Source organism: Equus quagga, chromosome 11 (genome assembly GCF_021613505.1).
Source record: "Equus quagga isolate Etosha38 chromosome 11, UCLA_HA_Equagga_1.0, whole genome shotgun sequence".
Lineage (NCBI taxonomy): Eukaryota > Metazoa > Chordata > Mammalia > Perissodactyla > Equidae > Equus > Equus quagga.
Genome location: NC_060277.1, coordinates 96,091,797 through 96,230,331, shown reverse-complemented (window position 1 = coordinate 96,230,331; position 138,535 = coordinate 96,091,797). Strand labels below are relative to the sequence as shown.

General features: G+C 46.8%; 8 protein-coding genes, 1 long non-coding RNA gene and 1 other non-coding gene across 22 annotated transcripts; 4 read left to right on the top strand and 6 right to left on the bottom strand.

Annotated features, from left to right (window-relative positions):
* Positions 1-20,378: 20,378 nt before the first annotated feature.
* On the bottom strand, positions 20,379-25,124 carry TUBG1 (tubulin gamma 1). Of its 2 annotated transcripts, none has more exons than XM_046675968.1 (11): positions 24,986-25,124; positions 24,575-24,687; positions 24,224-24,391; positions 23,295-23,363; positions 22,942-23,021; positions 22,378-22,504; positions 22,058-22,144; positions 21,795-21,944; positions 21,211-21,363; positions 20,966-21,127; positions 20,379-20,859 (listed from the first exon to the last, which is right to left on the bottom strand). In XM_046675968.1, exons 1-11 carry the CDS (start codon positions 25,032-25,034, stop codon positions 20,401-20,403), a joined length of 1,617 nt encoding a protein of 538 aa, XP_046531924.1. In that variant the 5' UTR covers positions 25,035-25,124; the 3' UTR covers positions 20,379-20,400. The 2 variants fall into 2 exon arrangements, with proteins under 2 accessions (XP_046531924.1, XP_046531925.1); XM_046675969.1 differs by having other exon boundaries at positions 20,379-20,779.
* A 244-nt stretch (positions 25,125-25,368) lies between these two features.
* Positions 25,369-45,875, top strand: RETREG3 (reticulophagy regulator family member 3). The gene is made up of 9 exons (XM_046675460.1): positions 25,369-25,647; positions 36,242-36,348; positions 38,324-38,354; positions 39,282-39,408; positions 40,056-40,140; positions 40,964-41,101; positions 42,185-42,267; positions 42,890-43,022; positions 43,714-45,875. The coding sequence occupies exons 1-9, from the start codon at positions 25,409-25,411 to the stop codon at positions 44,169-44,171; spliced, it is 1,401 nt and encodes a 466-aa protein (XP_046531416.1). The 5' UTR covers positions 25,369-25,408; the 3' UTR covers positions 44,172-45,875.
* On the top strand, positions 34,631-34,821 carry LOC124248016 (U2 spliceosomal RNA). Its single transcript, XR_006890902.1, has one exon. It is a non-coding gene; the product is annotated as a U2 spliceosomal RNA (small nuclear RNA).
* Positions 45,876-46,344: 469 nt separating the features above from the next.
* On the top strand, positions 46,345-51,833 carry PSMC3IP (PSMC3 interacting protein). Of its 2 annotated transcripts, XM_046675429.1 has the most exons (8): positions 46,349-47,393; positions 47,486-47,586; positions 47,780-47,869; positions 49,885-49,996; positions 50,550-50,695; positions 50,801-50,854; positions 50,989-51,048; positions 51,132-51,833. In XM_046675429.1, the coding sequence occupies exons 1-8, from the start codon at positions 47,360-47,362 to the stop codon at positions 51,186-51,188; spliced, it is 654 nt and encodes a 217-aa protein (XP_046531385.1). In that variant the 5' UTR covers positions 46,349-47,359; the 3' UTR covers positions 51,189-51,833. The 2 variants fall into 2 exon arrangements, with proteins under 2 accessions (XP_046531386.1, XP_046531385.1); XM_046675430.1 differs by lacking the exon at positions 50,801-50,854 and having other exon boundaries at positions 46,345-47,393.
* MLX (MAX dimerization protein MLX) lies at positions 49,212-56,461 on the bottom strand. Of its 6 annotated transcripts, none has more exons than XM_046675423.1 (8): positions 56,076-56,453; positions 55,588-55,624; positions 55,003-55,092; positions 54,621-54,727; positions 54,260-54,359; positions 53,960-54,059; positions 53,409-53,610; positions 49,212-49,557 (listed from the first exon to the last, which is right to left on the bottom strand). In XM_046675423.1, the coding sequence occupies exons 1-8, from the start codon at positions 56,364-56,366 to the stop codon at positions 49,480-49,482; spliced, it is 1,005 nt and encodes a 334-aa protein (XP_046531379.1). In that variant the 5' UTR covers positions 56,367-56,453; the 3' UTR covers positions 49,212-49,479. The 6 variants fall into 6 exon arrangements, with proteins under 6 accessions (XP_046531379.1, XP_046531383.1, XP_046531378.1 ...); XM_046675422.1 differs by lacking the exon at positions 49,212-49,557 and adding an exon at positions 51,438-52,603 and having other exon boundaries at positions 55,914-56,458; XM_046675424.1 differs by lacking the exon at positions 49,212-49,557 and adding an exon at positions 51,438-52,603 and having other exon boundaries at positions 56,076-56,436.
* Positions 56,462-56,861: 400 nt separating this feature from the next.
* Positions 56,862-61,018, bottom strand: COASY (Coenzyme A synthase). The gene is made up of 10 exons (XM_046675421.1): positions 60,927-61,018; positions 59,827-60,537; positions 58,998-59,212; positions 58,612-58,743; positions 58,291-58,480; positions 58,142-58,206; positions 57,871-57,955; positions 57,595-57,692; positions 57,359-57,505; positions 56,862-57,257 (listed from the first exon to the last, which is right to left on the bottom strand). The coding sequence occupies exons 2-10, from the start codon at positions 60,524-60,526 to the stop codon at positions 57,198-57,200; spliced, it is 1,692 nt and encodes a 563-aa protein (XP_046531377.1). The 5' UTR covers positions 60,527-60,537; positions 60,927-61,018; the 3' UTR covers positions 56,862-57,197.
* A 21-nt stretch (positions 61,019-61,039) lies between these two features.
* Positions 61,040-66,256, top strand: LOC124246814 (uncharacterized). Its single transcript, XR_006890606.1, has 2 exons — positions 61,040-61,139; positions 65,889-66,256. It is a non-coding gene; the product is annotated as an uncharacterized LOC124246814 (long non-coding RNA).
* A 5,169-nt stretch (positions 66,257-71,425) lies between these two features.
* HSD17B1 (hydroxysteroid 17-beta dehydrogenase 1) lies at positions 71,426-73,849 on the bottom strand. 3 transcript variants are annotated; one of them, XM_046677330.1, is made up of 7 exons: positions 73,794-73,849; positions 73,214-73,359; positions 72,938-73,105; positions 72,615-72,794; positions 72,390-72,483; positions 71,776-71,953; positions 71,426-71,686 (listed from the first exon to the last, which is right to left on the bottom strand). In XM_046677330.1, exons 1-7 carry the CDS (start codon positions 73,829-73,831, stop codon positions 71,477-71,479), a joined length of 1,014 nt encoding a protein of 337 aa, XP_046533286.1. In that variant the 5' UTR covers positions 73,832-73,849; the 3' UTR covers positions 71,426-71,476. The 3 variants fall into 3 exon arrangements, with proteins under 3 accessions (XP_046533286.1, XP_046533284.1, XP_046533285.1); XM_046677328.1 differs by having other exon boundaries at positions 71,426-71,953; XM_046677329.1 differs by lacking the exon at positions 73,794-73,849 and having other exon boundaries at positions 71,426-71,953; positions 73,214-73,787.
* Positions 73,850-73,906: 57 nt separating this feature from the next.
* NAGLU (N-acetyl-alpha-glucosaminidase) lies at positions 73,907-81,219 on the bottom strand. The gene is made up of 6 exons (XM_046677327.1): positions 80,227-81,219; positions 79,233-79,380; positions 78,256-78,402; positions 77,994-78,079; positions 76,519-76,775; positions 73,907-75,545 (listed from the first exon to the last, which is right to left on the bottom strand). The coding sequence occupies exons 1-6, from the start codon at positions 80,610-80,612 to the stop codon at positions 74,335-74,337; spliced, it is 2,235 nt and encodes a 744-aa protein (XP_046533283.1). The 5' UTR covers positions 80,613-81,219; the 3' UTR covers positions 73,907-74,334.
* Positions 81,220-84,165: 2,946 nt separating this feature from the next.
* On the bottom strand, positions 84,166-137,252 carry ATP6V0A1 (ATPase H+ transporting V0 subunit a1). 4 transcript variants are annotated; one of them, XM_046677270.1, is made up of 22 exons: positions 137,132-137,252; positions 135,959-136,083; positions 134,770-134,933; positions 126,514-126,592; positions 125,261-125,358; positions 124,570-124,698; positions 118,563-118,666; positions 118,102-118,228; positions 115,375-115,457; positions 114,680-114,773; positions 111,463-111,675; positions 109,105-109,255; positions 108,074-108,213; positions 107,572-107,729; positions 107,029-107,119; positions 104,349-104,467; positions 103,582-103,798; positions 103,091-103,198; positions 98,384-98,491; positions 92,582-92,699; positions 92,098-92,269; positions 84,166-85,793 (listed from the first exon to the last, which is right to left on the bottom strand). In XM_046677270.1, the coding sequence occupies exons 3-22, from the start codon at positions 134,884-134,886 to the stop codon at positions 85,700-85,702; spliced, it is 2,520 nt and encodes an 839-aa protein (XP_046533226.1). In that variant the 5' UTR covers positions 134,887-134,933; positions 135,959-136,083; positions 137,132-137,252; the 3' UTR covers positions 84,166-85,699. The 4 variants fall into 4 exon arrangements, with proteins under 4 accessions (XP_046533226.1, XP_046533229.1, XP_046533227.1 ...); XM_046677273.1 differs by having other exon boundaries at positions 118,563-118,645; XM_046677271.1 differs by lacking the exon at positions 135,959-136,083 and having other exon boundaries at positions 137,132-137,241.
* Between the last annotated feature and the right edge of the window lie 1,283 nt (positions 137,253-138,535).

The window sequence follows — 138,535 nt, the reverse complement described above, 5'->3', positions numbered from 1 at the left end:
TGCAGCTTTTGAGATGCAGCGCTCAGGTGGAGGGATTAACTACAGGAAGGAAACTTTTCCCACAATAAATGAGAGGAAAGGATGAGTGTAGATAAAAATAAGTGTTTTAGTGGGGTGGGAGTCGGGGGCAGGAAGTTGACTGGGCTTCTGACTGATGGCTTCTATTTTCACTGTCAAGTAGGAGTGAAGCTATCTGCTGAGAGTGAGAATGAGAGGGGAGGTGATAAAGGTAGGGAACAGAAGAGAGGCTGATAAGGCCAAGTAGGACTACCAGCCCAGTGGGTGGAGAGGGGTGGGGCAGTTAGAGAAGTCAAGTTGTCATGGCAACAGTCTGAGTGGGTGTGCTCTGTCTCCAGCAGTGTTGGGCTGCCAGGGTATGGGAGTCAGAGGGCAGAAAGTCAGCTAGATCCAGGGCTGGGGTTCTACCCGGAGGACAGGTGAAGATCAGGGAATAAAGGAGGGATGGATCATATTGTCCAGGCTGAGTGAAGAAGAATGTGGAGCTAGGAAGTGGCTGATAGTTTGGAGTGAAATCGACATTAGGAAGAAGAATAGGAGAAAGGGAATCAGGAAGTGGTGGTACAGGAGTGAACCAGTCAAGTTTAAGGTTAAGGATTAGTTCGTGGGATGGCCCGTGCTGAGGTCTGACCATAGGGTGGGTGACAAGTAGAGAAGTAGTACAGGGCATTGGAGGTGAGGAGATCAAGGAACAGCCAGTCCAGTCAGCACCATCCGTATGGATGTAAAAGCCACCCCGGATGAAGGTAAGGCTTAGAGTGGAGAGGAAAGTGTGGAGAATGAGGAAGAGTGATTAGAAGCAGGTAGATCACTGGAACAAGTAGTAGAAGAGTGTGGCGGTGGGTAACATGTGCCTCAAAGGAGGAGGAGAGCCTTTTCAACAAGGTAAAATAGTAATTGTTTAAAAGTAGCAATAAGGAGATAAAAGAATGCCTACCCACCATGAAGTGGAGAATGGGGACTCATGCTCCAGCTGTGTAGCCAGGGCTTCAAAAAATAACTAGCCCTCGGGCTGGCCCCGTGGCCGAGTGGTTAAGTTCGCGCGCTCCGCTGCAGGCGGCCCAGTGTTTCGTTGGTTCGAATCCTGGGTGCAGACATGGCACTGCTCATCAAACCACGCTGAGGCAGCGTCCCACATACCACAACTAGAAGAACCCACAATGAGAAATATGCAACTATGTACTGGGGGGCTTTGGGGAGAAAAAGGAAAAAATAAAATCTTTAAAAAAATAAAAATAAAAAATAACTAGCCCTGGGGCCGGCTCCGTGGCCGAGTGGTTAAGTTCATGAGCTCCACTTCGGTGGCCCAGGGTTTCGCTGGTTCGGATCCTGGGCGCCGACATGGCACTGCTCATTAGGCCGTGTTGAGGCAGCGTCCCACATGCCCCAACTGGAAGGACCCACAACTAAAATATACAGCTATGTACTGGGGGGATTTGGGGAGAAAAAAGCAGGAAAAAAAAAAAGTTTGGCAACAGTTGTTAGTTCAGGTGCCAATCTTTAAAAGAAAAAAAAATAACTAGCCCTTATTAAAGAGGCCGGAGAGAATCATACAATTTTGGACCGGACATGATCTAGCACAGCAGTTTCCAATCCCAGAAGATAGTCCCCTCCCCAGAACCCACCCCAACCAGGAGGTATTTGCAAACCAGCAGAAGCCTATTTGGTTTTATCACAATGATGGGGTGGGAGATGCAGGCATTTGGTACCTAGAGATCAGAGATGCTAAATAGTCTGCGGTGTACAGGATACTCCCACGCAGTGATTAATTGTCCTGCCCCAGATGCCGGCAGCGCATCTCGTACACTTTATGCATGAGGAGACTCGGGTTCAGGGAGCTGAGATATGTACTGAGGTTTTGGAGCTTCTGTAGTCTTGCTATTACAGTAAGACCTGTGTCTATATCTGAGGATGAAGGTAAGGCTTAGAGTGGAGAGGAAAGTGTGGAGAATGAGGAAGAGTCATATCTGAGGTCACTGTGGTAGACAATGTTGGTTGGTGAGTCCAACCCCCTCTCCCTAGTCACCTCCCAACGATTGGCCTGTGGTTGCTTCAGTTCTGGCCAGTGGGATATAAGCCGAAGTCATGGAGTGAGACTCCTGGGAAAACTTTTTCAAAAGGGCAAGTGCAGCTGGATGTCCCTGTCCCTTTTGCTCTCCTCCCTTCCTTCTACTTGGAGCTTGATTCAGCAGCCGTTTCGTGCCTATGAGCGCAAAAGCCGCACATTAGTGATGGTGGAACACAAAGATGGAAAGGCCAGGTGTCGTCCTTGATGGCTTCCTAATAGGTGCCTCAACCCTGGACTGCCCACGTCTGGATTTACCAAGTGAGAAAACCGGATACTGTTTGTTTAAACTACTGTTAATTGGATGGTCTGTTAATTGCAGCTGAATACATTTCTACCTGATAAAGTCACAGGGCCAGTTAATAACAGAGCTGGGGCTAAATCCAGGTTTTCTCTCTCACAATCTAGTATTCTTTCCTTGACAGCAGTGGTTCTCAAAGTGTGTTCCCAGACAAGCAGCATCAGCCTCCCCCAGGAACTTGTTAGAAATGCAGAATTTGGTACCCTGCCTCAGACCTTCTAACTCAAAACCCTGGCGGGTGCCGGGGAAAGAAACAACAATCTGATTTAACAGCCCTCCAGGTAATGCTCATGCACCTAAGTTTGAGAGCCACTGCTTTCTAGCTATGCTCTTCATGTATGGTCCTAGGCCAGCAACATCAGCATCTCCTGGACGCTTGTTAAAAATAGACCTTCTCAGGTCCCACCCCAGATATGCTGAATCAGAATCTGCAATTTCAGGAGATCCCTGGGCTATTTGTATGTGAGTAAAGTTTAAGGAGCACTGGTCTACACTATGCTGAATTGAGTCTTTTTATTTCTCTTATTGAAGTAAGAGCACTGAAAGGATAGACACATAACTAACCAGGCTGAAATTACACACTCGGGATTCAGTTATACACTTCACATAAAATCTAAACATTTTAAAATTTAGAAAGATATAATCCACAATTGAACTTGCAAGCTTTTGATTTTGGACATTTAAAAACTTATAAAAAGCAGCAAAGATTGTATAATTGCCTCCTGTGTACTTCACAACTGATTTTAAATGAAAAATTTATCCCAAGCATAAATTTGAGACCATTCTTTAAATCACTTGAATGCTAAGGTAAATTTGTGTATGCCACCCGTGCCTCTATAAAAGAAATCACACAATATTTTTAAAAATAAATATGTTTTAGGTGCAGCCACTATGGAAAGCAGTTTGGAGTATCCTCTGAAAATTAAGGATAGATTTACCATATGATCCAGCTATTCCACTTCTGGGTATTTATCCAAAGAACTTGAAAACACAAAGGCATAAAGATACTTGCACCCCTATGTTCATTGCGGCATTATACACAATAGCCAAGACTTGGAAGCAACCTAGGTGCCATCAAGGGACGAATGGATAAAGAAGATGTGGTATTTATACACGATGGACTACTACTCAGCCATAAGAAATGATGAAATCCGGCCATTTGTGACAACATGGATGGACCTTGAGGGTATTATGCTGAGTGAAATAAGTCAGAAGGAGAAAGTCAAATACCATATGATCTCACTCATAAGTAGAAGATAAAAACGACAAAAAAAAAACACAGCAAACACATAGCATTGGAGACTGGACTCTGGTTACCATTGGGGAAGGGGGAGGGGGGAGGGCAAAAGGGGTGATTAGGGTCACATGTGAGGGGATGCACTATAATTAGTGTTCGGGTGGTGAACATGATGTAATGTATCCAGAATTTGAAATATGATGTACATCTGAAAAAAATAAAAATTTTTAAAAATGTGTTTTAATATCTTTATACCCATTGGAGGAAGGATGGGGCAAATTTTAAATTTTTTATTTTATATGTTTTTTGCATTCTTTTTTGTTTTTATGAGGAAGATTTGCCCTGAGCTGACATCCATTGCCAATCTTCTTCTTTTTAATTTTTTCTTGAGGAAGATTAGCCCTGAGCTAACATCCACATCTTCCTCTATTTTGTAAGAGGGATACTCCATGGCATGGCTGATGAGTGGAGCGGGTCCATGCCTGGATTGGAACCCCCAAACCCAGGCTGCCAAAGCAGAGTGTGTGGAACTTCAACCACTTGGCCACGACGCCAGCCCCCTTTGCACCGTTTTTTATACTGCTTATTGGAAATATGTATTTCCTGATGGCATTTTCATGTCCTTGTTCATGTCCATGTTATCCCTAATTGCCATGTCCATTCTCCTATTTGCTAACAGCTACAGTTTCAGCCATAATATATATGACTTTAGCTCTCATTTCAGTCTGCCTCAGAAAGACGTTTTGCTAGGAAAGCTTGCCTTAAAATGTATTTAACTTTTAAAAAAATATGTATATATGTTTTTTTTTAGATTGGCACCTGAGCTAACATCTGTTGCCACTCCATTTTTTTTCTTCTTCTTCTTCTCCCCAAAGCCTCCTAGTACATAGTTGTACATTCTAGTTGTAGGTCCTTCTGGCTGAGCTATGTGGGACGCCGCCTCAGCATGGCCTGATGAGCAGTGTCCTGTCCACACCTAGGATCTGAACCGGTGAAACTCCAGGCTGCCAAAGCAGAGTGCACGAACTTAACCACTCAGCCATGGGGCCAGCCCCTCTATTTAACTTTTTTATCTTGTACTTTAAATGTGCTTTCCATAAAAGTAGCTTTTACAATGATAGGAATGTTCCTATCATTTTCATTATCTGTTATAGTTCTTTTTGTAGAACGGAGGTTCTTTCTATTTGCCTTGTTGTCACTGTCCATGTTGCCGATGCGAAGGATGTTGACTTATTGGAGGTACAGTGACAGCACGCTAGAGCTGGATGGGACGTGGAGATCATTTATTAATTAGGCCTTCCCAACCTTTCCCCGCAGTGTTCACATAGAAAATGATGACGTTGTACAGCCGCCCAAGGACAGGGAAGGGAAGAGGCAGTTCACGCAGGAGGGGCTGCCTGGAGGCTCCTCTCGCAGACCAGCACACCTATAGCCCGTGTTAGGCGCCCTAGTCTATTTCAACTTTTCATGAAGGAAGAAACTGAGGCTCATTTCTTTTATAAGGCTCATATTCTTAAATAAGGCTCATATTCTCATATATGCATGATTTTAAAATAATAGTATTATTGTGCGTGGTCTGTATTTTCCTTCATTTTATTGTGAAAGTCATATTTTTTTCCTCCTTTTTACAGTAAACATGATTTCTGTTTAACTCATGATCTATTTGTGTTGATGCTTTCATCAGAGTTCCTTTTTAAGATCCTATTGTGCTAGCCATTTGTGTTTCTGTGCCTTTACAGATTTATTTATTTATTTATTTATTTTGGTGAGGAAGATTGGCCCTGAGCTAACATCTGTGGCAATCTTCCTCTATTTTGAATGCAGGGTGCGGCCACAGCATGGCCTGATGAGCGGTGCATAGGTCTGCGCCTGGGATCTGAACCCATCAACCACAGGCTGCCGAAGCAGAGCGTGTGAACTTAACCACTAGACAGTGGGTTGGCCCCTTCACAGATGTTTTTTCAGATGAAATTTTAAAATGTTTCGAATATGGTAATAAGATATTATATTTCCTACTGCTGCTTTAAATGTTATATTTAGTAAGTCGATCTCTTTAAGTATTTGGGATTAAGTTCTTATTCCTTTATTTCGAGAGCTTCCGTTATTTTTATTTGTGTGTCGAAATTTTTGGTCCATTTTGACTCTATTGATGTTTCTTATGCTATCAATACATGTCTCCAGCTGTGCCAGGCTAGTGTATTTGGCTAATCAAAACTATTTAGGAGATTATTAAAAATTAACTTTTGACATGGTTTTAGTTTCCTTCTCTCTGTCATTTGGTTTGTTAAATCAACACCACAAAATTTTAAGAATAGTTGTTTAGCAGTCTAATTGAAAATTGGAAGCTCCTGCCCTATATTCACCTTATAGCAGTTTTTATTAATGGTTTTTGTTTGTTTGTTTGTTTTGGAGCTCTTGTTTTCTTAGTCCTGGTCTGCCTGCCCCTCTGGCTTCTTACCTCTCCAGTTTAGCTGTTGACTCCAGGGCCCTGCAGGTCTCAGACAGTCCCTTTGTGCAGGCTCTCGGGGCGGGTCTGTGACTGTTGTGAGGATTCCCGAGTGAGAACTGTCAGAGTTGCTGCCCTTGCTTGCTTCAACCCCATCTGTAAATTAGCGAGAGAAGCAAGTCAGCAAGTGCGTTTTCTGGATGGACCAAGACCAAACAGGTTGAAACAGTGCTCCCTGGTTGAATCACCCTGAGATCAAATAAGGAGTCGATGAACCAGGGAACCCTGGAAACAACCTATGTCCACCTCCCCTGCTGTCGTTCCTCCTGGCTCAGGAGTGGTACCTGGCTCAAGGTGTTTTTCTGTTAATCACATGTCGAAGCAAAGTCATTCTCAAACTGTTCTCACGTGTTGGAATCAAAGTAGTTTTCATCTTATCTTCCCTAATCTGAGTTGACATCTGTGTGACGTGGTTCCTCCTCCTTGGCATATTTCGGAAGTGTCTGAGGGTAAAGAAAAAAGGATTTTATACTCTGGTAGCCTTTGCTTTGTTGATGTAGAGATGTCTTTTTCTTGGAAGAAATAAAATTGTCTTTATTTACAGGAGACACAAGACATGATTGTACGTAGAAAATCCTAAGGAATGCTTTTAAAAAGCTGCTAGAACTAAGATATGAGTTTAGAAAGTTTACAGGATACAAGGTCCTTATACACAAGTCAATTGCATTTTTTTAACTAAAATTTTTTTAAATTACTTGCTTTAAAAAGTAGTAAGGGGCTGGCCCAGTGGTGCAGCGGTTAAGTGCACACGTTCTGCTTCCATGGCCTGGGGTTCACCCGTTCGGATCCCGGGCGCAGACATGGCACTGCTTGACAAGTCATGCTGTGGCAGGCGTCCCACATATAAAGTAGAGGAAGATGGGCACGGATATTAGCTCAGGGCCAGTCTTCCTCAGCAAAAAGAGGAGGATTGGCAGCAGATATTAGCTCAGGGCTAACCTTCCAAAAAAAAAAAAAAGTAGTAAAATATAAATAACATAAAATTTACCATTTTAACCATTTTTATGTATATAGTTCAGTGGCATTAAGTACATTCACATTGTTGTGCAACCATCAGGATGTCTTCTTAACAAAATTTTTGATCACTAAATATATATATATATATAAAGGTATATATATCTATATATAAAGATGTATGTAGATATATATCTATATATATCTGATGAAGAATTGAAAATGGAATGGGGAAGGCTTGTATTTTTCTTCATTTCAACCTCAAGATAGAACAAAATCTAAGCGCTGAATTATACGTACAACTGACTTACCAGCCAGTCTGGATGTGGCAGTATCAGATCCCTCACACTACCTTGGGAAGACAGGAGAAAACTAATAAATATTTTAATGGGAGAGAACATACTTTATTCTATGTAAAATCACCTCTACCAGGTTTTAAACATTATAACATCAAACATATTTATTGTAGTAAATATAGAAAATAGAGGTAAGAAGAAGGAGAAAATAGCAACCTGAAAGGATTGATGTTGACCTTTTAGGAATTCATAACTCAGTTCTTTCAGTACTGGATGGTTTAAATTGTATGAGCTGGTGCTTGAGTTAACTGTAAGTCACAATGAGCAGATTTGAGCTCAATAGCATCTCAGGGTAAATATTGAGTTCCTGGCAATAACAGATCAATAGGTTTTATTTCTGGTTTGGTTTGAAAGAAAACTTTATCATGGATTCACTTTATGTGTGTCTGGGTTTGTTTTTTTCCCTTCTAAATGATGTGTCTGTTTCATCAGCTGGTTAAGTGTGTGTATGGCACAAGTATACAGAATGTGTTTTCTGACCTTTGAATTGAAAGAGACTTGATTTTACCAGATGTTACTTACACTCCTAGGTGATCATTAAAATTAGATAATGTAAAAATCTGATAATGAGAATCTGGCTTCTATTCAGTTTGAAAGAGAGATATTGGTGCCAAATGGTAAACTGCCAATGATAAACTCCTTATCTGCGCTAGTGGAGGGCTGGCATTGCACACATTTCCCTGAAGCGAAATATCCTAATGGCTTGTGTCCTTTTGGAATGCGCCACGATCTTAGAATAACAGGCTCTTTATCTAGAAGTCCAACCCTCTTATTTTTACAGACTCCTGTGCCCCTAATCAGACACAGGTGTTCCCCTCCCAGTTTTCCTCTCCTACCTTGTCCAACCTCCATTCTTGCCCTAATCACGCAGTACCTCGATGAGTTATTTACTTTAACACACAAACAATAGAGTGAGAAATTCTTCAGCTGGACTATATCCCGCTCATCTTCGTTGTCTTCAGCACTTAGCATAGTGCCTGGAACTTACTAGCTTCTCAATAAATATTTTTTGAGTGAATGAATGAGGAAACTGAGGCCCAGGGACAGGAAATGTCCTGTCCAACATCACAAATCTAGTTAGTAACAACGTTGTGAGAGGTAGGCTGTGATAACATTTTAATTACATTGCATTGCTTGAAAGCACATAGTAAGAGACCAGAATTGGACTGGATCTTGGAATTAAACTCTGGTGACAGATTATTCACAGAATTAGAAATTCCCATGATAATCTACAACATCAAGAGTTGACTCTGAGGTCTATCTTGAGAGGTATTTTTTTGGTACCTTAGAATGTTATTTTTCTTGCTAATGCTCTACTGGTTGGAATGATGGGTACATGTTTGCGGGGAGAGGAAGCCACCTTGGTTGTCTTTCCCACGATTGGGAAAGACTAGAATGGGAGAAGGCCCTAATCTATGGAAGAGCAGGGACCTGGTATTTTTTCATACCATCCCTGTGGCCAGTACACTCTGTGATTCTTTTCCATCTTTGAGGCCCAGGCTGATGGATACTGAGAACAGTACCATTTCCAGAACTGGAATCTAAGTGGGCAAGAGAAAAGTTTTGGGCAGTAGTTCTTTCTAGGTTCAGGAATCCTAAGCAAGAATGGGACACAGAGGGAGTGGGAATTCTCAGGGAAGACTAAGGTTAGAGAAAGGAAGATGGGTCATTTTCAAGTCTTTGGGCAAGATTTGGGACTGTTTGGCCCAGTGTTTTCCTCATTGACCAAACTGTCGTTGGGTGATTCCCTGAGTCTCTCTCTTTCTCCTCACTACCTCCTTCCGGCCATCTCTTGACCACGGCTGTGCTCCTTGAGCAACATGAGCCTCTGCAAAGTTGTTTTAGAGGAACACATTCAGGTGGCAGCTTTGTTTTGCACCGTGGGTGACCTTCCAGCTATGCCAGTTCTGATCACCCCCTTTTTCCAACTTACTTTGCAGGTCTGGGCTGGGAACTGCCATACCTTCCATTGATTTTTCTGTTTTGCTGCAGCTGTCTACAGATCCAGTTCATGATTCATGACTATTATTTGATCTCGTAGGAAGTAAAATACGTGTAGTCACTGGTTTGTCTCCATTCAGGTGCTTGTATAATGTATCCACTGGGAAGTTTTCCAAAGGATCAAATATCGGAAATTCAACTACAACAAGCCATTTGGTTCCTGATACCGTAAGCTATTCTGTGTAAGAATCTTGGGATATCTTTTCTTCTGTCATGCATAAAAGGAATTGAAAAAAACTCATTTCTAGTTGCAGAAATTTACATCTCTTCCCCACTTTTTCCTCCTCTTTGAAAGTAATCTAGGATTAAAGTCACTACACTTCTGGTCTGGAGGCCAATGTGGTGAACACAGGAATTTATCCTGGGGTACACTATTATTTCATCGTGTGGCAAGTCTTTTAATGTCTTCTTGTCAAAGGAAAAGCAGGGAGTAGAAGCTGTGGCCTTGACATCATTCTTTCATTTGTTCAGCAAATGTGCTACACTGTGCTAGGACCTGTGGTAGATATCAGGGACACAGATAAAAGACGTTGTCCCAGCCCACGAGAAATGCACAGCCCAGCAGGGAAGATAGGGAAGTGAGTTGTTAATTGAAATACAGTGGAGTAATTGCCAGGAGAGCAGGAACACGGCGCAGGAATCCCTGAGGAACGTCGCTCTTGTTTTAGGGAAGGAGTAGTCGGCCCTCAGTAATTTACTCTTGTTTTTACCGTTGTTACATTTTTATCAGAAAAGAAAAATGTTGTTTTCCGTATAGATAAGGGAATTTTGCAGATAACCAGGCTTATCTCTCTAGGTCCCATAACTTAAAACATTTAAAAATTATTTTTGATGGAAATATTTGTAAAATGTATTCTTTCTGTTTTCTTAAATGGAAGATAATGAACAAAATTTACTCTTTTCTGGTGACTCCAGGCATGTGCATGAACACCAGCCTTTGTATGTGGCTGTACTGCCCACAGACTCCTATGGAGTCTGTTCTCCCCTAAGCCAAATGGCCTCTTCCTTGTGGCTTTTTGTAATTTTTGTCTCTTCTCTCCTTATCAGGATGATGGTGCTTGTCCTAACTGCTTTTACCTCGAAGTCCCTGATGGCCCTCTCCTTTCTTCTTCTGAATTTGTGTCAGTCTAGGAATTCGTACATCTAAACACGTCAGACTTTTGTTGAAAATAAGGGTAAGTAGACTATAAATCAAGACTTGACAGGCTCGCTTCTAGGTAAAGTGCATAATCTTGAATTTGTGAATTTGGTTCTCCAGAGGGCCCTCTTCTTTGGTTTTCTTTCTGTCTGGTATTTACATTCATTTGAGAGATGCTTCTGGTGCCTACCATGTGTCAGACACTGGAGACACTGCCATGAACAGGTCAGTCCTTGCCCTCAGGAAGAAAAAACAAACCAAAACCATAAAATAATAAACTGTGGGGACATGTACGGCAGGGAAAGTACTGTGTTGGTGAACACATATGGAGAAATCAGAAATCTTCATTGGAAGTGACTCTTCAGTGACCTGGAGGATGAGTAAGGAGCCAGCCAGATGAAGGAAATGGAGTGAGGAGAGATCCCAGGGGAAGAGACACATGGAGACAGCTGGGAAGGCGTAGTGTGACTGGTTGAAGGACCTGAAGAAGCCCAGGGTGGTTGGTTGGAATGAAGAGAGCCCTGGGGAAGTGTGGCGCAGAGACAGGAGGGGGCCAGTTCTTCTGGAGGGAGCATCTTCCAGGTGAGGGAGCAAGCGTCATGGCAGACGTCTGAGGAGCTGTTGCAGTCTCAAGAACAGCTGAAACATTTGATTCCCCAAATTCCCAGTGGCTCTTAGTCTTATTTGTCTAAGTACTATATGCTTTGGGGGGCCATTGGATCCGTCAGACTTTGAGGGGAACACATATTTAGAAAAATGAGTTGGATTACATGTATTGATTCTGTTTTATAGTAAAAGAAACATATCCATTAAAAATTTTTTTAAACATATCCATTTTTATATTTCCTCTATTTGCAGAAATTAGTTCTGAGGCAAAAGCTGGATAACTTTTAGGAGTTAGACTTTTCACAAACAGTTGTTTTTAAACAGTATTTTTTTTTAAATAAAGAGCTAAATTATATTTGGGGAATGTTAAAAGAGAATTTCTTATCTATATTATTTTCTACATATAGAAATAGATTTATGAAGTTTAGGCCATGATGTGAAAATGAATGTAGTATCTAATTGATTGCATAACTGCATTATCCAACTCACTGTATAGGGCATTAGTTCTTAAGCCAGCTATTGGGAAAATTGCCTTTTCTATTATCTTGCTTGAACCAGGGTTATATGCAGATTGGAAGTTGCCTCATAATTTCCTGATTTAACCTTGCCATTAGACCCAAAGCAATATTTTATTTTATCCATATTTAAATTCTTATAAAGGGGCACATCTTCATATCTGTGATAGATTGTTGCATTGGTGGCTCCTAATGATTCCTGCCTCCCAGTATGATCCCTTTGTGTAGCTCCCTCCCTAATTGACTCTGGGGTTGGCCATGAGACTCACCTCAGCCAGTGTGCAGGACACAGCACAGGAGGATAAGCGCTTGTGCACTGGGGCTTGCCCTCTTGGAACCCTGTCCTGGGCCACTCTGTATGGAAGCAGGTCTAGCCTACTGAACGTTGAGAGGTCATGAGGAGAACTGAGGCTCCCTACCCAGCACCAACTGCCAGACATGTGGATGAAGTCAACTTGGATCTTCCAGCTGTTCCAGGCGCCTGTAATAGCCCAAGTGAGCCAGAGGAGACTAGCAAAAGAACTGCCCAATCAACTCACAGAATCAGGAGAAACAATAAATCAGTGTTTTATGCCTCCGTGGTTTGTGATGAATTTTTATGCAGCAATAAATAACTGAAACAAGGTCCTTTTACCTTGTTCAAGTTTAACCTTAAAGGCAGGCTAAGATAGAATTATTAACAATGCTTGGGTGTTTTACTTTGTAAATTGCTCTGCAGGAGATGAAAAAATTTTACATATGGAATGGAAGGGCTTATTTTGATCTGCTGATAAAGTAAACTTTAAGTTAATAAGGCAGGTTAAAATTTACCGGATCTTTTTCCAATTTGAATATTGTTGAATCACGCTATTATAGATATTATGGCGTATGAGTTTCTTCAAGATATTTTTCTCATGAAAGTAATGCATTTTGACTGAAGAAAAATGGAAAAGACTGAAAAATTTAAAAATAAAAAGTGAATCAAGCATTGTCCTACAATCCATATATCTATTGATAATCATTTTGTGTATTTTCTCTCAACAATTTTTCTGTGCTCCATTTAATATTTTTTCATATTTAAATCAGGCTTCCGGGGAGGAGGGCGAGTGTGGATATAAAAAGGTGGCACAGCGGAGTCTTGTGATGTTGGTACAATTAAGTATCTTGACTGTGGTGGTTGTTACGTGAAGGTGTGCATGTGATAAAATTGCGTTGAGCTGTGCACACACATGTGAGTGAGTCGTATATAACAGGTGAAGTGTGCATATGCTCTGCGGGCTGTGCCAATGTCAGTTTGCTGGTTTTGATACTGTACTATAGTTATGCAAGATGTTCACATGATGGGTGTCTTGGGGGAGGGTGCAGGAGACCTTCCTGTACATTTCTTTGCACTTTCTTGTGAATCCATCATTATTTCAAAATTAAAAAAAAATCAGTCTGTAGCGGAGTTTGTAGTCCTACTTTTGCCTTTAGATTTTCTTTTTTAACAGAAAGAGAATGTCCAAGTTTCATATCCATATGTCTTGATTACTTTCAAAAATGAACAAAAAAACTATCTTGATATATTTTAGAGTTAACCGTTAATGAAGAGGGTACATTTCAAAAACATCTTTGTTTGTTGGAACAGTTACTGCATGAATGTCTAAGCATTCTATAGACTACGAGGGGTCGTATTTGAGAGTATTAGGAAGAGAAATTACATGACAAAAGTATATTCTAACACTAACAAAATAATGTGCAATTTTGCATCTGGTGGACTAGACACAGAAAGGGGAATGTGGTTGAGCGTGGGGAGGAGGCCCTGGCTGCACCCAGTCAGGAATGCCTGTCCGAGGGCCTCGGGGGAGGGAAGGAAGCAGCCCGTTTGCTGAGCAGAGCTGGTCTGGGGCAGCTCAGGGCAGAGCAGGGCAGGCCACGGTTGGTTCCTGAGAAAGAAGTGATAAAGAACAGACTGTCAGCATGCCAGCAACAGCATCTAAGAAACCACCTTCAGAAAGGAGTGGCAGGACATAGACAAGAGTTTTGACATCAGATTCTGCCATATTGGTTGCAGAAAGAGTTAGGGAACAGGAAGGAAGAGAAAGCAGGGAGTGGAGATGGGGGTGCAGTGTCCTTTTGGGGGAAAAGTCCAGAAAGGGCAGGCTGGTGGCTGGAGCTTCCCAGCTGGCCTTCAGGGGCTCCCCTTTGCTCCGAGAATAAAGTCCAAACTCTACATGGCATGAAAGGCCCGGCATGACCTGTCTGGTCTTGGATTACCTCCCTGACCTCATCTCCTGTCACTCCCCCCGAAACGTGCCTTCTGAGCCTTTGCAGCTTCCAGAACCCACCAGGCTGTTTTTGGGCTTCCCTCCTCTCTCAGGTGCTCTTCCCTTTGCCTACTATGCTATTCCCTCTGGACGTCAGCACGTTAACTGCACCCCTGCCTACAAGGCCCTGCTGGTTTCTCTCTGCGGAGCCTTCTGTCCTACTTGGGGTGGGCCACAACCCCTTTCATCTTCCCTCAGCCCCAGGTGGGCCCTGGGGGCCTCAACTGCCCCGTGTGAGCTTCCCCTCCCCAGCTGATGGGAAGGGAGTGGTGAAGAGAAGGGAACTCACCTCACATTCCCCTGCCCAGCCTGGGCCTTTGCACATGCCGGTCACTCTACCTTCTACATCTCCCCTTGGGAAGCTTTCCCTCAGAATTCAGACCCTGCCAAATGATCGGTCCTGTGTGACTCCCACACTGGCCTCCCACAGCCTTTCATTCTTGCAAACATTCAACAACTACTTATCAAACACACACTGTTGTGATCCCACTGATGTATGCTTCCCACTTGACCATCACTATCCTGGTTAGATGTCTTGGGCTGTAAATTTTTTGAGATTCAGGACCTTAACTTATTCACCGAGGTATCCCCAGTTCCTGGAAAGGGTTCAGGCACACAGTAAGCCCTTCATATATTTGTTTTAAGAACGAATAAGCTTTATCATAAAGGAAATTGGCTTCCAGGAAATTCCTAAATCCTTAAGGCTCGAAGACACGTTAAAGGTCACCTCATTCCTCTCCTAGGATCTGTCCGTTCCAGGCAAGTCAACATGCAGAATTGGCTTGATTGAGTTCAGGAGAGGAGGACTCATGGTCCACATGGCCACTCATTGCACCTGAGGACAGCACTGATGGTGTGGAAGTTCTTCCTGCTGCGGGGCTGGAGCCCCCCCTCCATGGTTGCCTCCACTGGTGCTCGTTCTGCTCCTTGGAGCGTCATAGAACGAGTCTCTCGCCTCTTGCGGTTGACAGCCCATCGTAAATTTGGCAGCTATTGCATCTCCTCCGAAGTTTTCCCTTCCAGGTGAGGAAAGACCATTTACTAGTTGTGGAATCCTGAGCTTCACTTTCCTCTGAGCTTCTGTTTCCTCATTTGTAGAAACTGGGATAAAACAGTACCTAACTACGTAGTTGTTGTCAAAATTAAATGAGCTCATATATGTAAAGTGCTTGGAACAGTGCTTGGTGCATATTAAGTGCTCAATAATAATTTCAATATTATTTTGTATTATATTACATAGAGCATTAAAATTGGACAACTTATATTTTGAGACATTTTATTTAATTGAAAAACCCCAGAAAAACAAAATATATGATCACATGCAAAAATTGTATTTGTGTTCAGCAGTCCATCTCTCGCTTTTTGAGTATTTGTCCATTACTTTAAGAATTTTGTTAAAATACTTCATATCCATTTATATTGTATGTTAATATATGTACATTGCATATTAATTTAAAATATTGTAAACATTATAAATATATATTGTATACTTATTATATACTAATACAATTAATAATTGTAGAGTTAAGTTAGTGTTAACTTTTTTGCTGTTCATGACATGAAAAATGAGTGAACTTGTTTCCTTGCTTGCTACTCTTGTGTAAATCAAATATAGCCACTTGTTTTTGAAATAACCCTAAACTCTCCTGTCTCCCATAGTTTTCAGATAGAGAGTAAAAATCTGGGAGAAATAAGAATGTGTTGGTTTCTACCCCCAGAAAATAAGTTTTCTTCTTCTCTTTTGTTATTGGCATCTGTTTTTCATACCCACCTGACTGTCATCATCTACCTGTGGGCCCTTTACCTCTGACTTCTCTTCCTATTTACTCTTCTACTCATTTACACTTAAATATAATTGTTTTTTGTTTTTTTTTGACTGAGGAAGATTCACCCTGAGCTAGCATCTGTACTAGTCTTCCTCTCTTTTGTATGTGGGTCGCTGCCACAGCATGGCCACTGACAAGTGGTGTAAGTCTGCGCCTGGGAATGGAAGCTGGGCCACTGAAGCGGAGCATGCCAAACTTAGCCATTAGGCCACGCGGCCGGCCCCTTAAATGTAATTTTTTACCTTTACAATGTAAAATTTACATTTTAAGTGAAACATTTTACACTTAAAATTTATTTTTTCTGATCATAAAAGTAACGCATATCCGCTGTAGATGACTTGGAAAATGTAGAAAACACAAAAGGACACATGTAATACCAGTACCTAGATATAACCCCTATTATTTATGATACTTGTCTTCAGTCTTCTATCTCTATATTTTATAGAAAAAAAATGAAATACTACTGAATGCTTTTTTCATTTAACACTATATGGTGCCAATTTACTTTTCAAGCCAGTTCCAGACTCACCATCCTAAAATAGATTTCATCATGTCCCTTCCCAGTTCAAGAATCTACAAGTGTAACCCAGACAGCAGCAGTCCTCGGAGCACCTCTTAGACACTGGGTGTGGTGGGAAGAGTACACTGGTTGAGAGCCCGGGGACCGAGTTGAGTGTGTCCTTCACTTACCAGCTGTATGATCTTGGACAAGTTACCTAACCTCACTGAGCCCGTTTCCCTACAATGATACATGACAAAAATCCTACCTCAAAGGGCCCAGATAACTAATGCATGTCAAAGTGCATGTCAAAGTGTATAGCATCACTAATGCTATACAAATGGTAACGATGCTACATTCCTCCCCTCCAATAAAATTGGGAATCCCCTTAGGTAGTGCCCATTTTAATAAATGCTTGCCTAATCCATGAACAAATGAACAACTGTCTCCTAGGCGTAATTCAGCCAGGACCATTCATAGGTACTGCACTGAGATTTTTGGATCATTCTCCAGAGCGTTAATTTAGGGTGACCAACTGTCCTGGTTTCCCCAGGGCTGAGGGAATGTGGGAATTTTAGTTTTAAAATACAATCTGAGGGGGTTCTTGGGACTCAGAACTTTCAGTGCTAAAACAAGGATGATTTGGTCAACCTATTAATAATTCAGTAATGGATTTGAGGGGTGGAGGGAAGACCTGCCTCCCTCTGGATTCCACGGCCAGGGCCACTAATATAGCAATGCCAGACATGAGGAGGGTGTTTCTAGCTGAGTCTCATGGGGGTGTTAGGCCCTGACCGACAGACCTGCAGCTTTGCAAGAAACTCTATTTTACCAATTTACACTGCAGTCATCAGGTCCTAAGGAATTAAATTAAAATTGATAAATGATGGAATTAGTAAATCAGAATGTCACTTTAAAACGCCCCTGTTACTTTCCTAGGGTGGCTCCTTCTCTGCTTAAGATACCCAAGAGGGAGTGGAAAGTGAGCAAGTCGGGGAGGTGGGCATTACTGGAGGGTGTATCGTATGTTGGATTTTATTTGACTCCACTGCAGAGCGCCCACTTCTAGGAAGATCTAGAATGTTTGTGACTCATGGAGACCAGGGATAAGGCTTACAAGACTGACTCACCGACTCTGTCCAGCGTCTGGGCTTACCATGAGCTCCCACCCACCCTTGTGCTCGTCACTTCTTCGCCTTATCTCGGTGCACTTTCCACAGTTATCCCTCTGTTTCAGATTCATTTACACCACTCTGGTTTTGGTTATGTGCTTCCTGCTACTAGATCTCTGTCTCACGCATGTTCGAGGGTCCCTGGGGTCACATCACACTGCACTGTTTTGGGAACATTACCTTTAATTGGCTCATTTTCTCTTATTCGTTTAGTCAGAAAGAGGTTCCTGTTCTGGGCTTGAGCATTCTGCTCTCTTTAGCTTTTCTGCAGCAGCCCTCGTCTCTCGTCCACGCCGGTTACTTCTGTGGCTTGCAGTCTCTCCAACCACAGGGATTTTTCACCACCAGCACCACCTGCTGCCCCACTTCCCAGAGGCCTCCTGCCCTTTCCACCTGGCCTCCTGGCTGCCCTCTAGCTGACACACTTTGGAGTTTGTTGCTGGCCAAGAACAGGGAGGGGCTGCGCAGTGGGGTGATGGGGGATCTGGAAATAGCCCTGGGGGAGGGGCCTGGCTCTGAAGCTGGCATTGAGGTGTTTGCGCTTATTACAGTCGGAAAAAGGAGCTATCTTTCCAGATCCAGTTCTCCTTCCCAGGAGGCACACCAGTGCAGGGTATTCACCCCTCTGGGTGGTGACCGTAGTACTATCCACATAAGACGTTTACTCTGGACTACCTGGGTGTTCCCTTCTTCTGGGGCTCCACATTCTAACTGCATCCCGCAAAGGAGGGCCCTGGGATCACTTGTGGCCTGGAGCCAGGCCAGCCGGCCACTCAAATATAGCAACCCCACCATATCTGTCAGCTCATGATCCCCCCACTCAGCACCAGCCACTGGTACAGATGCCCCAAGTGACAAAAGGTTGGTCATCAGGGGCAAGGGTGATAAAGGGGAAGGAACAAGGCAAAGTCCCCAGTGGTGCAGGGGTCAGAGGTGGAGCTGAGAAGGGACCAGTTGCACACTGGTTTTCCCTGAAGTCATCTTTCTCCATACTGGGAGGACAAGCAGTTGGTTGATACTGACCAGGCTGGCTCTCCTGAGTCAGCCTCCTGCAGACCCTGGCAACTGATACTGACAAGCTCATACTTTGACTGTGGTGGTGACAGGCTTGTGGCCTCCCTGCCACTCCTCAGGCAGCCCAGGGCCTGGCTTCTGTCTGTTCTCTGCCCAGCAATCTTGCAAGGGTCCCCTTTGTTCATAAAGGCCTGGCCTGTATGTTGCTCACTCTGTTCACATCCAGAGCTTTATTAAGACAAATAGATTCATGGAAGGAAAAATGTGTCCCCAGGCCAACAGTGAGAAAAAGGAAAAAAATCCTAATTGGCCCAAAGTTCCTGGGTACCCTTCAGCTGTGGGGAGCCGCGGACATTTCTAGGGCTGGGGCTTCACCTGCATGCTGAGCTCTGCCAGCCCAAATCTGTCTCATACACTGGGCATGACCCTCTGACTTTGGCCCCAGGCAGCCTGGGGTGGTGAGGGTAAGAAGGCAGGTCCCCAGCTATCCTGACCTGGGTGATGGGACCACTTTGCAGGTGTACCTGAAGCCAGGTGAGGCTGACATCTCCCTGCCCTGGGATTGCACTTGCCCTATCTACACTGGTGTTCAAGGTCTCACATCCTCTCAAATCCATGGGCCCATCCAATGGCTCCAGAAGACTCAGAGATAGGACGATTCTACACCAGCTGTGTAAGGTATCACAAAAAGCAGGATGTATAATGGTTAGGAACATGGATGCCAGTCAGGCAAATCAGAGTTTGACTCCAACTCTGCCATTTACTAGCTGAGTGACTTGGTAAATTAACCACTCCTGGCCTCAGTTTCCTTATTTACAAAATGGAGTTAATAATGTCTACTACCTTGGGGCTGGCCCTGTGGCTGAGTGGTTAAGTTTGCGCGCTCCGCTGCAGGCGGCCCAGTGTTTCGTTGGTTCGAATCCTGGGCGCGGACATGGCACTGTTCATCAAACGACGCTGAGGCAGCGTCCCACTTGCCACAACTAGAAGGACCCACAACGAAGAATATACAACTATGTACCGGGGGCTTTGAGGAGAAAAAGGAAAAAAATAAAATCTTTAAAAAAAAAAAAAATAATGTCTACTACCTCATAGGGTTGTCATGAGGATTAAACAAAATACTGTGAAGTATCAGCATGGTGTCTGCAGGCGTGTTAGCTGCTGCTACTACAGTCCTCACCTTTGTGGGGTATAACGGCCTCAGAGGGGCCCTGACAATCCACCACAGTCAGGGATCACCTGCTTTGCCCTTTTGATCCTGAAGATTTAGGCCCCTACATATTTACTACTTCCTTGCAATCTTCCACCAGAAGTGGAAGGCACTGGCCCTTTAAGTAACTGAGACCACCTGAGAATGGAATTATGGCACCTTTGCTACTGGCCCACTTTTGGCTAGGCTGTGGATTTGGTCTCCTGACTTGACTGTCCTAGACCCCTGCTGCCTGACCAGTGGCTCTCCTGGCCTGGCTCTCTGGCACTGCCCCACTTGCAAGATTAAAAGCACTTGGGCTGACTCTATTATTGCCCAGGGTCTGGTGGCGGGGGTGGTAGCCGCAGGCCAGCTGCTGTGATGACTAACAGGACACTCTGATGTGGATGTGAAACTGGCAGAAAGGTGACCTGATATAGGGAGGGGTGGGTGGGAACTGGGACCCAGAATGTCAGATAGAGAGCAAATCTTTGGGCCTTTTTACACTGGTAAGGAATTTCTCAGGTGGCTCAACCGCACCCACGTTCTCCAAAACTAGGCAGGAAAAGGAAAAGCTGGGGAGGCTGTTTGCTCAGGTTGAAGATGTGGAAGTAGGGGAGGACCCTGCCAGAGTGATGGAGAAAGAACAGGCATCCCCATTCCCCAGGTCTCCAAGCCTTCAAAGAGATTAGTGACTTGATTTATATCCAGTGCTTTATTAAACATAAATAATCTCATAAGAGGAGAAGTAAACACGTCCCCAGGCCAACAGAGTACGTGTGTGTGTGTTTATGAGAAAGAGATGTGTGAGGTCCCTGATCTGTGCTCTGAGGGAGTGGTCAGTCAGGCAGGGCCTGGGCCAACCAGTAAGGCAGATGAGGGTCCCTGTCTTGGGGGACTCACTGCTCCTGGGTGCCCCAGGAGATGTAGTCCGGCCGTGTGGCTGCATGATACTCGTCGATGAGCTGCTGCACGATCTCCCTGGATGTGTCCAGCTCGTCAAAGTTCTCCTTGAAGATGTCCTCCTTGCGGAACTGCTCCAGGAAGGCCTCCCGCTTTCGCAGCTTGTCATACTGGCGACAGGTCCGCTCAAAGAGCTTGGGGTGTGCAGAAAGCAGGGGTCACAAAGAACTTCCAGGAACAATATGGCCCCGAGAGCCAGGGAACCAAGGCTGGGCTGTCTCCACAGTAAAAAGCCAGAAGCAGAGCAGCAGGAACGTAGAGAAGTGAGGCACAACCAGGAAAATGATTATGGGAAAATAGGTGCAAACTGTGAGACTCACCGAGGAGATGCTGGTGTGGTTGGCCATCATGAGCCCACTGACTCGATGGGCTGAGGGCAGGTAGGGAGACTTCCTTGACAGGGCCACCTGGATGCTGGCTGGGCCCCAGGGGATGAAGTTGGCCAACTTCCGTTCCCGGATCCTCTGCAGGCTCTTGTGGACCTGGGGAGGGCACAGGCACGATGACAGTAGCCTCCCCTCTGCCCCTGTGGGTTCCGGGGGTGGAATGAAGGGGCCTCCCCTACCTGGGTGGGGTCCACCTCCCCCTGGATGATGTTGAGGATGGCGATGTAGCAGTGGTTGGTCTGGCGATCTCGGCCTGTGGACACCATCACGTTCTTGGGCTGCAGCAGCCGCCTCATGACATCCAGGACCGTGGTCTTCCTCACGCTGGCCACCTGAGGGGAGAGTGGGCCACAGGGGCAAGGCCAGCACTCAGGGCACAGTCCAGAGAGAAGCAGACAACACAAGTCCCCCACCAGACTCAGGGTAGTATGGTCTCTTTGGGGAGTGTCCTTCGATTCAGGTCTATACTGAGCCTCTGCTGTGGGATCAGGAATCTTAGCCCTCCTCAGCTCAGCAAGCTCATGGCCCTGTGCAGGAGCAGAAGCAGACCCCGTACAGCCCACGCCCTGCAGGGAGCCAAAGGCCGAGGGAAGGGGAGAGCAAGTCAGCAAGGAAGTCTTACAGCCTGGGCCAGTCCCTGAGTGCAGAGCCTCTGGGGGCCGCAAAAGGCAGTTCCTGGGGCCACAGGGAGAAGAGAAAGGCCAGCTGAGGGCCTGCTGGGCCCAGGGCCAGCCTGGCCTGACACACTGAGGGCCGCTCTTACTGACTGGTCCGTGGTGAGGGGGGTGTAGCCGGTCATGAGGAAGTGGAGCCGCGGTGTGGGAATGAGCGAGGCAATGAGGCCGATGAGGTCGTTGTTCATGTAGCCGGGGTAACGCAGGGTGGTGGTGCTGGCCGACATGATGGTGGACACCTGGGGACAGGGGTGCCATGTCATGCGCCTTGGCCTGGGGGGCCTCCCTTCCCCAGATGGCACCCCAGCAAGGAAGGGTTCTATTCCAAAGGAGTCCGGGAGTGGGGGCTCACCAGCTGGTTGATCTGGGAGAAGGAGGGGTTCTGGATGTGCAGGCGGTCTGTGGCGATCCGGTTCAGGGCTGTGTTGTCCAGCACCACCTGGGGGGACAGAAGAGGGTGGCAGACTTATGGAGATAGAAAGAACAAGAGCTCTCCCTGAGCCTGGATTCTGAAGCTTAATTTCCCTTGAGCTTCACAGCCAGAAAGACCCATCCAGAAGAGACTCGCACAGGACTGGGGCCCAGGAGGACTCAAAATGGACTTTTTAAATGTGTGAAAATGATGAAATAGACGGGGGTTGGGGGTAGGGAATGGTAGAATCCAGGACTCACCACACAGTCTGCATTCTGGGTCAGCCTCTTGAGTGTGAGCAGTGAGTTGTAGGGCTGGACCACCACATCGCTCATCTCGTCCTGGTTGGGAAACACTGAGTATGTCTGTACCAGCTTCTTGGGGTACCTGGTGGGGGTTGGGAGAAGAGGGTCAGGGCAACAGAATGGCAGCCTGGTGAACATGGGGCTCCCAGCAACTGTCTGGAAGCAGTAATTCTGGATGGGGAAATTGGTATGGGGCCACAGGGAGAAGGGAGACTTGACTTCTGAAAGTTCGTAACCTCAAAGGAGGAAGGGCAGAAAGACATCTCAGGATCTAGGGTTCCAACTCCAAACTGGTCATACTCCCTGAACCTTTGTCTCTTCATCTAGAGCCCAGATTCTAGGCTCTAGTTCCAACCCCTGGAAGTGTGATCAGGTTCTCAGTCATTGTATCTTGACTTTCCTCACTACAGGAGGGAACAGAAGGACCCTTTCCTGCTCCAGTGAATAGGAAGGTATATCTGGAGGGCCTCCCAGTCACTTGGGAAACCAAGTCCTCCCGCCCCCTCAGAACAGACTTACCTGTCATTCAGCCGCTCTAAGAGGTAGGACCCCAGGCCAGAGCCTGTCCCCCCAGCGATGGAGTGACACAGCACGAAGCCCTGCATGAGGAAGGGGCAGGCAGCACCTAGGTATCCAGTGTGAGGATTTCATACTGGAACCATCCCACAATTTCTTGGACTCTGATCTTCCCAAGCCCTCTCCTCCACTTCCCTCCCAACATATACAGCCTAGGAGATTCTGCTTTGTTTCCAGCAAGACATATGTCCAGTGCAAAGCATACATGGGTGGGTCTTGTACCCAACAGAGGCTTCTAAAGGGTGTTGCTGAGCCTTCCCTATGTCAGCTCCCACTACCATTCCAGAGACACTCACCTCTAGACTGTCACTGCCATCTGCCTCCCGGTCTATGATGTCAAAAATGTCCTCATGTATCTTCTCTCCCTGTACAGACATGGGGAGGGTCAGAGCGGGACAGGACCATGAGACAAGGATTCTGACCCTCAATTCTCCTTATAGCACCTAAAAGTCCTTTTTTGGAGCACAGGGGCCCTGCTTTTTATCTGCATTGAGAAGCAGTACAGCACCGTGGTTACGGGCCAGCACCCTACATCCAGACCGCCTGGGTTCATATATTAGCCCTAGTTCTTCTTAGCTGAGTGATTCTGAGCACGTTACTTAATCTCTCTCTACCTCAGTTCCCTCAACTATATAACGAAGGTTATAATACAGGTCTACCAGCCCTTAGCTCAAATTCTTAGGACCAGTTATGTTTCAGAGTTCAACTATCTCAGAATCTAGAAAGGTAATATGGTAACTATAATGTATACTAAGTAAAACATCAGTTGGGGGTCTGAAGTGTGCTAATCAAATACATTAATATTTCTGCAGTGAAAAGTATGAGTGATGACAATAAGCTGGATAGAAATTATAAAATAGCCTGTCTCTACCGAGATTTGGTACTGCTGCTAAATGAGTTATAAATTGTCTTTTGGTTTCAGAGTTTTCGGGATTCCGGAAAGGCAGATAAGAGACTGTGGACTTGCAGTACCCAGCTCCTGGGATGTTGGGAGGTTTATGTAAGTTAATATATGTAAAGCACTTCTATGGCCTGGCACACAGCACTAGCTGGTGTAGTCGCTTAACAATATTACATAGTTGACTTAGAAAACAGAACTCCCTTCAGCCATCTCTCTCTAGCACTCATACATCCTTGATATGGTTTCATCTCTCTCTGGGAAGTCATAGGGCCTGTCCCAACACAGGAAGGGAGATGTGGGTCCTGCCAGGGAATAGCAAATGACCTGGGAGAATCCGCTGGCCCAGTTGTTGCCAGCCCCTCCTCCATGCTCCGACAGGTAGATGTTCTCTGGGTTGTAGAGCTTGGCATAGGGGGAGTTGAGGATGGAGTGGATCACCCGGGGCTCCAGGTCCAGCAGCACCGCCCTGGGGATGTAGTGCTCATCGTCTGCCTGTCAAGGGGAGTCCAGGAGGGGGCCAAATCAGCTAAGGTCAAGGCCTCCGTCCTCCCAACTCTGGCTCCTGCGTGCCCTCCCTCCTCAAGCCAGCTGCCCTGCTTTCTCTGCCCAGCAGGGTTCCCAGTACCAGGCCGCTGCCCTTCCCTTTAGGACCCCTGGCCAATTCGCTGGGGGCACCTGGTAGAAAAAGACGTCCTTGCGGTCAGTGCCCTCGGTGGCAAACTCCTCCACGATGCCCTCGGGGCTGATACCATGCTCGGCGCACAGTTGTTTCCAGAACTCGAACCCAACTGGGCGGGGTGGGGGAGAGATGGGCGGGGGAGAAAGAGAATATCTGGGTCTGGGCAGGTTCCAACTACGAGCTGGGGGACTGAGTGCCTGAGGATAGGGACAGGAAGTCAAGCCTCAGGAGTCTCCCGTGTCAGAGAAAAGGGCTGTATGCTCGCGACTGGGCAGGGGAGGGCCCCTCGGCGTTGGGCAACTGGACACTGGGTCAGGCATGTCCTGGAGGTGGAGTCCAGGATCCCACAGCGAGATCCCATAGAATCTGTGGAACCCGGCTAGGGGAGGGGCCGAAGGTTTGCTCACTCTGATTGCCGCACTGGCCCAACTGTAGGGTGATGATTTCCCTCGGCATCGCTCCTCACGCACCGGCGTCGCAGCCGCTCCCGCCAGCAAAGCCGCCGCTCACCAGCTCGCTCGCCACACGACGCAGGCGCCAAACAACTCGCTCCGCCCACGAACTTTCTCCGCTCCAATGAGAACTAAGTGCTGGCGACGACACTTCCTTATTCCTTTGGCTTCAGTCATGCAGGCTGCGCGTGCGCGGCTCCAGATCAGGCGCGAGACGTGTTTTGACGCAGCGTTCTCTCTGGATGGACTCGAGTTATAGTCTGTGCGCAGGCGCGCTGCGGAGGGAGGCGGCCTCCTCCGCCGAATCGCGCATCTGCGCAGTTGGTGTTATTGTGACTGTCGGGCCGCGGCCCCGGATGTTGTCGCTGCCGGGGGGAGATGGCGGAGGCAGAGGGGGTGGCCGCGGCCCCAGGCCCAAGTTCGGGGCCACCTTTCAGGGGCCGCCGCGCCATGTCAGGCTCCTGGGAGCGGGACCAGCAGGTTGAGGCGGCGCAGCGGGTCCTGGTGGAGGTGCTGGGGCCTTACGAGCCTCTGCTGAGCCGGGTGCAGGCAGCCCTGGTGTGGGAGCGGCCAGCCAGGAGCGCCCTGTGGTGCCTGGGGCTGAACGCGGCGTTCTGGTGAGAGAACTGGACTCTCGGAAACCCTCCGAGGCGCGGATTCGTCAAGTTTCTCTGGGGCTCTATCTCTCGCCTCCCCTGTTTTCTTCGCTGCACTGGCTCCTTCCTGTACCTGCCTCATTTGCCTCACCTTCTTCCACTCCTTCCCGCCTGCAGGCTTCGGCACCGCAGTTCGCCCCCAGGGCCTTCAGTTGTCTTCCCCGCTTTACTGCTCCCGCGCCCTCGCCCCGCACACCAGGCGGGAGCCTCCGGTTACATCTTGAGCCGCTAGCAGTGCGCGAGGGCGCCTCATGTTAGCCAGGGAAAGCTGTGTCCCTTGAAGGCCATCGCCTCTCTTCTCTTGTCTGCTCAAATGTGGTTTGAGGACTGTCCCTAGATTTTAGTGGTTATTATTGGGGTAGACGCGTGAGGCGTTAGGTCTTGAAAAGGTATCCAGAGGTGGGATAAGAAAACCGGCTTAACGATCGCAATTAGCGTGTTAGGTATTTCTTTCTTCCACTCTAGAAAGTTTGTGAAGTGTGAGCGTCAATAAGCGCCTCCAAAGCTGCAACTTGGAAGAAGATTATAAGCTTTTGAAGAATAGTGGGGAAATTTGTGAGATTGCACCCGTTTCAAAGCCACTTATCATTGCACCTCCTCCTCCTTGCAAGGAATTAGCGAGGCATCCTCAGCCACGGTTTATAGGCAAGGAAATTGAGGATGTCTAATAGAGTGTGTGAGTTTTCCTGAGCTGGAAAAGTGGGGCTGTAAATATCTTTTAAGAATCTGGATGTGTCATGCTCTGTGAAAATGAACTGCCGCTTCGTTCAGTTGTCATCATCTGGAGTGGACTTGGGTCTTGATAGGATCTGCCAAGCATAGTTTGGATGTAGTCATAACTAGGGAAGTATTACTGATCAAATTCCAAGGGAGCTGAAGTACAGGGGGCTTCTACAGCTGAATGAAATAAGACTGTCCTGGATAAGCCTGAAACAGAACAAAGTGTGTGTTTCCAAGAAAAATTGTTTTTGCTGAAAATAGCTTTGCTCTTAAAATTCTTGGTTTTAAAACCAAAACATTTATTATTCTTTGTCTGAAAGAAGATTTTCAGTGAGCTAGAGCAAAACCAATAATTCCAAGTTCATTGACAGGAAGACACAATGTTTGCCTATTAAGTTAATCCTTTCACAGTTTGAAGGAAACTCAGGTGAAAGGTGTCACAGCAGTATCTGGCATTTGTTTCTTCAGGAGTCTTTAGCAAACCTGATGCTGAATTTTTCCTACAGCATTCTTCATTTGTTTTTGGTGGTGCTTCTTCCTTGATCCCCAGGTACCTACCTACTTCCCTCCTGTTGCTCTCTGTCAGAGACCCTTAACTGTAGCACCTCATTCAGGAATGTTTTCCAAAATGACCTTTTCTTACTTTCCTCCCACCTCCCCATCCCAACTCATAACCCTGGACCATCGAGTCAAAACTTCATTTCCTACAATGGGATTGTAGTCCTAGAGCAAAAAGTGGGTTCTCAGTAAACCAGTTTGTATCAAAGTTTGGCTGGCTGGTATATAAAAACGTTTATCAGAGAGGAAGATGGGCATGGATGTTAGCTCAGGGCCAGTCTTCCTCAGCAAAAAGAGGAGGATTGGCAGCAGTTAGCTCAGGGCTGATCTTCCTTAAAAAAAACAAAACAAAACTTTTATCAGGATTTAAGTGAATCCTGATAAACCAAAGGTTTATTAATGCAAATGGATCAGTAGCACGTATGTTGTTATTTTTGAGGAGGGGACTTTCCACATGCTCCTTGTTTGAGAGAGATTTTTGAAGTGGAATGTGGAGTTGAGGTCTGCACATAAGGAGCAGCTCTGCGTGAGATACATCTTTAAATGTTACAGTTAGGTTTTATTTGCTGGCCCCCAACAGTGTTTACTTAAGTTTACTAAATGCTATGTTCAGAGTCTCACTCCGATCTCTTTTTCCTACTCTGGGTCTCTGGGAGCATTGTTGTGATTGGTCTTTATCGCTGGCATTTTCTGGTAGCTTGCCTGCTGTGTATCCAGAACACAGTTACTCTTGTTACATTCCCATCATACTGGAAGTAGGTGGGGAGAGAGACAGCAAAATGAAGAGTATGTCTCTTGAAATTGAAAGAGCAGTTGGGTGTGCCATTTATGGAGAGGACTCATACCTGTGAAGGGTACAGCGTGACTGATAGTGTTAGGGCCCCAGAGGCCAGGGTACTTTGACATTGGAGTTCATGGGATTGTTTTAGGAAATGGGCTTCCTTGGAAGGTAGTTTGAGGTTCAAAATGAAAGTTAGACTTCACATTCCAGTAGCATCATATTGAATATTGGTGTTGATGTTTCATTTAGGAATGTCGAAGAGTGTTTAGTTCTCAGACATTGTAAACGTTTGGGAAACATGGAAGGATCATTGGCTCAGGTCTGAGAGAAATCAAATCTGAAGTATTTTATTTTTCTTTCATGATTTGTTTTGAATAATGATAAATCATTAACTGAGGTGTTTTATGTATTTTGAGGTATTAGAAGATTGGATAGGAATACAAAAAATCATCAGAATTCAGGTAGGTAGCTCTTAACTTTCAATGTCCTATATTCTTAGTCAACTGTACCTGTGAATGTGCCCTCTTACATCTTAAAAAGACAACAACATAAAAGACAAAGATAGATGTAGATGCCTTGCTACTATAGTATTTCAAGGTTTTCACGCTCTTTTTTTCAGGTTCCAGAGAAATTATGGTGATCATATCAGAGATCTTCCAACTTTTATTGCTTCTAGTCATTGATATGTTATTATCTGTAGGATAATAACAGAAATGTCAGGCCTTTCTTTCCAATAGCGTGTATTTTCATTAGCTTCAACACCACCTGTAAATGAGTGATTTGGGGAAGAATAGCTGAGTCAGCAAGAGTGTATCCTGACAGGATCAGAAACGAACCGGTTTGAGTAACTTTTTGGTTTGACTCATACATAGGAGATGGGGAAGGACAAAGGAGCCCTGGAAATGTGTGTGAACTCCAGGCCCGTCCTGCTTCCAAGAGCACGTGGTTCAAGGAGGGCTAGATGACTGTGGAGCTCCTGTCCAGTTTTTAACCCTCTGTGATTCTAGATGATCTTTAAAGTAGGGATATTGATTTAGAGCAATCCACAAACTGATTCCCTGTTGAGGTCTCTTTTGGGATCTGCTTTTATGGTCATTAGTCTGAGTTAACCATACTATATTCTAGGGGATGTTATGGAATTTCTTGTTTTCACGATTGAAAAAAACAAGGTGTTTTCCCTCTTAGCCGCAAAAATCCCCCCAAATAAAAAAAATGACCCGAGAAGTGATTAAAGGTATACAACAATTCTGATTTAAAAGGTTAGAATTTGAGTAAAAAACAACAGTGAGGAACAGGAAAAGGAAGGGGGAGGGCCCATTTAGGTAGAGATGTAGTGTTCTGTGAAAAAAATCTACACATCAAATCTCAGATGCAATCTGTTGAGCAGGTGTTTCTGATCATGGTCTTTGGAGAGTTCTTGTTGCTTTTGGTAGCCAAGACGACTCTTGGCAATGAATCAAGACAAAGGATCAAGGTAAAGGATGCCTTGGCTTACTTTTTTTGCCTCTCTTTTGCAAACAGTTTTTGTCTATCCTAACTGTAAGGTTGGATGCTTTCTGTCCGTTAACATAAGGTAGGTCATTAGCAGCTAGCTGGTTTCACTTCTGGTTTTGTGCAAGCAACAACTATAACTATGTGAGATAGGTTGGGTTTTTTTTCATTCTAATTTACCAGTGACTGGCTCATTAACCAGACAGTCACAAGTTCGATGCAATAATGGGCTTTCTGTCCCTGTAGGATGGGGTGCTTTGTTCTGAAGTACCACTGAGACAAGCTTACTCTGCAATAACGAAGGAACCCGGAAACAGTATCTGCTGTGAAAATAGACATGTGATCTTTGTTTTGTTTATGACAGTGTAAACTTCATAGCACATTCTAATTTACCCATGCTGTTAATGAGGATTCATGGTATAGTCAGCCTCCAAAAAATTGTTTAGTTTTCGAATTTCTCATGATTTTTCTGGACACCAGAGTGTTTTTCCAAGGGATATTTTATTTAGACTGATAATTAATTGGATTTTAGCCACTAATAAAGGGGATGGACAGTTTACAAAAGGATGAAACCAAAAAATAATAAATCAGTGGATATATAAAATTTCACTCATCAGTAATAAAAAATTCTAATATAAATGGTAATGAGTTACTGATTTCTGCTTATTAGGTTTTTTTAAATGGTAGTATTTTAATTCTAGGGAAAATAAGGAAAAACTGGCATATGGTTGATAGGAATATAAATTCAGCAGCCTTTCTGGAAAGTAATTTCGTAACATGTATTAAGATGCTTAAAAAGTTAATACCTTTTCAGGTGCAGGGGAAAATGGGGAGTGATTGCTAATGGGTATGGGTTTCCCTTTGGGATAATGAAAAATTTCTAAATTAAATAATGGTGTTAGTTGCACAACTCTGAATATACTAAAAGCCATTGAATTAGATAATTTAAAAGGGTGACTTTTATGGTATGCAAACTGTATCTCCATAATGCTGTTACAAAAGAAAAAGTTAATGCCCTTTGACTCAATAATTCCACCTAAAATAATTAATCATAAGTAAGGACAAAAATTTATGCTCAGTGATACATGATTCAGCTTTATTACATCAAAAGTTGGAAACGTCTTAGTTCAGTTAGGGAAAGATGTAAAAGACTAACTGTATATATGTATGATGGAATCATTTTTCATTTTTGATGCTTTTCTGGTGATACAGGAAGGCATTTATGTATTCTTAAATGAAGAAGGAGGTTTTTAAGCCAGGTATGCCATATACTTCCATGGAGTTTTTGTATGTGGATATTTTTTTAATGAAGAGAATAACTTCTGTATACACTTTGGGGTATGTATATGAATAATGGGTCATTTTTTAAACTTTTTATTATGGAAAATTTAAAACAGATAAATAGACAAAATAATATTATGTACTACCATATACTCAGCTTTAAAGATTGTCAATTCATGGCCAGTTTTGTGTCTTCTATACCCCAATTCTTTTCCATCTCATCCTTTATCGTGTTGAGGCAATCCCAGATGTCATATCATTTAATCTGTAAGTTTATCAGTGTGTGTCTCTGAAAAATAAAGACTTAAGAAAATACACTATCATTATCACATGTAAAAAACTAATGATTCCAGTTAATGTTCAAATTTCCAGTTTTCTCATAAATGTCATTTTGTGTTTTTAAAACATTGTTTGGGTTAGGATCCAAATGAAGTTCACATGTTGTGACTGATTGCTTTTTTTACTTCTCTTTTACTCTTTTGGTTCCCTTTTAATCTTTTTTTCTCTTTGCAGTTTATTTGTTGAAGAAACCAGTTTGTCCTGTAAAATGTCCTACACACTGGATTTTGCTGATTTCATCCCCATGGCTTAATACATTCCCTGGTGCACTGTATTTCCTGTAAATTGGTAGTGGGATCTAGAGGCTTGATCAGATTCTGGTTCAAAAAATTTATTTTTTTTTGGCAAGACTGTTTCATAGATGGTGTACTAATTTCATTTTTATTTTCTTTTTTAATTATTACATATGTTTTCTAAACTTTCTCCAAATAAACATGCTTACCTTTAGGGAAAAAAAAAAAAAAGATAATTGAGAAAAAATTGATCATGAGCCCACAATGGGTAGAAGAAGTAATAGGCTATGGGCAGTCCCCAAATTGAATAATTCACATGGGAATATCCAGAGTTGACTGCATTTTCTGTTGTTTTTGCTAAGTTGGGAAGTTCTCATGCTGACTATAGTTGCTGAAAAATGTTTTGCATGTTGTCTCATCAAACTTGTACACTGTTACAGCTTCATGTGATTTTTTGGGCCTGCATGAATAGACATTGCAGGACTAAATTAATCCAGAGAAATCCTGCCTTATTTTCCTCCCACCCCTTACCTATCCCAATCTCAAAAATACTTTATCTTCAATTATGTCTTGTTCTTGCACATAGTTGCAGAGTTTTTTTACAGGTGGGTTTCCAGGTGACCTCCATAAAATGACAAGCATAGTGTGACCCCAGTATATCCCAAACACTTCGATCTGAGATTGATATTCTCTTTTTGTTCAGGAATTTAGTATTAAGGCCTGGAACGAAAGGAGCACACACTTATCCATATTCTTATATATTTGATAGACCCCTAAGAGAACACTGATATTAATTGTCTAGTTACCTTGGAGGGGTCAACTCTAGTGGTTTGAAGTAATCTTTTCATTAGTTAAGTTTTTGTCTATATGAAAGAAGCTATTTCCCCAAGAAATATATATATTTTTTGGTGTGGAAGATTGGCCCTGAGCTAACATCTATTGCCAATCTTCCTCTTTTTGCTTGAGGAAGATTGTCCCTGAGCTAACATCAGTGCCAGTCTTCCTCTGTTTTTTGTATGTGAGACACCACCACAGCATGGCTTGATGATCAGTATGTAGGTCTGCACCCAGAATCTGGACCTGCAAACCCCAGGCTGCCAAAGAGGAGCACATGAACTTTGCTATGCCACCAGCCCAGCCCCTCAAGAAATATTATTTTATACCACACAGAAAAACTCTTCTTCCTCTGCAGGAACTTCTTCAACTTCCTGCATTGGCCTGTTCAAGAAAAGGTTAAATCTGGTCTTAAAATTGATTTATGGACCAGGATTAATCTTGTTCAAGAAGGTACTCACTGTTTTAGCCTTCATGACCCAGAAAATACACTTTTTAAAAAAAAAATTCTTTTGAAGAAGAAGATTACTGCTGCCAATCCTCCTCTTTTTGCTGAGGAAAACTGGCCCTGAACTAACATCCACGCTCATCTTCCTCTGCTTTATATGTGGGACACCTGCCACAGCATGACTTGCCAATCGGTGCCATGTCCGCATCTGGGATCCGAACCAGTGAACCCTGGGCCACCAAAGCTGAACGTGTGAACTTAACCGCTGCGCCACTGGGCCAGCCCCAAGAAAATACACTCTTTGTAAAACTCGTTACTGGTCCACCTTCATCTGCGGGATAAAACAAGTACTCTTTGTCATAAAAGGCTCTTCATGGTCTGACTCCTGCCTCTCTCCCCATGCTCATCCCCTCCCCCTGTTTTTTACGGTTCAGTTCTGTCAAGCTACTTGTCAGTTCCTTGAATATATCATGGCAGCTGACTGTTCTCCCTATCTGGATGTCCTCTCCTTCCTCACAGCCTGCTTTTTTTTGCCCTGTTTTCTCACTATTTATTTTTCAAATCCCAGCTTAGATGTCCTTTTCTTTGTTATCATTACCTTGTCGTGTTATATTGAAAACACATGCAGACATGTAAATACACTTGAGAGTAAGGTCCATGTCTTTTTTCGGTAACTGGTTTGCTTACTACAAGGCCTAGGCATATAATAGGCAATCAATAAGTGTTCATTAAATTGAGTTGAAGCATAGTTGGGGGCTATAACAGGCTACTAAAATAGTCCAGGTCTTGGAGAAACAGTATTTTTATTGCCATCATCTTTAAAAAGCTGACCTTTCTTAGGAGAGGTTAATATCCTTTCCTTACCCTGGTTTCTCTTTGTGTGAGTATTCATGATCTGGGAAGTGGAGATTGCAGACAGTCTGGATTGCCTCCCCAGAGAGCCCTTTCAAGTGCTCTGGAGAAAGCAGCAGTCGTGCCACATCCTGCTGCTGGGACATGGAAGCAGCAGCACTTGGGAGCAAGAAGCTCTGGAGTCCTTATCCTTGGCCTTGTTAAATTTGCTTGTTTTGGGGGGTGATGAACTGACTTTGGAGAGAAGATTAATGGCCTGGGACAGCTCTAGAGGCTGATTCTGTTAAACTGCTTTCACTCTTTAATCTCATATATAATTACAGTATCCTTTAAGTGGTAGAGTGGAAAAATTGAAATAGGGTGTCATTGGACTGGATTTCTACGTTCTTGTTTACTTCCATTCCTCATTGTTTGTATAGTTTTTAAAATTTATAATATGGATTCATGTTTATTAAAAACAAAGTACAAAAATGTCTAGAGACAGAAACTAAAGTTCCTCTGCCAGTCCCTGTGTGTGTATATGTATTCGTACATACACAGAGATAAAGCTTTTTTTTAATATGATAAGGATTATACTCTTAGTATCATTCTGTGATTATGTCAAATCATTAGGTCACGTGTTGAGAAGAGATCATTTATAACCAACCCTTGATCATCCTTACCCTTGTTTTTTTTTTTAATTATATATTTCATTTATTTATGTATTTATCCATTTCTTGGTGAGGAAGATTGTCCCTGAGCTAACTTCTGTGCCAATCTTCCGTGTGGGATGCTGCCACAGCATGGCTTGATGAGCAGTGTGTAGGTCCATGCCTGGGATCCAAACTCACGAACCTCAGGCCACTGAAGTAGAGTGCACTAACTGAACCACTACACCACTGGGCCAGCCCATCCCTACCCTTATTTGATCAGTTGCTGTGATAATAGCTAGTAACACTTCCACATTGTAAACTTGAATAGAACTATGTGTTAGGCATGTATTAGGTGCCTTGTATTTTCTTCTTGTCTCTTTAGCAAGATCAAGTGTGATATTTTTATAGGTGATTATGCGTTGTTTCTAATACCTACAAACAATCTTGCAAGATTCGTTATTGTTAACATCACTTAAAGATGAGGAAACTGAGGCTTGAAGAGGTTAAGCTAATTTATTGAAGGTCACGTGACTAAAAGTGGCTGTTCAGAGAATCAAACTCAAGCCAATCTAACTTTAGAAGCCATGCCTTACTGCCCTGTGGAACCACCTCTCTGGTTAACGCATTCAGCTTCCCTCTAGATCTTAGAACAGTGTTTCTCAAACCATCTGTGGTGAGGACTAGTGTTGTTTTCCCCAATCTGTTGCAAGTCAATACTTTTATAAAATACAATATAAATGCATTACTAGAAAAAATAAGTTTTAAAAGGCATAGTATTGCTTCTCGGCCTTTTGGCTAAGATCAAATGTGGTATCTGTTCTTACCCGTTTAATATCTGATATGTCTTCTATCCGAGGACAATATATTAACTGGATTTTTGGAGCAGGGAGATGGAATAGGAGCTTGCTCTGTCCACTCTGCGCATCGACCTGGTATTGCAGTACCTCCAGGAACGGTGCACCCCCTTGGGGGCATTTAAAAAAATAAAAATAAATTTAAAGATGTAGAATATGCAAGCCTAAATGTATCCTTATATTAAAAATTACTTGGTCAGATTGCTGTAAGAATTTCTAAATGCTTACTTTCAATTTCTATACTTACTTCTCCACAGACTGGTAAAATGAGCTTGTGGGCCAGCTCTGGACTACAGACACTCCGCAAGGCACTGCCTTAGGGGCTTTAGGGTGGTGTAATATGAACACTTAGAAGAACTAGTTTTTTGTTTTATAACATTTTATTGTGAAAGAATTTAAATATGTACAGAGGTAGAATAGTATAAATGAAGAATCCCATGTACTCATCACCCAGCTTCAGCAATTATCAGCTCATGGTCAGTCTTATTTCATCATCTTTCATACTCTTTCCCTTGTCAAACTGTATTATTTTGACACAAATCTTAGACTTCGTATCATTTTATTCCTATATATTTTAGTATGTATTTCTAAAAGATAGAGACTCTTTAAAAACATAACTTCTATAACATTATCACACCTAAAAAAATTAACAATAGTTCCATATCTTCAGATATGCTTTCTGTTCAGATTTTCCAGATTGTGTGTAAATATCTATCTATGGTTGACTCTTTCCAGTAACTAGCTTTTCCTTCATTTTATTAGTATGATACATTACATTTATTGATTTTTGTATGTTGAACCACCCTTGCGTTCCTGGAATAAATCCGAAGAATGGTCATGGTGTATAATCCTTTTAATCTGTTGCTGAATTCAGTTTGCTCGTATTTTATTGAGGATTTTTGCATCTATATTCATAAGGGATATTGGTCTGTAGTTTTCTTTGTGTCTTTACCTGGCTTCAGTGTTAGAATAATGCCGGTGTCATAAAGTGAATCAAGAAGTGTTCCCTCTTGAATTTTTTGGAAGAGTTTAAGAAGCATTGGTGTTAATTCTGAAGTACTGGCTTCTAGACGTAGCTTCAGTGCTGACTTTCTATGTGACCTTGACCAAGTCATTTTACTTTTTTAGGCCACAGTTCCTTCATCTGTCCAACGATTGAATTAAATGCTCCTCAGTGCATCTCTATCAGTTTGTAGCCCTACACTAGGGTCTAACTTGGTAGAAAAATATTTGCTTTCATCATAACAACTTATCAAACTTGAATTTCTCCCTGAAATTAATGGAATCACAGAGTTGAAAGTTGAAAGAGGCTTTAAGAGTTTATTTGGTTTAGTCCTCTGCCTTTACAGAAGCAGATTCTTCTCTCTGCCCCATAGGTAAAATAACTGAAGTTCAGAAAGTTTAAGTGACTTTCCCAAGGTATGTAATTAGGACTTGAGTCCGTATACTACAGAACCTGTAGTATGCATGTGGTCTTTGCTGAAATTAGCTTAACTGGATAATGATCTTTCTTCTGTTTTCCTTCTCTATAGGTTCTTTGCACTGACATCCCTTCGTCTTGTGTTTTTACTTGCATTCAGCTCAATGATCGTTGTGTGTATAGATCAATGGAAGAACAAAATCTGGCCTGAAATAAAAGGTGAGTTTGGTAGTATTCAGAACAATCTGAACAGGAAATGGTCTTTCCTAGAATTTTTACCTTTAGTTTTGGGAGTTTATGAGGAAGTATGTGGAACTGGGACTGTCTTTTGATGTCTGAATTATTTGCTTTAGGAGACACTTGAAGAGTTAGCACTCCATCTGTAGTTCCGCCCTTCCCATTGTTACTAAGCTCAGGAAATCTGTATCCACCCCCTGAGATGTTCTTACCCTCGTAACTGGCCTGAGGAATAAGTAGTCCTTAGGTTTTTAAAAATAATTCTCATTGGATGCTACATCTTTTCAGAGGCGGTATCAATTTGCCTCTTAGGAATTTCTTTTAAATTGTTTATCTGCAAAGCACTAAGCTAGGCATTATGACTCAGATAAAGTACTCTAAGATACGGTTCCTCTTCTCAAAGATTATACATACTTAAGCATAAGAAAAGTTAAATGTCAGTTATGGAACAGTACTGGAGATGTCACGGTGCAGTATGTGATCAGTATGTTTGTCATGTATTTCAGCCCAAGCTCAAGCCTTGAACAAAGCAAAAGATTTGGACAGGTGGAGAGAAAAGTGTGTTTCTAGAGGGGCCAGTATCTTGATTAGTCTGAGGAACCAGAAACTGCAGAGCATCTTCTGAGAGCAAGGAATTGATCATTTTCTTGGGAATGAAGAGGTCATTAAAAGGAGTGGTAGGAAATAAGATTTAAAGTATGTTGGGATTAGATTTTATAAGGCTTTAAAGTTAGGCTTAGAAATTTAGACTTTAAACTGTAGGTGATGGGTGGTCATTGAAGATTATTTATTAGAGCTACACGCTGAGATGATATTAAAGATTAATTTGATAGGGGCTGGCCCCATGGCTGAGTGGTTAAGTTTGCACGCTCCACTGCAGGTGGCCCAGTGTTTCGTTGGTTCAAATCCTGGGTGCGGATATGGCACTGCTCATCAAACCACGCTGAGGCAGCATCCCACATGCCACAACTAGAAGGACCCACAATGAAGAATATACAACTATGTACCGGGGGGCTTTGGGGAGAAAAAGGAAAAAAAAATCTTTAAAAAAGATTAATTTGATAGCATTTTACAGATGACAAGGAAGGAGAAAAAGAGGAAAGGGGGAGACCTGACAGGAGCCCAGGGCAGTATCTGTGTGAGAAGTAGTTAGAGAGGTGTTGGTGGAAACAAATGATGGATGGCCTAGAGGGCTGTGGAGAAGGAAGACACTTCAAGACTGATATGTAGGGGGTTAGAAGAGTAAGGGATAAAGGCCAACTCTGGGATTTCAAAGCTAGGAGAGTAAGAGATGGCATTACAGTTAGGAGATACAGGCAATGTCAGGCACAGGCGTCGGTTTGGGTGGGGAGTGAGAGCAAGGAAAATTGATGTACGTTTTGGACATGTTAATTTTGAAGTGTTGGCAGGATATTCAAATCAGAGTATACAGATTTTAAATACATTCCCATCCTATTTTGCAAAGACTTGAAGGAATCATGTAGTTCATACACCTGTCTTATGGCTAGTGAATATCAAAAGACTTTCATCATTCCTTGTAGTTAATGGGTCTCTTTTTAAAGAGAATAGGCAGATTTCTAGGGTTGTGTAGTTATGACATGCCTTGGTAACCTGGTACATATTGATGTGTAGGTGCAACTCAGACACACTTCAGGGGTGGGATGGACCATTTTTTGTGTGCACCTTGGCTCTCAGTTGTAGTAATTAGAAGGGACCCTAATGCTCCATTTGGATCCTTCCCCCAACCTCTGCTGGAAAAATGAGCAGGCAACAGCCATCATTCCCTTGTCTGCAGTTCCCTAACTCTGGCAGTATAACATGGCGTCTCCTTTTTATTGGCTATTATGTTTTCTTTTCCCCAAGCCTATTAAAACTTGAGCTGTCAGACCAACAGCCTAACATTTTCATGTTTAGTTTTCCCTACCAACTAATGCTGGTGTTTGTTTTAATATTGTAGTGCCAAGAGCCGACGCATTAGACAATGAGAGGTATGGAACACTAATTAAATCCCTTTTTGTTGCTCTGATTGATTCTCTTGTTGTAATATTCTGGTTACATGTTGTTAACCCCATGTTCTGGACACAAAGCATAAGCCGAGAACCTAGTCAGTTCCAAATAATCATTTTAACAAATCCTAAAGTTCAGGCAGCAGTGTGTTGAGATGGCTAGTGTCCTCTGATATTTACAAGAGAAGTTTATGAAAAAGAAGCATTACAGTGCCCCATAACCTGACATGCCAGGGAATTAGCTGCCTTATTCAGCCCTAGTGTGAAAACTTAGAGGCAAGTTACTTCCTTTGTCTCCTGGCTTTTATACCAGGTCATTTAGTGTTTTCTGTGACCTCTGGCTATTTAAAGTTCCTGGTCAGAAAACACATTGGTTCCTGGCAGCAGCAAGCCAAAGATTCTTCTTGTGTGTCACAGCTCCTGCTTTCATTTCTCGGTTCATTCATCCCATATGTTTGATCCAAGGAATTTTCTCTGCTGTGGTTTATTTTGGTTTTGTTTTATTTATTTTTTCTCTGAGGGGCACATCCACTGTTGCCTCCCTCTCAGCAGCAGTGGTGTCAGACTACTTTCATCCGTGGATTGCAATCACAGTGAATTGCAATGGTCTGAGTGCACGGAAGATGTTTCTAAGCACAAAGGGCCTTAGAGCTGGTGGCAGGTTTACACACGTGGATGGGGCTGCTTGCATATAGGGTGGAGTTGTCAGAACAAGTTTGCCCTCCTAGTCGCTAAATTCAAGTTTCAACCTGGTGAGCCAAGAAGAAAGTCATGCTTCACCTCCAGAGCACCTAGGCCAAGCCACTCCCCAGACCCTGTTGGAACCCAGAACGATTGACTGCCTGCGTAGCAAGATGGGGGGGACCCTCAACACCCTCCTTTCACAGCTCCCACTTCTCTCTCCCTTAGCTGGGGCTTTGTGCACCCTCAGTTGCTCAGCGTGCCCGAGCTCTGCCACCACATAGCTGAAGTCTGGGTTAGTGGGACCATTTTCATAAGGAATCTTTTGCTTTTCAAAAAGCAAAACCCGGGCAAGGTAAGAATCTTCCCTTTCTCACTTTCATTTCTGGCTTCTCAGTTAAGTTTATGCTAAACTGAAACAGCCCTTTTATTACATATCCTCATTCAGGAAAGGAAAGACCATGATGTTTGTAGAGACAAAGGGAAGTTGTAGGAAGGGGCTTCTGACCAGCCACTAGGACTAAGGCAAGCGCTTGAGGACCCCTCCTTTGAGTGCTTGCCACTTAGATTAGGCCATCTTCCTGCCCCAGCATGGGAAAGAAAGCTTGCTTGTGTGCATTCTGTGTCATATTAAATATGTGATAGGTTGTTGGGGTTTTTTATTATTTTTTTACTTTGACTAAAAAAAACCACCACCACCACTTGCTTTCAGAGAGAATTTTTGGCTAAGTCCTATTCAAACCAATTTCCCAGCATGAAAGGTGCAGCCCTCTGGGCTTGGCCATGTAAAAGGAGTTTGAATAGAAGTGGACATCCACCTTTTCCTACCAGAGTCACCACTGGATGTGACAGTGGCTAGGTACATTTGTCATTCTGACATGTCCATGCTTTACTCATAGGTCATAAAGAATCATTTCAATCACATCTCCATCTTACCCTCTGTCCCTACCCTAGTCCCCTGCCATGTAGCAGAAACTTAATACTATTTCCTGACTCCCCCAGTTCTGCTTGCTAAGCTGTGGGATATTGACCTTTTTGGCCGTCTTGGGCCGCTACATCCCTGGGCTCCTGCTGTCCTACTTAATGCGTAAGTATGGTATATAAGTTCTTCGATGAGTTTACCCTACTTGTAGCTTTTCCAGCCACAGCTAACTCTGGGTCTAGGGAGAGGACTTTTATATTTCAATTCTCTAGGAAATGACCTTTTTATATTTTCATGACTTGTTTAGTATCTTGAAAATATCTTTCTTCTTACGTGTAGCAGGCTCTCCACTTATACAGTCCTTTTCTTATAGTGTCAGCTTTAGAAACTGATGAGGGTCCACTAACATATATTGTATTCCCACCATAAAGGGCTGTCTGTCCCTATTTACGGAGGGAACTTAGAGTTAGTGTGTTGTATAACAAGAACATAACTCTTAGAGGATCCTCTACTGGGTTCTGTGTACCCTGGATCACTTTCTTTCACCCTGGAGCCTAGTTTTGTAAAGTTAGTTAGGTCCTCTTGGCATAAACTCTGCTTGCTTGGGGCTGGAAGTACTGAGTAGTTATGGCTGTGGCCATTATGTATCAGAAACTCACATGATTTGTTGTGTGGTTTCTGAGGCATTGTTACCGTTTGGCCTTGTATATGGCTCAGTGACACCCATATGCAAGGTACTACACTGCTGCTTCTTCCCTCAGTATATCAGCAGCACACTCTGCTGTGCACATCCCTGTAGGTGGCTGTAGAAGTCTCTGCCCTCCAAAACCCCCTCAGGTAGTAGGGGAGATTAGTGAAGATGACCAGCAGAATGAAACAGAACTGTTCCTCACTAAGTGTCCAGGCCCTAAGGACATAATAGTAGAGGGACAGTTAGGATTGTTTCCTGCAGCCCCTTTTCCAATTTGCCACTATTCCCATTCCTCAGTTGTCACTGTCATGATGTGGCCCCTGGCTGTGTACCACCGACTGTGGGATCGAGCGTATGTACGACTGAAGCCAGCTCTGCAGCGGCTGGATTTCAGTGTCCGTGGCTACATGATGTCCAAGCAGAGAGAGAGACAATGTAAGTGTCAAGGGGAGGCTTCCTTCCACTTGGGCAATTTGGGGAAGAGAATGAGAAGCCTGTAGGTCTGACAAAATGGGTAGGTCCTTGAAAGGGGGAGAAGTAGGGGGCTGGTTGGTGTGTAGGAGGTAGTAGGTAAAAGTGATATTCTATTCCAAGGAAATCTATGCAGGCTTACCAGAGTTTCCCATTTGGAATTCTAGACACTCCCATTTTAAACAAATCTGAGAAAAGTTCTCCCAAGTTGAACAAAAGACAGTGAAGATACATCCCTAGTGTTTGCTGCTTTTTATGAAGCACTGTCCATGTGTCCAAGCACTGTGCTGGCTGCTTGCATACATCATCTTATTTAACCCTTACAACAACCTTGAGAAGAGGGGGCTATTGTCTTCCTTTTCCAGTTGAGGAAATTGAAGCTCACAGCCAGTAAGTGACAGAGCAGGTCTTTTAGACTGTTAAGCCAGACGTCTTTCTCTACTGAAAGCTGCCTTCCAAAGGGAATTCAAAACCGCTGCCTCAGAAGCCAGACGCTTACTAGCCCAAGATCCTCCAACACACGAATAACACTCGTGGGAACTTTTTCCTCTCTTCTGTGGTCTGATTGGGTTGGGTGTTTGCTTAAGCCATGGCCTGCAAAGAGTCCTGCATTGGTCACTAAGGCCCAGCCTCCCCTGGGGCAGCCGGTTGAATAGTATCAGTCCTTAAGAGTCTGATTTAACCAAGGTGGGGCCATCTCCCTTTGCCCTCTCTATGATAGTGTCCACTTTCCACATTGACATCCGGTCTGCCCCTAGCTGATCCTGGGAGTTGTTGACAAGCCTGGTAGTTGATCATATGACCAGAAAAAAATGTTGGGGGGCTGGTGGAGGGAGGGATGTTGGAAGAAATTTTTCTCTCCTGTGTTACCAGCTTACCTTGCCACTTAGGCTCAGCAACCCTGCCCTCAGGCATTGTTATGTAGGCTTAGGGCCATATTCAGAGGGGTTCGGTCTCTTATGTTATGATCTTATGCCTTTGAAGTCCAAAGCGGGTGGGGAGTTCCCTTAAGGGAAGGCATCAAGGCCTTCTGCTCTTTCCACATAGTGCGCCGCAGAGCCCTACACCCAGAACGTGCAATGGACAACCACAGCGACAGCGAAGAGGAGCTTGCTGCCTTCTGTCCTCAGGTATCTTGGTTGTGGAACTGCACCACTGGCCAGTTTTCTTTAGCTCCCTTTTAACCATCTGGCACCTCACATTTAAGCAGTAACCAGGTTTTCAAGTTCACTGTGGGCTCTCTAAAGCCTCACCCTCTTACCCCACCAGAGCAGCAAGGAGAGAAGCCAGTGTCATATTGGGACTTTGTACCTAGATTTCAATTTGAGCCTGGTGATCAGCACACTTTCTTGCATGTCTCCTTTTAACCCCTGCCATCATGGCAGAACTTCTGGAACTGGTGTGATCATCTTGTAAACAGCCCAGCCCACCTTAGGTCGGGCCATGTGTGTGTCCTCCTGGCCACCTGTGAAAGTATACTCTCCATTAATTATTTGTTTAAGAGTAAGTGGCTGGTCAACTCCGAAGACTTCTTCCTTCCTGTGCTCAAGATGGATGAATAAGAGTGTTTTCCTTAGGGGAGCAGCCTAAAAGGGGTCAAGATTTTGACAAAGTCCTCATCCATGCCTGATTCCGCTGATGGCCTTAGGGTAGCCTTTAGGGCCTGCTAATTAGTAAAGCTGTAAATGGGGAATAGCACCTATTCCTAATGGCATCATCTCTTCAGACTTGTTGGTCTTTTCTTTTCCTAAGCTGGATGATTCTACTGTTGCCAGGGAATTGGCCATCACAGACTCTGAGCACTCGGATGCTGAGGTCTCCTGTACAGACAATGGCACATTCAATCTTTCACGGGGCCAAACACCTCTGACAGAAGGCTCTGAAGGTGAGGGGAACCTTGGACTTGAGTTATGGCTCTGACTGTTGCCTCTCAGCTTCCCCGGGCAGAGGGGATTCTGCCCCTCTCCTGTTTTTTCTCTTTTTTTTGAGGAAGATTAGCCCTGAGCTAACTACTGCCAGTCCTCCTCTTTTTGCTGAGGAAGGCTGGCCCTGAGTTAACATCCGTACCCATCTTCCTCTACTTTATATGTGGGACGCCTACCACAGCATGGCGTGCCAAGCAGTGCCATGTCCGCACCTGGGATCCGAACTGGCGAACCCCGGACTGCCGAGAAGCAGAATGTGCAAACTTAACCGCTGCACCACCGCGCCAGCTCCCCTCCTCTCCTGTTTTTTGAGCCGTGGATCAGGTGGCAGAGCAGCCTTAGGGAAATGGCTACAGCCAGGATGGCACTCTGCTCTCCTTGAAATCCTCAAGGAAAGGATTTTACCTGTGCCTTAGTAACCTCAGTTCTAGGCTCACTGGGGGCATGGTGGAGGAAAAGACAGGGAGTTCTCTGGCCAGTAGAGATCGCAGCAATCTCTAAGTGGAGGGGGAAAGCTGGCAGGCCCACGGGTTTTGCTTCACCCTCATAAATCCAGGGTGAAAAACTGGTTACATGGGGCTGACTTTATGGGGCTGGGGCACAGGAGGGCCAGGCAGTTGCCATGTCTCAGACACCCCTCTATTCTCCCAGACCTAGATGGTCACAGTGATCCAGAGGAATCCTTTGCCAGAGACCTTCCAGACTTCCCTTCCATTAATGTGGATCCTGCTGGCCTGGATGATGAGGACGATACCAGCATTGGGATGCCCAGCTTGATGTACCGTTCCCCACCAGGGGCTGAGGAGCCCCAGGTACCGCTTGCCAGCCGGGAGGAGGCTGCACTGCCAGAGCTCCTGCTTGGTGCCCTGCCTGCAGGATCCAACCTCACCAGCAACCTTGCCAACCTGGTCTCCCAGGGCATGATCCAGCTGGCCCTGGCAGGGGCCTCCCAGCCAGGCCCTTCTGGCCCACCTCCCCGGAGAGCAACAAGAGGCTTACTCCAGGCCCCCAGTTCAGACCTGGACACTGATGCTGAGGGGGATGACTTTGAACTCTTGGACCAGTCAGAGCTGAATCAGCTGGACCCTGCCAGTTCCAGGAGCCACTGAGGCAAAGACTCCTTTTGGGGGACACTGTGGTTTAGCATTTTTTTTCCGCCCATCCCACTTAAGGTGAAGGGGTAAAGGAGGAACCCAGGTCCCATCCCCTGAGTTATATTTGTATGCTGGGTGGCCTGGCTGATGCTCAGAGGCCTATTGAGAGAGGATACTCACTCCCCTGCTACGAGCTGGCTACCCATTTCTGAGCTCAGTCACTGAAGTGAGAGTGTGCTCCCCCAAGGGAGGCTTTCTCCATCAGGATGGTACTTTTGGGGAACAAAGTAGTCAGGGCTATTGGTTCCCCTTTGAGGGGGTGCTGCTGTTTGCTTCTAGGTATGGGTGCTTGAGGGCCCTCAGTGATAGAAGAGCCCTTTCTGTTCTGCCTCCTTTCCTCACCTCCCTAGAGCTCCAAGTCAGGCAGCAGCTGGAAGAGTTACACTCTCCTCCTCCTCTTTTGCTAAGCCATGATTTGATTTGTCTTTTTCTAAGCAAGCTTGTCCTTTGGTTCTGCAGAGCAGGCTTGCTCCCTCTGCCCCAGCCCATCCTCATTTCTTCAGGCCTAACCCCCAGTGCTCCAAAATATTGCTTGTGAAATTTAAGAAATGTGAACACGATGTGGGGGTGGGCCTCATCTACATTACCTTGGGCCATGGGGACAGCTGGCTGGGAGGGTGAGTGTCTCTATATCTCATGGTCTCACTGAATCTTCTGGAGCTGCCTGGTAATCTTTGGTGCTGTTAACCCCTGGCTCCATTTGACCATCAGCCTGAGCAATGAGCAAAGCAATACCATACCATACCCGTTTCCATATTCCTGTTCCTTCCCCTGCTCCTCCCTTGGAGAAGCAATAATTCCATGGGGGATGTCAAAGTAGCACTTTACAAATGGCTCAGTGGCATTCATCCCAGGAGCCACCAGCTCTTCTTGCACCAGCTATTCTCACTTCCTGTTCAGCTCCTTTAACACTTTTATTTTCAACTGCTTCCCAACTTGGCAGGGCCCAGTTAGCGAGAAAGTGTCTGTAATCTGCAGAGACCCCTCTAAGGGGTATCTGTTCTACTGCCCCTAGTAAAATCATGTGAGACAAAAACTGAAAATAGTAATTAGCGCTAAACCTATGCCAGCCTACAGCCCCTCTCTACCTCCCCAATCAGAGCTCAAACTACACTCTTCTATCCTCTTTCCCTCTGCATTAACCCTTTGCTGATCCTCAGGGACCACTCCCCCAACATCCCCATGCCTGGGTGAGGGATGTTGGACAGAGCCCGTTTCCGTGTGCTGCAGGTGGGATGTGCTAACATGTTTGCTCTTGGCTGATGGACAAGGTAGAGGTCAGGGAGTGAAAACAGTTACCAGTGAGAAGGGAGAGAAGCTAGGTGCCTGTTTCATAGTCACTTACCTTTGTGTGAAGGTTAGGGGTAATGGCATCCCCCACTTTAGGATTCTCAAACAGACTTTGGACACCTCTCACCTCAGAGCCCAGATGTCTTACAGGTGAGCTCTGATGTGGGAAAAAAAGGGAGGGTGTGGGAAGTGAGTGGGATTTTGTGTGTTTGCAAGAGTGTGTGTAGCTTCAGGCCTTGGGAGTTGGCAAGAGGGGGGGAAGGAAGGAGAGCAAAATCTTTGGAAGGTGTTTCTTGTACCTGGGGGATCCTGCTCTGCATCTCCTTAGTCCTCCACTGTGAACTGGGGTGGGGATACGAGTGGGAGGGGTACTGGGGAAATAAATCTTGTATGAGAACAATCTTTAAGAGACTGATGTTGAATGGTGTCCTACTCTTGATAGGTCTTCCTTGTTAATCTGAGATGTAAATTAATTTGAGGAGGTGACAGTCTCAGAAGAGGAAGTCCAGGTGTGAGGGACCACTGCCCATCCCTATTTTTCCTTAGGGTGTGAGGCCACTTCCCTTCCCCAGGAGAGCCCAGGCATAAGCATAAGTGGCACTTTTGGCTAGCATCTAGTTTGCAGTTCCATCATTTCTAATTCTTTTTGTGTGTGTGTGTGAGGAAGATTGGCCTTGAGCTAACATCTGTTGCCAATCTTCCTCCTTTCTTCTTTTTTCTCCCCAAAGCCCCAGCACATAGTTGTATATCCTAGTTGTAAGTTCTTCCAGGTCTGCTATGTGGGATGCAGCCACAGCATGGCTTGATGAGCAGTGTGTTGGTCCCCAACCAGGATCTGAACCAGCAAACTGCAGGGTCGCCAAAGTGGAGCGCAGGAACTTAATCACTGGGCCGGCCCCCCATCATTTCTAGTTCTTAATAGTGTCCCCTAAACGTGTGAAGACAAGTACATGTTTCAAAGGCTAAAGACGTTTTCGGTAACAAAGGGCTTTAAAAAGCACCATGCCCCTCCCGGATGGTTTGAGCTGTAGGGACAGCTGCTCTTTGGCCTTCAGCTGACCTCAGAAACTAGAAATACTTATTTCAGGCTTTGTCCCATTGGCCACTGTGGCCAGAAGTGGAAAGCACCTGCCAGGTGTTGCCATAAGAGTGACTCGGCCAACAGGAAACTTTTCTACAAGCTTTGTGGCTTAAGAGTAGCCCCCTCCCAACCTTCCCCTTCCTTGGTGTTCAAACCATAGCGTGCGTGGAGCGCCCCCTGTGTGCGAAGCCCGGTAACGGGCAAAGGAGGGTGGCGTTATGCTCTTTCCAGGGCGCCTGCGCAGGCTATTAACGCCTCACAACCACCCTTCTGCATTTCTTGTTCCTATTTTACAAATGATGAGACTAACCGACGGAAAGCGCACTGGACCGTGGGATAGGACACGTCCCCGTTGGTAACTAGCTCTGGGATCTTGAGCTAGTCGCTTGCCCAGCGGAAGTTAATTCTGCGGTTTCTTCCCGTTCGAACACGACCCAGCTCACTGTCACGAGTGCTCAGCTGCCCCTGGAACTGGGTCTCGAAACTTCAAGGCGTGATTTACGACAGCCTTCGTTTCCACGGGCAGGAAGGGAGAGGTTGGAAGCGAGCGCGCCGCCGCCTCCGCACACACCAGGACTGCAGGGAATCGGACCGGCGCTCGAGCTCCGAGCCGAGATGAACTACGGCGGCCGGGGAGGGTCGCTTCGTTCCTCGCGAAGACTTCCCTTTCCGCCAATCACTGCCTGAAGCCCGCCCTTCCCGGCGCCGGAAGGAGCCGTTGCCGCGAGCAACCGCAACCTCCGGCTGTCGGAGTTTGGCGGCGGGAAAGACAATGAGCAAAGGCCGGGCAGAAGCTGCAGCGGGAGGTGACGGGGCCGTACGCGCGGGGAAGACCCGGGGTCGGGGAGCGGGTGAGGGGTCGGCGGAGTGACGCCTGCCCTGCCTCCTCCCCCGGTAGCCCCCGGCATTCTCCTGAGGTACCTGCAGGAGCAGAACCGGCCCTACAGCGCCCAGGACGTGTTCGGGAACCTGCAGCGGGAACACGGACTGGGCAAGGCGGTGAGGACCCTCTCCTGGGATTCCTCTCCTTGGGACCCCTCCAACCCGCTTCGGGTCCTGCCCTCTCGAGGCTGCCATTCTAGCCTTGGGTTCCCTAAGGCTTGTCGGGCGCGCCCCCGTCGCTGAAATCCCCCCGTCCCAGCCCGGGGTCACGCCTCCGGTTGTGTCCTCCCCCCCCCCCCCCCCCCCCAAGGCGGTGGTGAAGGCGCTGGAGCAGCTGGCCCAGCAGGGCAAGATCAAAGAGAAGACGTACGGCAAGCAGAAGATCTATTTTGCGGACCAGGTGAGGGGAATCTGCGCGGATTATCACCCGTGTGGGAGCCCGACGTTAGGTCAGTCGACCCCTAGTGTCAGCTCTTTGGGAGACTTCAGGCACCCTGTGGAAGTCTCCTGTCTTATGCCATGACAGGGCCTCAGACATCCTTCAAACCAAAGTGTGTATCCCCCTTGCTGTCATCCACACCGCATGAGACCTCCAGATTTGAAACACAATGGCAGAAGAGCCATTTCCACTTGGAAGCCCTGATTCCCAATCATCTGGATTAGCACCACCACCTGCCAAACGACTTTCCTTGTGTCTCCATCCCCTTCCCTAGACACACCCAATGTCAGCTTAGTATCTCCAGCCCACGTCTCCACTTGGATGCCTTTCAGACACTTCAGCATCAGTATTGCCAACGTAGAGTGCCTTATCTCTCCCTAAGCCGGCTCCTCTCGAATTCTTCTCCCTTAAGGAATCACTCTTCACCCACGCCAGAGACTTGCAGTCATTCTTGACTTGCGTTACCTCACCTATCTAGTCAGCCATCAAGTCCAGCTGATTTTCCCCTTGAATCCCTCCTTTCCTTTCCATATGCCATCACTGCTCGAGTTCACGCACTCCTCATCCATATCCTCCTAACAGGTCTCCTGGCTTCCCCAAACATACCTTAAATTGCAGCCAGAATGATCTATGGACATGAAATCTAGTCGTACCATTTACCTACTTAAAACGCCCGTGCTCCCTGGAAGAGGTAAAAGGGCCTGGGAGAGGCCGCGCCTGCCTCCAGCCTCCCCTGTCTAGTTGTCTGTCCATCGATACCGGACTGTTCAGATGTTTTACTCATTGCCCTCCCTCTGCCTGGAGTTTTTTAGTCCCTTCTTCCTCTGCACCTTTGCCCAGCTACCATCCTTCAGGGTTTCACTCAGGCATCACCGTCTCCAGAAACCTTCCCTGAATGCTCTGATTGCCTCTTCTGAATTCAGGCGCTTGCCTCTTTTGAGGCATGCTGTATTACAGTTGTCTTTTTCTTGTCTCCTTCACTTAACGGAAGCTCTTCTAGGGCAGAGCCGATTTCTCATTCATGTTCCTTTACTCAACAGCCTCTCAGTATCTCACCTGGACTAGCATTTTATATACTCATTTAACTGAACAAAACCACTGTCAGGGCTAACTTTCCTAAAATAGTCATTATGTTACTGCTCTGTTGAAGACCCCCCTAAAGGAGAAGTTGGCAGATTTTTTCTGTAAAGGGCCAGATGATTAATATTTTTATGATTTGAGGGCAGATGGGCTCTTGTCACAGCTACACAGCTGTCACAACTACTCACGTCCCCCATGGTGGAGCGGACAGTATGGAAACGAATGGATGTGGCCCGGTTTTACTAAATTTTTGTTTTCAAAAAACGTGCATCTGGCAGGATTTGACTTGCAGGCTATAGTTTGCTGCCCCTGCTCTAAACGTCTACCTTGCCTTAACGTAGAGTCCAAACTGCCCAGGCCGACATTCACATGCTTTCTACCCTGCTTCCCATCCCCAACTGACAAGACCCCCACTGAGCCCCGACAGAGTCCTTTTCTAGCAGCCAGTCTCTCCCAGCAGGGGCTCCTCAGACTTCTATTGGAGTCCTTTATCAAAATACCTCCCACCATGCCTCTTCACCGGTCCAGATTCTTCCTATTGTAGAAACCCATAATTTAGGTATCACCACCTGGAAAAGAATGTTCCTTTATTCTTTCAGTCCGGTGACTGGTTTTACCACTAAACTGAAAGATATTTCTGTCCCATTCAGTATCCTGCCAACCTAGAAGCCCCCTGAGGACAGGCATCAGGTTTCCACTTTTCTTTTATACTTTTTTGTTGGGACCAGTACCAAACTGAATGATTTCTCAAAAGTACCCTCTGCTATTTTCCCAAGCCCTCTGGAGGGTTGGGGAGTCCTCGGTTCTCTAGTGGATATGAATGTTGCTTTCCCAGATGTGTGTTCCCATCCTGGGCCTCACATCAGCCCACTTGTTTTTCCTTTTGTCTCTGGCAGGACCAGTTTGACACGGTGAGTGATGCTGACCTCCAAGTCCTGGATGCCAAAATCGTGGCCCTCACTGCTAACGTGCAGAGCTTGCAGCAGAGCTGTCGCCACATGGAGGCTGGTAGGACTGGGCAGCCCCCCAGAAGGTGCCCCTGGCATCAGGGTCAGCCTAGTGGTCAGGAATTACTAAGTGAATGGTTTGTTGACTGCAGTGTTACCTTGTTGCAGTACAGATCCCTTTGCGGGGCTGCCATAGGCTTTACATTAGAAGAAATGTGTGATGGCTTTTGAATACAAATGCACAAGACATATATACACGTCCCCCATACAAGCAGACATATGTACATTTGCTTTCCCTACCATGATTATCAGTATCCTGCTCCCACACTCCTATTCCTGCTTCTTTAACTGGCTATAGCTAACAGTCTGCTCAACCTTGCATCCTACCACTACCTGTAGATGGAGGAGGAAAGAAAACTAGGATAAACTGATAATTCTGTAAGCCTCAATCTCTCCTGAGCACTTCCAGAGCATCGGACTTATTCTGGACCCTGTGTGTAGACCCCCCAGAGCAAGGTGGAGGCCTGGTCTCCTATCTCAGGGGGCACCCACTGGGAAAGATGGAACCCCTTCTTCAGGCGGTGGCAAGTGAGCTAAGGGAGATGTGGTTTCAGAGCTGAAGGAGTTAACTAGTGCCATGACCACACCGGAGATGCAGAAAGAGATCCAGGAGTTAAAGAAGGAATGTGCTGGCTACACAGAGAGACTGAAGAACATCAAAGCAGCCACTAACCATGTGACTCCAGAAGAGAAAGAGCAGGTGAGCTGGGAGGGAGGGATAGCAAAGGCCAGAGTGAGACTGAGGGTTGACCCCAGTGGCTGCTGTGGGGCTGAGGGGTTAGAGGAACCTCTTTCCGCTTTCTAGGTGTACAGAGAGAGGCAGAAATACTGTAAGGAGTGGAGGAAGCGGAAGAGGATGGTAAGGGTATGGGAGCTCCAAGGCAGGGCCTGGAAAATGGCAGCCACCTGAGAAACTGCTGCCCAGTATCATGGATCCATCAGGCAGTGCTGAGTACTGCCCATCTCAAAAGGGGTGGTTTTGGTTTTTGTCAGGCCACAGAGCTGTCTGATGCAATCCTTGAAGGCTACCCCAAGAGCAAGAAGCAGTTCTTTGTAAGTAGTTCTCTCCCCCCATCCTTACTCCCCTTGGGTCTTCGTCCAGGTACGTCTCATTCACTTGTCTCCCGGCCCCCCAGGAGGAAGTCGGCATAGAGACAGATGAAGATTACAACGTCAAGCTCCCAGACCCCTGAGAGGCCCTCTAGCAGGCCTGGGTGATGGGAACAGAGATTCCTGGACCGGCGGCCTTGTTTAGGTCGGGTTTTTTTGTTGCTCCTGCTGCTTTCCACCTCTGACCAGAGCCGTTGGGAGAGGGGCATAAACCAGAGTGTTGGGTGGAGGGAGTGAGCGCTGGTGGGCCAGAGTAGATTGTCATGTTCGTTGCATTGTCCACATTTCAGTTGCTTGAGCTTACCACTTAGACTTGGAACAACGCTCAAGGAAAGCATTTAGCACTATTTATTGTAATATAATTCGATATAAAAATATTTAATTTCCTCTGGATAATCAAACCTCCCAGATATCAAACCTGAGGAAGGCAGAAGGGAGCTTGGGGGACAAGGGTAGAGAGAGGCTACTAAACACAGCATTCAAGGAGCCCCAGGCCTCACCCAGGACTCTCCTGGGCTTGAGACCCCAGGAGGCCTTTAGAATATCTTCTCTACCCCTTCACCCCACCCCCAAGTCCTGGGAGAAATGCAGGCAGCACAGAGGTGTGGACCCGGATACACCTGACAGAAAGGCTGGGAGTAGTTTTGAGGCCCGGTTAATTTTCCAAAATTGTCAATTTAGCAAAACTGCATGTTGGTGTTTAAAAAATAAAAAATCTTTAATATGTAGTGCTGTGTCACACATGACTTTGCTGTGCAGTGCTTACTGCCTCTCGGGACAGAGGGCAGGAGGAGGCGGGGAGGTTGCTTCCCTCTACCAGCCAGGGCAGGAGAGGAAGGAGAGGCGGTAGAGTAGGAGGCAAGCACAGGACCCGGGCAGCCCTGCCCTGAGCTGGCCAGAAAACCCTGGCCTCACCTTGGCCCGAGCAGGCAGCCTTAGCCCAGGCACGAGGCGGCCTTTTGCCCTTCGTGGCTGTGCGAGTATTTCTCTCACTTCTTCCCTTCCACCCAACTATTGCCAAAATGGCCAAACCTGGGCCAAATGTTGCCCAAGAGACCAAAACAGAGGCAAACAGTAGTTTCCAAATATGTGTAGCTCATGAACAGAAATCTGAGGCTTAGAAAAAGGGAAGAGGCCAGGAGCTCTTTGGGGTACCCAGAGCAGACCCCCGTCCATCCCAAGAATTTTTATGGGGTCAGGGGAAGACTGGGTAGGTTTGAGTTCTATGGTCAATATAATAAATTAATCAGAAGCTTTCACAAGATAAACACCCCAGCCCCACTGACAGGACGGGGGGAGCAGCTAGGGAACCAAACACTAAGGAGAAACCAGCTGACTAGTGTGCGGTGTTGCAGTCCAATCTTATAAGCCCAGCAGCTCCATGGCCAATTAGGAGACTCAAGAGCCTCTTGTTGGATGTTCCGAAGGTTCCAAGAGCCAGTCAGTAAAGCTGGTTCTTCAATTGGTGCAGGACACCAATCACGATCTCCCGTAGGGTCTGGCAGAGAAGAGAGAGACGATGCTCAGGCCAGGGCACAGAGCAGTCTCTGACACCTGCCTAGACCAGGTGTGCTCTTAGAGTACAGTGAAAAAAGCCTCTGGGAAGCACTGATGTTTACGGTTTTCCTTGAAATACCCCCAAAACAGGATGGAGGGAGGGACAGCTATGTGATAAAGCAAATACAGAAAATGTTAATGGTAGAATTTAGGTGGTGGGTATATGAGTGTTTATTGTGAAATTTTCTCAATGTTGAGTATATTTAAAGTGTCTCACAATAAAAATGTTGGGAAAGAAACAAAAAAGAAAGTAAGAATCTCAGATAAAGTTCAAGCCTCAGAAAAAGCAACCAGGCCTAAAAAAGCAGAAGACTTATTATTAGCGCAATACCATTAACACGCCACACCCTTATGAATGATAATAAAAAAAAGCCCTGGGGAAAACTGCTTCCGGGACTTGGGGGGAAGAGGCCAGGAATCTTTCCAAAAACCCCAAGTCCTTCTGCTCCAAGTGACGGGGGCTTACATACTGGGCAGCTGAGGAGTGCCTGAGGCGGCCACGTGTGGGCTAAGCCAAGGCCGAGAGCCAGGCCTCACAGGAGTGACTGCTCCAGTCCCTCCGGCCAAGAACCCTAAGAGGAAAATCTGGGCTAGAAAGCAAAGGGGGAAATGAGTATTGAAAGTTATAGAAACAACCTCAAGAAATCTAAAAGTTGCTACCCTGCCTCTCGGAACAAATAATGGCTTGGGCCACTTTGCCTGAGGGTAAGAAGACCCCAGACCCTGTGACCACTGCTGCCCCATACCTGAGGCTTACAGTGCTCCTCAATCCAGCTGAAGACACAGGCCGACAGCTCCTGGAAACTGGCCACGGAGATGGAGGCATTGAAGGACTGGAACAGGGAGTCCATGATGCCTTGAAACACGTTGAACTTGACCTGGTCAGAGACCTGGTCCTCCCCCTCATGGGGGTTGTCCTGGTGTGCCTTTACAATCTGCTCATAGTTCCTGAAAGTGAGCAGGCCAGGGCTAAGGTGCTGCAGCAGCTCTAGCAGCCCAGGAAGAATAGGGTGACCCTACGTACCCCCCGCCCCCAGGAAAGGGATTCCCAGACAGCTTTGGGGACGCAGTCAACATCAGCTAGATACTGCTGCTAGGTGAGAAATGCTACGTATCCGCTATGTGTTAGGGACGGCTGGAGTGCAGAGTCCTGCCTCAGTGGCCACGTGAGGGAGTGAGAGTATTATCTATACTGTATTATCTGACGTGGCCTTTGAACAAGGGGCGGTTACCAGCTGAAGTCAGTTTCAGAGTCCCCTCAGAAGCGCTAGTTCCCCCAGTTCAGCATCCCCCTTACACTTTCATAATCTTTAGGGCCGTGACTTCCTTGCGTAGTATGGACACCTCCTCTTCCTGCTTTTTCTTCTCCTTGTGCAAAAACTGGATGTAGTCAATGGCTGGGATGGAGGCGGGAAGAGGGGGTGGGCACAGAGGAAGTCTCGACAGAAGGACAAAGCTGATTTTGTTTTCCCTTCCTCCATACCCCAACTCTCCCAGGATAACCACCCCACCGGGGCCACGCCAAAAGTGCGGATGAGGCTCTGGCCTCTTCACAGACCCCTGGCTCCAACCCCTCCAGTGCTCTCCCCGGCCATACTCTTCTGTAGAACGATGGCTTTGCTAAGCTTTTGGGAGCCAATGGAGAAGTCCTGCTGCTGGCAGGTGGGGACGATGGTCTGAAGGTCGTCATAGCCTCTCTGTGGAGACAGCAGAGGAAATGAGTTCCTTATCTCTGAGGGGTTAAGGCAGACTAGCACAAACCTTTTCTTCCACAAACCAAGTTCTATGCTCACAAACTCAAAGGGGTAGGGGGCTGGAATGAGGGAGGTGTTCATGTCCAGAGACTAGACTAGCTGCCCCCAAGGCTGCTTGGGACTGTCTCATGGGGTCAGGGCAGAGTGAACCTGAAAACTGCAGGGCCCTCCTGTGCTGGCTGAGGCACAGGCCTCCCCAATCACCTTGATGGCGTCCCTCCTCTTCTGCTCAGCCTGAGTGTGCGCTCGCCGCCGCCGGTCCTTGTAGGATTCCTTGTAGGACTCCTGGTGGTAATCGCTGTCCTCATCATCTATGCTCAGAGTTGGGGGCAGGAAGAGGTCATCCTGGGGCCCAGTGGGGCCCAGCTAGCCCACCTTCCCCCAGCTAGGAAGAAGAACCTGGTGCCCAGAGATGGCAGATGGGCATAAGACCTAATATCCTAGATGAGGTGAAAGATGGTGAGACCCTGTGTCTACCACTACGGCTCCAGCACCCCTCTGTGGATGGCTGGAGCTTCCTATCTAGGAAAGATACTAAAATGATGGCATATCTGAGTCTTCCTGGGTGGGGAATGTTGCTGCCTACCTGTGTTGGGGACGGAAGAAGCACTGGTGGAACCGATGCTATTAGCTCTGGACACTACACTCCCCTTGCGGGTGCTTTCTACAAAAAGCCCTGGAAAAGAGAGGCCCCAGTCACTAAGGGGTAGGGTGGGGGGACACTGCTAGGCCCTCAGACACCTGTGGGCACAATGGCTTCCTGATTCTTAAATGCTGACCTCACCCCTTCAACCCAAAAGCCAGTCATACTGGGCCACCCACTTGCTATAGTGCTATGCCACAATGCTCCTGTCCCTAGTGTCTACACTGCTCCACAGACCTGCAGTGATATCCCCTGGCTCACAAAGTGATATCTGGGTGTGATAATGGGGAGAGAGTGACCAGCTATCACTAGTTCCATCACTTCCCTGATCCAGAGCAGAGGGAACTAAGCGTCACCTTCGGATGCTTCCTGCCCCTGTCCTCCAGCTCCTCCCTGGCTGTCTCAGGCCAGGAACTCGGCTCAGGGACAGAGGACTGTGGTCAGGTGTGGCCGGCAAGGCCACGCGAATCTATAGGTCTGGAGTGGGAGTGTCTCTCCAGAGCTGAAGACGGTGGAGGAGGCACTCACCGGGGTCCAGGCTGTTATCGCTGTAGGCATACTCCACCTGTGGCACCGAGCAAGGGAGAAGCCCGTCAGACCCCCGCCCCTGCAGGAACGCGCCTCCGTCCACTCTGCGCGCGCGTTTACACATATATACATACACACACACATACACGCAAACACACACACCCCTGGGGTGCGCAGGCGGTTAAAGGATTCCCCGGAGAGCCCAGACTGCATAGGCCGTGGAGCACCGCCCCCCAGCGTGATCCCGTCCGCCCGCCCTCCTCCCTTCCCCGGCCCCCGGCCCCCGGCCCCTCACTCGCGCGCACACGCCTCGGTTGTCTCCCCACCTTGGCACATGCGGGGTGAGAGCTGTCTTCTCTGCAGCCCCGAGGCCGGGAGAGCAGGGGGGACTTTAGGGACTGGAGGGAATTCCCTCGTCCTCCGGCCCCCCTACGTGCACGAGCGCCACCCGCCCTCCCCTCGCCGGCGTGCGCGCCCACGGGGCTTGCCTTGACCCAGGGGTCCTCCGGAGAGGCGCCCGGTTCCGTCATCTCGGACCCACCGAACCGGAAACCAGCCCGCGGGCCGGCCCTCAGCCGCGAGGACGAGGCGAGGCGCGCCCACGTGACCCCAGCCCACCAACCCACGGCCGAGAGGCGGAGGGCGGGGCGAGGGTGCGGCGCGTGCGCAGCCCGGGGCCCCCGACGGCGGAGGGCAGGCCGGGCCTGGCGCTGGGCTAACATTGGCGGCTTTAGGGACGTCCTCCCTGTCGGTCCCTGCCTCCGCGACACGAAGCACATTCTGTGAAATGAGGTCCCTCAAAAAGCTTGTCCGAGTAGTGTCGCAGATAGTGCGCAGGCGCACTGCCGGGCCCTCCCAGGGACGCGCCTGTCCTCCCCACCCGACCGGCAGTCGTGGCCACCTCGTCCGCCCCGCAGGGCCACAGGCTCTGTGAGGGCAGAGGCCCCGCCTGGCTTGTTGAGGGATGGTCCTCCAACACCCAGCTCGGCGTCTGGCAGGATACTTGGGGAATGAACATTTTCAAAGAGCCTGTTAGCCAAGTTATGCTACTTGACAGATGAGGAAATTGAAGTACCTGGACAGTCCACGGCTTACCCAGAAGCACACAGCTAGTCAGTGGTAGGGCCAAGGCTGGCCTGAGTCTGGCTAGCTGCAAAAACCATGCTCTTAACCACTGCCCTCCCAGCTTCCAGCTCAGGCCTGGGCTCTGCGCTTGTGGCTCAAGGGTCCCAGAGATACCCAGGGGCATTGGAGCAGGAAGCAGACACCATGGAGGCAGCGCCTGGGAACCTTCACCTTTAATTCTGTCAAGTTCCAGTGTTTGCTCTGGCCCCAGGCAGCCTTGGATAGGTATCAAACACCCTTGGGCAAGAGTGGGGATGGAATGCCAGAGGGGCCTGCACCCCGACGAGCCACATCCTCAGTGTTGGCTGAACACCAGCAAGCTGGGTAGGCTTCCTGTGTCCACCAGGCCCAGCCTTGCCCTGCCCAGCTTAGCTCAGAGCCCTCTAGGCCCAAGCTAGGGTGAGCATAGAGGCCCCACTCCTCCTCACTGCTGGATCTCTCATCAGCTCCAGGGGCCTGCTTGGCCCCACAGAGAAGTGAGTCACTCATGGGCCTGATGGCATCTTGGGGATGCGCTTCTGCAGGAGGTCCCAGGCTTTCTCCACCTGTGGGCAGGCCAGAATGTTAGGAGGAAAAGAGGACACGGTCAGACAGGAACCCACTAGAGACTCCCTCCTCACAACCCAGCCTTTCCCTGGGCACCAACCTGGAGCTGGGTGACAGGAGGCTCCCACAAGGTGCTCAGCACCACGTGGCTCTGGTCCACAAGCTGCTGCCCACTCATCTGGCTCTGCAGCCGGCTTTGAGCCGCAGACTCACTGAGGCCATCCCTCTCCACAATGCGTCGTATAGCCTGGGCACAGATGAGGCATGTGTCAACCCACTGGCTCAGAGCAGGAGGCAGTCTACACTGGGGATGAGGTGTTGGTGGGGTCCAGATACCTCAGTCTCAGGGATGACCACAGTCCACACCTCATGCACCATGTTCTGCCAGCCGGCTTCAAGCAGCATGGCGGCATCAATCACGCACACATGCTTTCCTGTGGGAAGAGCCCAGTCACTGCCAGCAGCACCCTGCCACTTGCTACCAATGAAGATTAGAGCCAATGAAATGCAGATCCAGGGACAGTGGATGGTCTGGCTTGAGGTGGGGAAGCTCCCAGGAGAGAATCTGCTTAACTGTCCCCTTTGGCTGCTCCCATCATCCCTCCTACTCACCCTCAGCCACAGCTTGATCCATCTCTTCTCGGGCCAGCTTTGCAATAACTGGCCACACAATGTCCGTGAGTTTCTTCAGCTGCTTCTGAGGAGAAGAATGGAGGAAGTGGGCAGTTTACTGTCCCTCACAGATGGAGCCAGCCCAAGGGTGGAGGGAGTTAGGAACAGATGAGTGGAAATTGGCATTCTGGGCCAGACCAGAGAGGCCCACTGGGTCCCAACCTCTGGGTCTAGTAGCAGCTGAGGAGCCCTTGGAGAGGTGTATGTTTACCTTGTTCCCAAACACCCGGCTGCCCAGGACCTTCCTGTTGATAATGCCATCTTTATGGAGAATATCTGGATGACAGAGACAGAGGACTCGGCAAGGAGGCCACGCCGTCTCCTCACTTCATGCCACCTCCAGCCCTCTCCAGTTATTACCTGTTCCAAAGGCTTCCACGACAGGCTGGTAGGCAGGACCACCAGGAGCATAGGCCCGATGGCCCAGGTGGTCACTGTCGATGACAAATGCCCCCAGGCCCTTCAGCCGCTGCGCTATTGAGCTCTTCCCAGAGCCACTGATGCCCGTCAGCCCAATCACGTAGAGATGTGCGGGGAGCTCTGGCCTCTTCTGAGGGTAGATGAGAAGGAACCTCAGTTACTAGGGTCCTCAGGCTCACGTGTGGGCTGAACCCTTCAGTCTCTACCCTCCAGCATTTCCAGCCCACCCAAGCAGAGGGGAGAGAGGGAGGGTGGGCTTACATATGGAGGCCGAAGCAGGTTTCCTAGCATTCGCTGGCGGAAGCTGGAGGAGCTGACTTTGTCCTCTTCGTTTTCCTTATGGCTTGGGTCCTTCAGCAGCTGGATCTGGTACAAGGCAAGCTCCTCCAAGCCCTGAGGTAAAAGAGAAGAGGTGAGATGAAGAAGGGCAAATGCTGACACCTAACCTGCCCCCTTCTCCTACCCTATCGGCCCCAGAGGGAGAGCTTACTTCAGAAGGCCAGCGGGGAACCAGTTCCTCCTTGCCTCTTCCCACCAGCCTGAGCGCCCTCTTCCCTCCTCTGGGGTCACAGTACTTTTCCAACAGCCCCATACAATGACCTTCCTTGTCCCCATCACTCCCTCCGCCAGGCTCCCTCAGGGTTTACATTCTCAAGGCGGAAGCGGTTGACAGCCATCCCCCCACGATAGGTCTCCTCGCTGACCACCAGGAACTCCAGGGAGGGGTCCGAGCCAGCGGGCCCATAGGGGTCCAGCAAGGGGATGATATCAAAAGTCAAGGAGGGCTTGATGTCCACGAGGAACTCACTCAGATGTGCTACACGTTCTGCGTAGGGTTGGAGAAGCTCAGGGAGCAACTTGCCTGGGGAAAGAGCCCAGAAGAACAATGAGATCCTTTGACTCAGGGGGAAGAGTGTGGGCCAGTTTGAGGAAGAGTGTCCCTAAGCATCCTATCTGCAGAGGGGGGTGGCAGGGAGAAAGAGCTAAACTGGAAAGTGGTAACAGAGGAGCTATGAGGAGGAGGCAGCAGGCAAGCACAATAGTGGTGGCAAGGGCTGACGCGTGTCTAGAGAACTAGCAGTGCCAGTGGGCATCAGAGTCAGAGTTCCAAGAACCACGCCATCACGAGTCCCCTCCTACTGTCTCTAGTACTACTATGTGTAACTCACGCATCCATTTAGTCCCAGGGTCTCAAACCTTAGGGCTCATAACCTGGAGAACTTATTGAAAGCACAGTCTCCTTGGCTCCACAGTTAGGGGGTTCTGATAGAGTGGTAACTAGAGCATACACTGAGAAAGCTGCGTTTATTCATTTAACAAAATTGCCTTAGCATCAACTGAGTGCTAGTTACTGTGACATTTGGGAAGAGTGGAAAGTAATGGAGGGCCCCACCCTTCCTCAATCTTGGCGTGGCAGGGAGGGCATGGAGTTTTGGGGGTCCTCCCCTGCCCTCATCCAGGGTGTCTCTCACTCACTCTTCAACAGGTCTTTGTCTGCTACTCCCACCACAAGCTGCTCCTGAGCCAGGATGCACGCCACACTGAGCAACACCTTGTGGGCATTGTGCAGGCGGTCAAATGTGCCACCTACAGCCCCACGGTGGTAGCCACGCACTGGCTGCTTTGGAGACCTGGCGACCGGGGAGGCTGGCCTGATGGTGGAGGGTAAGGGGACGTCCAGGGGCTCCACAGGCAGCTCTCCAGAGCCATAATCGGGATACAGCAGCACCGAAGCCAATTGCGGACAACAGCTGTAACAACTGGTGGCATAACGCTCTAGTTGTTGCTTTACCGGGTTGTACTGGCTTCCATCCAGGGTCTGGAAGTCAGTCAGCACCACTTCCGGGGGATGGGCCAGGTTCTGGACTGAGCTGGGCAGGGGAGGGAGAAAGGCGCTCTTGGTTCGGACATTGGTCAGCAGGATTCTGACGTCCAGGTGCCTGTGGACTTTGGCGCCGGCGTACAGGTGCGTGATGAAATCGAGAACCTCAAACGTGGCCTGCACCGGGCTGGACTGGGGTTGCGCCGGGCCCTCCAGGCTCATGCCCGGCTGCAGGTGCACATAGAGCGTATCATTTACCAGCCGGGCCGCCGAGGTCAGGATGGGGGCCAGGCGAGGGGCCAGGGAGGCCAACGGCGTCGTCAGCACCAGGAGGCCCGACCGGAATACGGCCATGCTGCCCAGGCCTGCAGACAGTCAGGGAGACGAGGGGAGAGTGACCGAGGGGGATGTGGCCGAGGCTGACTGTACGGGGCCTTGGACCGAAGAGAGGGGATCTGGGGCCGAGACGGGGTCTCAGTGCTGATGGAGAGGAGTCCGAGGGAGGGAACGGGGCCTGGTAAACGGCGCCTCGGGGCTGCGCTCTAAGCCTCGGTTTCCTCATCTCAGACGGAGCGGTGAATTCGCTGAACTGAATCGAAATCCTGGGAGGGGGAAACTGGACAGGAGCCCGCGAGTCAAAGGGCTGGGGATCCAGAAATCCTGGGCCCTCTTGCTAATCTGCACCAGGGTCTTCAAGGAATCGAAGGAGGGGACCAAAGGGGGACGCCCAGGCTCGGATCGGTCCCCTACTTACTGAGACCTCCGGGCTTTGGTTCCGCTTGCACCACTGCGGAGGCGTCCCCGCCGCGAACCGGAAGCACTAGTTCAGCAACTGCGACTCCGAGCTACGGAAACTGAAACAGGCCAAAGGTCTCAACTTTGGTTCGAAGTGGGACTCTCGCGAGATCTTTCAAAGGGTGGGGTGTGCCCTGCCGATGGGGCGGGCCTGGGCTCCGAGACTTGAGAGGTGAGTGAATCCTTGTTTCCAGATCCCGGCTGTATGGTGACTGGGCGCACGAGGGCAAGGCAGGCTTGAAAGCCCTTTCCACAGATGCCTTTCAGACCCTGAAAGAGGAGACTGGCTTTAGCCAGATCACCCGGGAGACAGCGGCAGAGGCGGAACTAACACCTGCCTTTCCTTCTTAATTACGGGAACGGAGGTGAGGGTCACAGAGTAGCGCTTCAATTAGGGCCGGGGGTCCCCGGAGCCCTCGTGGAGCCGAGGATCCTCACGTGAGAAGGCACAGCACAGCTCTGTCCAAGTCTCCATTTCAGAGATGGGAAAATTGAGGCCTTGTATGTTTCAAGGACATGTAGGGAGATAATAAGAGGCCGTGTCTCATGGCTCCCATGGGATGCTCTCCACACCACCCAGAGCCAGTGATGCGCCAGTTTGCAGGAGGGAGGAGGAGGAGGAGAGTTCTGCGTGTGAGCGCAGTAGAGCTGCCAAAGGATGGTCTGTGTGGACAGGAGGAAAGGGGGCGAAGGCGGGAGACCTAGTGCCAAGGGTTCACCATGCAGCTAACGAGTGCTGGAAAGGGTAGTCTGGGGAGGGGAAGCCAGGTTTCCCTCAGGAAACATTTCGAGTAAATTGCCCACGGAGATCTCAAAAAGGAGGGGAACCAAGCTCCTAGGTTCCAGTAATGTGCTGTGGTTTATTTTCTCAAACTAAATAAACGTTAACTTTCATACTTAATTGTGTTTTGTTTTTTTTGAGGAAGATTAGCCCTGAGCTAACATCTGCTGCCAATCCTCCTCTTTTTGCTGAGGAAGACTGGCCCTGTGCTAACATCCGTGCCCATCTTCCTCTATTTTATATGTGGGACGCCTGCCACAGCATGGCTTGACAAGCAGTGTGTAGGTCCCCACAAGACCCAAACCAGCGAATCTGGGCTGCTGAGGCAGAACGTGCCAACTTAACCACTGTGCCACCGGACTGGCCCCTGTTTTTTGTATTCTTAAAGTGGTCCCCAAAAGTGGCCGCACAGAACCTGAATCTGCCCCTGGAGTCAAGGATGGGAGAGATAGAGCCACAAAGGCGTTGAGGCCACGCTTCTTGCAGGAGACATCTTAAGTTGGATTTTAAAGAGGGGACCTAGTTTGAAGAGGCAAACTGCAAAGACTGTCAGGAAATGCCCTGAGGCATCTGGACACACAGCCTCATATGCCTACACAGAGTCACACTGGTAGAGGAGGTCATGGAGGGCGTGTAACCCTTGAGCTGGACCTGGGCAATTAGAGGCTCCTCAGCCCCGCCCTGGCTTGGAATGTACACCCACTGACCTTTAACTAGAGGCTATAAAGCTTGAGTAAGAAAGTTGCAAGAGCTGAGGTTAAAGGATGTGTGGTTGTCCACTACTCTGCTAGCTTCAGGGCTGGCAGACGAGGTGGGGGAGCGGGATAATGTTTGTACCTCAGTGTGCTGTTTTGCAAAGCTGGGAGGGCACGAGCTGCCTCAGATTGAGGCTGGACTGCTCATGACAAAGCCTGATTGGGACACTAAGAGGTGGAATGCCCGGGAAGGTGAGGAGAGCAAAGGGGAGGATGTCGTGGTGCCTGACAGTGAAACAGATGAAGCACCCCACTCCATCTGACCTGACCCCTAATACAAAGGAAAGCAAAACCTCAGCAACAACAGCCGCGGTCAGTGGGGCAGCCCTCAATTCAGGAAACCTTCATGATGAGAGAATAAATGCCCACTGAGCTTATTGATCTTGCTGCCAAGTTCCAGCAAAAGGCCAAGAAAAGTATCCAGGCTGTTGGGTAGGGGGCAGTGGCATTTCTCTCAGTGGGCAGGAGGCAGAGAAAATGAGCAACATCACCACACACCCTGCCCTCTGACAGCACCTGCAAGGCCCCCTAGGGGTCGGGTACAAGATGCTCACCCCCTTAGAGACTGGATTATTCTATCCTGAGGGGAGGCTTGGCCCAATGAGGGGGATTTCCTGGGCACATGGGACCCTGGAAATCTATACAGGAGGTGCAACAACTTCTTAGGGAGTTGGGAATGAGACAGGCCATCCACGCCCCTGTCTTTGAAGGCCCTGATCGGGCCACATTCATTGGAGCCAAGATACTCCAAGCCACCCCGAGCACCTGGTATGGGACGCTGGTATCCATGCTGAGCCCAGCTGTGGGACAAGACATTTATGCTCCTGGGCAATCTATCGCTGATCTAGGGGACACTGACAAATCCCGGGAACAGGTGCTGGCTGTGCAAAAAAGCCGAGACAGAGAGGGAGCTCCGGAAGCCAAAAGGCTCCCCGAGTCTGCTGTAAAGGGTCTGGTAAAAGTAACCTGGAAGTAAATGTGGTTTGACCTCATTGCTGCTGGGACCCCACCTGAACAGACAGACTGGCAACCCAACACTGTGTTGGTCGGCCTGTGGAAAGCCTTAAAACCTGAACAACAGTTCAGACCTGCCCCACTTCCTCTCTACAGGCTGCAGGGGCCGCCACAGGAGCGGGGGTGGGGGCATTTGGAGGATCTATGTACTTTACAGGGCCTGGTAGCACCCGCATTTCTGGGGACAGCGGGCTGGTCGACAAGGTGCTCCACAGGAAGGGAAGTCCTTACCACGATATGCTGTTCCTTTGTGAGAGTCTCTGCCTGGGGGAGCGCTGTGCACACTGCGTGCGAGGAGCTGTTGCTCTAGCGGGAGTATATCGGGTTTCTGCCCCCTTCCAGAGCTGGGACCAAAATCCTAGGGGTATTCTCTCCTTCTGTTGTCTCTGCCACAGCGTCCAACCCATACCTTCCAGAGTCACAGACACATCTACCTCAAATGGCAGCCCTGCTTGGGAGATGCCCAGGAGCTTTCATCTGCTTCACTGGCATTTTTGCCTTCTCAAAGGCGGCTTGCTGCTCTGACCCCCAGTCTCACATGAGCCCTTTCTTTACCAGACAGTATAAGGGACAGAGGCACCATGCCAGGTGTGAATAAAAGTCCTCCAAAACCCCCAAATCCCTACAAAGCCTTGTACCTCTTTCACATTCTTAGGGGTCAGATAACATGTTGTTACTGCAGTTACTGTCCTGTGTGCTCTTAACAACGCCCAAGGCAACTGCCAAAGGAGTCTAGGGGCATCCACTGGAGTTCCCAACCAGTAAGGAATTGGAAAATTGATAGTATGGGCCACCTCCCTCCAAGTGAGGGTTGTAAATACACCCTGGTTTGTGTGGACGCTGCGTCTGGCCTACTCCAAGCTTTCCCCTGTCATCGTGCAAACCAGGCTGCCACAATTAGGGGATTAGAGAAACTGAGCACCATGTACAGATACCCTTGTTGAGTAGACAGTGATCAGGGGTCACATTTCAAAGATCATGATGTACAAGACTGGGCAAAAGAACGTGACATTGAACGGAGGTTGCATCTCCCCTGAAACCCACAAGCGGCAAGGTTGGTAGAAAAAAGTGGTGTATTAAAACAGCAGATTAAATTACCAACAGGTCAAACTACCTTGGCCACGTGGACTAAAGTACCATCCCAGGCTTTAACACATTTGAATGATCAGCCAGCAGGGCTTGTTGCCCCATGTGCCAGACTGGGGACCCCTGCTGAGAAACCCAGTACTGTAAAGGTAGGGAAGTCCTGGGAAACAGCCAGTGCCCTGACTGTCACTGTGGATCAACGGGCTATGCTGCTGAGAACACCAAATCCCATCACACCTGGGAAAGGCATTGTCCACTGGAATTTGCAACAGGACGTCCCACCAGGATGAGTGAGTTACTTTGCACCTCTGGGTGAGGGGGAACGATTCAGTCTCCCCTGGGATCCCATTGTCCTGCTGCAAGCCGGACCTGTGGAAACACACGGTACCTAGAATGGAACACACACCATTGAAAGAGGGGAGAAGGTGGGGGCCCTGGTCTGGCACATCACGCGCCCAGTCCATCTCTTCATGCCTGACGTGCTGTCTCCCCTGGCCAACATGGGTAGTATGCACAACCAGGTCAAGTTCCTAAACCTGCCAACCTCCATCTCCTCAAGGCCAGGTGGGCACGTTCTGGTTTCTGCTGGTATGATCATTTGGCTGCTGTCTTTATTCCCTTCACTGGCCTGGATGACGTTATAGCACACATCCAAGCCCTTGCTAAATTCACCCAGCAAACCTTGAATGACACAGCAAAGCCTGTCCTTACTGAACACTGAAATGTCTCTAATGAGAAAGGTTGTCCTTTGGGGGCCATCCTGGTGGTGCAGTGGTGAAGTGTGCACATTCTGCTTTGGCGGCCCGGGGTTTGCTGGTTCAGATCCTGGGTGTGGACATGGCACCGCTTGGCAAGCCATGCTGTCGTAGGCGTCCCACATATAAAGTAGAGGAAGCTGGGCGCAGATGTTAGCTCAGGGCCAGTCTTCCTCAGCAAAAAGAGGAGGATTGGCAGCAGATGTTAGCAAAAAAAAAAAGCTGTCCTGTACAATAGGATGGCCTTGGACATTATTACTGCCTTGCAAGGAGGCACCTGCCATTATCCAAGCAGAATGTTGTGTATTCATACCTGATGAGTCTGTTAATGTATCAGCTTTATTAAATCACACGAGGACACAAGTGCATGCCCTGAGTGATCCCACCCCCAGCCTAGGGGATTAATAAATCAGTGGTTCAAATCATGGGGCTGTTGGTGGAAAAAGTTGGTACTTATTTTGGTAATCATTATCTTAGTCTGTGTTTTCTCTTACCTGTGCCCCTGTTATTGCTGTGATATCTGCCTCCAGCACAGCCAGACAGCCGCCAGAGGAGCCCGCTCCATGAAACCCCCTGCTGACTGCACAGGGCTCACTGCAGAAGAGGAGGCCTGTAAGACTGGAAGTGCAGGTCACGAGTGGTGGCGTGTTGGAGGAGGTCATCAAGAGGACGTGACCCCTGGTTGACCCTTGAGCTGGACGTTTTCAAGGACGCAGCCTTGAGAGAGCAATGTGCAGTTGAGACCATCTGGATGGTGTGCATGACTGAACCCCATTAAGGCCTCTATGTAAACTTTTAAGATTCTGGTGGGTGGGTGCGGAGATCTACTCATCTGGTGACCACCCAAGACAAGCCTCGTGAGTAAGTCCCCTTGCTTATTAAACCTGCCACCTACCCATCTGGAGTGGGCTGCCTCTTTCTTCGATCGGTCCTTGTCCGTGTACGGGGGCCAGTTTCAGATTTCACCCAGGGAGCTGAGGTCGCAAACCAACAGTCACTTTTACTCAGTAAATGTGTATTTAGTGCCTCCCATGATGAGGAATAGTTCTAGGCACAAGGGATCAACCAGTGAACAAAACAAAGTCCCTACCCTCCTGGAGCTTAGATTCCTGTGTGTCTTGGGATGAAGTGGTGAAGACTGGAAATAAATCTATAGCAATAAAGTCAATAAGTCAATAAATAAATCTATACACATCTAGTGATGAGAAGTGCTATGAAGAAAAAGAAAACAGGCTAAGGGGACTATAGCAGAGGGAAGAGAATGCTATTTTAGACAGAGTCATCCAGGAAAACAGCAAAGACCTGAAGGAAGACATGACATCAAGATTAGGGAATGTGAACCAGACAGAGCCAGTTCAAAGGCCCAGGGGCAGAAGACCAGTAGAGTGGAATCAGATGATGGAGAGTGGTGAGAGATGAGGTCAGAAAGGAGGGTCAAAGAAGGTCGTGAAGGGGAAAACCTTGGATTTGACTAAGATAGGACGCCAGCCACAGGAGGTATTTTGAGCAGTGACATGAAACGATAGGACTTTCATTTTTATACAATCGTTTTGGCTGCAGTGGGGAAATTGGGGAAATTTGACTACTGGTGGACAAGAGTAGAATCAGGGAAACCAGTTAGAAAGCTACTGCAATAATCCAGGGGTGATCACAGTGCATGGACTAGAGTGACTTCCAAATATGCAAAATATGCAAAAAAAATTCCAAAGTTATTTTAAGTACATACGCCATAACACATAATTATTGTTTAAAAAATTCACCCAACACTTTGATCTTCTTCACATCTATTTACTTTACTTGTTCCCAATTATTATTTAGATTGCCTACAAAACTTCATGAGACATTAGGCAAAATCGACTGTTATTCTAAGTTATTTGCTGACAAATTTTGTAACAGAGATAACATGTTTGTATCATATCCAATGTTGATAACTCTGAAAACATGTTTATTTTAATCAAACCAACAAACTTAAGTAAACTTTCACTTACCAAAGATTTTTTTAAGATTTTATTTTTCCTTTTTCTCCCAAAGCCCCATGGTACATATTTGTATGTTTTCAGTTGTGGGTCCTTCTAGTTGTGGCATGTGGGACACTGCCTCAGCATGACTTGATGAGTGGTGCCATGTCCGCACCCAGGATTCGAACTGGTGAAAGCCTGCGCTGCCAAAGCGGAGCACACGAACTTAACCACTCGGCCACCGGGCCGGCCCCACCAAAGATTGTTTCATATCATGTTAACTTGAAAGACATCTGGGTTAGTTTCCATTACATTTACATAAGCACTTACTTTAAACCAATTAAATAGAGCTCTTTTAGGAATTATAACATCTGGAGGTAAAAAATACCACACATATATAGAGAGAGACACACATACACAGAGACTCCACAGCTATTGTTTTAAAATTGCTGCCATGAATCAAGTACAGTAATACAAAGCTCCTTCTCTCGTTTTTTCTTCAGTCTTAGGAATTGGTGAAGGGCCAAATAACAGTTCCCAGAGAGGCTATAAGCCTTTTTGAGATACAAGAAATGCCTGGAATCTGAACTGCCTCTAGAGTTACTTTTCAGTGTTGCAAAGGTTTGTAAGTTGAGGACAGTTGCTCTTAATTCCTCAGAAATCTGGGTTGCAACTTAAATGGCATTATAGGTCAATCTATCAGTCCAACTACATCATCCCTAATTTGCTTCTTTCCCTCTGGGAGCTTAGTTTTATTTTAACTTAAGGAAGAAGGCCTGGAAAAAAAATTCTGATCAGGCTCTGAATATCAGCTTCCAGTTTGGCTGAATTTCTGATCATAAGTTGCTAAATCCTTTCAAATATCTTGTCAGGTTTCAGCTGGAACAAACAGTAGCTTTACTTGGCAGTACAGAACAATTCGATTAACCTTTAACGTAGCAATTTCCCAGAAAATCTCTGAGTCTCCTTAACTCTGGGAGGAGCTTTTATGTTGGGCCCTCCTTTGAAGGTAGATTATGGGGGGTGTCTGTCAAGCCATGATCTAATATATTTTTCTTTTAGATACATTTTGTAACTTAATTTTCTATTAGCTTTTTGCAATAAAACTTTCAATAAGGTTATTTTGGAATTCTGAAGTTTTTGCTCTCAAATGCACTTACAAATAATCTTATCTAATCAAATGTTCCTTCTAATGGCCAATGTAATTCCCCTGAGGCTGGTGGCAGTTTGGCAGGACCATTAACCACAAAAAGAAGTGCAACCTGCATTTTTGTCCAGCTATCTCTGATTGCAAAATGGGGTGAAAGGACATTTTTGTCCAACTGTTATTTTGGGACACCAACCTGATGATTCTCAAGTCAAGCCCTCAGGATATGAAACAATCTTGGTAAGATTTTTGCCATTCTTTGTAAATAGCTACAGCTCCTGGAACCTTTAGTTTTTGATCAATTGTACCAGAAGGTGGTGAGCTCGACTCTTTAAAGATTTCTTGAGTGCGAGTTCGGGGAGGGCGAAAAGGGTAAAAGGGCAAATATGTATGGTGATAGATAAAAACTAGACTGTTGGTGGTGCACACGAGGCAGTCTATACAGAAATTGAAATATAATGATGTAGGGGGCTGGCCCCGTGGCCGAGTGGTTAAGTTCGTGCGCTCTGCTGCAGGCGGCCCAGTGTTTCATTGGTTCGAATCCTGGGCGCGGACATGGCACTGCTCATCAAACCACGCTGAGGCAGCGTCCCACATGCCACAACAACAAGGACCCACAACGAAGAATATACAACTATGTACCAGGGGGCTTTGGGGAGAAAAAGGAAAAAAAATAAAATCTTTAAAAAAAAAACCCAAAATATAGTGATGTACACCTGAAATTTACACAAAGTTGTAAGCCAATATGACTTCAATAAAATAATGTTAAAAAAAATTTTCTCTATTATCTGGCTCTTAAAAAGGAGCCCCAAAGTGGGCACTGTAATTTTAAATTATCCCAGGTTGTCTTGCTAGCCGTTTACAGTTATCCTCATTTTGTTAAGCACTTGCAAGTCTCCACGTGAAGCCAGCCAGAGTTCCCAGGGGAGGCTGCCCATTTGGGAACTAGCCGGCTTCTGGATGCTCGATTTCTCGTTTTGCTTTTAGTTTCATTTTACTATAAAATCTGAACAATTTCCGGGGACAGTGCAGTGGGTCAGACATGTGCTGCTTGTGAGTGTTACTCCCTAGAGAAAGGTCTTAAACATTCTCTTACATACCTCGGTTTCTCCCATGGGCAGTCTAAAACTGCCGTGGGGGTTTGGAGCGTTGGAAGACCACTCCTCATCTGCATATCCCCCTACCAGCCTTTAATTAATTAACCTGAATGATAATGGAGCTCCCTATGGGACCACTAGGAGTCATGAGGGTTGATCCTTGGACACGTCCATGTGGTTCTCAGTCACCTGAGAAGACTTTCGGCAGGAAGGAGCTGGCGTCTCTTCTCTTCAGAGCTGAACAAGTCAGACTCTCATTTCTCTGTCAAGCAGTTTGTTCAGACTTTATAAACACAATTCTTTCCAATTTAAAGCCAAATTATGTTTTTAAGGTGTGTGCTTTTCTCTTTTTTTCTTTTTTTTGGTGAGGAAGATTGGCCCTGAGCTAACATCTGTTGCCAATCTTTTTTTTTTCTCCCCAAAGCCCCAGTACATAGCTGTATATCCTAGTTGTAAGTCCTTCTAGTTCTTCTACGTGGACACTGCCATAGCATGGCTCGATGAATAGTGTGTAGGCTAGCGCCCAGGATCCAAACCGGTGAACCCCAGGCGGCATTTAACCACTACGCCACTAGGCTGGCCCCTAAAGCCAAATTAAAAAGGTCAGCCTGCCCCATCCACTCCAAAGTTCCCCCTAGGCAACCCTGGCCTAGAGAAGTCCCGGTAGGTTCCTCTTTCATAGGAATTCCCCTTAGGTTCCTCTTATTTAGGGGATGTATCATCACTCCCTTAAGACATCCACTCTTAAGGCTTGAAACAGCTCATATAAACTCATCAACTTAAAATAAGGAGGTCCTGGTTTCAGGAGAACTCACTGGGGTCACCTGAAGAATGCAGTGACCCCTGGGGCACTCAGTGGGCCCCTATTGGTACTGAACACCGATTCAGTGTAGATTCCAGGTGGTCTCCAACCGGTTTCTCTGAAATCCTGCCTCGCCTATGTGGAGAAATGTCCACACAAATAATCAGTAATCAATCTACAAATCAACGTTGGGGTGAGTTTATTACGCCAGCCCGGTCTAAGGACTGTCTCCCGGGGCCCTCCTTCCCCAAGGAAGGAAGTACGCTGAAGAAGTGGGGTGTACAGAGTGGTTATATACCGTCTCGGAACAAAGAGTATACGTCACACATGACAGGAATATCTCTTTTACTACTGTCATGAGATGCTTAGCTGGGATACCAGGTCAATGGTCACAAGGTGAGTACAGCAGGTCTCTGCTAGCACAGCAGGTCGGAAATCCAAGAAATCCTTAGTTTCTTGGAAGAAGTACTTATCCTTAAAGAAATGCAACATGCCTATCGTTAAGGGCATTTTTGGCTTTGAGACATTGTAAATATTTAAAGCAGATCTACAATGCATGCTCAACAGGCCCTGTCCAGTCTTTCTGGAAAGATAAGATCAGGCCGAAATAGTTTAAACCAAATGGCTTCCTCATATACTCGAATATATCCTATTGCTTCTCATTTATTCATCGCTACAATCCATGGCATAGGTATTATACCCATTTTACAGATAAGAAAACAGAGCGGGTAAGAACCTTGCCTGCGGTCCCATGACTAGTGGGGGCCAAGTCACAGCCCAACTCTCCCCCCACCCAAGTCCTCCTAACTCCTACTGCTGCAGAAAACCTTCAAGAATCCAGGGACCACCCTCCTCCCCGCCCTGCGGTGGACTTCAGGCTGACACTGGGCTAGCTCCTTCCTCTTTCCAGGCTTGTTACCTAGTACGTATAAACCGCATTACCGGAGAGAACAGGAGCTTTCCTTATCACCCACCCAGGGCCCTGGCCAGTTGTCGCGCAAGTGAGCCCCACTCCATCCCCGAGCCGCACACCCCCGGGGGCGCAAAGGAGAGCGTGGGAGACGGCAGTGGACCAAGACTTTATTATTGCGGGGCGGCAGGACGAGCGCCAAGCTCAGGGCTCCCGGGCTTCTCCGTCTCTGGCCTCGGCCCGGGCGCCGTCGGGGTCCTGGGCGGGCTCGTCGGCGAACACCGCGCTGTGCATGGCGGCGACGTAGCTGCGGCCGCTGGGGTCGGAGAGGCGCAGCTGGACCAGGGGCAGGAAGCGCTCGGTGCTGAAGTAGCGCAGGGCCGGCCGCGGGGCGCGCAGCGCGGTGAGGAAGACCTGCGGCGGCGGCAGGAGGCGCGCTGGCCGGGGCTCGGCGCGGGGACCCGCGTGCCGCGCCCGCTCCCGGAGCCCCGCCGGGCGCCCACCTCCGTCACCGCCTCCGGGTCCTGTGCCGCCTCGCGGTACATCTGCTCGCAGTGGCGCAGGTAGCGAGAGAAGAGGTCGCGGGTGTCGGCGTCCGCGCCGTCCAGCGCCCCGCCCGGGCCGCCCTCCAGCTTTTCCTGGAAGGCGGTGTGCACCGGGCCGCACTCGATGAGGCTCACGCTGCGGGCCCGAGAGCGGCGAGTGGGCGCGGGCGGCTGCGAACCGCCGCCGACCCGGGAAGAGAGGGCGCTCAGGATAACCAGAGCGTTTGAAAAGCGGGTTACTGCCCGAAAAGCGCTCCCACATCCCTTTGAGGGCGTGAGGCACTCTGGAGTCAGGATTCCAACCTGGCTGCGTCACTTACAGCTATGTGACCTTGGGCCAGTCACCTAACCTCTCTGGGCCTCCAACAGCAGTACCGACACCTCACTAGCTAGGTTGCAGGAGAAGCGAGATAATGCGTGCCAAGCGCCCAGTACAGTGCCTGGCACACAACAAATGTGAGCCACAGGAGGGAGGGGCCAGGGAGAACGCCTGAGAGCGGCTCCAACAAGACGGGGTGCTGGGGTCCCCAAAGGCAGGGTTCAGAGGGGACGGGGGCGGGGCGGTGACTCACTGGACCCCAAAGGGCTGCAGCAGAACCGCCAGACTCTCACATAAACCTTCGATCGCGAACTTGCTGGCGCAGTAAATGGCATTGAAGGGCAGCCCTTCGAGGGGAGAAGAGGCCGCTGAGGCGCGTGGCGGCAGGGATCCGCGGAGAACCCGCGGCACCCCCCGCAGCCAGGGGGGGTCCCACCAGGCCCGGCCCTCCCGCTGGGTCCCACCGGCTCCCACTCACCCATCAAGCCTCCCATGCTCCCGGTCACCAATATGCGTCCCGAGCGGCGGCGCTTCATGTCCGGCAGGAAGGCCTGAATCGTCCGCACCGTCCCGGCCACGTTCGCGTCCAGCACAGAGGCCACGGCGCCCGCCGGGTGCAGCTCGAGCGGCCCGAGCAGGCCCCGGCCCGCATTACACACTACAGGGAGAGGGGCCGCTGTGCCCACCTCACACGCGGCCCTCTGCCCCGGGGGGGCCCTGGGTGTTCCCTGGACCTCAGGACATCTTGCTTTGGACACGGGGCGGGCAAGGCTCCTGTACACAGGTTGCGGGGAGACTCACCCAGCACGTCCACGCGGCCCTCGGTCACACGTGCCCGGGCAGCGGCCACGGAATCTGCGTCTCTCACGTCCAACTGCAAGGTCTCCAGGGAGCCGGGAGGGCACCCTCGGGCCCGGGCCATCTCCCACAGTGGGCCCTGCGCCGTCAGGTCCCGCAGCGTGGCATACACTGGAGGTTTGGGGAGAGGACGAGGATCTGACTTCCCTGCTCACCCCTGCCTGGGCCCCGCTAGCCCCGGGGCTGCTCCCTTTTCTCCATCTCCGTCCACTCACGTACCTTTGAAACTCCGGGATGGGTCAGATGCCAGACGCAGGGCCAGGTGCAGGCCGATGCCGGAAGAGCAGCCGGTGATGAGCACGATGGTGCGGTCCATGAGGCGGCGGTCCAGGAGAGGCTGGGAGTGCTGGGCTCTGGTCTCTGGGCTGGATATAGGTGCTTCACCACGCCCTGCCCTCCAGGGTCCCCACCCCTTGTTGTGTCTGCCACACAATCTCAAGGCTAGGCCCTTCTGCTGCTCCCTGGCCTGATCTCCGGACACTGCTCTGGGTCAAGGCAGAGCTGAGGCCAATGCTGGCACCCTGCGGGCTCCTCAGTAGTTGGTCAGAGGGAAGGTAAAGCTTTGCAAGCAAGGTGTGGGCACCCCTGTGGGCAATGAGTGCCCTGGATGGCTCTTCCCCTGAGCATGCCTCTGTCTCACACGGACAATTATAGTTTTTGAAGGGTGTGAAAGTAAATGCTTTCGGAGGGCATTCTCAGTTCAAAGGCCAGGGGTTAGTATTAAAAATGGGGAGGCTGGGGCTGCCCTACGGCGGAGTGGTTAAGTTCTTGCGCTCTGCTTCCGCGGCCCAGGGTTTACCTGGTTCGGATCCTGGGGATGGACATGGCACCGCTCATCAGGCCACGTTGAGGCAGCGTCCTACATGCCACAACTAGAAGGACCCACAACTAAAATATACAACCATGTACGGGAGGCTTTGGGGAGAAAAAAGCAGAAAAAAAAAAGATTGGTAACAGTTGTTAGCTCAGATGCCAATCAAAAAAATGGGGAGGCTGAGGCAAAGGGGCAGGGAAAACTGGCCCCACACCAGTGTCCACGCTATTGCCCTGAGTCCTCCCAGGCATTGTGGCAGTGACATTCTGACAGACAGACCCAGGTGATTCATCAGTTTATTAACGCGTATTAAAACAGTACTTTGATCCCAAACTTTGCCGGGGGGGGGGGGCAGTTTATCTCCCTCCGCATGGTCCACCCATGCCGGATCCCACCAAGTAGGTCTTGAGTTCTTTCACCTAGGCCTGGGACCTTCTGTGATGCCTGTCCAGCTCTAGGCCCCGAGAACCTGCCCAGGCCTGGAGTTGGCGTCTGGGGAGAACATGGCCCAGGGGTGGTCAATCTGTCACAAAGAGCCAGCCACCCACCGGGGGTAATATTTGAGAAAGAACTTCTTGGCCAGGTCCACGGTGTCACCTTGGGGCTGGCTAGGATATCTCCGTGTGCTGAGGACAAAGGCCTCCTCCAACTCGAAGGCGTTCTTGTCAAACTGTTGCTGTTGGAAGGGGACGCCTTGGGCCAGGCTCTGAACCAGCATCTCCACAAAGAGCTGCCAGCGGGGCGTGTAGTAGTCAGCCACCAGGCCCGCCAGCTGCTTGTTGGCGTAGTCTAGGATGTTGCCCTCGGGCCCCCACAGGGTCAGCTGGTAGCGACTGTTCTGTTCATAGAAATGGGCCTCAGCCTCACTGACCGCCATCTCCCGGGCCTGCTTCAGCCAGCTGCCCAGCAGGAAGTGGCTGTCACTAGCTAGCACCTTGTCCAGTGCCGGCAGAAGCTCATAGGCCAGGATGCCTCCTGCCCTCAACAGGGGAACCAGCTCCTTGTTCAGGTAGGCGGTCCTCGCCTCCTCATAATACAAGCTGATCAGCTCCTGGGCTGCCTGGCGAGTGACATCCACCAGGTCGTAGAGGAAGGCTGGGCTGCTGGCCAGGGCGGGAGCAGCTGTCAGCAGCAGCCACCAGGCCTCAAACACATCTGATCGGTTGTACCAGACAGTGGTACCCATCTGCAGGGATGGCCGCTTGACCAGTGGGCTCTGATTGTGCCCACTGTAGGCCTCGGCCGAGCAGTTGTAGACACTCCTGAGAAGCAGCTTCCATGCTGTCTCTGCGTCCTTGTGGGAGACCCCGTACCGCCGGGCTGCAAAGCTGGTCACCCAGGCCTCCAAATCTGCCACTGGGTCCTTCCGCCAGCCCAGCTCAGCCATGAGGGCATAGACCACTTCGTTCTGGCCAATGCCCTCAGGAGTCATGCCCGTGCCTACCATGGTGGAGTTGGGGAAGAGGCGGGCAGCCGCAGGGCCTCGATTCACAGCCTCCAGGGCCCCGAACAGGCCATGGTTGCCCCCGAAGTTATGCAGCATGCACCAGATGAAGGGCTGGCCCTGGAACGAGGCTGTGCGGATATACATGGGCTGGCTCTCTGCAAACAGGTCCAGAACCAGGAGGCGGCCACGGGGCACCGCCCCCAGCACAGCCCCGACCTGGGCGGGCCCCCAGAAGGTGCGCTGGTGATGGAAGAGCCAGCCTTGGAGCAGCCACACAGCATCAGGGTCCACTGTGGTCAGGGCAGGGGGGACAGAGAAGAGAGGTGATGAGAGAAGGGGCCAGAGGGACATTCACCCCATTCTACAGATGAGGAAACAGAGGTCCAGAGAAGTTAAATGACTATCGCAGGACACTCCTGCTGTAATGCCAACCAGCAGGGCATTCCATCACACATGCCCTTCCCATCTCCTCTTCCCAGTTGGGAGCTCCAGGATAGTGTTGTCAAGCTTTATGGAACATCACGATCACCCAGAGGGTTGGGTAAAACATGGATTCCTGGGGCCTAGCCCCGGTCATCCTGATTCAGAAGTCTGGGGTGGGGTCTGAGAATGTGCAGATCTGACATGTACAGATCCGGGGCGATGCTGACGCTGCTGGTCCTGTCATACTTGGAGCAGTGCTGCTCAGGGGAGCCGGAGCCAATCTGTTCCCTTCCTGGCTGACCCAGAAGCCTCCTCGCCCCGCCATCCCAGACCTGGCCCCTCTCTACCCGTGCCCTTAAGTGGCAGGAAGGAGCGCTGGGTGCCCATTTGTGCACCAGGAAGGGCACCTTCCAGCTTTGGACATATCCCCTAATCTCCAGCCTGTGTTACCTACCTTAGCATGGAGATAGAGACCAAATAAAATATTTTCAATAGCCAGCACTTAATGACACTTCACTCTGGGCTGGGCATCATTCTACTTATGAGGTAGCCCATTTTACAGAAGAAGCAACTGAGGGACTGGGAGACAGGTAACTTGTTGCAAGTCACATGGGCAGGAAGTGGCAGTGCCAGGGTTTGAGCAGCTTGTCTGGCTGCAGAGCTCACCTCTCAACCACAGTGTGACTGAATGAGACAGTGTGTGTCTACAAGTGCTTGGTAAACTGTAAAGTGCCATGTGTTATTATTCCCAGACCCTCCTCCCACCCCCACTGACCTCGGCCACCCCATCTCCCTGAGGGTCTGGGGGGCTTCCCTGCCCCACTTGCCCCAGCAGCGAACCTGCAGTCATGGCCTGGTAGACAGCAGCTGTGGCTGCAGCGAGGTAGGCGGGCTCCGAGGAAGGGGGCTGCATCTCGTTGAAAGTGTCGGCCCCATAGATGTGATCCGTGCCAAACTCTTTGGTCAGCTCCCGCAGGAAGAGGCTCCCCACAACGGGGAATAGGGGGTCTTCTGGAGCCAGGAGGAAGGAGCAGGAGTAGGAGCAGTTGAAGTGTCCCCAACTGCCCAGCTGGGTGACATTGACCTGAGGGAACACCCTAGTGGGGGGGATGACAGTGCAGACATTTATTGGAGGCTGACAGAGTCTTATTCACCACTAGCCTCCCTAACTCATCTGCAGTTCCTGGAACTCATCCTGGTCTCTCATGCCTCTGTGCCTTTGCACGCACTGTGCCCTGCTCCTGGAGTGCTTTCCTCCTCCCTCCCTGCTTCTCCAGCTGGTTACTCCTCCTCGACATCTTTTTTTTTTTTTTTAAAGATTGGCACCTGGGCTAACAACTGTTGCCAATCTTCCTTTTTTTTTTAAGGATTGGCACCTGGGCTAACAACTGTTGCCAATCTTTTTTTTTTTTTTCCTGCTTTATCTCCCCAAACCGCCCCTGTACACAGTTGTATATCTTAGTTGCAGGTCCTTCTAGTTGTGGGATGTCTCCTCGACATCTTTTAAGTTTCACCTCACCTGGAAAGCTTTTTCCCCCTCCCACTGGCTGAAACAAGTGACACTCGTTTTTCAATACCTGGCTCAGCACTGGCTCTGCTCTGAGCCCTTGCTGTCCCTCTTCCCCACACAGAAGTGACCTTGACAGAGGAGAAGTGGGCCCAAATATATTCCTACCCTTATCACTGTACTGCATCCCCCCTGCCAACGAATCTCCCACCAGGGGCGGGAACTCAGTGCTCCTTTGTCGCTGCATCCCCAGGGCCCAGCACAGAGCCGGGCTGGCAGCCCAGACAGCCTGACAAGCATTCACCGAATGTATGAACGAGGCTCCTGCCACCCGGGCCGGGGGGAGGCAAAGGGGCAGCCGGTGAGGCCAGCAGCATGTGTGAGCACTGTGAGAGTGCGGGAACCAGGCGCTCACGGGAATAAAGGAGGTGGTGACCAATGCTGGGCAAGGCTTCCTGAAGGGGGAGGGTCTCAGCTGGGCCTTAAAGAATGTTCCAAGCCACAGGAGACGATGGGTAGGTAGCACAGAGGAGCAGGAAGGACAGAGGAGACCAGTGCACCCCTACTACCACTAACAAGAGCTACCATTTGCTAAGACTCTGTGCCAAGCCATATGCATTTTCCAAGTGAGGAAATAGAGGCCCAGAGCAGTCACATAATCTGTCCAAGGTCACAAGGCTAGGCAATGGCAGAGCTGAGACTCAAGCGCAGGCCTACATCCAGGGCTTCCGTTTTCCTTTAAATCACGTCCTCAGGGGAAAGTAAATTCCCTCTCTGAGCCAAGTGGGAGGTGAGAGGGAAACCTCACCTGGTGATAGCCTTGGGGACATGCCCAGCGAAGGCAGGCAATACCGGGATCATGCCAAAGGAGCGCATCCGGTCGAGGATCCGATGCTGGTAGGAATGGAGGGGGAGCTGGTGAGCACGGACTGAGGCAGGAGGCCCTCACTCTCCCACGGCCCACAGAGTCCCCACGGTCCAGCTAAGAGCCCCGAAGTAGGCCAAATACCACCTCCCCAGGCCGGTGACTGTCCAGTCCCTTTTGCCCGTTCCCTTTCCCATCCTTTCACCTGCAGGTAAAGCTGCTTGAGGTGCCAGGAGCGGGTCAAGGGGCCATCCCAGGTGTGGAGGTTGCCCATGCGCCCCCAGGCCAGGAAGGCAGGACCAGTGAAGTACTCATCGATCTCTGACTGGGTCATGCCCAAGGCCAGGTACACCTGAGGAGGAGGGCGATGCATTGTATACATATAATTACATTCATCTCCATTCATTCAACAAACATCCACTCATCTCTCTCTGTGCGGTGCCCCAGGGTTACTAAGATAAAATGCTACCCTGCCTGCAAGAAGCCTACAGTCCAAGAGAAACAGACCTGTGAACAGGTGAGTTTACTAATATGTCACCCTTGTCACATGGGTGAGGTAAGTCACAAAGGGGCTCTCCCCAAGATGGGGAGGGGGCCTCAGAAGGCTTCATGGAGCAGGGCTGGCTAGAAAGATGGGTGAGGACACTCTGAAGGGAGCTTGCCCAGCCCCAGGTGCAGCCAGAGCCCTCAGGGCTCAGGGAGGGAAGCTCCCAGGCTGCACAAAACCTGAAGGCAATGGGGAGCTCCTGGACCACATGTGCATTTCAAAAAGGACAGTCTGGTGGAACCCGGGGAGCCAGGAGTCCCATTCAGAGGTTCTTGCAGGGGTCCAGGGAGAGGCAGTAAGAGCCTGAACTGGGGCCATGAATAGGGATGGAGAGGATAAGGCAGACCAAGAGCTAGATATGAGATAGAATCCACAGCAGCAGCTGACTGGCCGGAGGTGGAGGTGGGGAGAGAGGGGAGCCTGGCTTCTTAAACCTTAGAATGGGGTGCTGGGGTCCAGCCCACGGTAAGCACCCCTATGTGCTTGTTTCGGCCACGGAAGCTTTAGTTTCCAGAGTAGGGGGCCATCATGCACACCACAAACACTTCTGGAGCCCTTTTTCTCGTGCACCAGATGCTACGCAGATGCGGCAGAGGTGGGGACACCTAGGGTGGCCTGTGGGGGGGGGCACGCACCCGCTGCCAGATGGCCTCCTGGCCATTCCAGGCCAGTGCGAGGTTGATGCCGTTCAACGCCATCCAGTCGATCTCCCGCTCCCAGCGGGCCCAGTCCCACCACACGAAGGAGTAGCTGTGCGTGCACACATTCTGGTAATAGCGGTACCTGTGGGCAGGGGCATGAGCTGGGGCTGGTCTCTGGGACAGAGAGGATGTCCTCCACCCCTAAGGGTCCATTGCCCTGGAACATGCCCCACCCAAGATCTAGCCCAGAGGAAAAGGGTTCCAAACGCGGCCTCTCTACCACTTCACTCCAGGATCCAACCCAGGTGGAGCTAAGGCAGAGTACCTGAGCTTCTGCAGGGCCAGCCCACCTGCTCTTAGCCCTCGTCGATGGTCCCCTAGTCTCCCAGATATCTGGGAGAGCATAATCCATTTTCATTCTGCTCTTCCAGAGCCCCTACTCTTTGCACAGTGTTTAAGTGCTATGCAGCAAAGTTGGTTCCTGTCCTGGAAGGGGGGTCCCTCTCTCCACAGTCTAATGGGGAGACAGATGTGTGAACACATCACCTCCATGCAGTGGGGCAAGCGCTAGAACAGAGGCCTGTGAAAGGGCAAGTGTCATTCCTCAGGAAACATCTTGGAAGAGAGGGCGGGGAAGGAAAGGAATAGCATTTACTGGTCACCAATTCTGCACCACAAAGTCTACGCCCATCCTGCGGATCCTCACAACCAACACTGCACGGTAGATGTCATTATTTCCATTTTTCAGATGGGCCAACTGAAGCTCTGAGAGGCAGACTTGTTCAAGGACACACGGCTTTTAGAGGCAGAGCAGGATTGGAAGCCAGAGTTGTGCGACCCTCAGGCCAGCGCTTCCTTCGCAGTCTTACTCAGCTCGGTAGCGACCAGGCTGGTGCTGGGGTGGGGCGGGACTTCAGTGAGGGGTGGGCGCCCCGTGGGCTGGAAGCGGGAGGGCGTGGGGCCCGGACGAGTGGGTCTGGCCCGATACCTGTTGGGCGTGGCCTCGGTCAGCACCTCCGGCACTGCGGGCAGCGGCTGCGGCAGGCGCAGCTGCGAGCCCGACCAGGCCACATGGCAGCCGCAGAAGTCGCGTAGGTAGCGGTGCAGCCCCGCGGCCGCGGCTACGCCGGTGGAGCCGAGCAACTGCACCCGCGCCCCGGCGCCGCCGCCGCTCAGGCGGTAGGTGTCCAGGCCGGACTCGGCCGCCAGGGCGCGCTCCACCGACACCGAGAAGGCGGCGGCCGGCCCGGGCCCCAGCAGCCGGGTCAGCAGAGCCCGCACGGCCGCCGCCTCCCGGACCTCGTCCCCGGCCGAGCCGCCCGCCCCGGCCAGAAGCAGGAACCCCAGAGCCGCAGCCACCGCCACCGCCTCCATGGTCCAGCGATCTCAGCCTGGCGGCGGCCCCGCGGACAACCAATCCGGGCCTCGGGACTAGGGGGCGGGACGGCTCGCGTCCAATCAGCTATGGAATTCAGGTCACGTGGAACTGAAGCTAAAGCACAGGTCTGCGCCCAGGAGACCGGTTTCCGGGTCCCAGACCAGCGCCCTGAGGGTGTCCTCTGATCACACGTGGTGCGGGAGCGCGTGACCCCAGTAACCTTAAAAATCCAGGGCCGATGTGACCCACTGTCCTCCCCAAGCGCCTTCAGGTACAGCGCGCATTCACGTGCAATTCACTTTCCTTCCATCCATCCAACCATCCAATAAATATTTATTTGGAGTTTACTTTGTATCAGGCACTGCCACTTCTCTATGGGGGAGCCCTAAACAACCAAATACTTTTAAATAAAGATTTACGTGATAGTAGTGATGCTGTGAAGAGATACAAGGGTACCCAGCCAAAGGCTTCCAAAAGGAAGTGACATTTAATCTGAATTAAATTGGCATTGACTAGGAGTTGAGGAAGGGGAGAGCATTCCAGGCAAAGACCCTAAAAGGGTAAAGAAAGAGCTGGGCAGATTTGAGGAATAAAAGGTCATGAAGTTGAAGGAGGGATGGGCCATGTGAGCCTGGACTGGCCATGAGGCAGGTCCAGTGGGCATGTTAAGGGCTCTCCATGTGATCTTTAAAGGGTGGCAGCAGCAGAAGAGGACAGGAGTTACCTTTATTTTACATACTAGGAAACTGAGGGTCAGAGAAAGGAAGTGACTTGGACAAGATCAAGTAGGAAGCAGGTCTGGGCCTAGAGCCAGGCGCTCTGACCCCCAATCAGCGTCCTTGCCATTATTCCCCCATATCAGCTTCAGGCTGCCTCTCGCAGGGAGGGGTTGAGTGAGGCTGTGTGATGGCGGGGAGTGGTGGGCCCTTTAGAAAGACTGTGCTTTCTGAAAGTATTCTTAGTCTTTTTGGAGGCAGGTGTAGATTTTTGCAGATTGTCAGGCCTGTGTGAAGCTGCTTAGAGATAGGGAAGGGGTCAGAGGAGGATTGCCAATCCAGAGCCTGGACTGAAAGAACATGAGAGTCCAATGAGCTTGCCCTGCCCTCGCGCCTGCCCCCAGCTGCAGACACAAGCTGCAGTCCCCTACCTTGTTCCCGGCTCAGCAAGCAGCTCCAGAAGGAGGTGCAGACCCTGCCCCCGTTCATTCCCAGGATCAGAAGGTTCTCAGCCTTTCCAGGAAGCAGCTCCGAGACCTGCCCAGAGACATGTACCCTCATGGGGCTATATCCTGTAGCCCCCAGGCCCATCTCCACTCCCCTCCAATGTCTCCTCCAAATACCTCTTGCTCCAGGTGAGGTTTGTCAGACTCTCCTCCTCCTAGGACCTGTTTTACCAGCGTTTCTGGATCTTAGGGAACACATAAGTCAGGGGAATTGGGCTGGAGGTCCGCTGTCAGGCTCAGGGAGCCTCTCTGTGGGGTCTGGATTCATCCAGAGTGGTGGGGGGTTGCTGGCAGGGGCAGCAGGTTAGGAACCTGCATCCAGGGGTTGGTGGCACATTCAGAGCCTGAGCTCACGGACCCTGGGGCAGGAGCTTCACTGATTACTCTGGGCATGTCACACTGTCTTTTTTCTCATCTTTCCCACCAGGCTGAGAGCTCTTGGAGGACAGCAGGGGGCTGGTTACAGAAATTAAGGTACATCAAGGGGATGAAATAAGCATTTGCTAAAAAAAAAAAAAAAAGAATGAGGAAGACGTGCTGGTGCTGATTCAGAATGTTCTGCAAATTAGATTAAAAAAAAGAAAATGGGGGCCGGCCCAGTGGCCGAGCGGTTAAGTTCACACGCTTCGGTGGCCCAGGGTTTCACTGGTTCGGATCCAAAAAAATTAAAAACAAAAAAATAAAGTGCACAATCCAGTGGTTTTTAGTATATTCACAGAGCTGTGCAACCATCACTATAATCTAATTATATTTTCATCATCTCCAAAAGAAACCCCGTACCCATTAGCAGTCACTCCTTTTTTTTTTTTTGGAAGATTAGCCCTGAGCTAACATCTGCCGCCAATCCTCCTCTTTTTGCTGAGGAAGACTGGCCCTGAGCTAACAGCGGTGCCTATCTTCCTCCACTTTATATGTGGGACGCCTGCCACAGCATGGCTTGCCAAGTGTTTCCATGCCTGCACCCGGGATCTGAACCAGCGAACCCCGGGCCACTGAAGTGGAATGAGTGCACTTAACCACTGTGCCACTGGGCCGGCCCCGATTTGCAAATATTTTTGCCAAGTGTGAGGGTTGTCTTGATTCTGTCCTTTGAAGCACAAAAGTTTTTAATTTTGCTAAAGCCCAACTTATTTTTTCATCTTCTTTTTTTATCGCTTGCGCTTTTGGTGTCATATCTAAAAATCATCGCCTAACCCAGGATTACGGAGATGTACTCCTATGATTTCCCCTAAGAGTTTTAGTTTTAACTCTTACATTTAGGTGTGTGATCCATTTTGAGTTAATTTTTGTATATAGGAGGCAGGGTCACAGTCCAAATTTGTTTTGCATGTGGAAATCCAGTTGTACTAATACCATTTGTTGAAAAGATTGTTCTTTCTCCATTAAATTATCTTGGTGCCTTTGTGGGAAATCAGTTGACCATAAATGTCAGAGTTTATTTCTGGACTCTCAGTGTAATTCTATCCCATTGATTTCAAGTATCTGTTCTTATTAGGCCTCCCTTTTTGAGTCAATAACAGAGCAGATGCTAAAAGAGCTCATTTACCTGAATTTCCACTCTGCTCTTATTTGAGGAGCCAAGTGGGGGTGTGGCACCTATTCTGAGGCAGGTGGCCTGTCACAGGGGACAGGGTTCGAGGCTGGGGGATAAGGATCATGAATTGCGCAGCCTGCCCTTCCTCACTCCTCCTGGGGCAGCAGTTGTCAGCCTGCTGCTCACATTTCTGTGCAGCCCCTGCCCTGGAGGCCCCAGGAGAGAGGAGGGGAGAGTGGGGCAATGAGAAAGAATGTGGATGCCTTACATGGCACCTAGGAGGGAGAAGGTGCTTGCCCTGCCCACCCTGCCTGCCTGGACCAGTCTGCTGGCTCTTTGGCCACCTGCCTACTCAGCACTTCACATTCTCCAGCTGCTCTGAGGAACCCCAGGCTGAGCCTCCACAAACACCAAGGCCAAGGGCATCAGGGCTCAAAACAGCCAGGCTGCTGAGCCCTGGAGAGCACGCTTGGAGAGGAGGGAGAGGAGGGGGGGGGGCGGTGCCCAGGCCCCCTCTTCCCTTGGCTGTTTGGAGGTGCAGTGTGAGAAGGGGAGATGAAGACAGGTCCCCAAGGCCCCTCCCCACCATGGGTACCATCTGCAATGCTGCCTTGGCTCATGGGAGTGGGAAGGCACCTGGGAAACTTGAGAGAAGGTGAGAATTTCACAAACTGCCTGGCCAGGGCCACCGCAGCTGTTGCCCTTGATCAGAGAAAAAGACAGAAATGCTGGAGGAAGGAGGTAGCGGGTGAGTGACACAGGGGCTGTGGGAAGAGACTGGCAGCCTCCCTGGTGGAGTCAAACACACTTTATTCAGCACAGGAATGTCTGAACAGAAGGGCCTTGGGCAGGGTTCCGGACAAAGAACTCTGCTTCAAACCCCGCTGTAAACAGAGGAGAGATCATCATGTAAACCACAGGGACCAGGAGGGAGGGGGCTCTGCACAAAGTCTGGGTCAGGTCACACTGGCTGGACACGGTGAAGCTGGGGCAAGTGGCCCACACCCAGGGCCAGCCCAGCCCGGGACAGTCGAGTGAGCAGCTCTAAGCAGCTCACTGAGAAAACCAGGGTGGGAGGAGGGCAGGAGCCCGGCCATTTCAGGGGATTATCTTGACCACTGAAGGCGGCGGGGATCAATTTAGCTGAAGCAGCCAGGGCTACTGCGCCAACACATGATTAAAAGGCCCGAAGATCCGAAGCCCAGTATGGAGGTGACGGGGGAGGGGCCCCTTGGGGGGGCTCACCACCAGCCCACAGGGCCGGACTGTGCAGCTCTCACAACCACGTGCACTGGCAGCCCTGCCAGCTGCCTCCAGTCAGCAAACTGTAAATGACACTGACCTTCCCTGCCCGGACCCCAGTCTGACTTGGGGTCGGCATGGACGTGGGGAGGAGCAAGACAGGCCTGCAGGCAGGACCCCCTTGATGACTACAGTCCTGCCCTGAAGACTCATGATTGGGGGGCGGGGGGGGGAAGGGCTCAGGGTCTGCACCAGCAAAGAATATCAACGTGAACCCTCTGCCCAGAGGGCAGGCTTGTGGTAGGGCCCATGCTTGGACTGAGAAGTGCCAACCAAAGGACACAGCCAGGACCTCTGTTTTGGGTCACTGCCAGCTATGCTATGTTAAGTTGGGTGCAAATGCGGGAAGGGGAAGGAAGAGGATTCTGGGAGGGAGGAGGAGAGGGTGTGAGTGTTGGGTGGGGATTAGGAAGGTGGTGTTGAGTAGGGACCCTTAGGGGTGACAAGGAGAAGCCATGCATGATGGCACAGCAGGGTCCAGCTGAATTCCTGATTAACAAGTGCTCTGAACACCAGAGGGGGGTGGGCAGAGGACAGAAATACCATCTTCCTGGACCCGCCCCTGCTAACCCAAGAGTGGGGTGTGTTAAAGAGCACCCCACCCCCAAACAGTGACTAGAGTGGCAAGAACAGGGGCTCCAAGTCTGGGTGTGGATGGCGAAGGCGCTCCTCCCATGGGCTTTGAGCTCACGTGTAAATGCACAAACCGTTCACCACCAGGAAGCAGAGAAGGGGCTGTCTTTGACTGGAGGGAGGCCAGGAGGGCAAGGCTGGTGCCCAGGGGTGAGTGACAACCAGAGCCCAACTTCTCTAGAGAAAATCACTATACTACACACACAGCTGGGAATCTGGGGGACCCAGGGAGGCCGGATCTATCTAAACGACTCACAGGCGGCTGGTGGAGGGGTGGCAGGGATGACACAAATGCCCCGATACCCAGGGATCACAACCAACAGGCAAGAGGAGCATGGCTAATCACCATGGAGGGAGCAGGCAGAGCGCCAGGCACACAGCCCCGCAAGGGCTCACTCGTCAAACTTCCCCTCCCGAATATGCTCGAAGGAGAAGGGGAGGAACTTGAAACCGGTTCCACTGTAGAATTTATTCTGGAACTCAACCCTGGGGGAAAGAATGAGGAAAGTTATCATTCCACAGAAAACTGAAATCTTTTGGGACTTCACAGTTGGGTCAGAAAGATGCCCCAAACCCACACTCCCCGAAGCTTCCCATTCCTACAAGAGCTTGAGAAGGCGGCTCTGCCTCCTGCCCGCCCACCCACAAAGCCCAGGCTTCGGCCCACTTCCCACAGCACACACAAGCTCCTGCTTTTGAAGCCCAGCGCCTGCCCTCAGCCACAGTGCAGACACCAACGCACTGGTTTGTCCTCAGTTTCTGCTCTGTCCTGCTGAGCAGAGAATGTGTTTATGCAACTCTCCACAGACAGCCATGTGCAAAAAAGGCTCAGTGGGCTCGGGTCTCTAATGACAATGAAGAGATCCCCAAACACCCTACCCTGGCAGGGCCTCCCGGCAGCCCTCTGAGGGAAGCCCTGCGCGGCTGTGAGCTCAGTGTGAGAAGCCCTGCGCGGCTGTGAGCTCAGTGTGAGGAACCCTGGCAAGCCCACGGTTTTCTTGTTTGTTTCTTTTCCGGGGGAGGAAGGTGAAGGGAGGGTTGCAAGTGGATGCTAGAGGCTTTCAATCTAGGGGAGGAAATTCTCAGGAAGGGGGAGTTAGGAGGGGAAGTCATCTCAAAGCCATGGCAAAAATATTCTCCAACTACAAAAACGTCTGAGAAAGAATTCTTCTCTTGGGGACTGAAGGGAAGAACAGCTTTAACTCCCTCCCAGGCAGTTGAGCATCCATTCCTGATGGTCTCCCAGGGGCCCTTTCAAACTTGAGGAGGCAGGAAGAAGGCTTCGCTCCTGCAGGCTGTGCTTCCCGCTGCAAACTTGGCCTGGATGGCTGCCCAGCAACCAAATCACCACCAAATATGGGCAGAAAAATGCATGATTCAGAGGGTAAAAAAGCCAAGGAGAGCTGCCCTGAGGAATAGTTTCCACTCAGTGCCGTGTGACCCCTGGGGGCACCGAAACCCCTGCAAGAACAGGCAGAGCTGGGGGCTAGGGCAGGCTTCAGGGAAGGCTCAGAGGCAGGGAGGGCATCCTCCTCCTTCCAAGCCTGGAGGGGAGGAATTGGCGAAAAGGGGGTGGAAAAGTGGCCCGCAAATCATCACAGGGATAACTGATAACTGTCTGGAGAAGTCCTCAGACGCCCCTTCAGCCCTGGGGAGCTGGCTGAGGACCCTGACTGCATAGCGAGCTGCCAGTTCCACCCCTGGGGAGAAGAGGTGAACAGAATTTTCTGTGTGGGCTTAAGGACAGGTGACCTTCCCTCACATTCCACAGGGGCTGGGCCAAGGTCCCAAAGCCTCCCAGACCCTGGAGGATTCCCATTAGTGCCTGGGCCAAGCCCCTCAGGCAAAAAAAAGGCTCTAGGAGGGAGAGCTTCAAACTGAAGTCAGTCACGGCTTCCTAGTGAGAGCAATTCCAAACTGGGACCTGGATTCACCCCCCGTCCCAGCACCCCCAAGAAGTCCCTACAGCTACTGAGGCCTCCTCTGGGGAAGGCAATGGAGATGGGGGTAGGATCCTGCTTCTCTCCCAGTGCTGTTAGGTCTGAATTCTTCATGTTAGGTAGGCTGTGTTTGCACAGGGCAAGGGTATTTCTAAACAACTGAAAATAGTCTGACTTGTCCCGTTTTCCTTCAACAACATATAGCCAGAGAGTTGGGCAAGTCATCTTGGGTCCATGAGGCATCCAGAACTCTGACCTCCTGGCTGGCTAATCACACAATTCTGATTCCAGACTAGGCGAAGGGAGTAGAAGCTTCAGAAGTTTTCAGATGCCCATGGAGTCTCCAGCCTTCTCCTGGCATCCCTCGGCATGCCTCATCTACCCCTGGGGACCAGTGGGCAGCAAGGGGGGACCCATGCCTGGGATGGGGGCATATAAATTCTGCTGCGTGAGCAGACGGGCAGGCCCTCTGACACACTGCCTGATAGCGCCTCTTCCACCAGCTGCTGCAGGGGAGAGACTTAGAGTGGCCACCACTGGGGACATCGCGGGTATGCCAGGGTCAGCCTGACTTCTCCCTTCTCAGCAGTGCTCACTCCAAGCCCCCAGCACAAAGCTGGAAAGCAATTTCCCTGTTAGTCTCCCCGCCCTCTTCTCCTTCCCAGCGAGGGAAACGCGTGCTTCCTGAGAAAGCGCAGACGTGAAGGCCTGCGTGCCGGCTGCTCTGCAAGTTCTTCCTTCTTTAGGCCCTGCTCAGGGAGCCTTCAGGGCCCTGCCAGGCCCCAAGCCACCAAAATGCCCCTCAGAATTCCAGTCGTGGGGAGAGCCGCAGGCAGTCCGATGGGTTTCTGTCACCCCTTCCAGCTCCCGCCTCTAGCAAAGGCCACCCTGTGACCCAGAAGGACTAACTGGGAGTCCATGAGAGATCTCTTCTGCTATGTAACAGAAACGTTCTGTTTCCTTGAGTGAGTGAAGGGGGAAGGAGTTCCGAGGCCTCTTCCCTTTCCTGGCGGGCGTGTGACTGAGGGCAGGCAGTTTTGGATGGCCCCAATGTCAGAGTGACCACATCAACATGGAACTACATTGTAGGTGTCCTTCTCCTGGGGCAGCCATCTCATGGTGTCCTGCCGTGGCACCACTGCATTCCTTATGACACACTGGTCTCCAGTTCTCTCCTTTTAGCCATCAACCAATCTGTGTGTACAAGTGTGCACATCTACATGTTTGTGAAATCTGCTAGGTACGAAGGGATTCGGTTCCTTTGAAGGTAGGCCATGGGGCAACAGTCTTTCTGCTTCTCAGTTTGGTGTCCACTGTTATAACTACAAATCATATCCCTGCCTTTGCCTCGTCTGAGGAAGAAAAGACATCTAATTATGGCAGGCAAGAAAGCTAAGGGGACTTCCCGGTGGTGTAGTGGTTAAGTTCACGTGCTCTGCTTCAGTGGCCCAGGGTTCACAGGTTCACATCCTAGGTGTGGACCCAGCACTGCTCGACAAGCCATGCTGTGACAGCATCCCACATAAAACAGAGGAAGACTGGCACAGATGTTAGCTCAGCAACTATCTTCCTCAAGCAAAAGGAGGTTGGCAACAGATGTAATAGTTTTCTCACAAAAAAATCTTCTTCGCGGAAAAAAAAAAAAGAAAAGAAAGCTAAGCACACCTCACGTGGTCGGTGGAAGGAAAAGAGAGAGACATGTAACTCAGAAGGAGACAGAATTAGGTTGGTACATTAACCTGCTCACTGTTGTCTTCAAACGTGTCACCACCTCCTTATGACCCTACATGAATCTCAGACCAATGGTTTATATTTGTTATCAAATCAGATGTTTTTCTTCTCATCTCCACCAGAGACCCAGAACTTGTATAACAGGGCAGCTCTTGCGTCAGAATCAGGAAAGCCCTGCTGAATACCAGGGGTAAAGTGACAGGTATGAAGGCACCCAGGCTGGATGCTGGGAAAAATAGCAGAAATACCTCTGCAGCCATTTCCAGCAGGACCAGCTGTTCCCACCCCTCACAAGAAGGCCGCAAATTAGAACTTCGGCAGTCCTTAGCGGGCTGAGAAGACCCAGGAATCCTTGAAGCACATCCACACTCGGCCAGCAGGGGGTGCACGCACACCAATTTCATTCACTCCCTTTTAGCGGTGGGGGAGACCTCCAAATATGCCTCCAGTGATGGGATTCTGAAAGCTGCACAAAGGAATTTTCACCATTTTATTTTCTTCTACCCAATACCTCCACTACCAAAAAACCAAAACCCCATAAATACAAAATGTTTGACGAGCCTGTTCCTTGCAAAGTACATCTGAGAGGCATTCAGATGGTATCATGTGCCTCCCCCTGGGGTCTCCCCTCTCTCTCAACAGACTAAATGCAGCTTCTTTAGAAGGGACCACAGCCAGATGCCCTCTCCACGCGGCATCCCACTTTTAAGAAGAGCAGCTGTGACCTGCACTTGAACATTGGTTTACGATGTGCCAGGCCACTGGGACAGTCACTGGTATGAGTGTTATTTCATATTTAATCGCAGCAACCTTGCCAAGTGGATATTATCCTCTCTTTTCATATGAGAGACAGTGAGGTTCAGAGAGGTAAGTGCTTTGCTCAAGGTCACACAGCCAGTGCCAGCAGAACTGGAATTCAAACCCATGTTGGTCTGACTCTGATGCCTGCTCTCTTGTCACGCATCACTTCCTTGGGCTCATTCATTAGGACATGGGAAGATACCGTCACTGGTAGGCCACAGGTGAGCCTGAGGAAGAAGTAATCCTTCTGGCAACGAAACACGACCTCCCAAACTGCCTCAGCTCACTGGGCCCAAGCCCAGGCGACCTTCCTCACGTTGTGGTGTGCCTGGCTCACTGCTCTGTCGACAGTTCTGGTCTAGCACCTTGACCGCTCGCTACCCGGCCCACGGAGGAGGCAACAGCCTCCCTGCTTGGGCTGGAATCAAGGTGGGGTGGTAACTGCTCCCTCTAGCCCAGGCCCAGGAGACAAAGAAGTGACTAGGAAAGGAAGGAAGCCAAGAGGATAAGAAAAAGTGAGTCACCAGGGGCTGGCAACGGAGACGTTCCCTCACACGGAGTGGTGGAGGAAGTGTGCTGGGGAGAGAGGAGGCTGATAAGCCTGATAAGCCGAGAATGGGGTAGCGTGCCAGCAGTCTGAGCCACAGAGCGCTCCTAACCTCCAGGCTCCAAGTAAACAACAGCTGGGTGGGGAGGAGCAGCAGGCAAAGAGGAGGGAAGCCAGGCCAGAGAGAGCGCCGTGTCCTGACGCAGCAGGCGCTCTTCTAAAGGAGCTTTTGAGGGAAGAGCAAGCCCAAGCCACGTCTCGCCCTGACATGCCTCATTCTTCCCCTCTGTAATTCAGAACAAACAGCAGAATCTTTGAGGAGGCTCGGCTGTAACTGGGCCAGGAGAAAAATCAAAGATAAGGGAAGTGGGGAAGAGGTGTCTCGGGTTCAGATTTTGGATTTTCATCGGGTTTGGAGAAGTGATGGAAAGAGACATTCAAAGCCCTCTTCTGACCTTGAGATTAACCACAGATCATCTCATCTAGGGGTTCCAAAGGTAGGGTCGGTGAGTCTCTGACCCCTCAACTGGTAAGACTGTGTGTGCACACATTGCAGGCGGCAGTGTTTCTCTGGGGAAGAAGGTCCAGAGCTTCCAGAGCTACTGGGGTTGAGACCCAAAAAGAGAAAGTCATAATGTAAAGGGGAAATGGAGACTTGAAGAGGTAGGGTTTGAGAGAGGGTGGCCAGACAAAGTACAGGATGCTCAGTTTTTAGCATAAGTATGTCCCATGCACATTTGGGAAATAATTAAACTAAAAAAAAATTATTGATTGTTCATCTCCAATTTAAATTTAACTGGGAGTCTTATAATTTTACTTGCCAAAATCTAGCAATCCTACTTTGAGGTCACAGAGTCAGCCCAGCGCAGACCTCAGCTCTCCCATTCCTTGGGACCGAGTTATCTCTCTCCATGCAGAGCCATTAACAGCCACAAACAATGTTAAAGAAAACAAGTCCAAAACCGACCCTTCTGGAAGAAGCTGCTCCAGTATACTGAGCTTCATACTATGGGACCAGGTTTTTTCATTGTTTTTTTTTTTTTTTTTGAGGAAGATTAGCCCTGAGCTAACTGCTGCCAATCCTCCTCTTTTTGCTGAGGAAGACTGGCCCTGAGCTAACATCCATGCACATCTTCCTTTATTTTATATGTGGGACGCCTACCACAGCATGGTTTGCCAAGCGGTGCCACGTCCACACCCGGGATCTGAACCAGCAATCCCCGGGCCGCCAAAGCAGAATGTGCGAACTTAACCGTTGCGCGACCAGGCCGGGCCCACACTATGGGACCAGGAATCCCCCTACCCACATGGAGCTGCCAAGAGTCCTACCCAAAGACACTGGCAATGACAGAACAAGGGGGATAAAACTGGGGTACACTGTGCTCTAGCACTTTCCTGGACTTAGAATCTATTCCAGAGCTGCTTTCATTGCTCTGAAGACAGGAGAAAATTATATACCACAGCAAAACAACCTCAACAAACCAAATAATAAAACCTCAGGAGATCTTTTAAGCCATAATCAAGAGCACTGAAGAATGTTAAAGGCAGGGAGAGGGACTTTGACAACACCCACCAGAGAATTCTCCCAGAGGCTCTGAAAAGTGAGCTGTGCTTTTCTGTGGGCACTTCCTGATGCTCACTACTAAGACAGATCCTTGGGTGTAATGATGTGAAAGCAGACACTTCCTAGTGTCTCTGGATTCTGTATAAGAGTAAAGCCACCCTCAGTGCAGCTAAGGACATGTCCCCACCCCCTGGCCCCTCGCCTCACCAGTGTAACCGCAGTGCGTGCAGGAAGGCCGAGAGACCCTCCATGATCAGAAGGATGGCCACAGTCAGGGTGGCAAAGGCGGCGAAGATGAAGAACAGTGCCAAACCTCCCGCCAAGCTCTTCACGCTGAGGCCGATGTGGATCACCATGGTCCAAAGCACCTCAGACAGCTCTGGGGAACGGGGAGAGACATGACATCCAGTTCAGTTTTGCAAGAGGTACTGGGGGCCCTGCATTTTGCTCTGGCATCCCTCACCTCCAGTATTCCTTGTGCCCTGGCTTCCCACGACCTTAGCGGGACCACCAGGCATAGCTAACCTAGCAAAAGTGCTCATCCTCCCATGTGGACATCATTCTCCCTGGATTCAGGAGTCTGGATAATTCCAGAACCTTTATGTAATTTCCATTCTATTTAAGCCCCTTACCCAGGAGAGTGCCCAGAGAAGGGGAAGACCAGTTTTCAATCTGAGAGAAACACACTCACGTGCATGAGCGAGGCTGAGGGCCCAGAGCCGCAGGTAGGAGGCAGTGTTGGAGATGCAGCCCAGGCAGTACTCGATGGTGTGGATGGCCTGGTGTACCATGGTGTCCCCAAAGTCAAACTGTTATGGGAGGAAACCAGAGGGAAGATATAAGGAGGGGAATATGCAGGAGTGTGAGCTCTGGCCACTTGGCACTTAGGGCCTTGGAATGAGTGCTGATGCTAACGGCTACATGGGCCAGGAGCCCCCAGTGTTGAAGTCAGGCAGTGATTTCAACTATGCCATCCCCAGAAATCCTGCCTGGCTTAGCCCCCAACTGGGACATCCCCATTCCTCTCAATACACTACATTTTAATGAACTAAATCTTAATGAGATTCTTCTCAACACGTTTGTTTTTTCTCCCTGCAAGGCTGTGAGCTTAAGAGCGGAGTGTATGCCAAGTTAAGAGCACTCAGAGAAAATGACTATCTGGACCTGTAACTCTAAGGAGCTGCTGCTGGACCTGCTCTGGCTGCCTGCCACCTTAAGGTGCCTGAGAGAAGCGCCCTGAGGAAGCCACGAGGCAGGAAGGGCTCTCCCTGCACTGCGCTTCAGGAGACAAGCTATTAACCACCGGGAACTACCTGGAGAAGGCGACGCCTCACAGCCACTCCACTTACTATTTTCACAACCTGCTGGGAGCAAGATAACCTGCTTTTTCTTTTGTGACTTGTGAAAAGATTACACAGGGAAATTTGGGCAAAAGTTCTACAAATTCCTACTTAAACAGTTGATTAAGACCAAACAGAACATCTACTGGTTTCTGTTTTCCTCACACTCCTTTTCTCCCAGTTTTCCTTTCAACATCATAATTTATTTCCAGAATAAAGGGGTAAGGTTGGAACAAGCTGTCAGGAGTTCGCTCTTAGGACTGCTCCCAGCAGCTGGAGAGGAATACAGGCATGCTGGAGAAGCACCAGGTATGTTCCTCGGCCTCACTCTCCTGGTGAGCAATCAACAGCCACTGAAGAACAGAAGGCGCTTCCCTTCCCGGGCCTCTCCCAACACAGCCAGACCAGAACCTCAGGAGCAGAGGCCAATGGGCCTCCCCAGCCTGCCCTGCCCTCAGGTCAGAGTCTATTTTCCACCAGTTTCTTTGGAGACTCACACGACTCCACGCCCAAAGGATACCAGAGCTGCCCTGGGAAATCGCCTGAGGGCAGGACGAGAGAAGGGGCTGGCTAGAAAAGGGCTAACAGCTGAGGCCTCACAGGTGCAGCCAGTGGGGAGAGGGGCCAGCACCAACACACCATCTTTGGGTGGGTGACAGCCTCATTTTCCCTCACCTCTGACTATCTACACTCAGTATTTCTGGGCTCTTCTTCTGGACTAGGCTCTTCAAGCCTCCTGGTTACCCTGAAAACGAGGGTAATCCTAGTTACCACAATCCCAGCAATGCTGTTAAGAGCTCTTTTCCCCACTGCCGGTGTTGCCCCAAAGCCCATGCTCAGAGGAAGGAAAGGTCCCCGGCTCCAAGGACTGCAGGTCTTTACTCCTAAGGGCTCTACGGAAGCAGCGACTGCTGGGCTCCCTGAGAACCAGCCCTTCTCGGCATTTTTATTCCCCCTTAGAGTTTCTCCCATAAAAAAAAAAAAAAAAAAGGAGAAAGGGGAGGAAGCTTCCCTTTCAGGCATTACCCTTGCTTTCTCCTCTCCTTCACTCCTAACTTCCTGCTTTGTAACCTTGGGCAAGTTTTCTTATCTATAATGGGGCAAGGTAAAGGTAGGGCGAGAATTAGAGAAACCCCGCCAAGCACTGAGAAGGGGTGTGTCACTGCCCCAACATGAGTCAGCTATGACTGACCCTGAATCGCTGCAGACTCCCTGTCTACACTCTACTCACTTGCTCACTGCCTATCCACTCCTTACCAACTGCGCCCAGGATTCTACCCTCTCTGCTCCATAAACCGGCCCTTCCTGGCACACTCACCCGTACCTCCCTGTCAAGAGGCCTAACAGACGTTCTGTGTCCTGACTGAGCCTCTGCAGTGTCTGTCACCATGGCCTTTTCCTTCCTCCTCCCTCTTGAGACACCTCGCCTTGCCTTTCCTCCTACCAGTCTGGATGTTCCTGAGTCTCCATCTCGATTCTTCCTTAAATACTGGCGTTTCAGCTGCAGCCCTTACACTTCTCCTGTAGCACTGCCACTCAGGCCTTCAACAGCCACCCCTAAGAGTGACTCCCAGATGGTCACCTCCACGTCCGCACTGCTTGCTTCTGACTAGCTGTGCTGCATCTCCTCCTGGTGCACCACAGGTGCTTCAAACTCAACACTACCCAAACTAAACTAATTAATTGCTCTCCTCTGACCCCACCGAGATCTGCTTCTACTCCATGTCCCATGTCTAACAGAGTGTCACTGCTAGTGCCCCACGCACCCAAGTTGCAAGCCAATCTTGACTCTTCACTCACTCTGGCTGCCTACACTCGTTAAGGCCCTGGGACCTTTTACTCCCTTAATCTCACATTAGTCCCTTCCTTTCCAACGCCCCCTGCAAATGCCTTACTTCACTTCAGGCTTCCCAATTCCTTCCTGACTCAAATCGGACTAGCTGGTCTCCATGCCTCCAGACTGTGCCCCCTCTCCAACCCAACATACCCAGTAACAGGCCACTAGGGCATTTCAGCAATGCACACGTGCTGTGTCACCTCCAGCTTCACCACCCTCTGATGGCTCCTTGTTACCCGAACACTGTGCTGCGGCCGGTTTCTGCCAACATTCTCGCCTCTCACCCGTCCCCCAACTCCTGACTCTGAGCTCCAGCCATGCTGAATATTTGCTTATTCCCAAAAGGGAGTGGGCCCGCAGGTCTCTTTGTCTTTATGATACCTGTACACACTGATAGGTCTGCATCCCCTCCCTCCCTCCACAGAGACTCCTCTTGACCAGACTAAGCTCAGCAATAACCCCTTAGGGAATTGTTTCCTGCTCTCCTCTTCCCCACCCCGACCCCAGTGTTTGTCAGCTGCCCTCTTTCTTCACTCCCACAGCATCCTGGGCACACCTTGATCACAGCATCTGTCACCCAGACTGTCTCCTCAACTTGTCTGGGAGTTCCTTGAAGGCAAGGACTATGTTTTTCTTCTCTCAGTTTCTGCAGTACTAAACAGAGTGCTTGGCACATAGAGGTTGAATGAACGGATGGGTGGAATGAATGAATTGGATGGGTTGGATAACACACCTGGCGAGATGACACAGTAAGAAGAGGTGCCATTGAGCCTTGCTGAATGGTTACAGCCTTCAAAGACTTCCCAGACATTCAACTGGCCTGGCCCTGGTTTGTACCTGGACTGATGCCCCCCCCACCCCCACCCCAGGGAGAGGGACTGCTGCTTCCCCCAAGCTGGAGCAATGGCCTGCAAGGGGCAAACAGGTTTTCACAGCCAAGCAAAATAGGAAAGTTCTAGAAAAGTAGGCTGGATTAAAAAATAAAAATCTGTTTTCTTTGAAATCTTTAGATAATGTGACAGTTATCTAAATTTGGCTGTAGAGAACTAGAATGTGTATGTGCCTGATAAAGATAAAATGTTATGATTACTTAGGAAGCTATGGGAAGCTGAACCCCCAAGGGAGCTGGGGGGCCAGAGATTGGGAAGGCTCAATTATAGTCCATCTTGTTTGGATGTCCAGCTCCACTGGGCCACAGCTACAAATAAGGGCCACTCTGACAATGACCACGGCATTGGGTGCTCAACTAGGAAGACACTTGGAAAGAGCTGTATTGTCAGAGGTGGTGTTACTGGGAGAGGGCTAGGATCTTCAATAACATGAAACACAGTCCCACTCAGCCCTTCCAGGCAGCTCTGCCACCGACTGTGCACAGATGAGCGGTCCAGAGGAACATAGAAGCTCCTGGATGCCAGTAAAGGAGCCTCTCCAGCTTTCAGGAAGACTGAGCACTGTCTGTTTTTACACAGAACAGCAAAGATTTCCCTATTCCCACCCCACTGTCCCCTTAGAGAGGACCAGGAGAGTTAGGAAAAGGAAGTGTTCATGAGTCTAGGTATTTTAGAGAGTTTTGGGGGAAGATGCAAACAGTGCAGCAAGGCCTTTTGAAAACCCAATTCAAGGCTTGTGTGTTGCTAAATGAATTACTGCTGAGTCGGAAGGCCTTCTACTCCAGGTGTGGCTCAATATTTAGCCAACTTTCTTTCTATTCTCTCTGTGTGGCTGGTATAATATGAACTCCTTTCACGCAGATGGATTATTTTTTCTGAGACGCATCTGAGAGGCAAAGCCTCCTTTTGAAAGCTGTCTACCTCCCCGCTGGGTCACATGGAGGTAGAGCTGACCCCAAGCAAGGGCCCAGCAATTCTCACTTCAAGCATCATTAAGCTGATGAGGAAAGCAGGAAGAGGCTGGCTGCATCTCAGACAGGGAGGAAGGGTGAGCTTTACTCATAAGCACTCAGAGGAGCAGGGAGGAAAGAGCTACTCCCAGTGGCAGAGCGACCATACATAACATCACAGGAGAGGAAGGCGGAGGCCAATGGGATTGAACCCCCAAGGGGAGTCGCATCAAGAATGCCAATGCAGACATTACTTGTAGCTCCTTTCAAAGCCATTCTCAGAGGTATTAGACCAGCAAAGTCAATGAAACAAAGACAGAGGTGATCAACATGAGATGCAGTTAATGGAGATGAGATTTTTCAGAACACGGGTTCACAAACTGGTTAGAAACGGCCAGTGAGATGCAGGATGTGCAGGTGTCATGTCCCCAGGATGCAGCAGGGTCAGGAGAGTGATCACAAGGATGGGAAGAGAAGCCCCAGATAAACATGAAGGCAAAGCCAGCTTGTTTCTTACCACTTCGTCCTCGGAAGGCTTGAAAACACAAATTTACACTTAGTGGGAAGTCACGTCACACACAAGGTCACAAGTCATGAGCACAAGGCTACTGATTGCTTCCTGGGGAGGACTGTTAATGGTAAATGGGTCTAACATGTTAGAGGCAGGCCTCCTCAGCATACATGGAAAGCAAATCAGTAGGATTTACAGCCTTAAGATATATATTTTTAAAAGGCACTCCAACCCTCGTAATTTCTTTTTAAAAAGTCATACACATAGTAGAGGTGGTCAGTCAGACTGAAAAGTCTAGTCACTTGGGTCCTCAACTCCTATTTGCTTTAAAAAGAATATAATAAATAGATGAGATTCAAAAGTTCAGTCCAGAGGTGCTGTGGCATGAGTGGTCAGGCGAGGAGACTGGATTTTAAACAACTGAGCTTGGAGGGGGCGGTTTAAGGAAAAGTCTACCTTGGCCTTACTACTTTTCACTCTCCCTGGAAAAAGCAGGCAAGTAACATTTTTAAAAGGCTCAAATAAAATATCTGCAACAGGAGCACATCAGTGGGACAGGACTTCAAAGTACCAGTGATTACAGTTCCAGGTGGAACATTCCTAGAAGGGGCAAGGGATGACGAAGCTGCCCTAAGTGGGCTATGTTTCTAAAATAAGAGCTGGAAGCTGGGACCGACTCTGCTCGGTCCCGAGGAGAGCGGTTAGTAACAGATCTGCGCACAGAGGACTGCAGGCAACTCGGAACTCGAGAAGTCGGACAACAGAACAAAACTGCAGCAGACTACGCAGGTAGCACCTGGAGTTTAGAGCAGGGGCCCAATGTGATGCCCGAGGTCTGGAAGGCAGGCTGATCTTTAGTATTCATATTTTCATTTTTCGAGAAGACTAGAGTGAGGCAACTTAGGTACATAAGAGTAGGCTGACCCAAGGTGGAAGGAGAGGAAGCCCACACCACTGGATCTTACCTCTTCTGCGTCCTCTGAATGGGTGGAGAGCTGGTCATGCTGAATAATCTCAGCATCCTCCTCTGTCGGTCCGTTGCCCACCCTGATCCCACCAAAGTTGAGAGTTCCCTACACAGATGAACAGAAAGAGTCGAATTTGCCTGGGCTTTAATGTGACATTCTGTGAAGTGGGGAAGGGCGATGGTTAGTACATACAAACCTCAGAAAAGCATGTATTCTAACAACAAAAACAAAACCCAGCGATGGAACAGCTAAGTAAAAACAAACCACTGTTCCCACCCCACCCACCACCACCCCAGGCCCAACCTACATTCCCCACCTCATCCTGACGGAGGAAATACGCAGCTCTGTCTGCTGCACCGAGACACGCCCACCTCGCCTTGGTCAACGCCACCTGAGACTCCCGCGTGAATGAAATGCTTAACACGAGCAGACTCATAACAAATGTAGCTTTATCTGTAAAGCCTTCAATGGCCCCAATTTTCCTGAAACTAAAGACTAGACTTTCTAAGAGGGAGCGGAGCCAAATGGCACGGTGATCGTAACCTGGTCTGACAAGCTTTCAACAGGAGCCTAGAGTTCCAACCACCGCTCCCAGAAATGGACCACGAACAAAGACCTCCTAAGTCAGGGAAGGAAAAAACATTCAATGTACATTAGTTTGTGGCTACAAAATACTGAGTTTAAAAAACAAAGGAGGCTCCTTTCGTTCAACGGAGGATCCGGAGTATTAAAACAACTCTTTTACAGGCACGTGGCAGATGCTGACTGGTGTTTGCTCCTTCTCACTTCCCAGGCATAGTTTTCAGCAGGGTCTCCAGAACCAGAATGTGTAAATCAACCTGATTTGGAAAAGCTTTGGTTGATAGAGGCAAAAGGACCCTTTGGGTATAAAAACCAGGCAGAACTACATTAAGTCTCCCAGATACCAATTAGCACTAACCTGCCACAGAGTGAAAAGGAGCTAAAGAAACAGCCCTTAGAGCCACTTCCTATACTTTCTTGTCCAAGGACCAAACAAGGCAAGAGCTTGAAGACTGCTCTCCCGCCAGTGGCCTTCTGGGCAGCAGCACAAACAACATGCGGCAGGCCTGGCCAACTGCCCTGAGGTCCCCAGTCACAGCTTCACATTCTGGTGATCACCTTTTACCACAACACACAGCTCACTAACCATCAGGCCTCGGGGTTTAGGCAAATTCCCTCTTCTTCTAGCAGTGGTTCTCACATGCTGGGCAGAGAACCAGTTGCATCAGAATCACCTTGAAAGCTGCATTTCATTAAATAGAAATTCTCAAATACTACCCCAGAAATTGGAAATTTAGTAGGTCAGGCCTAGGAGATCTGTATTTAAGAAAATATTTCCCCAAGTACAAACTGTATATTCATTTTGATTGTCTATCAAAATAAAAAATGCATGCACCCTTTGAGACTCAGCAATCCTACTGCTGGGAACGTCTATGCTTGTGAAATTTTATCAAGATACACGGACAAGGATGTCCCTGCATTGTTATTAGTTATAGCAAAGAAGTGGGAACAACCAACACAGCCACCAACAAGAGAATGGGTACATCATTTTAGCACATCCAACAGAACTTTCTGTGGAATGCTAGGCAACTATAAAAGAATGAGGATCACTATGAAACAATTTCCAAAATATACTGAATTTTTAAAAACCTAGTAAATCAAGGGGCAGAAGAGTACTACAGTTTAAAACACAATTCCTAATGTGTTTTAAATACATATACATACATACACATATACATATTTACATCAATAGATGACAGATATGTTGATAAATGCAGAAAATTTGGAGGCAAAATTTCCCATCTGATAACAATACTCTTGTGGAGGAGAAGGGTGCTGGAGACAGGGAGGCCTCACTTTCAGTACTATTTGCATTCTCTAACCAACTGCATCTATTGCTTTAATTTTATTTTTTAATGTCTGTAGGGGATGTCTGAGTCATGAAATTCTGGGCCATCTTTATTTCTTCTTCCATTTATCTGTTTTGTTCTAATACCCTAAGAAACAAATTTAAAGTCCACCAGGTGATTCTGATGTGTAGTCAGACTTGGGAACCACTAAAGCCCTGGCACCTCCAGGTCATGCAAATATCACACCTGACAACCTTCTAAAGGTAGACCAAAAGTGTAACAAAGGCACTGTTGATAGGAGAGGACTCCAACGTATCCTGGGATAGGTTACAGGGTAGAGAAGGCAGGCTTCAGGCTTCAAGACTCCTAAAGCAGAAGGCCATTTCTGAAGCTTTCCCCAAAGAGTAGATAAAGTGAGATGCAGACAGGTTACGCCTCCCAACCAGACACTAACAAGTGTCCCTTCAGACACAGGGAATGAGAGTTACAGGAAGAGGGATGAGACACACACATCAGCAGAAAAAAGAAAAGAAAAAATCAAACTGTTGATACACCACTTACAGACAACCAAGAGGACACAGAATAGAACAAAGACACAGGAGTTTTCATATCCTCAGCCTTAGGGTCGAGAATCCAGGGCCCTTGTCGTAGAATGATCATCCTCAAGCCTTCAGGCTGCTCTCTAGAAACAGATGTTTGGCCAGTTGGCTAAGACCCTAGAATGTGCAGGTTTCCAGACTGGGGACTTTTAACTTGGATAGTATTATAAAAGAGGATGCCAGATTTAAAAGCATCAAGATTGACATACCAGAAGCACATCTTAAATATATTAAGATTTGCAGAAAGAAGAGCACATGGAAAGAATGTCAATAAATGGATAGTATGTGTTTTAACGGTTTTTCTTTTTAATTTCTCATAGGAAAGGAGAGGGTAATTCCCTACTTGCAAACAATTTTAAGTGACAACATTAAAATATCTTCTGACCCAAAATATCAGCCCTTTTAGACTAATTCTAGAAGGATGGTTATAGCAGTTTTCTAAGTTTAAAATGATCAGAAACACCTAATGAAGGAAACGATTATCCATCTAAACATTTCATTTTCTTTTAAAGGAGTATGATGCTATTAGAACACAACAGTACATGAGTAACCACTATTGGTGAGATTTAAAAAATCTCATAGCTTCATGACCTAGAATAGATTGGACTAATTCGATATTGGCACATTATAAGACTTTGGTTAAGAGATGTTTTTAAGGACAAATATTGAAATGCTTAACATTCAAAGTGCTGTCACTGAATCATGAGTTAGTATTAGAAGAAGGAAAGATCCAAACAAAGATGACTTTGGTTATTACACCAGATGTAGGGTACACACAAGACACAGGCCAGCGTGGAGGTCTCAATGGAACAACTAAGGACATGAGGGCTTCTGAGTCTCTCACAAAAAAGTAGACATGAATAAGCTTCCACTGGAAAGAGAGTAAGTCACAGCTAAAACGGACCAAATGTCCAAGCATCGCTCTGGAGCAGAACTTTAAAGTACAGGGAAATCAATTCAAAAGTCACAGAGATGTTCTTGCTCCATGCTGAAAAATCATCCAACACATGGTCACAAAATACAGACAGGAAAGTGGATGACTCCAAGAGCTGCCATCTTGGATTAAGATGATGGGACTCGGAGAGGGGACAACAGCCACTCTACTTCCATTGACATGAATGTCCTCACATATTTGAATAGAGACTTAGCAGACCAGTTGTAAAGATGGAATCAGAATCTATTCATAAGAGGTGGAAATCTCTTCTGTCATCATCTCAGTGAGTAAGAAGGACATACTTCCCAAGAGAGCACACATGTCCCATGGTCTCAATATAGTTAAAAAAAAATTCTGCTGCACTGTTTCCACCTCTTTAAACAACATATGATGGTTTGTGGGTTTAATTCACTCACTGTTGCAGCCCCTGCTGCCTCTAGTCCCTGTTGGCTTGGGGTTGGGCTGACTGGGGCCTCCACAGGTTGCCCTGCCTGATAGTGAATGGAAGAAAAGAGAACAGGAGAAAGAAACAAAAGAGGGAGAGAGTGAAGGGGAGACGAATGGAGGGTACATGGAAGGATGACGATGGTCAGAAAAGGGAGAAGGAGGGTCTTGTAACTCAGCTGCTCTCCAATAGGAATTATAGTCTAACAGCTGTATGACAGTCATGCAACAGGATCTTTTGGGTTTTACCAGGCAGTGTAATAAGTAAGCATTACTGCATAGCAGAAAGGAACATTTGGCAACTTAGGGGTGTGTGTGTGTATGCGTGTGCGTGTAGATTTCATATGCGCTCACACACCAAGTAAGCACAAGTATGTATGTTGCTTTCTAAAAAGAAAAAAAATCAATAAGCTTTAAACCAAATCTTTTTCCCGGATGTTTTGGTTGGTGAAAGTATCATGGTCTCATTTTAAAAGAAAATGTCTCAGCGTCAGCCCTGTGGTTGCCCAGGCAAACCACATGAGTGGGTTCACCCACCTGCGGCTCTCGCAGCCTTGCTTAATTGATGCTGCAGCTAGACAGGCCCAGACCTGGATCTTGCTGAGCACAGCATGACCAGGAAAGGTAAAAACTTGTGACTTGTTCTCTCTACCCCAGCTACTCAAAGCTGAATCCAGGAGTCCAATCACCACATACATATTCTTTTGATTTCAGCAGGTCCACTGCTCATGCTGGGATATGACACAAATGCATTTTAAAAGCATATAGATTTATGTACAATTCATTATATCCAATAAGGAACTGCCTTAATCTTTAAAAAAAATCTGGTAACTTTCAGCAACAAAAACACACTCACCAAATGCTTCCTCCTCAAGTACTGATGGCGAAGGACCAGTGGTTTAAACAGTAGCATCCAAGGTACACACAGTAGTGCAACCACTACCAAGAAACACTGAATTCCTTCCTGCAAAGTAAGAAGGACAAGGCACATCACATTAACCAAACATGTAGTTTCTAACTCCAGCACCAATTTCCCCCAAAACAGTATTTTCTTACTGATCTATGAATAACACTAGCCAGTTTCTCAGAATAATTAGCAGATGTTGTGCCAAAGCTGAGGAATTGTCAGCTTTGGATAAGAGTTATAAATTCTACCCTTTCTGGATACAAAAATTATAGCACACCCTCCTAAATAAGGAGGATGGGCTGAATCTAGATCTGGATATACAGACTGAAAACCAAATACTACAGAAAGGGATTTTTCAAGGCTTTTTTAGGGTCACAGAAACATCTGGCCCCATGACCTAGGATAACCACCTAAGACAGTCCACCTCTGGGTTGACGCACCTGTCCAGAATACAGCATCGAATTACCAGAGTCTGAGTAGGAAAAGAGGAACATGTTTATGAAATGGATCAGAAGGCTTGGCGCTTTCTTAGACGTATGAGCGTCATAGGCTGTCCACTTGTAAAAAATAAGGATAACCAAGTAGCCAAACAAAGAGGTCATGAAGATGATTTCAGGAATAAATCCAAAGTAGATATTCAGAGGCTTCTTGAAATAGCTAAAAAGGAAGAGAGAAAAAAGTGTTAAAGGAGCACACACCCAGGGGCACCCCTACACCAAGTGAAGCACTCACTAGATTGTCTACCTAATGCTCCCTCAATTCTCTTTATCACTCTAAGGAGCAACGGCCAGAAGCCCTGGAGGCAACAGAGACAAGCAGGATTCACTATGACTTCCCAACTTTAGGACTTCAAACAGCTCCAGGACCACCCCCACCATTCTCCCATGAGAAGAGAATAGGAAGTCTAGTACATTCTGAGACCACAGTTCATAATTTTATGTGAGTTACACATCAAGGAAAAAAATAACCCACTCATTCTGATGAAAATTACACTTTTTTTTTTAAAGATCTTAATTATAATTGTAAATTGTAAAGCGATTAATATTAATTAAACCTCATTTAAGAACATGAAATTTTTATAAAAGCACTTCTTTAATGCAGAACGGGGTTCTGAGTTATTAATCCCTCCCCCAAAGATGTTATGATTTTTTTAGGCAAAAGCGTTATCTAAACTATGCATTCATATGACAGAAACAGAGCAACTCACATATGGTTGAAGAGGCTCAGGCTGACTCCAAACATCATGTGGATGATACCTAGGATAACGGACATCTTCATCTTAAAGGAGTTGAGGAAGGTCAGTTTATTGGTAGCAATGTTCCAAATCTGTCACAACCCAAGAAAACAAAAAGGTATTACAAAGAGTTCTCAAAAGGAAAAATATTCACTTATTCTAAAAACTAGTTTTTTTAAAAATTATGGAACATTATAAACATATACTTAAGAGAAGAGTATTTAAAAAGCTCATGGAGCTATCACCCAGCTTCAACAATTACTATTAACCTACAACTCACGGTCAATCTTGTTTCATCATACCCCCAACCCACTCCCCACCTCCAAATGATTTTGAAGCAAAATCCAGATATCCTATCATTTTACCTGTAAATATTTCATTTTACCTGTACAGATCTCTAAAAGGTAAGGCCTCATTTTTAAAACATGACCACAATACAGTTATCATACCCCAAAGAATTAATGATTCTTTAATATCATGAAAGATTCGAATTTCCCTGATTGTCTACAAATTTTTCTTTGTGATTCATTTTTTCAAAGTCGGGCCCAGATAAGGCCTGTGCTCTGTGAGTGCTGATGCAGCTCTTCAGTCTCTGATCTACAGGTTCTCCCTCCAGCTCTCCTCTTACAGATGTTATCAGAGCCTGTGTTTCGCCAATTGTATCCCTGTGCTGTTGTTGTTCCATTTAAACATTAATTGCCTTAAGCTTTGTCACCTAAGGCCTGTATGCCTGTAATATTTTCATGATAGTTCTTCTGCCTCCACTTGGCCATCAGATTATGTTTCTGAAATCTTAACTGATGCAGTCATTTGCCTGTGCCAAAACTGCCCGTGAACCCTCACTGTCATCTCTGTGCTAAGGTGCAAACTCGGTAGCCTGATAAGCCAGCTCTTCCACCATCGAGCCCAGCATCTTTTTTCCTGAACTGGCCTCTTCATGAAGAGCTCACCCTCAGAGACCCCTAATCCGAAAACCTGTGACTGGTTCTCTCTCCTGCCCCAGTCACACCTGAAATTCAGTTCTACAACTCCAACTGCCTGATGGGCATGATATCCCACAGGCACTTCAAACTCAACATTTACCCTGTAAGCATCAAATGGGATGTCTGCAAAAAAAACCTCTGTAACTACAGAACACTATATAAATGTGCAGTAATATTATTATTATTAGACTCCAAAATACTCGAGGGTAGGAGCTATGTCTTAAAATTGTGTGTTTCCCCCAGCAGGCACTATGCCTTACAGACAATAGGGATTCAATGAACATTTGTTAAAGGCACATGCGAAATGTTATTAAACCTCTCTAAGCCCCAGTTTTCTTATCTGTATTATAGGGACAGCAGTAGCTATCTGATAAAATTGTTGGAGGATAAATCAGATACGCTGAGGGCTCAGTACAGTGCCTGGCCCATAGTAAGCATTTCAATAACATTAGCTTCTACAATAATTAAAATAATTAACTTTGTACTTCCCTACCTCTATGGTTTTGCATACACTATTCCTCACCTCTAACAATCTGAATTTTTTTTTTTCCTGAGGGAGATTTGCCCTGAGCTATCATCTCTTCCCAATTTTCCTCTTTTTGCTTGAGGAAGATTCACCTTCAGCTAACATCTATGCCAATCTTCCTCTATTTTGTATGTGGGTTGCTGCCATAGCCTGGTCGCTGACAAGTGGTGTAGGTCCATGGCTAGGAACTGAACCTGGGCCACCACAGCCGAGTGCACTGAACTTAAACCACTACGCACGCAACAGGGCTGGCCTTGAAATTTTTTTGTTTGAAGAACTTTTTTTCCCCTAAGATTGGCACCTTAGCTAACAACTGTTGCCAATCTTCTTTTTTTTTTTTCTGCTTTTTCTCCCCAAATCCCCCCAGTACAGAGTTGTATATTGTAGTTGTTGTCCTTCTAGTTGTGGCATGTGGGACGCCACCTCAGCATGGCCTGACGAGCAGTGCTGTGTCCACGCTCAGGATCCGAACCAGCAAAACACTGGGTGCTGAAGCAGAGCACGCAAACTTAACCACTCGGCCTCAGGGCCGGCCCCCCTGAAAATTTTTTTAAAGGCCAGAGTAATTGCCATTTTTTACAAGAAACCTTAATCTTTCCAGCCCCATAATGATCCACTTTTCCTCTGGAATTTTGTAATCCTTACTGTCTAATGCTTATTCTTAAATTCCCCTCCCCACCTTTTAAAGCATACATACAAAAGATTTGATCACACTTTATTTGCCTAAGTATTTGAAAAAAAATTAAACTCTGGGATAAGTCTTTATAAGTACATAAAGATAAGAATGAAAATCTAAAACCCATAGGAAAGAGCTATTTCTGCTTTGTTAAAACATCTGCTAAAAATAAAAACCAAACTAAGTTAAAGAGAAATAAATTATAAAGGGAAAGAGTCTTAAAAATGAGTCTTCCCAGAGTCAATATTATTAGCTCCCTCAGAAATAAGGAGTGCAGGGAAAATGATTTGGCTTCCAAGGCACTTGGGTCTCTTATGACTGTGAAGTAGTCTGGACAGATGTACTAAGGTTTCCCAAAAATATGTTAGCTAAAAACCAAACAACTATTCACCTACACTTTAACTCTCTCACTTCAGAGTTACAGCTTAAAAATTTGGTGTTAGATATATAGAAAAGAAGTGCTCTTACTGGATCGATGCCAAAAGGGTATGGTCCACCAAAAACTCCAGGGACAGCTGGGTTCAGCTGGAGAACAGGGTTCCCCCGAAGTGTCTCCTCCCTACCATGTTAGGAGAAAAGTTGCATTTATTTTTTTTCAAGAGAGGGAAATTTCTAGGATCCAGAAACTGATGCCAAAAGGAACTACTACAGCTATCTTGTCTCTTCAATAAAAGAAAAGGGACTGGCATCTGAGAATGAGAAGGGATTGGAGATAACAAAAAAGAAAAATTAAACACACATACGCAACCAAGTAGGGAATTTGGGGAATCTGCTTTTAATTTACAAAAAGAATCAACGTGCCTAATTTATAGTCTCAGTTCCTTGATACTGCGGAACAAAACATACAGAACTTCCCAGGCTAGAGTATAAATAAGAGGGGATACTACATTCTTCTAAAACAGAGACACTGTCAACCCCTTCCTAAAGAAGTGTTGCTTTACCTCTTGTCCAGAAAATCAGAGCTTAACGTGAAAGTACTAAGCTTTGACTTATACCTTCTTTGCAACTTACGTCCAATTATATAGAGTGAACATCGGCCGCACACTCCAGGATGACCCGAAGACATTAAGAGACTTGGAAAAGCAATCATTGTAGATCAGGCCAGTGTAGATAGAGAACACACCCATCAATAGAATTATGTATCGGCCGCTGAACACAGTGCTAAACATCTGGGAGCCAGAAGAAAGAAGTCAATGACATGAACTCACTACAGCCCACATTGTGACAATATTATTTAGAATACAGCAGACCCTTTCTCTCATAATTTATCCTATCCTGGGTCAGAGAGCTTGAAATAAAGACCAAAATACAACTTTAACAAGAAATTCACTTTCACAGCGTGTGGCCTCTTTAGTTTTAAAATGAACATAACTTCACTACTCTCTAAATAGTCTCTATACCTTCTCTATAGATTCATGGATAAAAGACTTCCAGATCATAATTTTCATAATGAATGCTTGAGAAATTATAAAGTTTCAGTCCATAACTTATTCAGATGTAACTTAAACATTACCTCATTCTCATTCTTTTGGGAGAGGATCCGGCTCTCCCTTAACACCATCCATACAGCAAAAAGAGTCATCAAAATGCCATGGCCAAAGTCCCCAAACATCACAGCAAACAGGAAAGGGAAAGTGATGATGGTGTACGGAGCTATAAAAAAAAACAAAGAAAGAAAAAGACAAGGTACAGAAAACTGCAGCAACCCCCCACAGATCATATTCCCCTCCATACTCTAAGATCAATATAAGGTGACCTATTCCCAAGCTGGTGTTCAGACGGACCCCCGAGAAAATCTTCCACTGCAGGATCTGCATACCCCCACGAAGCAGCTCTGACGGCATTTGAGCTACTGCTGGCATTTCAAACAAAGAACACAGGAAATGAAAGTCCTGTCTCGAGCCTTGGCAACAGCGTGGTTGGTTCTTCCTCTTTTCTAACCCCCAGGACACTGCTCTGGGGCAGGCCAGCTTTCTTCTCCTGTGCAGCAACCAGCTGAATAAAGCTACTGGTTAAGTGGGAGAAAGCCCAGAGCCAAGAGCAAAGCAGGTCCCCCAGGAGGCCCAGCTGAAAATGAATTCCCAGACTCTTGATTTAATGATTAACTCTCCAAACAGAGGAAAAATCTGCCTTGTGCCTAAAACAGTCAACAACTGCTATATTTTCTCTGTACAAACTGGAACAGGGAAGCCACCTTAAAATATCAGATATCTTGGAAAAAACTTTCTGCTTAAAGCAGTTCCTGCAAACAGCGTGCTAGAGAAGGCCAAGTGTTTCCTAGCAGTGAGGGTGCACAGAAGAATCCAATGTACTGAGGTCACTCCTATAAAATTCCTACAAATCCTCCTCTTACAGGAGGGCCACTCAAAGAGAAATCTCAACTCTCCATGTCCAAACAGGCACCTCTTACAGGGACTACACTGGAGCTGAGGTCTTCACAACATCTTTAATTTTAATCCAGTTGTTCAATAGGATTTAAAGTAAGGCATTAAAAGAAACAACAAACAACAAAACCTCTAGAGGGAAAGATTCAAGCTTTTGTACCTGGATTTATCTCTCGGTAAGTTCCAATTCCATAAGCATCTACTATGTTCTGAAAGCCATAAGTGAACTTGTTCGTTTTGTTATAGGTTGGGGGAGTCTGGTTTGTCTGCATCCTGTTCAAAATGGAGGGCACGGTGGAGCCACTGTGTTCCTGGGAAACATTAAGCACATTTATCAAAATTAGTTTATCCTCCTAACTGTGGCGGTCATTACACAAGTGTATATATTTATCAAAACTCATCAAACTGTACACATAAAATACGTGTATTTCATTTTATGTAAATTATATCTTAGTCTTTCCCAGTCTTTAGGGAAACTGCAACTAGGTACAAAATTTACAATGAAAGATTTAAATGCAGTCTTAGGAAGAATTTCCTTACTACGAAAACAATTTGATTCTAAAATGTTTAAGCAAAGAAAACGTGGTACTTCCTTTTCGGGAGACATCCCTACTTGCTGTTCTATAAATATCCTTGTTCACTCTTTCTCTTACGGGAGAAGCGAAGCTATTCTCTGACTCTGCTCCTTCGCCACCTACACTTAACTCCCTAAACTTCTGCAGTCTAGCTGAGCACGCTTATTGAAAGGGGTTGGCTCATCACCAGATCCAAAGGTCTGTTCTCCTATATACAAGCCCCAACACTGGAAATCTTCCTCTTCTTTGGTGAAAATCTGTCTTCCTTAGGAGTTCCCCTCCTGCTCACTAACTACTCCTTTTCTGGCTCTTCCTCCTCTGCCTATAACACTGTAGGGCTCCCAAGGTTCTATCTTTAGCCTCCTTACTTTCTCTCTTGGAGGTCTCACTCCCTCCCACTCTCATGAACCCCCCTTCTTTCATTTTGCCCTTTCTATTGAGAACCCGTCCCATTATCTTCTTGATAATACCATGTGGATTTCTTTTCTTTTCTTTTCTTTTTTTCCTGAGGAAGATTAGCCCTGAGCTAACTACTGCCAATCCTCCTCTTTTTCCTGAGGAAGACTGGCCCTGAGCTAACATCCGTGCCCATCTTCCTCTACTTTATACGTGGGACGCCTACCACAGCATGGCTTTTTGCCAAGTGGTGCCATGTCCACACCCAGGATCCAAACCAGCAAACTTTGGGCCGCCAAGAAGCAGAAAGTGCGAACTTCATCACTGTGCCACCGGGCCGGCCCCTACCATGTGAATTTCAATCCATCCCTTCAATGTGATTGAACCGAACTTACCATCTTTCCCCTCTCAATAAGTTTCTCTTGCTTAACTTTCACTTCCATTAATGGAACCATTATTCTACCAGCACCTCAGCTTTGATGCCTCAGAAACATTTTAAATTTTTCTCCTTGTATTTCTCCTGCAGGTTGCTAGAAACCAGGTATACCTATTGATACTTCCTTCAGAATATCTCACAAATTCATCACTATTTTTTCCCCATTGTCAGGTCTTACCCTAGGGTCCTTATCGCTTACTACTCTACGTTTACAATAACCTCCTAAGTGAACCCCCACCTATTGACTCTCTAATCCCCAACCCAACCTAGACACTATCAATGGATGACCCCTCTAAAACTCCGCTTTGATCATGTCCTTTCACTGCTAAGTAACTTCAACGCCTCTCTACCTCCTCTAGAATAAAATTTAGACTTCTAACCTGGTACTTAAAACCCCTTCATAGTTAGCTTCCAATCTACCTGATCCAGGTTTACCTCCTACTCTTTCGGCTCACCCATTAAAATTCCTGTTCTTGCCCGAACATGCACAGTTGCCCTGTACTTCCTGCCTTTGTCCATATTGCTTTCTTCTTGTCATTGCCAATGGACATTTTACTCGTTCTTCAAAGCCCTAATTAAATGTCACCTTCTTCTTGAAGCTTTTTCTGATCATCTTAGTCGGAAAAGCTAGCACCCTCCCTCCACACACATACACCACTCTTAGCAAAGACTGTCTTGTAACTGCATGTCCGCCTCTCCAAGTAAATCGTAGGACACTTGAAGGCATATTTTTTTACATCTCTGTATCTCTTGGTGCCTAGATCAGTGCCCTGCACAGAGCAGCTCTAACTATTGAACAGGACTGCTAGTGTTACATTACAAAAGTAGTCTAAGGGACAGAGAGTGGATCAGGAAACTGATGTTCTGGTTGTGAGCTACCCTGAAGATTTACGGGTATATGATGATGAAGTCATTTAAACTTTTTTTAACTGCAGTTTCCATATCTGGAAAAGAAGGATATAAGAAATGTAATGTCAGGATACAAGATGAGTACAAGATGAGCATATTTCTGAAAGTAAAAATGCCATACAAATGTAACTGGTTAATGTTACTGTTGATGGGAACTTCTCTTCTTGGCCATACGCTGCACTGCTGGCTGTGGGGGACTCACCGTGCCCCTTCTGAGTGCAAACTGGATGGAGTCGAGGTCAGTGACGGGGCACCAGACCTCCGCAATCAGACACTTCTGGGTAACATCTATATTGCAGAGGTTCAGAGTATGATAGATGGCCTTCATCTTCCGTACTTTGATGAACCAGACACGGATGTTCTTAGCAGCTGCCTGCAGAACCCTCTGGCGGTGATCTTCTGTTTGATTCAGAACCTTTTGGGAGATAAAGAACAAGGGAGGAATCCTTCTAACATTAGTCTTAGATCTCAGGACATGAATGGCAAAGAGGCACGTCTTTCTGAAAAGGGTTGCCAGTGATCTGTTTTCTGTTTTTTAATTCCTCTGGCTAGAATGGGCTTTTTCTTTTTCTTTGTCTTTTTTTTTTTTTTTTTTCCAAATTACAAGAAATTAGAGTTCTAGCTATTAACATTCATCTTCATTTAGCTTCAAGGTGAAGAGAAACCTGAGAAAACGGTTTTTAGCTTTTCTCTCTATATTTATTATCACCAAATCCATGGCACAACAATGTAGGTCATTGGCTTTTACTTGGATCATTAAAGAGTGATGACTTTCCACATGGAGCCTGTAACTCAGACTTGAAGAAGTCAGCCCAGAACTGACCGGCCCAGGAACTGACAAAGTAATAAATCCATACGTAAGAACAGAAGCTGCAGAATCCCCTGACCATTAGCCAGCATCAGAGACCGGTGGGAAAGAGGCAGTGCTGAACACCATCGTCTGCCGATAGGAAGAAAGACTCCGTGCCCGGGAACAGGAGAGAGGAGACACTGCGGGGTCAGGAGGACCCATGGCCTCTAGAGGAGATGTAGACTGCCACATAGACTGTCATCACGGAGAGGACAGGGCTTTCTCTTTCTGTCAGGTTTCTTAAGTGGAAAAAGTTTCAGTGCTGACCCTTTGGAAAGCAGTACAGATTTCCTGCAGAGGAACCACACTGCCAAGACTAGAGTGGGAGGAAAGGGCAGGGACATTTTACATTCTACTGCCTTATTTATCGTTAAATATTAAAGATTTCAATAGCAGGAGAGGGGCTAAGCCAACACTGGGCAAGCAACCCACCAATCACACTTCTGCATGAGAATCTATCTTAAATCTCCACATTTCTTTGAAGGGGAAAAAGCTATGTGCTAACCATTTTAGCTTAAGTCTTCATCACAGCTGGCTCTTCAAGTCAGTACAGAAAAAAAGCAGCAGCTACTCCCTGAAAAACTGTCTTGGGCAGTAGAAGGTGACTTCCATAGCGGGAAAAAAATGCCACGGCCTGCTATGGAAACTCTTCTATCACTTGAGAATAAAGGAACAAAGCTACTTTCTCTCCTTCTGGCTGACAATTTTACAATTACTATTAAAACTTCTGGAAAGATGCTAAATAAACTTGCAAGCAACATTCTATTTGCTTTTCTCTTTCCCTGTCTCCCAGCCCCACATCTTACTCCTTGGTATTCAATTCCTTTTTAAAGTTTCAGTGCACACAGCTAGGTGTTTTAAAAGTCAAATTCTGGTCATTTACAACGACGACTGCATATGCTCTTTAAAATCTACCCATAGCCTGGGAAGGGATAAGAAAGCCCTAGAAGCCAGAATGTACTAACATGGCCTATCACCCACCAGCAGTTCTAAAAATCTCTCTTCCCTTGGTTAAACAGATAAATGTATCTAAGGGAGTTGGCAATAGGTCAAGCCAGTGGGTCACATACAATAGAGGTTCGAGGGAAAGATGAGAAAGGGAGTTGAAATGGGAGTTACAACCTATCTCTGACAATTCTGCCACTCCTGGAAAGAACTGCCTTTGGGATTAAATATGTTTATTTTTGTTTCAAGGGGGCAATCATCACATTCTTTCAACAGGGATCAAAGCTCCAAGTGGCCACCCTTTTCCTTCCATGTACACATATATCATGATTCCCTCCTTAGAACCCTGTGACAACCATGGTGCGTGCAAGCCACACACACTGCGATCTGGTAAAAATCGCACGAAATCTCTTCTTGGGTACGAGAGTTACACCAGGGCTCTTTGGCTAACCTGTGTGGTTAAGATCCAAGGTGACCAGAAGAATACACACCAAGCTGTTAGGAGTGGCTCCCTCCGGAGGGGGAGAGTCTGTGTGAGGGGGCAGAATTGACTTTATATGTACTTCTGTATTACTTGATTTTTTTTTGAACTAATCATATTTTTTTAAATTATAAAGTACATCTCAGGCGCCAGGCCCGTGGCTGAGTGGTTAAGTTCGTGCGCTCCATTTCAGTGGCCCAGGGTTTCACCAGTTTGGATCCTGGGCGTGGACATGGCACTGCTCATCAGGCCATGCTGAGGCGGCGTCCCACATGCCACAACCAGAGGCACTCGCAATTAGAATATACAGCTATGTACTGGGGGGCTTTGGGGAGAAGAAGAAGAAGATTGGCAACAGATGTTAGCTCAGGTGACAATCTTTAAAAAAAAAGAAGGAAAAAAAGAATATCTCAGATTCACCAGGAGGGGAATTGTATACTGCCAACAATGATTTCAGAGGCATAGAATTTCTGTCTCATTTGAGGATGATTAATGCTTTTTTTTTTTTTTTGCTGAGAATGCTTTGCCCTGAGCTAACATCCGGTGCCAATCTTCCTCTTTCTGTACGTGAGCCACCACCAGATCATGGCCACTGACAGATGAATGGTCTAGGTCTGCACCCAGGAACCGAACCCAGGCCACTGAAACAGAGCACACTGAACTTAACCACTAGGCTACCAGGGCTGGCCCTGATTAATGCCTTTTTTTTTTTTTGAGGAAGATTAGCCCTGAGCTAACATCTACTGCCAAGCCTTCTTTCTGCTGAGGAAGACCAGCCCTGAGCCAACATCCGTGCCCATCCTCCTCCACTCCATACGTGGGACGCCTACCAAAGCATGGCTTGCCAAGTGGTGCCATGTCCGCACCCGGAATCTGAACCAGTGAACCCCAGGCCACCGAAGTGCAGCGTGCGCACCCAACCACTGCACAACCAGGCCAGCCCTGATTAATGCTATTTTTAACAGTCATTCCCTGAAACTTTTCCCCAACTCCCAGATAGACATATTACCCACGGATATTTCTTTTCTTGGTACCCTGGGCTGCTACAGGTGCCTAATAGACTAAGCGATAGTGTTTCAAGGAAGGGGAACAGTCTTCTGTTGTAGCATTTCACAACAACAGATTCCCTCCAGCCCTCTGTACCATTTGGAGATCGTCAATCCTGGTATTAACTCCAGAAGCCATTTCCTTCCTCTCCTGTGGCGTCTCAGGACAGGGATACAGTGAGGCTCGGAACCTGGAATGTACAGACACAGCCTGAGAAACACTGAAATTTCTTAACCTATGCCATTTAAATAATCTCATAAAGTAATCCTAATTTACTAGAAGAACCAAAACAGGATTAGTTCAGACTGATGCACTAATCAATAATCATTATTTATGGGAAGTGGCCTACAGACAGAACAGCAAAATTCGAACTATGCTGACATTCTCTGAAACTACCGAATTCCCTTAGATTAAAAAAAAAAAGCCAGTATTACAAGTTATATCATAAATTATTGGAGACAAATGGCACGGAAAAAAGATCTTATGGGCAGAATTTCAGCAAAGCTTAAGAGAACAGTGCCTATCGCACACTGCTGGGTGTGCAGACCCACTGTCCCAGAACAACATAGTATTTATAAACCATGAGTCCTAATTACTTTTTTCCAAGGAAAGGAAACTGTGGTTTTGATGGTACTTTTAAAAAATGAACTTAGGCTATTTCTAATTGTTTAAAATAGCTCTAACATTATTAAAAGATCTATTCACTGTGTCCAGGTAGAAGAAAAGGGTTTGTGTTTCGCTATTCTGTTAGGTACGTGGCTGTGCCCTCGGGGCAGGCACGCTTCTCTTACCCTTCACAGATTTTCTTGACTCTGTTTTTCAGCTGATCGCCTTGGAAGAAAATGATGAACACAGATTTGTGCACGTAGTCACCCTAGGCCCCAAACCAAAAACCGAGAGTTCAGGCTTCTAATGTGGAAAAAACTTGTATTTTTTTTTCCTTTGTTTTTGAGGACAATTAGCCATGAGCTAACATCTGCTGCCAATCCTCTTCTTTTTGCTGAGGAAGACTGGCCCTGAGCTAACATCGGTGCCCATCTTCCTCCACTTTATATGTGGGACGCCTGCCACAGCACGGCTTGCCAAGCAGTGTCATGTCTGCACCCGGGATCTGAACCGGTGAACCCCAGGCTGCAGAGAAGTGGAATGTTCGAACTTAACCACTGCGCCACTGGGCCAGCCCCCGAAAACCTCTTAAATAACTTAACTTTCTTGGTGATACACAAACAACAGAAATCCTTTAAGGATATGGCAACCCTGTACTTTAACCACTATCCTCAAACCATTTCTTAAGCTCCACTACAACATTTGCCCTGTGATCTCTAATTCACAAAAATCTTCCTGTATTTGTTTTTAAACTCAATGAGGAGCTTGAGATGGATGCTAAGATGATTCTCCTCTTAGCACAACTTGGCCCTATTTACCAATTCAACATCAAATCTTATGTTGCCTGAATGACAAAAGTATAGAGGACAGAAAGGAGAAGGAAGCCATTCCTGCCTGTCGCATGCTTAGAAATTCCCAGATAAAGGAGACTGAATAACTACAAGGAACTGAGTAGCTGGGAAGAATGCTGACGCAGAATCATGATTCACGCTAATTTAGACTTTAGGCGACAGGAGGAAGGCAATTTCGAATACCAAGTTTACACCTGAAGTCTGGTGCAAGGACTAGATGGAAAGATCAGAAAAATAAGCTACACTGGGTGTTAATCAGGATTGTCTCTAGTTGCCTTATTTTCTCATACTACTATAGAGCATTTATAATAAGATGTCACAAACAAACTTTAGAGGGATAAAAGGGATAAAGAATAAAGAAAATAAGGCTGAAGAGTCTTAAATTCCTAAATTGTCTAGGAATAAACTAGAGCACATTCTTTGGGCAGCTGTTCTGCTGTAGCTCTCAAGACTCCCTCTTTCCTTGATTTGTTGATAAAATAATGTTTCTGTTGCCCAGAAACTCGGCTGAATATTCCTGAGAACAGTTTCACATGAGGTGTGACTGCAGACTGCAATGTCTCTACACCCAAGGACAGCTTTCAGTAAGGCTGAAAAAGTGCTCCTCCGGTGAGGGGGCTCACTGTAACCCAAGTGTTTCCACACTCCTGCTCAGGACTGAGAATAAAAACCATACAGACACATCATTTTTAGCTGCATGACCCACCCACTCTGAGAAGTCTCACAATTCAATCTTCCTTCTTAGGTAGAGCAAAGAATACTAATTTAAGAAATCCAAGAGATAATCTGAAACAGAAAAAGCCAACTCTAGGCTTCTAAATAATACTAATATAAAAAAAGTGAAGTAGGGGCCGGCCTGGTGGCACGGCGGTTAAGCTCATGTGTTCCACTTTGGCGGCCCAGGGTTCACCGGTTGGATCCTGGACGCGGACCTATGCACCACTTATCAAGCCATGCCGTGGCAGTCGTCCCACATATAAAAAATGGAGGAAGATGGGTACGAATATCAGCTCAGGGCCAATCTTCCTCAGCAAAAAGAGGAGGATTGGCAGCAGATGTTAGCTCAGGGCTAATTGTCCTTAAAAAGGAAAAAAAAAAAAGTGAAGTAAATTTTTTGCAGAACATTTAATCTTCTTTGCTTGTGATTCCTGAAATCAGGACTCACCATACTTAACGTAGGTTTATGTTAAGAACTCTGTCCCTTTACGTCAAATGCCAAGATTTTAAGCCATTCCTTTTTTCTAAAGCATCAGGTGGGGAAGATCATCTTATCTTGCACAATGTATATTTTTAAACTAAGTCTCTAAATTTCCCAATAAACAAGTAGACAAAAAGCCTTAAGAACTAAAATTTCATCAACTTATAAAGATCACAGTTTAGGAAATCTCTCCTTTCTTTTTTTTTTAAAAAAGATTGGCACCTGAGTTAACATCTGTTGCCAATCTTCTTTTTTTTCCTTTTCCCCAAAGCCCCCCAATACATAGTTGTATATTCTAGTTGTAGGTGCTTCTGGCTCTGCTATGTGGGACGCCGCCTCAGCGTGACTCCATGAGTGGTACTAGGTCTGCACCCAGGATCTGAACCTGCGAAGCTCTGGGCCGCCTAAGCGGAGTGTACGAACTTAACCACTCTGCCACAGGGTTGGCTCCCTCTCCTCTTTTTGCACATGGATATTATCAAACTTGGAACCAGATGTCTTGCTTTAAATTAACTTTCATAGAAAGCTAATTTTCTTTTGATCCCAGATAAGTAACAGAAAACACATAAAGCTAAAAATAAGCTTCCAAATAAAAGTTAAAATAACTGGAAAAAACATATTTCCAATCAAAATAATACCTAATGAGTAAGACTTGAAAACGTATATGTCACATATACATCATATGTACACATATGACAGAAGTTAAGAGGGAAAGAACAATCCTTCAAATTCACAGGTCAAAGCAGGGGTAAACACAACGGCTCCTCTGTGGGAGGGTCAGATTCAGGTGGCACCATGTTGTGTTACTGCTTTGAGCTCCCTTTACAAGACCTACTCCATGGGACGCAATTTCCTTGTCTTACAGTCACAGGATCCTCCAGGGGGTTCTCGATTTCAGCCTGTCGCAGGAATACATTCCCCCGGCACACCCGCCAAAGCATGCGCTCAAAAGTAGGGATGCGCTCCCGGTTAATCACACCAGCCACGAAGCTGTGGGGAGAAGAGCCAGATAGGGAACTCTATTCCATGCCATGGGATGGAAGGCTTTAAGACAAAGAAGGCAAGTGAGAGGAGGGGGGCAAAGATGACAAATGTGAGGCTATGCATTGTTATGGCAAAAGGGCTGTCAAGTCTTATTCCTGAACCCAGCAGAGGGTTGACAGAACAACTCAGGAACTGAATCCAAAGTGACTTAGGAACACCTCTCAACAGGCTAAGAAGAGAGTGTATCCTGGGAGCAAGTGAATGCTCAGCCTCACTGCTCTTTTGAACAGCAAAAATGAGCATGACCACACTGTGTACAGGGGATAGAAGTGGTACTTACCCAAGTCTTAAAGGTGTGCCTCTTCCCATCTCACTTGGCTCCAAGAGGGACGAGGACTCTTCCAACAGGTCTGGATCCGCCATCTGCTGATGATGCAATTCAGCCTGAATTCACAAATCAATTAATATCTAATGAAAATAGTTAGTGGCATGCAGGGAACGAGGAACCAGGAGATAAGTTCAGAAAATAAAGATGAAAAAAGAAAAAAAACACCAAAAGAGAAGACATACCCACAATAGGAAGATAAGAATGGAGAAGAAAACAAAGGAAAGAAACAAGAGGTAAAGAAAGCAGAACAGCCCCAGTAAAGCATCTGGGGAAATGGTTTTAGAAATAAGGAATAAGGAATAAAGAAAAAACTTTAAATGCTGGTGATATATATAAATCTGTTACTTGGTGGAAGCCATTTTGCCTCATAGGTTTCCCTGAATGAGCCATCAAAGTACCAGGAACTACTTCTGCATGTGGATGAGCTGAAGTGTTCCTTCCTTCCGAGCAAAAACAAGGCAGCTCTGCAAATACTCTCAACATCAAATTTCTAGGTGGCTACAAACTAGAATTTTCCCTGTGTGAGAATGTGAAAGATGGAGACTCTCTTTCCAAGGAAGAAAGGAAGGCCCCATCACCATCTTAAACACACTGTGATCTGGAGAAAGACCAAAGGGGCATCTCCAGACACCTAGGTTTTTGACGCTCTTAAAAATTCAGAACGTGACAAGTTTCAGCATGGCCACTATACAAAATGCTCTAAATCATGAGATTTAAAGAGTATTTCTTTCTCCAAAAGGATAAGAAACACAATAGCAGGCCTGGGCCTCCACTGCATCCGTAAAGGCAAGAAAAAGTGAAAACGTATCTAAGAACGTTAAAATGTTCATGTAGGCTTTACAGTTTAAGGATTCTCGAGAACACAGCTTAAGGCAACAATCTAAAACAAGTTAAGTGAAGAAAAGTAACAGATAGTAAGCCAATATAGAGCTCACGGGCTGGTTTGTTTAGATTTAAAATGATTTCCACCATGACAGTTTATACAATGAAATGAAGGAGAGGGGCTTTCTCAGATGTAGGTCTCTATTTCTAGTCTCCCTCTAAGCTACACATCTGACCACCTTTTATTTTCAGCAGAAAGGAAACAAAACAGAGGCCAACTGACTTCTCGACTGCCTGATCTAGCCAACTGTAATACCCAACGCACTCCTTGTTTGACCAAAGACTAGAAGTAAGCCAGAACAATCTTCCTTTTCAAAAGCAAAACTATACAAAAAGTTAGGACAATTTTTTTCTATCACTTTCACTCCAAATTCCCATTTGATTCTACTCCTGTCAACCCTGCTATCAAAAAGTGCCATATTGGGAAACTCACTTGATAAAATCATTAATGTAACGGTAGAAGAGGGAGGAAAAAACTGAGTATAAACCAGAGGTAGGGGTCAGCCCGGTGGCTCAGCAGTTAAGTTCGGATGTTCTGCTTTGCTGGCCCAGGGTTCACTGGTTCGGATCCTGGGCAGGGACCTACATACCGCTAATCAAGCCATGCTGTGGCAGGCATCCCACATATAAAAAACAGAGGAAGATGGGCATGGATATTAGCTCAGGGCCAATTTTCCTCAGCAAAAAGAGGAGGATTGGCAGCAACTGTTAGCTCAGGGCTAATCTTCCTCAATAAGTAAATCAACCAACCAACCAAACAGATGGTAAGTCTGAAAGCCTAAAAAAGTGAAAAGCAATTGTTTCGGGAAGCAAATTCTAGAAGCAGACTCAACATTGATTTAAAAAAAAACAAAAAAGGGAAGGGCAGGCACTGAATACACCAGAAACGCAGAAAAATACTATCATGAGATTTGGAAAAGTTGAAGAAGAGATAATGGGGCCACAGGTTACCACTGGCTGTCATATGGAAGTTTAGGGGGCTCTTTTTGTTTCTACTTAAAATCGAATCATCTGACCGCAAGCCACAGGCAACTAGTTTTGAGGATCCAGACGACTACAGCATTTCAACTTGCTCTTGGGATATCCCTTGGCACAAATCACTGAAACCGACTGCTACTCACAAGACCCCCGCCTCCTTCTGTGCACAGCTCACAAGACCTGGATTAAGTAAACCCTGAAGATCAGACTCAGTGCAAAACAGATGTGCTCTAAAGGGGACAACTGATGGAACAGCAACTAGCACTTGGCAACTAGACTACTCCAAAGACTGTATCTGGGACTCTCTGGGTATAAAAAAACCAACAGAATTAAAGTTAAATAGAAATAAATTGCAATAATATTCTAATTACTAATTTCACTACCTCATACTTAAGAACCCTAAATCTTAGAGAAAAAGTTAAACAATTTTTTTTTTTTTTTAAAGATTTTATTTTTTCCTTTTTCTCCCCAAAGCCCCCCGGTACATAGTTGTATATTCTTTGCTGTGGGTTCTTCTAGTTGTGGTATGTGGGACGCTGCCTCAGCGTGGTTCGACGAGCAGTGTCATGTCCGCGCCCAGGATTCGAACCAACGAAACACTGGGCCGCCTGCAGCGGAGCGCGCGAACTTAACCACTCGGCCACGGGGCCAGCCCCAAGTTAAACAATTTTTAAATAAAATAATTGTGCCTGATGGGAAACTCAGATGACCAGAGCCACTAACTGAGGGCCTTTAAAGCAATCTCTAAAAGCACGTCATCGAGTATCTAAATCCTAATCTGGGTCCTCTAATAACAATAACAACACTGCCACTGTTCCTCTAATTACCTGCTATGCCCTTTGGCTTACCCCTTCCCCCATCAGAATACTGAAACCATGCCTTGAAAAAGGAAGTCGCAGAACTTCAGTAGCTCTATGTCCACACTTACGCAGAGGCAGCACATCCAGTTCAAGCTACGTTAATTACCAAGAACAAACACTTGTACTTCCACCTACTTTAGACAGAAATTACATTTCATCACCTACGGTATTCACCCAAGCCTGGAAGGAGATGGCAGATGGGAAAGAAAAGTAAAGAAAGCAGATGGGTGGAAAACTCAGAGGGAAAGTAAGGCAAGAATCTGCATGCCATTAACCATTACTTTTCCAGTCTTCTTTACGTTCTCATATGCTATGGTGCTTATGGTAAAAGATGCAGAGAAATCTCTCCAGCTCTTACAGTTCTTCATAAGCAAGAAGACTGAGAAAAGGATAATCATTAACAAGTCATTTCAAATGCTCTGGATAAGAATTGGCTAAGTCGAATCTGTAATCATCTTAAATCATAAGAATATTCAACATATGTTTACTTTTCCCCTTCTACACACCCTGCCAATCATAACCCATATGCCTAAAGATGGAAAGAATCATTTTCTGATTTAGCCTTTTCCTGCTAAGTCATTATTAGAAATTAGTGATCATATTCACCAAATCATATAAAAAAGAAGGATTTAAAATTGGTAGTGTTTTAGGCCATTTGCAAATATCATAATTTCAGGCATGGAAGAAAATCTCATGAAAAACCTAAGTTCCTGAGATTTGAGAGTCCAGGTTTCCTTATCTTTTGCATTATTTAACACTCGCACTTGCACATGCAGACATGCTGCTCTGTGAGGCTTTGTCTCCTGTTCAGCAAAAGCAGGGCAAGACACGGACTCTTGCCAGTGAGAGTGAAGAGAAGAGGAAAGCAAGGCAGTGTGGCTCTTGCCAGAAGACTTTCTGCACTGTGGTGAGGGTGCTAGGAATGAGAGGGGCTGATGACAAAAGCAGCAGCAGAACCTCTCACAGCCTGACCTCTAGTCCAAAAGTACTTCTGGAGATTAAAAAGCAAAAGTTTTGCATGAGTAGGAGGGGCAAACAACCCACCAGGGCAGGGCACAGAAGGTCATGGAGATGTAAAGCCTACCTTATCAGGATGGGCATTTCATGTTTAGACTTAAAAATCACAAAGAAAATTCCTAAATCCAAAACTTACGATTTTAAAACCTTACATCATCTTTCCAAGTGGTTCCCCTTGTTTTTACTATTTTTTTAATTCTAAAATTAACTATTTAAATAACTATTTCCCTGAAGGGAGACCATTTGTTAGTCTTTATTCAGAATTTCTCCCAGAATGAACTAGATACAAAGCCAGTCCAATCCTTAAACTCAGTTGGTTATGAAAGACATTTTCATATACGTCAGCAACATCCCAGCAGTAAACTAAAGGCTATATCAAAAGGGAAAAAAGCGGGAGAAAGCAAAAGAATTTAGTCCCACATGATGTTAAAAAAAGTAGCTAAGCTTTGATCTTGAGGCCAGGTTTACACCGGATTGTGGGCAGCAGCTTGGACACATTTAGAAAGGCACCCATCTGTGAGCACAAGAAGGCACTGTGTGCGGGGATATTTCCTGATATGACTAAGTGATATATTCCCTGAACATGGGGACCACGTCTTACTCATCTTATGCCTCACAAAGAGTAGGTGTTCATCAAATGCTCAGTGAATTAAGGAATATAAATACAATAATGTTTAGGCAGTGAGCATACTCGAATTCCAGATTATTTGTTCCTTAAGACCATATGGCATAAGTGGTCATGCCTGTTGCAAAAGGCCTGAAACACTTCGAAAGAGTTAATCACACTGTCCCACACCCTCTAATGTGACTTTGGGGGCTGGTCAAATAAGTTACCATCAGTCTCAAAATTCAAAACTCAGTGAGCAAGCTGAATATTCACACCAAACCTCTCTTGATACTTAGCCAGATTCTGATTCTTAAGAGGACCAGGCAATTAAATTCATAGGAGCTTCTCCCCTTTCCCTCTCCCCAGCAGATCTTTTTAATTATCACGGCTTCTCTGAGTCAAATCCTTAGTTACTGAGGAATGTAGCACATCTTCAGCTATCTCTAGCCCAGTGTTTCTCAAACCAGGGTGCCTCAGAATCACCTTGTAAAAACAGATTGCTGGGGCCCACTCTCAGAGTTTCTGATATAAAAAGTGTGGGGTGGGGACTGATAATTTGCATTCTGACAAGTTCCCAGGTGAGGCTAATGCTGCTGGTTGGCAAACCCCTGCTCCAGTCTAGAGTACTATGGAGAGCTGTTCTTTCCTCAAAAGACAGAAATTAAAAGTAGAACTGAGAACATATGAGACGCTAACTAAATAGGGCCTTCTATTTTTTTAAAAGCTTTGCCACAATTTTTTTGTCAAGCAAAGGAAATAAAGAACTTTATGAAAAGGCACACCGAACAGTGACTGGAACAATCTTTGGTGTGCCTGATGTTGCTAATCTGGCGGCAAAGACATTTGTAAAAAAGAGAGTTATCCATATTCTAGGCCATCAGAAAAAGCACATCCAGGCCAAAATGGTGAGTAAGACTCCTCCCCAGGTTTAATCAGGAGAAAGAAGCCTTCTAAAAGCCTTGTTCCAAATCCTTTCCATGGGGTCACCTCAGCAAGCTGTCACTGGCAGCTTAGTCACCTACATTTTCAACCCAAGGGCTTATTAACATTTTTCCTGATAAGGTAATGCAGTTGTGTTTATGTGAAAATCCAAGAATTCCTACCAATATTTCCATACAACATAAGGAAAACCTCTTTAAAAATTAAAGTGTGACATGTGCTATCCGAAGTAGTTAAAAATGTGCTCAAAGGTTGATAAGCAAACAGAAAATAAAAATTTAAATTTGATGACAAAAGGTTTGGAGAGTTAGCCTTTGTTATAATTTCATGTATAACCAAATGTTTCTTGTTGCTTCAACTTTAACCTTAAGTATTTACTTACCTTAAAATACAATGTAAAAATTTTAACTAACTATGTTTATACAACTCCTTTAGGATTCCTTTTCCCATCTTGAGATGAAAAATTGCAGAAAATGCAAAAATATACAAAACCATGGCTGGCTGTGTACTGCATGAAAAATGGAACATAATCTGATATTTGTTCAACTAAAACAGGGTGCAAAAATGGTATTGCTTTCAAACTAGCAAATTAAAATAATTATTGGAAGAAAAATATGGCCCACTTGTGCGGGTATCACACCAGCTGCTCAAATACTAAAAGAAACAATAGTCTGACCTCATCGAAAAACTGCTGAGTTTTGCGAAGTATAAATTTTAATTCCGTCAGTTCCAGGAAGTTCCTCTTCAGAGCTTCCTGGTTTGTGTTGATTTCCTTCAGTTCATTTTCAATCTTCTCAAAATTGGCCTACAGAAAAAATCAAACTATTAACTCAAACTAAGCTCAGTATGCTTGCTCTGAAAGACAGATTAATTCATTCATCCCACAGAATTCTTTCCACCCTGATGGCTCAAAGATATCTTATATCTACCCAGAAAGGACTGCATTTTTAACAGGGCTATTTTCTCTATCAAAATTTTTGCTTAAAATGCTCTTTCTTTGCCTTTATATTTTATTACACACTTGGTAAAATTTCTCAGGGGACTTTGGATGGATAAAATAATTATTGAAAAGTCTACTGGCTATTCATTTAGTCTATGAGATTAATAAAAACTAGATAAATTGACATTAATTCAATAAGGTTCCAATAAACCAATAAAAGTTTATTTAGCGGCATGTGGTACTGTTCAAGGTACTGTTCTATACCATAAAAAAGAGAATTAATTTTAATCCCATCCACAAGAAACTTGTAATCGATAGACAATGCCTACAAGGCCAGTAAGAGTTCCTCTACTCCCCGTGCACTCGGGAAGCGATTGCTGCACTCAGGCGGAGAGACTGAACCGGCTCCCTCAGAAGGCTTACTTACCTCCAAGTCAATCATGTCCCGAGGGAAGGGCACCTCTGGGTTTTCGCCAGTGTCCATAATTGGAATATTAGCTTTTCTTATCTCTTTCTCAACAAATCCTAAAATAACAGAATCAAAACATTTATGGATAGCATATGCCTGGAATTACCAATATTTGAGGAAATAATAATAGGACCTAAAACGTGCCTAGAAAGGGCTCCATTCTAAGAAAGATACTTTCACGTAAAAGAAGCAGAATATGTAAATCCTTTTTTCTTCACATTCCCTTTCCTCCTACCCCACACTCTCTAAAGCACAGCTACCCTAAAAAGGGTTACCATCTCACTGCTGTCTTCTTTCCCTCTTCTGACCTTAAAACTGGTCCTTATCTACGTTCAGTTCTCCACTTGTGTGACTACTACCCCAAAGTACGCTGGTTCTGGTGACAGACCTGGTTGGCACAGTAGAGCTACAGAAGAACACAATTCCATTTGAGACTTGGCACACTAACAAGATAACTTCAGATCAAAAGGATCATTAAATTTGAAAACAATCAGGTCAGTTTTAAGTGAAACAAAACAAAACAAAAACCAAAAAGCAAGACACAGAATAAGGCCCCAAAACACCAGAAGAGAAAAGTGTTTCAGGTGACAATCACTGACTTTTTTTAGGACAGGAACCAAATTCACCTATCAGCTAAAGGAAAGCTGGCATGGTATAGTAGCAAGATCACGGGTTTTAGAGCCAGACGGAAGAACCTGGATTCAAATACTGATTCCATCACGACCACTTATGTTCTTGGGCAAGTCACTTAACCTCTCTGATCTTTGGTTTCCTCATTTATTAAATGAGGTAACACCCATCTTAAAGGAATGTTGTGGGGAATGAATGAAATAAACATATGGTCACCCTAACTCTCAATAGAACCTTAGTAAACGTTAGTTTCTTCCTGCATAAATAGCTCAAGTTAAAAGGTGACCATGCTGACATCTAAAATTGATGGTGGTTTGGGTCCTATCTCTCAGAATTCCATAATGTAGTACTGCTATAAAACCCTTCCCACAAAAAAATAACCAGTGTTTTCAGCTTGCAGCCCTGTCATCTCAAACAAGGTTTCCAGTAAGCACCACCTAGCCTAAACACCATTGTAACATCATGATTATAAGATTTTTTTCTCCTGTAGAATTTTCTTTCTTTATTAAGAGGACCAGTGTCTCTAATTTAAGACAAATGACTCATTATAGGAACATCATACAGAATCAAAATGCACATACGAAGCTTTCGATCCATTTCTTCACATCTTCTAACTTCATTCACAAATTTCCGCTGGAAAACATTCACGTCTGGATTTAACTGCAAAATAAGAACACAATATCAAACATTCAAATATTGCATCCATTTCCTTTGTTTCACAAGCAACATATCCTGCAAAGTGAAAACCCAATTTTGTGTCAATGTAAGACGTAACAACAATAAAAAGTGTCTACTGATCCTCACAATTTGCATTGGGGCCAGTCACACCAACTAAAGATAAAAACCCCTCCCTTACTGCTACAACATATTAGTGGAATGGGGGCAAATCAGACAAAGCACTGTGGTGTAAAATGTTCTTCCCAGGCCAAACGTCTCAGTGAGCTTCCCCCATCAAAAATTTGGGTGACGGATATAACAGAAGTTCTGCCTGGTTTTCCTTCTTTCCTTCTTCCCAATCAGAAGAGACAGAAGGCAAACTTATCTTGTTCTTCTGTCCCTGAGTCTTCACCTTTTAGGGGACAGCTTGGTTTATTCATTCACACATCATGAGTAATTTTCAAAGCAATGTGACAGATATTCTGGGAAATAGAAACAAGAATAAAACAAGTTCCTACTCATTAAGGAGCTTGCAATCTAGCAGAGAAGAAAGATGAACACAACCAATAAGATAGCATGTGATAAATTCCATAAAAGTAACATAACAAAAGAAAGTTACTCATAGGGGCCAGGCCCGTGGCTGAGTGGTTAAGTTCGCATGCTCCGCTGCAGTGGCCCAGAGTTTTGCCAGTTGGAATCCTGGGCACGGACATGGCACTGCTCATCAGGCCATGCTGAGGGGGCATCCCATATGCCACAACTAGAAGGACCCACAACTAAGAATATACAACTATGTACTAGGGGGCTTTGGGGAGAAAAAAGGAAAAAAAATAAAATAAAATCTTAAAGAAAGTTACTCACTCAATACTTATGTGCCAGACACTGTATTAGGCACTACTATAAATACAAAGAATAAGATATGTCCTAGATTTGAAGAGCTACCAGTCTCAGAAGAGACAGACACAAACCAATAAATACAATTTGTTGTGATAAAAGCTATTAAAAAGTAAGTAAAGTATTGTTGGCAGTTTCTTACACAGTTAAACATACACCTAATGACTAAGCATTCCACTACTAGGTACTTGCTTAAGAGAGATGAAAACATGCCCACAGAGACTGGTATGAAATGTTTATAGCAGCCTTATTCATAATAGCCCCAAACTGGCAATGATCCAAATGTCCATCAACAGGAGAATGGATAAGGACATTGTAGTATATTCATACAATGGAATACTTCTCAGCAATGAAAAAGAATCAACTACAGATTCATGTAAAACCAGATAAATCCCAAAAACATTAGGTTGAGTGAAAAAAAGTCAAACGTAAGAGTTTATAATGTATGATTCCATTTCCATAAAGTTCAAGAACAGGCAAAAGAAATCTATGATACTAGAAATAAAAACAGTGATTATCTTCAGCGGGTGGGGAGTGACCAAAAGTGGGCACAAGGTAACTTTCTGGGCTGATGGAAGTATTCTATATCTTGATTGGGGTTATGGCTACAAAGGTATATAAATACCAAAATTATCAAACTGTACCCTTAAGGTCTATGCATGTCACTGAATAAAAATTTTACCTCCATAAAAAAGAACTGGGTGAAAAAAAACCCAAACAAACATACACAGAAGGAGTAACTAATTCTATCTTGGAGATAAAGAGAAAAAAGATGTACAAAGGTAACACCTGAGCTGCGACTGTGGGGATGAGGCCGAGTTCACCCAGCAGACGTAGGAAGAATGAAAGCGGTAAGATCATGGCGAGCGACTCAGGAACAGAAATAAACCACATACTCAGAAAAGGGGAGAAATTTACTATAGCTGAAGAGAAAGGGTATATAAAGAACAGGAAGTAGAAGACTTTGTCCTATGGGCAATAGGGAAGCAAATGATCTGAATTTTTTTTATACTTTTTCTTTTTAAAGATTGGCACCTGAGCTAACAACTGTTGCCAATCTTTTTATTTTTCTGCTTTTTCTCCCCAAAGCCACCCAGTACATAGTTGTATATTTCAGTTGTGGGTCCTTCTAGTTGTGGCATGTGGGACGCCGCTTCAGCATGGCCTGATGAGCGGTGCCATGTCCGTGCCCAGGATCTGAACCAGGGAAACCCTGGGCCACCGAAGCGGAGCGTGCGAACTTAACCACTCGGCCACAGGGCCGGTCCCTTTTTTATACTTTAAAGATTGACTGTTTTTAAGAATAATATTGTGTGTAAAGAATGACTGTAAGAGGGAGAAACTGCTGACAGAGAAACTAGTGAGGAAATTGTTGGTATAATAATATTAGAGGGAATCTAAGGCAGAATGCATTACTAGAAATTAAGAGAATCACTACATAATAAGAACAATTCCCAGGAAGATGTGACAATTCTAAACTTGTGGGTCCATAATAAAATGTTTGTTGTTGGTTTTCTTTTCCACTGAACAGGCAGCATCTCGGCCTCTCATTCAGAAATTTCCACTTCAATAAACACAACACTCTGAAGTGAAAGTAGTTACAAGACTTCGGCTAACTTTATTGGTTTCATAATCCGGAGGCAAGGTTCAACTGAAGCCGCCCCACAGCCTGTTTCAGGAAAGGCGACTTGAAATATTCCAGCAAGGCATCTTCGAAATATTTCAAACAAAAATTAACAGAACTACAAGGATAAACAGACAAATCTGTCTACTTAGTGGGAAAAGTTAATATAACTTTTAAATTACTGACACATAAATCTACCAAATATCAATAAGGATAGAGAAAATTTGAACATAATTAATGAGCTTAATCTAATATACACACATGTATATTTTCTGTATCTACATCCAACAGTTCTCTCTTGAAGAATTCACTTATAAAAACTTACCACAAAACAGGTCATACAGTAAGTCTCAGTAAAGAATTGATACTATATAGACAATGTTCTCTGAGTACAATGCAATTAAGTTAGAAATCAACATCAAAAATACATGTTAAACAACATACTTGGAAATTCTAAAATAGTTCTAAATAATTTACAGCTCAAAGAAGAAATTATAACAAAAATCTTAAAATATTTAGAATGGAATGATAAAAAAAATCATTGAGACAGAGATAGATTAAGTGGTTGCCAAGGGCTAGGGGGAGGGGGAGATGGGGAGTGACTGCTAATGGGTACAGGGTTTCTTTGGGGGGGGGTGATGAAATGTCCTGGAATTAGCTAGTGGTGATGGTTACACAACTTTGTGAATACACTAAAAATCACCGAATTGTACACTGTAAAAGGGTGACTGTTTTGGTATATCTCAATTAAAAAGAAGAACACAGGCAGTGGAATCAGACAATCCTGGGTACAAATCGGTGTGTCCTTGGGCAAGTTATTTTCATCTATGCCACAGGTTCCTAATCTGTAAAATGAGAATACTATGTTCCACTCTTCAAAGTAGGTTCTACTTCTCAGGGCTGTTGTGAGGATACCTGCAATAATAATGTGCAGTGCTCAGCACGGCACCTATTAAGAAATGTAAATTGTCTTTATGATTGTAAGTGTTAGACAGTAAGGGACTGAAGAGTAGAGAAGAATGGATGAGGGGACATATCAGTCACAGAAGATTTTGAACAAGTTGAGTGAGGAAACGTCTCTTACTCAATTGTCGCTCTAAAACCCAGAGTGGTATATTTTGCAGAGACACTAGATAACAACTACTTCTTACATTGAAACCACCCATTTTAATATGTCGCATATTTTCATATTTTAAAAATATGCAAAAAAGAGTACACACACATGCTACAACATGGATGAGCCTTGAAAACATTATGCTAAATGAAAGAAGCCCGTCACAAAAGACTACATATTGTATGATTCCATTCACATGAAATGTCCAGAATAGACAAATCCACAGAAACAGAAAGTAGACTGGTGGTTGCCAGGGGCTGGAAGGGAGGGAGTGGGGTTGGGAGGAAACAAGGAGTGACTGTTAATGGGTACAGGGTTTCTTGGTGGGTAATGAAAATCTTCTAAAATTGATTGTGGTGATGGTCGTACAACTTTGTGAGTATACTAAAAATCACTGAATTGTACACTTTAAATGGAAAAATTGTATGCTATCTCAGTAGAGCTGTTTAAAAAAATAGTAGGAAAAAATCTGGATATGTAATTCACCAAATTAATAGATTAAAGGAGAAAAAAACATGATAACCTCAACAGATGAAGAAAAGGCATTCAATAAAATTCTACAACCATTTGTGACAATAACTTTAGGAAATCAGAAATTGAAAGGAATCTACATAATCTAATAGAATTTTCCAAAAACTTAAGAGTAAATATCTTATTTAAATTGTGAAACATTAAAAGATTCCTCTTAAAGTCAGGAGCAAGACAGGAAATGCGAGGTGACAGATACATAGCATTTTGCCCTACTTCCCAATTCTGTTCAGGGCAGCAACTGTTCAGTTGAAAAACTACATTTCTCAGACTCCCTTGCAGCTGGAGTATGCCATAATTCTGGGCAATGATAAATGAGCAAAGTCTGCTGAGGATTTCTGGGAAAGGTGGTTTTGTTCTTTTTTGCTTGAGGAACATTGTCACTGAGCTAACATCTGTGCCAATCTTCCTCTATTTTGTACATGGGACGCCACCACAATGGCTTGACAAGGGGTGTGTAGGTCCATATCTGGGATCTGAACCCGCAAACCCCGGGCTGCAGAAACAGAGCCTGCAAACTTAACCACTATGCCACTGGGCTGGTCTAGGGAAAGTCTTTTTTATCCTGATAGAAGTACTTCTCCTTCCTCCTTGCACTTCCTCCTTGCTGCCTAGAACACGAGTGAAATTCCTGGAGCTGTGGAGGTGGTCATCTGTAAGGACAAAAGCTAAATGCTCAAGGATGGCCAAACAAATACAGAATGATCCTAGCATACTGATGGCAGCATGAAGCTGGACTTCATGTTATGTGAGAAAAGTACATCACTATCACCTGGGTTTTCCGTTACATATAGCTAAACATAATCCTAACCAGTATTAGCTTGCTGTTACTCTTCTTCAGCATGTTAATGAAGGTCCCAATGTGTATGGTAAAATAAAAAAAAGAAAGAAAAGGATAAGGACTTCAAAGGAAGAAACAGCTTACTCTCTAACGGTACAGTAAAAAAAGTTCAAATCAAATGTAGCAAAATGTTAACAACTAGTGAATTTACATAAGAGTTTTCAGGCTTGAAGTTTTTTTAAATAAAAATTTAGGAAAAAAGAAAATACTGATTTTCAAAAAAGAAAAATAAGCTTTTTGTATGATAATTGTAGCCAAAAGGAAAAGACAAGCCACAGACTACAGAAGGTTATCAGAAAAGGATTAGAAAAAGATTAGCTTCCAGAATACATGAAGAACTTTTACAAATCCTGTAAGTCAATAAACAAAAGACAAGCAAACCCCACGGAAAAACAGGCAGATGATATGGGTAGATACTCATGGAAAATTAAACCCATTATGCCCTTTTAACAGATAAAAAGATACCAAATGTACTAATCTAGAAAATGAAAATTAAAACAACAATAAGATATCACTTCACACCCAGCATATTGGCAAATCTGTTTAAGTCTCAGCACAGAGGTGTTGACCCAATTGTGGAACAAGAGGAATGCTCAACCAGCAACGGGAGCACAAACAGGTATATTTGTGTGAGTACACTGTGATAACATCTAACAGTTAAAGATGCACATGATACTCAGCAATGTCCCTCCTAGTTACAATCTCTGGAGTAGCAGCAGGTCAGCAAGATTAATACTATTTTCACAGTAACACTAAGACACCATTTGCCTTTTTCATTCTCATTCCCTCATGAGTGTTCAGCAAAGCTTTCCAGAGGCTCATGATGTCCATCACAGCAGACTGACTGCGGAAGCAAATATGAGAACCCAGCTGTTTTCTATGAATTCAGACATTAAAAAATTTTTTAAAATGCCACTCTTCTGATGTTTTTTTTTGTTTTGGGAAATATAATTTTTTTCATTAAAATGTTATTTATGACAACATGTAGTGGGTTCATTATTACAAGTATTAAATGTTTAATAAATAAATAATTAAAGTATTTATCAATTTTAATTTCCAACACAGACAATATCGATAGCTATAACTCATATAAAAGCCCTTTGGGTCCTCAATAATTTTTTAAGAGTGTAAAGAGATCCTTAGGCCACAAAGTTTGAAAACTGCTCTCCTGGAGGAACTATCACACATGTATACCAGGAGACAAATATATATATGAATCTTCAATGGCAACACTGCAATAGCAAAGAGGTGCAATCAACCTAAATGTTCATCAGAAAGAAAAAATGTACAGATAGACTGTGCATATTCTCACAATAACTACACAGCAATTTAAAGCAATGAACTAGCACTACCTGCATCAACATGATCAAATCGCACAAATGCTGAATTTAAAAAGCACCTGCTAAAGGATACATACTATATGATACTCTCTATATATGTTTAAAACATAAAAAATTATACTCTATATTACTATTTAGTGATACATACATGCATAGCAAAAGTAAAAAATAAAAACACACAGGAATGATTAAAAGCAAAAATCATTGCAGAAGTTACCTCTGGGGAGGAGGGGAGAGAAACGGCATGGAGGAGGGATACGCAGGAGCCTTCAATTGTATGTGGAATGCCTATCTCTTAAGTAGATAGTAGAAACAGAGGTATTCGCTATATTATTCCCTATAATTTTTTGTATCATTGAAATACATCATAAGTAAAAGTTAAGAATGCTGAATAGACACAATGGGTGTTAAGAAGAGAGAAACTATAACACCAGATGAAGGATTGCAAATTAAGGGTGACAGCTTTCAAGTTTAGAAAACTGGTAGAATATCAATGCATTAGCACAAATTTAGAAAGTCAGCATGAAAAAATAGTTTGTGAAAAGGTAAGGTGTTGGAATTTAGGCATACTGAACTTGAGAAGCAGACATGACAACAATGTTAGAGAGCTGTAAATTCAAGGATGGTGTTTGGGAGGTCAGGGCCAGAGATACTGATTTGGGACTCACTATATAAAGATGGAAGACTTGAGAATAGATGAGATCACCAGAAAAGATGACAAAGGAAGATGTGGGTGTTAAGAAGCCTATCTGGAGAGGCAGAGAAGGGAGCTTGGGCAACAGTGACACAGAGGGCAGGGGGTGGGGAAGATAAAAGAGAGGCTCGTGGACAATAAAAATGAATTCTCAGAAAAGTAAGAGAAAGAATCAGACTCAGGTAGGAGAAAATCAGAAGAGAGACAGCACAAAAATGTTCAAAGACAATGAGGAATAAGACCACATCGCTGGATTATATTTGTGCAATTTCAGCTCACACTGAGAACTTCCTGAAAGCTTGCCAATTCCAGGAAGCCAATATTGATTAATCTCACTCCCTTCTGACCACTTCATCCATTCATTCATTCATTCCAACAAATACTGACTGAATATCTTGTATGTGGGTACTAAGGATACAACAATGAATGTCTGTCTTCATGGTGCTTAGATCACAGTAGAAGAGAGAGACTTTAATCAACCACTCACACTGGTGAATGTAAAATCACGACTATAATGAGTGCTACCAATGAGAGGCACACGGTGCTTTGAGAATGTGTACAGAGAACTGTTAACTCCCCCTCCTTTCAGCAGCCTATATTGTGCCTTCCTGATCAGATTGTAAGCCCCATAGGGCATACTTTTTTACTGTTAGACTCCATTTTCTTTTGATATCTTCTCCAAGTGCCCAGCATAATGCTTCAAAATAATGGGTATCCAGTATATGCTTACTTATGCACTATATATTTGTAACTGATGCTCCAAATTTTGTAATAAATATGTGCTATTGTATGGAAGAGCTATGACAATTTCTTTTTAATACCCTGCTATGGGTGTTAAGGAGCCCAAAAAGCAAAGTTCAAGCCTTGAACAGGTTAGTTTGGTGTCCTCTACTTGCATCTCAAGCAATTACCTTGAAAATACTTAGGATTATTCCCAAAGGGGGAGCTAATAAAAGCATGGAAGGACTGGCACAAAACATTCTCAGCTCTAGAAAGACAATTCAAAGTGCACACTCTACCAATAGTAAGCCAGTAGTACAATGTTATTTTTGCAAATAAAAAGTAAAACATTCATCATAAGGCAATTGGCCAAGACAAGAAAAATAGAGTTCAGCAGTAATCAAGAAGCAGCCACAACTACTTACATCACGAAACTGAACCTTTCCGAGTTCTCCTAATTCACTGACGCAACAATAAGCAGCTTCTGACTGTAGAAAAAGCTGGGCCAGTGTCATCTCCTCACTCCGGAAAAGTTCCCCCATGGTGGCAGAAAGTAGCAGTCAGCTGAGGACCTGGATTTCTCTTCAATCTAAGGCAAAAAGAGAAAATTATATGACCTTGGAAAATACCAAGAGGGCTAAGAAAAACAACACCCCAGTAAGGCACTTTCATTTTCCCTTCATATCTTCCACCCCATGCTGACAGGTCTTCAACAACTGTTTTGACATCCTGCTTAGAAAGATGAAAAGGAGACATTACAAAGGCTGTTATTGAATCCTCTCCTGCAGAGCGTCTGATGAAAAGTCACTTCCTCTGCAGTCAACATGAGGATCGAATGACAATATTTTGGGACATCTCAATACATAAGAATGTGTCCAGATTAAAAACAGGAACTGGGAATCCCAAACAGCTCTTTAAATATCCTGGACACAATATTATGAGGCAGTGACATTCACACTGCTCTTTTTTTTTTTTATTGTGTCAGGAAACAGAGGAGACCTACGTTAATTACACTCTCATAAAGGATGTCTCTGTCCCAACTAGTTTTCTACCCTCTACTGCCCATTTCTCTTTTTTTTTTTTTTTTTGAGGAAGATTAGCCCTGAGCTCACTGCTGCCAATCCTCTTCTTTTTGCTGAGGAAGACTGGCCCTGAGCTAACATCTGTGCCCATCTTCCTCTACTTTATACGTGGGACGCCTACCACAGCATGGCTTTTGCCAAGCGGTGCCATGTCCACACCTGGGATCCGAACCAGCGAACCACAGGTCGCAGAGAAGCAGGATGTGTGCACTTAACCGATGCACCACCGGGCCGGCCCCACTACTGCCCATTTTTAACAGCCAAAGTCCCAGCACTACCCTAAAGCTACGGCTACCTTAAAGGGTTTAACCTTCCAAACGTCTCGGAAAACACCATTTCTCCCCAAGGAATCCAAACACTAAGCATTATCTAAAACAACAACAACAACAACAACAAAAGAAGAACCATCTTGCATATTAAGCTCAATTTCAAGTCAAGCACAACAGGAACACATTGATAATGACAAAGCAGTTTTATCAAGCCACAGAGAACAAGCGTTCCACCTCCACAGCTTTCTGTTTCTTATCCTCACCTTCCAGACTAATTACGTTCTTCCATCTGTTCAAGCTTCTCATGCATGTGCCAATGAAGGTTTCCTTTTAGGGCTGGCTTGTTGCCGGGTATGGAAGACAATTGGCGCTATCAGTGGTCCTGAAACTGCAATTATTTATTCTCCATCAACTATTGTAAGGCACAGACTGTACAGTATCCAACGTCAGTAAAACGCACAGTATTTTTCATATCATGAGGGCACACATAATGATAGGTGGAACGGGCGTCAAAGGAAGAGTTATTCTTCTGAAAGGCTGGGAGACATTTTGAGAAACTGGAATGACAAAACCTTTGTGTACTTGATGTTCAAGGCAGCAAAACAGCACACTCAGGTATAGCAAGGATTTCTCAAGACGTTATGTAGCTTGACTTTAAGACTGTCTATACCTGAATCATCCAAAACAGCAGTTACCAGTTCCCCATACGCCGCCCCTCATACCCCCCGACAAGGACAGATTCCACAATCTCTAAACACATGAAATCATGCCCGATCAGCATAGTTCAGAGGCTGCCGGTAATGACAGTCTGCAACGAGCTACCTCCTTCCTTCTGTTCTTTAATGACTACAAATCTCCCTAGAACATCTCTATCCCACTGGAGCCAAACAGAAAACTTAAATAGGCCAAAGCGATTCTGGGGAGAGAGGTGTGACAAAAGAAAATGAAGAAACAGTAATTCTACACAAGATGTGTCCAAATAAAGCGCCTCCCCGCCCTGCCTCACCACTGTCATCCAGTCCTCGCCTCCTAATAGGTATTCAAATTCACCTGCTTCAGTTCCTGTCTACTACGTGAGAAATCAGGAATTCTCTGAGCCCAGGCACACCTACCTCCTGGAGCAGGGAATAAAAGGGGGGAACCCTCACATTGGAAGCCCCTTTAAAAAGCCCCCCAGATTCTTCTGCCTACCCAATAACCTTCAGTTCCTCCGCCTACCCCTCAAATGGGGGAAGGGAGCAGGGCCTCCGAATGGGAGTGAACCTCTGGTTCCCCTGCCCACAGGAGGGGTCCCCGAAGAGGGATAAACCTCCATTCCCTCTGGAAGAACTAAGATCCCTGCTAATTCCTTTGACAAGCGAGGCGGCTGTTAGAAGGATTTCCTGTGCCCCTCGGAGGCTGCTTCCTGTCGCGCCATACCTACAGCCCCCGCTCACCTCGAGCCGCGGGCAGGGACGCCGCCACAGCAGCCGCCGCAGACCAAGCCCGCAGCCTCTGCGGCTCCGGCTAGCAGCGCCTTGACGTGCGTGCGTCCACAAGGCCCCGCCCCCGCGCCGCCGCCGGGCTCCGCCCCTAAGATGACCTCATCGCAGGCGGCCAATGCGGTGCGGCCTCCGTCCGCTGCCGCAGTGCGGAGTCGCGGGGGCGCGGGCGGGCTCCTGCGCGCTGACGCCATCTTGTTTTTGCTCCTGGGTCTCTTCGCGTGGAGGGAGGGTTTGTGGGGCGGGAGGTGCAGGTGCTGGATGCGTCAGGTTCCTCAGCTGTTCGGATTCCTTTTTTCTAACACTTACCCTCGAGGCAAGGGTGCCTGCTTTATTTTCATATCCAAAGAATTAATTCACAGGTTTTTCTCCTCGAGGGAACTAGCATAGGAAGGGGAGAAATCGTTAGGAAACGACCTGATTTAAAAGCACTTCCAGTCCAGCCTCCTCTACGCATACACACGCACACCCTTTTTCCTTATTTTACAGAGAAAATTTGCTCCCCAGAGTGGGGAGCGACTTGCTGAAGGTGCTAGATCCCGGAGTAGGGCCTTGAACAGCGGCTTGTTCACTTAAGAATGGCAAACCCTTCTTTAAAAAGAGACTTGGTGCAGTCCCTCCAGCCACTGTCCAGGGTCTATTTTCCTCCATTTAACAGTGGAAAAGACCCCGTAAAGCCGTCTGTTGTGAAAGTAAATTTTTACCTTGTTTGGTGGATTGCTGCGGGCCCATCTGACCACTTGCAGGTTTTCCGTTCCTCAGAATTTTTGAAAGAATAGCAAGTTTTTTAAAGCGCAAAAGTGATGCCTACCGATTATTTATAAAAACGTCTTTCTGAAATACTGATACCGATTCCCTTTTCTTGCCCTTCTTTTGAGGCGGAGTAGGGATCCCGAGTCGTTTGTAATAACGAGAACTCTATCAGGAATAACTCGGAAAGCCGGTTATTCAGTCTCCGTGGGTGGTGGAAACCTACTCAGATCCAAGTGTAATGAGGGAGATATTTCAGATAAAAACCTGATGCTGATAGTTTTGTCTACCTGGCAAAAACTTCATCAGTCCTGCTTTACCAGCCTAAACGCAATAATAAGGGGCAAAGTGAATGTTTTATTTGACTTTTCTATCTCACGTTGTGCGTGAAGCTGGAACTTGTCTTCGTTCCCATTTAGTTGAGGCCCAGACCCTCCCTTTCGCCGATGATCTGAATGCTCCCCAGCTCTCTCAACTCCCCGCCCGGGCAAGGAAGATAGGGACCCACATTTGAAAGCCTGCCAAGTTTAAGAAAACCATTACACAATGACTATCATTTCCTTCCTTTCAGACTTAAAATTTTTTTTCTTAAACCTCAGAGTCAGCTGC

Bases quoted from the DNA above. Each gene is read 5' to 3' on its own strand.
- TUBG1 (XM_046675968.1), bottom strand. From the start codon at position 25,034: ATGCCGAGGGAAATCATCACCCTACAGTTGGGCCAGTGCGGCAATCAG. The intron at 23,022-23,294 runs GTGAGTGTCTCT...TTCCTCATGCAG, and splicing joins ATGGCAGTGACAGTCTAGAG to GGCTTCGTGCTGTGTCACTC. The intron at 21,945-22,057 runs GTGAGCCCCCAC...CCCTGTCCCCAG, and splicing joins TCTCCCAGATCAACCAGCTG to GTGTCCACCATCATGTCGGC.
- RETREG3 (XM_046675460.1), top strand. From the start codon at position 25,409: ATGGCGGAGGCAGAGGGGGTGGCCGCGGCCCCAGGCCCAAGTTCGGGG. The intron at 25,648-36,241 runs GTGAGAGAACTG...CCTTCTCTATAG, and splicing joins GGGCTGAACGCGGCGTTCTG to GTTCTTTGCACTGACATCCC. The intron at 40,141-40,963 runs GTAAGTATGGTA...CCCATTCCTCAG, and splicing joins CCTGCTGTCCTACTTAATGC to TTGTCACTGTCATGATGTGG.
- PSMC3IP (XM_046675429.1), top strand. From the start codon at position 47,360: ATGAGCAAAGGCCGGGCAGAAGCTGCAGCGGGAG. The intron at 50,855-50,988 runs GTAAGGGTATGG...GGTTTTTGTCAG, and splicing joins GGAGGAAGCGGAAGAGGATG to GCCACAGAGCTGTCTGATGC. The intron at 51,049-51,131 runs GTAAGTAGTTCT...CCGGCCCCCCAG, and splicing joins AGAGCAAGAAGCAGTTCTTT to GAGGAAGTCGGCATAGAGAC.
- MLX (XM_046675422.1), bottom strand. From the start codon at position 56,366: ATGTGCTTCGTGTCGCGGAGGCAGGGACCGACAGGGAGGACGTCCCTA. The intron at 54,060-54,259 runs GTATGGCCGGGG...CCTCCATCCCAG, and splicing joins AGCCATCGTTCTACAGAAGA to CCATTGACTACATCCAGTTT. The intron at 53,611-53,959 runs GTAAGGGGGATG...GCTCACTTTCAG, and splicing joins GCCCTAAAGATTATGAAAGT to GAACTATGAGCAGATTGTAA.
- COASY (XM_046675421.1), bottom strand. From the start codon at position 60,526: ATGGCCGTATTCCGGTCGGGCCTCCTGGTGCTGACGACGCCGTTGGCC. The intron at 59,213-59,826 runs GTGAGTGAGAGA...CTCTTTCCCCAG, and splicing joins AGACAAAGACCTGTTGAAGA to GCAAGTTGCTCCCTGAGCTT. The intron at 57,506-57,594 runs GTATCTGGACCC...ATCTGTGCCCAG, and splicing joins TGGTCATCCCTGAGACTGAG to GCTATACGACGCATTGTGGA.
- HSD17B1 (XM_046677328.1), bottom strand. From the start codon at position 73,831: ATGAGCGGTGCCATGTCCATCCCCAGGATCCGAACCAG. The intron at 73,360-73,793 runs GTAAACCCTGGG...ACCTATATCCAG, and splicing joins ATCCCCAGGATCCGAACCAG to CCCAGAGACCAGAGCCCAGC. The intron at 73,106-73,213 runs GTACGTGAGTGG...CCAAACCTCCAG, and splicing joins CCCATCCCGGAGTTTCAAAG to TGTATGCCACGCTGCGGGAC.
- NAGLU (XM_046677327.1), bottom strand. From the start codon at position 80,612: ATGGAGGCGGTGGCGGTGGCTGCGGCTCTGGGGTTCCTGCTTCTGGCC. The intron at 79,381-80,226 runs GTATCGGGCCAG...CCCTGCCCACAG, and splicing joins ACCGAGGCCACGCCCAACAG to GTACCGCTATTACCAGAATG. The intron at 78,403-79,232 runs GTGCGTGCCCCC...CCTCCTCCTCAG, and splicing joins AGGAGGCCATCTGGCAGCGG to GTGTACCTGGCCTTGGGCAT.
- ATP6V0A1 (XM_046677270.1), bottom strand. From the start codon at position 134,886: ATGGGGGAACTTTTCCGGAGTGAGGAGATGACACTGGCCCAGCTTTTT. The intron at 118,229-118,562 runs GTAAGTACCACT...TTCTCCCCACAG, and splicing joins GGCACACCTTTAAGACTTGG to CTTCGTGGCTGGTGTGATTA. The intron at 107,120-107,571 runs GTAAGTTGCAAA...CTAACATGGTAG, and splicing joins TTCACTCTATATAATTGGAC to GGAGGAGACACTTCGGGGGA.